The following is a 144,179-nucleotide window of genomic DNA, read 5'->3' as shown; positions in this document are numbered from 1 at the left end:
TATTCTACACCATTTTGAGCACAAAATCACCAAAATATGAATCATTGTCCTGTAGCATTACCAAAAAATATGAAGGCATGCATTTACATACAGTTTTCATGCCCCTTTCAGAACACTTGAGAGTGTGTCTCACCCAAGAACGTATCGTCACTACTGTAGTGTAGAAAACATGGCAGACAATTGGACCACAGCAAGCTTGTACGAACAGCGGTGTTAATACAATCAGATCATTTGTTTTAATGACGCTGAAAAGGTATCAGTATTGGCCTGGATACTAAGCCAGTGCTTCTGCTCCTCTTCAGAATTGTGTCAAGGATCTTTAATGTCCACTTGAGACAGGCGTCAGTTTGACATCTCACCGGAAGGAGAGCAGAAACTCAGTAATGTACTCGAGCTTCAATCTAGATTTTTCAGGTTAAATCTCTGGAGTAAATTTTGATTCTGAATCTGACTGAGCGATGATTAAAGACAATAGGCCATGGATGTAGTTGTGCTTCTGTCTTACCATTATAAACTCTTGCAGCACACAGCTTCATAAACCCGCCATGTGCTCACATTTTCATTTTTAACATATTATGCCTAATGCCCCATCCGATGAAGGCCAATGTGCCAGAAGCCATCTTCACCACCTTGTCTACCTGTGTCACCACTTTCAGGGAATTATGTATTTGTAGTTATGGTGTAGGGAGTTACATTTTGAGATGGATAGAAGAGTGGTTGGCTAACAGGAAGCAAAGAGCAGGCATAAATAGCTTTTTATTTGCTTGGTAAGGTGTAACAAGGTGGTATGTCACATTCAACCTGTCAAGACATCTCAGGATCTTATGTTGCAATCAAATCCCCTCTTATTCTTCTAAACTCCAGCAGACAAAAGCCTAGACTCACAAGGCAACCTGCCACTCCTGGTTACGGTCTACTAAACATTGTTAGAACTGCTTCCAACACATCAATACCCTTCCTTAAATAAGGAGATCAATATTGTACACAGTGCTCCAGTATGGTCTCACCAATATCCTATATAACTGAGGCATAGCCTCCGACTTTTGTGTTCATTTCCCTGGCAATAAATAATAGCATTCTGTTAGCTTTCAACTGGGGTCTCACATCTTGGCAATTGATATAAGTGACTTGGATAAAGGTATTCAAGGCATGGTAGCTAACTTTGCCGATGACATAAAGATATAAATCGTGAAGAGAACATAAGGAAACTACAAAGGAAAATGTAAATGGGCAAAGATCTGGCAAATAGAGTACAATGTGGGAAAAAGTGAAATTGGCCATTTTGACAAGAAAATTAAAAAGTCACCACGTTATATAAATGATGAGAAATTGCTGATCTCTGAGGTGCAGAGGGGTCTGGGTATCCTGGTGCATAATTCACAAAAGGCTAGTAAGGAGATATGTCAGGTAATTAGGAATGTTAACAGAATATTTTTTGCTTATTGCTAGGGAAATCGAATACAAAGGTAGGGAGTTCTACTTCAATTATATCGGGCATTAGTCAGACCACACTTGAGTACACTGCACAGCACTGATATCCTTCAGAATCAGAATCGGAAACAGATTTATTATCACTGACTTAAATCACGTGAAATCTGTTGTCTTGCAACAGCAGTACAGTGCAAAGACATAAAATTACTTAAAAATAAATAGTGCAAAAAGAAGGAATAACGAAGTAGTGTTCATGGATTCATGGACCATTCAGAAATCTGATGACGGAGGGGAAGAAGATGTTCCTGAATCATTAAGTGTGGGTCTTCAGGCTCCTGCACCTCCGCTCCAATGATAATAATGAGAAGAGAGCATGTCCTGGATGGTGAGGGTCCTTAGTGATGGATGCTGCTTTTTTGAGGCACCGTCTCTTGAAGACGTCCTCGATGATGGGGAGGACATCTTTATGTATCCTTTAGATATAAATATAAATATGAATTTAAATATAAATTTAAATATGTAAATATCCTTACTTAAGGATATATGTTAACAAGTTGGAAACAGCTCAGGCAAGATTTATTAGACTGATACCTGGAATGGGCAGGTTGTTTTAAGAGGAACGGTTGGACAGGCTAGGCTCATATGAGGTTTAGAAGAGTAAGAGATCACAGACTGAAACATTTGAAATATTGTGGGTCTTGCTGGGTGGAGGTGGAGAGGATGTGGGGGAATCTAGAATTAGGAGTCACTGTTGAAAAATAAGACGTTGCCCATTTAAGACAGAGATGAAATGACTTTGTTTTTCAGTGGATCACAAGTCTTTGGAACATTCTTCCTCAAAGGACAGTGGAAGCAGAGTCTTTCCTGCATAGCTTTGTGTCAAAGGAAATTTAACAATCATACCTTTGATGTCTTCAATCATTTATATCAAAGTAATTAGATTCCTATTAAACAAGAAGGTGAAAGGTTACTTGGGTAGGAGGGAATGCAGAGATGGGGTTACTTGCAGATTGGCAGATTGGCTGTGATCTTGTTGAAGGGCAGAACAGACTTAAAGGGCCGAATGGCCTCCTCTTGCTCCAGATTTGTATTTAATCTGTATTGAAATACATGAATATATGCTTCTCATTAGCCTATTGACTCTTTACAGAGATTACCATTAGAATCTCATGCTTTATGAAGGCATTGATGCCAACTTCTCTATATGAGGTGTTGGTGGATTGATTGAGCAAAGTGACAGGGGTGGTTACTTGGCTAATTGCTGGCTCTCATTGAATGTGTGGGTGAACAGAAATGGTAACATAATAAATAAGCTCTTCTCTGAAGGATTCAGGGTTAAAGTCGCTGGCACTAAGATGGTGTCTGTTCAGTTTCTACTCTATGATTTAGTTGGCACTTTTCATTAGAGCACTATAATTAATCGTAGAACTCCAGAGATAGGGAGCATTCCATCTACTGATCATTATCCAGCAATTATTGTAAGAAAGTGCATTGGGTGAAAATGAGATCGCACCTGGTTTATCACAATGTAGCAGTCTGCCAACACTCAGATGTGAAGAATTTGACACGGTGCTGGGATCTCTGAACTCATATCATACACAAGAATCAGTGTCTTCAGGAGGAGGAAGGAGACAATGGAAGAAAAAGACAGAAGTGAACCTGTAGGAAATCTCCCTTATGTGACCCTTAGGGGTCACAGCCTAAAGACATGGTATAAACCACTTTGGACTGAGATGAGGAGAAATTTCTTCATTCAAAGATGACCCTGTGGAATTCTCTACTATAGAAGGCAGTTGAGGCAACATCATTAAATATATTAAAGAAGGGATTAGATATAGCAATGGCTAAAGAGATTAAAGGAGAAAGCAGGAACAGGGTGATGAATTTGGATGACCAGCCCTGATTGTGCTGAATGGTGGAGCAGGCTTGAAGGGATAAATGGTGTATTCCTGCTCTTAATTTCTATGTATCAATGAATGTTTTACTGCTAGCATTAGTGCAAATTCTGGACTTTTACACAGCGTGTATTTAAAGAGAAATGTTCTTGGAACAAAACCAATTAACTCCTATTGGTTTCAAAATGTTCCCTGTCGGCAGCAGTTTAGCACGGGTTGTAGCTGAGCAGATACATGATCAGATTTATGCCTTGATCCAGTTGGATTGTGAGTGTTAAAGCAACAGGAGCTCGATCATGATCTCCTAGAATGTAGCTTGCAGTATATAGTCTGCCCACTTCACTATAAATCTAGTGCAAGCATTTAATTGAAATTCATTATCATTACATGTGGAAGGCCTTTTTGTTTCAGAAACAGAATTGGCAACCACCCAGCATTACATGCATTCTCATTTATTTTTTTCGATTAAACTTAACATTAAGTTGAACAATATGCACATCGGAATTAGTGTTAGAGTTCTGGTCCAGGCAGACTAGAGTAACTCTTGCCTTTGTACCTAATAGCAAAGGATTATCAAGGCATAACAGTTCAGCCCAGAACTTACAAATGCACTATTTCATTGTTCAATGTAATAGCAAAGACAGTAATATTCATGGGCCCTCTGCTGCACGATTCAGCACTGAAATGGCATTATGCTTATGCCATCAAAATTGACATTGAGAGGACCATTGGAGAGTTGGGATGGGGATGGTCATTGGGATATTGTTGGGGCGGTGTGGGTGATGATGATCAGTCATCAGAGAATTGATGCCTTAGGTGGTCAAGGTGCTGGAGACAGGCAAAGCAATGGGGGAGTTCAGGGGGATATTGGAGGGTTGGGCCAATGGAGGCTGATAGCCTTGGGTGAATCAGGGTTGGGCCATTGGTGAATTGGAGAACTGGGATTCCATAGAATCAGGAAGGAAGTTAGTACATGAGGAAGTTATGGTCAGTAACATGGGGAGGGGTATGGTGACTCTGGAGGATAGAAGGTACACTGGAAAACTACGAGATTGTTACATAGGATGATGTCACATGATCTATGAGCAACGTCTAAACTGCGTCAGACGTGCAAGCACAACTTACGCTGTGAGATGTGTGGTTAAGTTTCTGGTGTTATAATGCTTCACTTTGGGAAAAGCATATTTTCAAATTTTGTTGCAACACAAACAGATTTCTTGTTACGCAAACAGATTTCTAGGCCAGTATTCATTACGCACAACAACACAAGTTTTGTCTCAATGAAAAAGAAATACATTCTGCATATTGTTGTTAGCAACTTCATAGGGAAGATTTCATCAGTGCTAATAAAAAGCACAAGAATTTTAACAATAAATTAGCTTTCGATCTTCAAAAGCATATTGAGATTGGGAATCAATTAGATGCAAACAGTGAATGTACCAGATACTTTATTAAAACTGATCTGCTCTATGCTTCTATTTGACTCTTTGCCAGTGTATATTTCAGCAAGTCATTGCCTGCCTGTGACTTTTTCTACTTCCCATTTTTCTAAATTCTTTTGGCTACGCTAATCATTATTCTGAAGTTAGCTACGATTTTTCACCGATGATTCAAACCACACTGTTTGCCTAATTGATCTCATTATTAAAGAGGCTCTTTCATAAAGATTCAAAGGCCTGACAAGATCTTCAGAGTCTTCAGTGCTGACCCTAGGGTATAATAGTGAAAGGGAGGGGAGAATTGATTGAGTCACAATGCGAAGATTTATGAAGCCTATTTTTGTCAATGTTCCTGGGGAATGCTGATAGAGCAGGTCAATTTAGGCTTCCAGATTGTGTCCAAACTGGATACTAAAATGAGCTTTCCAGAAGGTTCATGTCAAAGGGAGTCTTGCCTGCTAGATGCACCTACTGGGAATTTGAAGTTCACTACTCATGATGTGTGTCATTTCTTGATTTGTATAACTGGTGGGGAAGGCATCTAAAGAGTAGTTGTCTTCATAGATGTACTCCATGGATTAATCCACATCTCCCCCTAGGTCTTACTGGCCTTTTGGTGTGTTATGCAACATACATGGAGTGGACTGAAGAACAAGTGCAAATTTAAGTGTAATAATCATCATTTTTCAAGCTAAAATGCATTTCACATACTGTGCATCTTCCCTTCCTCCCCAAGGGACTGATGTCGATTTATCACTCTATTACCAAGCTAGTCAGTTACTGAATTGACGCAGATTACTGGACATCGTTACAGCACTAAACTAGAACTTTCTTTGTGACCACGAGCATAATCTTCCAGACAATGCAACTAACTGCTGACTGAATGGTGTGACAATGAAAATAATTGGCTCAGCTGGAAGTAAACAGGAAGTATATATAATAATCTCAGCTATTTCAGGAAAAAATTGCAATAAAGAGTTTTCAAATGGTTCTATCAGTTTTGTCACTACCTTTTTGTGCATTCAGTTTTTTACTATAACCAACACGACCTTTAGTTGCTGTATTTAATTTAGTTGCTCTTCTATTGAACGGGGAGTTGTGGAGCAGGCTAACCCACCAAGAGTACTGTGTGATGTATAACAATGAAAATAATTGGCTCAGCTGGAAGTAAACAGGAAGTGTATATAATAATATCAGCTATTTCAGGAAAAAATTGCAATAAAGAGTTTACAAATGGTTCTGTCAGTTTTGTCACTACCTTTTTGTGCTTTTGTTTGACTCCAAGTGTGGAAGTCATTGCTGGTGATAATGTGTATACTGCAGATGTTCAACCTAATCTGTGCTGAGAATAATGAGTAAATGCAATGAGCATAACCTGGGAAATCTTGAAGGGGCGTCTGTATAGTATCCTCTGTGTGAGCTACTCACAACATTCCTGACTGCATTGATGTACAGAAACTGTATCAGTGTTGCTTTCTGAGACAGGAGGTTAGCCAGAGATTTAAACTAACTTATTTAAACTTTATAAAAAATTTACCAAGAGAGAATGCACATTTTTTTTTGTATGCCTAATCCTATTCAAGCAAACTGGATCCAACCTGTTCAATATTAACAACTTAACATTAAGTATGTAGAGAGCAGGTAGACAAAAGATACCATTCTTAAAGGAGTATGCAACCAATATTACGTAAGTTACATTCATCCCTTCTTTAATAATAAAAATCAGATTTAAAAATCACTCTCCAATCTGCGTTTACTTTACTTTGGTACAAAATCCTCTGGATATTTGGGTCAAAGGACTATCCATTTAGATCTTCTTGTTTCATTCTTGCACAATCTGGAACATAGGCTTTTGTGTCTTCATTGCCTTCTGCCACATCTAGTGTGGGCTTTATCCTCACTGTGTCTGAGGCTCTCAATGGTGACAAGTCTCTGACTCCTCTGTGGTAGCAGTAGTCCTGATTTTGTTTGGCTGCCAGCAAACATGGTGCATCTTCATCATTCCCTTCTGCTGGAATGCACTATGTCCAAGTAAAGGCAAAGTCCGTTATGGTACTATGTTGCACTCCATCTCTTGATTCTTTGGGTTTATCACCTTAGGAGAGCAATTTCAAGCAGGCTTCAGTGCAGTCTTGTTCACTGACTTATTGGTTTCAATTGCATCAGCTTGAAATTGCTTTGGGACAAAATTACATGTTGATCCTGAGCCAAGCTGAAATGTCACCGGTTGCTTTTGCACCAATACCTTGGCATAGATGGATCCAACATTTCAAGTCTGGCTTTGGATAGCTCCAGAGCTTTGCTTGTCCACCTGCACTTCTCCAGAACGAACTCTATGTCACCCAGCACCTGTTCTCACAGCTGGCCTCCTAGATGCTCCTGAAAATATGATCACTGATGACAGAGTGGTTCAAATATGTGAAACTACAATTACTTGCAGGCAATCTGAGCGCCATTAAGGGTATGTCATCAGATTCTCCCTGCTCTTGATTGTGAGAACAGAACCAGTAATTGTTGGCTCTTTCAATTCTAGCCAGGCTGTATTATGGTTGTAATGCACACCATGCATTCTCCATTATCTGAGGGTTTAATGGTGTGGTTCAATAGCCTTGTGGCCAGTGAGAAATAATAGCATTTTCCTTTTGTCTGTTCGTATTTATCTTGTGCAGCTAGCTCAATGTATAATATAAGGTTTTCTCTCCATTGTCTCCATTCTTCAGACAGGTTATTCACCTGGAAATCCAATGGTTTGGGCATCTTTATTTGTTCCAGTGTATTATCTCATTTGAATCACACAGCTTGATACCTCCACCTGCAAGTCCTTGTGCTACCTTAAGGGGGAGGGATCTGCCCTGTATTCATTGTTCAAATTCAGGGATTAAGTTAAACTAACAAAGTGCTTTATTAAGTAAAGAACCAAGACAGGGAGAAAGAGAGCATTTTTTCAGTATACCTACACCCAGACAGGTAAACCAGACCCATTCATCACTACCAATGTAACAATATATACATTGAGGGGAGTTGGTAACATGGTACAATTCAGAGAGAGTTATGCACAATATTGCATAAGCCACATGTGTAACAGAAAATTGTCTTAATTCTCAGCCCATCTCCAATTCCTCAAATCTGGTAATTTATGATGGGGAAAATGCTTGGAGTAGTTCTTGAGTTGCCGACATTATGATGCTGGAAGTGTAGCAACAACACTATGTAGCCCACCTTTCCAATTTGTTTTCACATGCAACACCGGTTTGTTTCAGGAATGGTGGGGGATAGATGTTGAATTTATTATATCAGCAGCACCATCCTCACAACTCAGACCTCGGGAAGTAGCCCTTGAAGAGTTGCACTAGAATGCAACCTGCACTCTTTCAGCTGCTGGGGAGCATAGGCTAGGAATTGCTGTATGCTACAGTGATGGGAGAGGTGTGGCAGAGTTCATCCCAGCAGGCAGAAGAAGCTGCATGGGCTTCGGAAGAACAGTGCGTGGAAGAGGTAGCTTGATTGTGCTAAGGGAACACTTTGCAGGAAATTGCCCCGAAGTATCCTGTAAGGGTGTGAGTGCATTCACTGCAAAGGAGCCAAGTGCCTCTTCCAGGTGTAAATGGAGAAGCTCTATTTATCAGAAGTGGAAGCTGTCCCACTTTGCCAGCACAGCTTTACTTGACTTCTGCAACACAAGAATGTGAGTAAAAACATGTCATAAGTGGCATATCTCAGCAGGGACAGACTGCACTGATCCTGAGGGAATTTTCTGAAAGTGGGGATGAGTCTGACTGTGAGAGAAGTGCAGTGTGTGCTTGCCATTCCAGTTTGTCAGGCATGCTGAGATTTTGTCAGATGCCTTTTTACAGTTTTTTACTTATTTATTATCTGATGAACCACTTCTCTTTTTGCAAGTTTCCTTCAGGCACCTGAGGCTCCTTCGTCTTGAGGGTAAACCTGCTAAAACCAACTGCGGGTGTTGTGACCGAGATCCCAGTTTGGGTCGTTCTGTTTGGTAGAAAGCTGTTGTTTGTGCAGTTTTCTGCTTATGACTGCAGACAATGTGTTTCTGACTCTTAGTATTATAATTTAATGTTCAGTATAATCCTCCCACATTATTAAAAACTACATTTTCTGTGAGTGAACCACACCAAATGTGTTCAGGCCAATATGTTTGAAAATCTCACCGGAAACAAATTGTGGGCACTACACTACCGTTGACATCATGTGGGTCGGATGAACATCAGGAAATAAGTGCAACAATACATGAAACTCTCATATCAAGAGGTCCGTCCATATCTTGTTAATCACCGGAATTTAGTCACTCTGAAACATGTGGAAGATTAGTTCACACTTAATTTGATTTTAGGCTTTGTGCAGATGAATGTTTAGGTGATAATGAGCTGAGTGGTTGGTTCCTGTGCTGGAATATTCTATGATGCTGTGCACTTTTTAAAATATCGTCAAGTAGCCTATTGCTATAATGCAGCTATTGGTCAATTTAAAATATACTTGCTATTGAATCTGCTTATTTCACAGACAGAAGAAAGTGATATACATGCACTAAATATCATGAAAATCAAACAAAACTGCAGATGCTGGAAATCTAAAACAAAAACATAAAATGCTGGAAATACTCAGCAGGTCAGGCCTCATCTGTGGGAAGAGAAACTGAGTTAATGTTTCAGGCTGAGGGATCTTTGCCAGAATGGATAAGGAAACAAAAGAAGCTTGTGAAGCTGCAAGGAGGTTGAGGAGGGGGATCTCTCTGACAGGGTGAAACTGTGGTGACCATGGGGGATAAGCTGTAGACAGGGTTATATTGTCAATGAGTGAATGGGAGCAGTTAGAGAGCGAGAACACAGACAGAAGAATGCAGGAGTTGTGAAATGCAGAGCAGGAAGACATGCCCTTCAGGTCAGGTTAAGGATGTTTTCCATTCCTAGAAAGAAAAACATGTCTGGGCATTTCTTTTCACTTTTTTCCTTTCCACCATCCAGGGACGCAAACAGTCTTTCCAAGTGTAGCAGTGATTCACATGCACTTCTTCCAATCTAGTGCACTCAATCTGTGTTCACAATGTGGCCTCCTCTACGTTGGAGAAACCACATGCAGATTGGGTGACTGATTTGCAGAACACCTGCGGTCGGTCTGCAGGGGCAGTCCTGGGCTTCCCGTTGCAACCACTTTAATTCCCCATCCCATTCCCACCTACTGGTCTGTGACCACCTGTACTGTCACAGTAAGGCCCAATGTAAGCTTGAGGAACAGCACCTCATTTTCCATCCGGGCAAGTTGCAGTCCTCTGGAGTCAATATTGAATTCTACAACTTCAGGTAACTTGATTTCTCAGTCTGTGTCAGTAATCCTTCTATGACATTAGCTCAGGTTTTTTTCCCCTTTTTATTCTCTCTGAGAGTGGAGGACATGTCCAGCCCGATCTGCTGGATGTGACCTCCTGCTCTGCATTTCATAACTCCCACATTTTTTGGTCTTGGTTTTGTCCATGTTCTCACTCCCTAACTGCTCCCATTCACTCATTCACCAGGTAACCTTGTTTACAGCTCATCTGCAATATCACCCTAGTTTTACCCTATCAGACATCTCCCACCCCTACCTTCTGCAGTTTTACTAGCTTTTATAGCTTCCTTTTCAGTTCTTATGAAGGTTCTTCAACCTGAAACATTAACTCTGTTTCTATTCCCACAGATGTGGCCTGACCTGCTCAGTATTTCCAGCATTTTCTGTTTCTGCACTAAATATCATCTATGTTATTAAAAGCAGTAATGTCTGTGATCAGTAACTGTTTCCAGCAATGTGGAATTGTCATTTCCAACATATGAGGAGCTCTGTTCATTGGCATCGATCCTCAGGTTCATTTTGTATGCAGACTGAAGCTGACTACGCTGCTTTAATATCAAAATGTATTGAAGTGAAGCTTTAGATGTTTCTAAACCATCCAAACAGCATGTCTCACTACCCTTGTGAGTAGTTGATAGATACTTATCTTTCAAATAATGCTGCACACCTTGACCTGGAGTTGGAATTGAAAATAATGCTGAAGCTATTGTTATTAGGGGGTAAATCACATAGCAACTTTTAGAGACCACATATATGGAGTTCTATATACCTTTCTCCTCCATAAGCTTCACTATTCTTGTGCTGTACTGTTCTACGTTCTATGTTCTTAAAAACAGTTCCAAACTTCAACATCCTTTCAGTGTGATCCTGAAAGTTGCTCTTTAGTTTTGTTCTTTCTTTATCAGAGGTTTTTGGACAGTGACTGTGAAGCAGAGATGTCTTTCCACTTCAGATGGGGAACGCTGATTGCCACAGTCCTCAAGATATATATAAAATCATCTACTTATTCATACCCTTTAACGATTTGTCAGGACAACAAACTGCCCTCCTTACTCCATCTTAGTCAATACTCATCAAGAGTAGACTCGGTGCCTCCAAAGAGTGACAGTGATGAAAGCGAAAGAAATATTTGGTACAAGAGAAGAAACAAAACTTCATAGAAACAACTTTGAGGAGACGTGGCATTTATTTTGACAAGTTTGCATAATTAAAATCAGATTGAAGATATTTACTAAAACAAGCAGGAAGCTGAAATTTTATTGTTGGTTTGTAAATGAAATGATGATGGTATTGTAAAATGGTGGAAAACAGCCTCCAACAACAACAGGCACTGTCAATAGTAATGGGTGCAACCTTTAAATAACCTGTTTGTTTTTGTGCAGTGATGGACTCACATCAATTTCTGAGCAGTGTTGGTTTTCCAGTAAAAACATTTGAAGAGCTGTAATTGGTGTTATCCATTCTGCAGCTCAATACTAAATGTGTCCAACAATTGACCTGACAGGCTTTGATGACATTCTGTTAATTAAGCTCAGGGTGACAGAGTATGATCAGATTTTAATATCAGGTAGATCGATACAGCAATTACTTTAATCAGGGTCACCTAGGAATTTGAACGAAGGCATCAATCCATTCACGCAATGTCATTAAAAGGTTGCCTACCCTTGTTTGGCATTGTTAAATGTTGCCAGGTCAATTGACAATCTCATTCATAGCACTAACAGAATACTGATACAGAGGACACGCATTACTAATCAGAGTAACAAATCAGCTCATTTGGGGAGTAAATCAATTATGTTAATGTAAGATTAAAGATGGTTCTGATGAAAGTAAAGTTTGATACACGCAATTCATGGGCACTCCCACTCTGCATACTCATTCTGTTTTCTCTGTGGAGACTCACAACAGTGTTATTGTACAATTTAAAATGCATTTTCCTTTATACATATTAACTACCACTCCACATCAGTCACGCTCATAAACATGGCCCATTCAGTCACACTGTGCAGTGAAACGCACCCATTCCATCCCATTGTACAAACATTCCCACTCATTTCCATTGTTCACCAAACATACCCATTCAGACATATTTCACACTCATCCAAATACTACCCATTCAGTTTGATTGTACAGTCACTCAGATACTGTCTAATCAGTCAAAACCTAAAACATAACACTCACAAGTGAATACTTAATACATGTATTTGAGACCCTTAAACAAAATAGCTAATATTAGAATTTCATACGAATTCCAATGTCAGGATCTGGTGTTTGCAGGTATATCCCCTCACCCACTGTTTGAAGAAAATATTGGATATTTTTTTTTGTTTTCACTTTGGTCTTTGTGCTTACCTCTTCTGAAGTTGTTCAGTCCAGATCAGATACATTGCTGCAGGTGTTTTCCCTGCCTTAACTTGCTGACATTTTTGAGATCCCTGGTTAGCGGTGAGTCTAATGGGTGTATGGGGTGGGGGATGGAGGAATGGGTGTGGAAGATGCACTTTGGGCTTTGGGACTGGGACATTTTTATTTCATAGAATCATAGGGATGTACAGCATAGAAATAGGCCGTTTGGGCCCAACTCGTCCATGCTGACTATAATGCCTATCTATGCCAATCTCATCTGCTTGCATTAGGCCGATATCCCTCCAGGCCTGTCCTATCCAATTACCCATTCAACCACCTTTTTAAACATCGTTTAAACGTATTTTTCCAGCAGCAGGAACTAAATAGGGACCAGGAGTGGGAAATTCCCATATTTTTCTCTCCTAAGCCCCTGGGACTCTCAGAAAAAATTGTAGCTACCCCTGATGTTCCAACATTTTAACACACCGCAATCCAGGAATTCAGACTGAGACCCCTGGTCTAGCAGGGATGGTTCCGACCATGGAGATACCCACGAAGCAGTCATTAATGAGTTAATCTCCTGATATTAAAATGTAAATAACGATTCTGAATAAATCCTGTCTGGTCTTCAGAGATAATTTGTGGGAGAACCTTTTCCAGTCTAAAGGCCAATATTTTGGAAAATATTTTTGCATCTACATTTAATAAAGGGATAGGTCTATAAGATGCACAAACAGTGGGATCTTTATCCTTTTTAAGAATTAAAGAAATAGTTGCTTCATAGAAAGATTGTGGTGGTTTACCCACTGATAGGGCATCTTTAAAAATTTTGGCTAACCAGGGAACAAGAATATCAGAAAAGGATTTAAAAACTTCAGCTGTATATCCGTCAGGGCCAGGTGCTTTACCCAAGTTCATTGAAAATATTACTTTCTTTATTCCTTCCTCCGAAATGGGAGCATCTAACGTAGAGGGTTCATTTAAAGATAGTTGGGGAAACTTCAGATCTCTTAGAAATTCATACATTAATGTAGGATCCGCAGGGGATTCTGATTGGTATAAAGAAGAATAAAATTCTTGAAAGGATTTGTTGATTTGAACAGGATCTATCGTGTAGGTATCATCTGATTTATGAATTTTATTAATCTGACATTTAGATAAAGTAGCTTTCAATTGGTTGGCCAATAATTTACCGGATTTGTCACCATGTATATAAAATTGACTTTTGTTTTTAAGTAGTAGATTTTCAATTGAAGATGTTAATAATAAACTATGCTGTAATTGGAGTTCTGTTCTCATTAATGAGTTTTTTTTCTTCAAACAGAAGCTGGAAGGGCTTCTGGAACATGCATATTCTTTCAAATTTAAAATAAATCTACTGCACGACTCAGTGCAACAAAACTGCATTAGGAAATAAAATGTTCAGTTAAGTATGATTTAAATTTATCCCCCCAAGGGTTAAATTGTATTTACTGCCTAGAGTAAGTATTCAATTATTTATGGCCTCTGTGTAAAACAGTGATTGCTCATAAATCATAAGAAGACAAATACACTGCATATCTATCAGTCAGCGTCCAGTAGATGAACAGTGCACTCAGCATGAAATCACATGTAAAGAAGATCCATTGGTTTGTCAGAGTGGATGACACATGGAGACTGTGAGAAAGTAGTTGGATTTTCATGGTTGTGGGTGATGACATCAAGCTGTAGCACAAGTCATACAGACTGGTGAGACCTAATTTTGAAGACGAGATTTTGATCTGAGTCTCCGTTACTTGTACAGCAGAAAAAAAGACTTTATTCCTAGTAGGCCAATATTCTTTATAGTCCTGATGAAGGGTCTTGGCCTGAAACATTGACTGTTTATTTGTCTTCCTGACCTGCTGAGTTCCTCCAGCATTTTGCGTGTGTTGCTCCAGATTTCCAGCATCCGCAGTCTCTCTTGTGTCTCCAATATTCATTGCTCAACTTCTGCCACCAAATATTAGATTACCTAGATATTCATTCACTTTCTGTTTGTGCAATATTGCTTTGATCAAAATGCCTGCTGGGGTTGACCACATACACTTCGCTGTCACTGGAGAAGTCATGTTCTATGTTCTGAGGATATGAGCACATAATTAGACAGCACAGGTATTATTCTTGTAACATGAGCTCAGTGAGCTAGTCTTGGACAGTGTTGAGTTCCAGACAGCAGGTCGATACGAGTCAAAGGCATGTATGGGCTATCAATAGGATTTGAGGATGTGCGAGGGTAGTGAGAGTTGGGTTCAGTTTGGGAATCAGATTACCAGAATGCATTAAAATATAAGAAAGCATGAAGTTGTAGCATCCAGAAAGATGTCAAGTATCCCATCAGGCTCTGGGAGGACACCTTGCTGATTGAAGGAAATGCTGGGAACCAAGAACAAAGAAGCACAGTGAAGGAAGTTCACATGATCAACTCCTGGTCAGGATCAACATGTGAACATAGAAACATAGAAAACCTACAGCACAGTACAGGCCCTTTGGCCCACAAAGCTGTGCTGAACGTGTCCCTACCTTAGAAATTACTAGGCTTACCCATAGCCCTCTATTTTTCTCAGCTCCATATACCTATCCAAAAGTCTCTTAAAAGACCCTATCGTATCCGCCTCCACCACCATTGCCAGCAGCCCATTCCATGTACTCACCACTCTCTGAGTAAAAAACTTACCTCATGACATCTCCTCTGTACCTACTCCCCAGCACCTTAAACCTGTGTCCTCTTGTGGCAACCATTTCAGCCCTGGGAAAAAGCCTCTGACTATCCACATGATCAATGCCTCTTATCATCTTATACACCTCTATCAGGTCACCTATCATCCTCCGTCGCTCCAAGGAGAAAAGGCCAAGTTCACTCAACCTGTTCTCATTGATGTGAACATAGCTGAGATAGTTTTACATTCCACTGTGAGCTATCCCATTGTAAGCCAACCAGAGGACAGAACAAGCAAATGGGGATGTTTTGGGAACTGACGTCTTGTGAAAGGGACGTAAAACATAGAACATTACAGTACAGTACAAGCCCTTCAGGCCACAATGTTGTGCTGACTTTATCCTACTCTAAGATCTATCTAACCCTTCCCTCCCACATAGTCCTCCATTTCTCTATCATTAATGTGTCTATCTAAGAGCCTCTGCCCCCAATCACCTTAAAATTAGGTCCCTTCACGTTAGCCATTGTCACCCTGGGAAAAAGTCTCTGACTGTCCACTCGAACGATGCCTCTTATCATCTCGTACACCTCTATCAAGTCACCTCTCATCCTCCTTCTCTCCAAAGAGAAAGGTCTGATAAATTTGCAAAAGCACAAACAGACACTCTGATAATTAAGGAACCAGTGGCTGAGGTAATTATGGAATGGCACCAGCAGGAATTTGAAGGAGTTAAAGAAACACTTTACTTTGTACTGTAATTGTTTTTACCTGTACTATATCAATGCATTCTGTACTATCTCAATGTAACTGCACTGTGTAATGAATTGACCTTTGCAAGACAAGTTTTTCGCTGTACCTCGGTACAAGTGACACTAATAAACCAATACCAACAGCAATACTTGTATGGACTGGATTTATAGCCATATAATTGGCAATAAAGAACTAAGCAATGTCTGTAAGGTATGCAGAGAGATGTACAAAAGGGTGCCTTATAAGATAACTGACAGCAGTGACCCCGGAGACCAACCACCGGGGAAGAAGCTCCTAAATCAGGGACTCAGAGAAGAACTCACCAAGATCAAACCTCGGCCAGGTTTATCAAGAGTTGGTAATATCTAAATGCAGGTAGTGGGTTTTGGAAGTCGTGAAAGTAAAAGAGTTGTGAAACTAAAAAGTTAATGTGTCTTGTTTCAAACTACGTCGTGGATCTTTGTGTTCTTTGAACTCACTGCGATTATTAAAGAAGTATAGTTGTTAGGCAAAGTCATTGATGTGTTTTATCATGCGCTACGTTTAACTGGCAATGAAGTTAGCATAAAATATTCTTTATTTCTGTATTCTAAACCACTAATCTTAATCTAATATTCTTATCACATCCTATCAAGACTGATGTCCATAATAGGCAAGATGCAAGCCTGACCCTAAAGAATATTTCCCCATTGTTTGTGCTTAAGTCTATAAAAATACATCAACTTTAATTAAGAGCAGAATTAAAGTTTCATTTATCTACCAGCAAAATTCTCTTCCTAATATTACATGTCAAAATGTGCTATTTTTATTATAATCGGAGTGCTAAAGCAAACAGTGATTCGACTATTCCCAAGTTATTCTCCCTAAGGTTTCAGCAAGAGAATTATTTGCTACACTACAGTTGTGTTAGATCTTAAACCTCTTTGTTGTTTGTTAATTCATCAAGTTTAGAATTCATCTGTAGTGTCACTGAGTTGAATGATCCTCTGAATGCCACGTTCCGTTAATTTGTGTATCATATTACTCTGTCCTAAGGCCTGTTAAAATAATAACCCAGAAACTCTCCTCCTTTATTGGACTCAATTACCGTTGTTTTCCAACAACTGGACTCCTTGTGGCTGGGAGTGATGTATAAGGGAAAACAGACAATGTTGGAGATGCTTTGGGCATGAAGTGATATTTCTATGTGGCACAGGACACTTGATTTGTAAAATTTTTCTCTCCTTGGGAGAAAAACTATTGCCAGTGAATGGAATCTTTCCACTTCGAATATCCTGGTTAGACGTAGCGTTAAATTCTGTCTACTTTTCACAATCAAACATTTGCATGCTGGATGCTGAATAAAGCTCCCTCATTTCTCAAGAAACTCCAGGTCAGGTAAACCATTGGTTAGATACAGAGTAAAACTTCCTTCATTTCAAGTCAGATAGAGAAGAGATAGAAAGCAAAGTACTGCAGATCTGAAATAAAAACAGAAAACAATGAAAATACTCAGCTGGTCAGGCAGCATTTGAGAAGAGGGAAATAAAGTTAACATTTGAGGTCAAAGACCCTTCATCAGACATAAGAAAACTTAGAACTCAAACATGACTTAAGTTGCAAAGAAGGAGGAGGGGAGCAGAGAGCAGTGGAAATGCTGGGTACTGGGTGGAGACCAAGAGTGATTTAGCATCATTAGTGGACATGGTACCAGTTGACAGAGAAAGGTGAAAACCTGTTAATTGTACAAGATCTGTCTGGAGAGAGGTAACTAGAAGGAGGTGAATGGAAATAGAGGAGGTGAGGGAGAGAGAAGAAGAAAAAGTGCTGAAACTGAGATAAGATCTGGAAGTCAGAACTGGAGATGTCAGAAATCTGAAATAAAAAACAGAGAATGGTGGGAACACTCTTCACGTCAGTCAGTATCTGCGGAGAGATGAATATAGCTAACATTTCAAGTTTCCCTTTCCGCCGAACTGGTCAGTTCTGACCAAACTGGAAGGTCAAGTTATCAGAAATAGTCGAATTAAATATTAAAAGTATGAGGGTTGTAATATGGTAAGTTCGACGATAAGAAGCAGTCCTTTGAGCTTATGTTGGGGTTCACCAGAACAGTGAAGGAGAACGAAGACAGAGAGGTCAGAGTGAGAGGGTGATGAGTTAAAGTGGCAGGCAACTAGAAGCTCAGGGTCACCAGTAGAAACACAGGCGTTCTGCAAGGTTGTCACCCGATCTGACTTTGGTTTCTCCAGTGTAAAGGAAACCACGCTGTGAACAAATGCAGTACACCAGATGTGTACTTGTGCACATGACATTAAACTCGACTTGATTTGACTTGGAATAAGTATGCATGAATTGCTGCTTCACCTGGAAGAAGTGTTATGGTCCCTCTATTTCAGAAAAACAGCCTTTTCAGTTTGTATTAGACCTGGCCAGTTCTGAGGAAAGATCATCAACCTGAAATATGTCTCTTTCGATAGATGCTGCCTAATTATAGTGCAGCGGTTAGCGTAATGCTATTACAGCGCCAGAGACCCGGGTTCAATTCCAGCCACTGTCTGTAAGGAGTTTGTATGTGTCTGCGTGGGTTTCCCCTGGGTGCTCCGGTTTCCTCCCACATTCCAAAAAAGACGTATGAGTTAGGAAGTTATGGGCATGTTATGTTGGCGCTGGAAGCATGGTGATACTTGCGGGCTGCCCCTAGGACATTCTATGCAAAAGGTGCATTTCACTGTGTGTTTCAATGTACATGTGATGAATAAAGATATCTTATCTATTTCCAGCACTTTATTTCAGATCTCCAACAGTGTAGTGTCTCACTTCTTTTTTATGTCACCGTTTCAGCATTGTTTGGGTGACGGGAAGTGACCACTGTTTACGTCTAGTAACTAGTTGCAGTTGTATGGGAAGATGCATGAGGAAGCGAGTGGATATTGGAGGAAGTGGAAGAGTAAACCAGGGAGTCAAAGAGGGAACAGTCCCCTTGGAAAGCTGAAAGGGGAAAGGAAGGGCAGATAGACAGGCTGGTGACATAATGTTAAAGCTGGTGGAAATTATAGAACATGGAATGCTAGAAAGTGAAGCTCTCTGTGCCCACTCTGAGTTTAAGTGCATCACAGATGAGACAAAGATTAAAAGTATCCCTTTACACTGTCCGTTCAAGCTCTTTTAGCTTCCCTTCTGTCCCAGTGTTGAGTCTGCATCTCAACGACAAACAAATGGCATAGAAATACTTCTGTAACATATTCCATCTCAACAACATCAGTTAATATTTATACACTGACCTTAGTGCAGTAGAACGTTCCAAAATATTTCAGAGGAGTTACATCAAAGAAAGTATTGTAACTTTAGTCAAAAAGTAAAAGGAAGCATATGTAAGGTTAGGGAAGCTGAAATCAGACAGGATCCTTACGGAATATAAAAGATTAAGGAAAGAACTTAAACAAGGAATTAAGAGGGCTAAAAGGGGCCAGGAAATGTCCTTGGCAAGTAGGATTAGGGAGAATCCCAAGGCATTTTATGCATATATTAGGAGCAAGAGGGTAGCAAGGGAAAGGGTAGGTCCACTCATGGACAAAGGAGGGAATTTATATGTGAAGCAAGAGGAAATAGGCGATGTGAGTACTTCATATTGGTGTTCACCAAGGAGAAGGACATGATAAACTCCTCTGTAGCCCAATTTAAAAGAAAAAACAAATTCAAATGATACATTATTTAGTGGATGGCATGCATGTCCACTCTTGAGACTGGTACTTCAACTCTTCAAAACTATAAACAGAAATCTCACTAGTCAAATTTAGGCAGATCAACAGATGGCTGGCAGTCTGTTACAGGGATGCAATATAACAACAAAGTGGAAAGAAACAGCTGAACAGTTTAGAATGATCTAAGGTCCAAGATTGCGTTAATGCTCTTTATGAATGAAACAAGTAAACTTCCCTTGCCCTTGCTCAGAATGGTTCAGTTGTTAGTCACTTCATAACAATAGGAGCATCACCAACAAAATGCTTCACAGAAATGTTACAAGAAGTAAATTTACAGGAATTACATAAAAGATTTAAAATATGTTTAAAGTACATTTTTAATGCAGCTGGCTACTGTCCCAGGACTTGTGTGACTGCATTGAGAATTCAGGTATTTGGTAAGCAAATCATATACCAAACTGAAGGGCAACACTACAATTGTAGAGTATTATCAAACAGGAAGAATACAGCAAGATGGAGGATTTGATGTGGTCACAATCGTTTGAGCTGCTGTAAATGCAAATGATAAGAGGAAATATTCACACATATTTGACTAGAACTGTTCTTTCTCGCAAGTTCTTGTGAGCTGGTGGAAATGAATATTCATTGCCCCATCCCGATTCAGTTGCACGTGTGCATTAATAATATGAAGCTCGTCTGCGGATTAAATATCCAGACTCTGGGACCCACTTACTGTCAACGTAAGACTCAGCTGCTGATGGTCAGAATCAGAATCAGGTTTATTATCACTGACATATGTTGTGAAAGTTGTTGTTTTGCGGCAGCAGTTCAGTGCCAGACATAAAGGCATAAAAATTACTGTAAGTTACAAAATAAATAAATAGTGCAAAAGAGGAATAACGAGGTAGTGTTCATGGGTTCATGGACCGTTCAGAAATCTGATGGCAGAGGGGAAGAAGCTGTTCCTGAAATGTTGAGTGTGGGTCACGTGTGATCAATGGCATAGACACTGGAAATGAAAGATCTGACTGTATACCTGATGTTGCAAATTTTCAGATATTAGCTGATCTCCCATGGAATTGCTTCTGGGTTGTCTGGGATCTGAAACATTTCTGGGATGTTGGTGCAAAAGAAAACAATGATCAAGTGGTGAGGTAATCTTTAACCAGACAGCCTGTGGAATTTTGGATTCAGGCCAGAAGAATCTGGATTTTTAAGACAGTTTTACATTTGTAACAAATAATGGCCTCCAGATTCTAACATATGCAGTTGAAGCTGAATCCAAGCTGCTTGGTTACATGTCATGTACTTATTATCCTGAAATGTTTGTCCATGTTACTTCAGAGAATGCATCTCCAGAAATCTGAAAGCAAAGTTTCTCTCAACACTACATGTCTGGAAGTAGTTTCTTTTTGCAGAGTTCAATGTGATGATTATATTTTAGGGATGAATTGTGCCACTCCCGAAATTCAACCAGGTACTTCCAGTTGAAATTTCACACCTAACTTGATTTATGCATCAGTCATGTCCAGAGCAATACATGATAAATGACTCAAAATGTCCCGTGGATGACCATTGCAAGGCACTCCTGGGAAAAAATAGGTTTTAATAGCACAGTTTTGAACAGGGACCCCACCAATATATGTCCTACACTTATTTATTTTCTTTTTGTACACCCCCTCAAAACAGCTCCCCCTCTCCCCCCACCCGGGATGGACCAAGCCCCCCAACCCCCCCGTCACCACCTACCAATCCCCAGAATACTGCACCACTGACCCACCTGACCTACTAACCTCCCACTAAATGAAAATTAGTTCTGATCAAGGGGCTTCAACTGCAACATTAGCTCCCTTTCTCTCTCCGCAGATGCTGCTTGATCTGCTGAGTATTTCTTGTATTTTTGGTTTTTATACTAATTTCCCACCCAACCACATGACCCAGTTGCCTCCTGAGGCACCCCTCCCATTGCAATTGCTCACCACCCCTCCACCACCCCCCCCCCATGTATATCCTGTACCCAGTCACCATCAACTTCCAGGCCCCTGATCTCACCCCACCCAAAGCTCAGCAATTTGGCCTGCAACTGCTGACTCCCTTTCCCCTGGACCTCATTTCCATTGGCACAAATTTGTTTGAGGCAATTGACCCATGACCAAAAGTCATGATCATGCCATGCAACAACAGTACAGCCCATCTTTTAGGGCATGCTATAGTTTCCAGCATTTATTCCATTGTAGGCAGGCACGGTAGTGTAGCAGTTAGCATTACGTTATTACAGCACCAGCGACCCGGGTTCAATTCCGGCCGCAGTCTGTAAGCAGTTTGTATGTTCTCCCCGTGACTGCGTGGGTTTCCTCCGGGTGCTCCGGTTTCCTCCCACATTCAAAGATGTATGGGTTAGGAAGTTGTGGGCATGTTATGTTGGCGCCGGAAGCGTGGCGACACTTGAGGGCTGCCTTCAGAACACTCTACGCAAAAGATGCATTTCACTGTGTGTTTCGATGTACATGTGACTAATAAAGATATCTTATCACTTATCTCTTGTCCTTCCAAAGTTGATCAGTCAAGCTCTTAATTGTTTGGGTGGCCTGCAGTGTCCCCTTTAATAGATCACAAGATCACTAGACGAGGGAGCAGAAGTAGGCCATTCGGTCCATCGAGTCTGCTCCAAGGAAAAGGGAAAAAAGAAAAAGAAATGAGAAATAGCTGCTGGGTGGGTACATTATGTTTCTTTTCTCTGGGTGGAGCTCCAACCCACTCACTTCAGCCAATCAGGCCGAGTTCTAACTATGATGCAAACCCCGATTAGTTGCATGCCAGCCCCTCCCCTCCACCCCGTCTGTTTCACTGGCCAAATCTTGGCTGGAACGTGGTGACAAGTGAGCCTGCTACTTCCCTCCAAAGATAAACACAGAGGGAAGCCTCCGGTGATTCCAAGAGAAAGCAAACTTCTTACAATGATTAATGAAGCAGGATGATGAAACTGCATTTCTTGAAGTATTTGCCTCAAGGGGCTTTTTTTGCCTGCTGGTGTTACTTTCCTGTCTGGCATTTACACGGTGAGTATATGACTTAGGTCACTGTAGTAGTTTATGAGCCAATCATTTAGCACAGTCTCCCACTAAGGTCATCTGTTCTCAGCTTGTATGCTGTGAGGTCCTGTCATGAGCCATTGACACTTCATCTGTTTCCATTTCACCACCACTCCCCTTCACAGCCTTTCTTCATCCATTTTAAAAACCATGCCCTGCATTGTTACAGACTGTACAAAGAGCTACTGAGAAACAGAACCCAGAATCAGGCAGTGCGTATTACTGAATGTCACTTAACGTTTTCCAATCGACCTGCTTTGCTCTTTGAAGGCGTTAACCGGTTACGTTTGCTGGCTTATTTCACAAGAGAGATATTAATATCATGTGGTCATGGACAGGAACTAGCCAAAGGATTGATTCCCAAATGGTAGGCACTCATACTCTGCTCTTCCACTCCCACAGACAGGCATCGTTGCAATGTAAATGGACTGTGGAATCTTTAGAAATACTCTACTCCCATTGCTAATGTAGTGACAGGTTTTGCAGAGGCTGAAAGCACAGCTGGGGAAGCTGTTTTCAGAAGCCAGCTTTGCTAATGCACCCTCACCCCAGGAACCAGCCTGGCTTATTATTAGCAGTGGATGATGCTGGGGAGGAAGAGGATGAGCGAATACAGGAGCAGCCCCTCCTCCTCAGCTCTGCTGAAGGTCATTTAGAATTTGGCTTCGGTGATCAGAGAGAGTGATACACAGAGAGTGGTGGGTGCGTGGAATGCACTGCCTGCAGAAGTTATGGGGGCAGATGCATTAGGGACATTTAAGAGACTCTTAGATAGACACATGAATGATAGAAAAATAGGGGGCTATGTGGGAGGGAAAGGTTAGATAGATCTTCGAGCAGGATAAAATGTCGGCACAACATTGTGGGCCGAAGGGCCTGTACTGTGCTGTAGTACCAATTGGATGAGCCAGATAGGCTCTGCCCAGTACCATCCTGAAAGAGTAAACACTTCTCTGTTTGACATAAGTGATTTGCCTATTGAAAGGAGGCCTCCCACCTGAAAAAACCTCTTTGAAGGTGGCAGTGGGATAGATCGTCAGTGTTAGTGATTCAGTAAATTTACCACAAACCTTCTGAGGCTGTTACTGCCCTAATAGCACTGATTGCATCAAATGACAATTGAAGGCCTCGTTGTAACTCAGCCAACAGCAGCAAAAATAAAATTAACCAATCTTTCAGTTCCTGCTGGCGAAGCTTGCAGAGTGGCGAAAAGCCTGCTACAACTGTCCATGGAAAAATGGAAAATGGCAGTGGTCAGGAGTAATGAAGGGAAGTCGTGGTGGATTCTGGACTGAAGCTGACCCACTGTTAGTCCAAACCTGCTGGGTGCCCCATGCCAGCACATCCATCACTCCTTCAGCTGCTGAACTCCATGCAGTGCCCAATGGCAGAGGCCAATTGTGCTGGGATTCCTTAGCATTACCGTGGGGAATCTGCATTCATGGTAGTGTAGTGCTATTACAGCGCCAGAGACCCAGGTTCAATTCTGGCCGCTGTCTGTAAGGAGTTTGTATGTCCTCCCGGCTCTGCGTGGGTTTCCTCCGGGTGCTCCGGTTTCCTCCCACATTCCAAAGACATACAGGTTAGGAAGTTGTGGGCATGCTACATTGGCGCCGGAAACGTGGCGACACTTGCGGGCTGCCCCCAGAACACTCTACGCAAAAAGATACATTCCACTGTGTGTTTCGATGTACATGTGACTAATAAAGATAACTTATTTCCTGTCCAAAACTGGACACATCTATTCCTTTGAATGAGGATTCTCAGTCCTGTCAATTAGATGGGTAAAGTTATTTCTGTTTTATCTATTTTATATTATTTTATTGTTCTTAATTATTTCTTAGCATTTTAAAATATTTTGGAATAATTTATTTTTAAAATAATTTTAATACTTTTTATTTTTTAGTTACTTAATATCAGGCATTTAAAGACCATTTCAAAACCTTGGTGGTTTTGACAGAAGGTGAAGCCCTGCCCCACCAACCTTGCCTGTCAAAATCTGTCTGGATGTTCCAGAGTAGAGCTTGAAGCTTTGGGGACATGCTATGCTTCACTGGGTGCCTCTACAATGTGGTGGAGCGAAGAGGGGGTGGTCAGCTTGTTTAATGCCCTGCATCCAGCCCAGGTAAGTGTAGGCGGACAGAAAGCTGACTCCAGCTCAGTAAAAAACGCTTTTTATACCATTTGCATAAAATTGGGAAAAGAGCCATGTTATTGCAACATCTTAAAATGATAATAGGCCAAGGGATTAGAAGAATTGCTCATACTTTTTTTTTGACATCTTTGCCAAAGAGAGAGGATGCAAGAAAGCACACAAGTTCTTTACATGTTGAGGCTTTAAACTGGCAGGTGGAATATTTCAGACTGTGACATTACACTGCTGCAAAGCAGGATATCACATGACACTCTTGCCCAATCAAGATCACAGCATGAATACGCAAAGAACAGCATATTCATATCTATAGATTGACAACATGGCATACTTTTTATTAAAGCAATCATGAAAGCAAGCAACATCAATATATACAGTTAATAAACAACTGTACAAGATGATAAGAGGCATAGATTGAGTGGACAGTCATTTTCCCAATCTGACAGTGGATAACATGAGGGGATATAACTTTAAGGTGATTGGAGGAAGATATAAGGGGGATGTCAGGGGTAAGTTTTTTACAGAGTGGGTGCGTGGAACGCACTGCCTGCAGAAGTTGTGGGGGCAGATACATTAGGGACATTTAAGAGACTCTTAGATAGACACATGAATGATAGAAAAATAGGGGGCTCTGTGGGAGGGAAGGGTTAGATCGATTTTAGAGCAGGATAAAATGTCGGCACAACATTGTGGGCCAAAGGGTTTGTACTGTGCTGTAGTATTCTATGTTCTATGTAAATCTGGTTCAGTAATTGTTTTTCAGAGCCATGATCTCCTTACAGTGTATGGTGTAGAATCAACCTTTGGAACTGAATGCAAAGAGAGTCAGACTTTGTCATATCTGTTTGGATTTGACCCTTTGCCTCCTGAAATCTACATTAGATCCAACTAATGTGACAGGGAGTTACAACTTCCTGATCCAGACTTGGATGGTGACTATTACCCTGCATCCAGGTAAGTGTAGCTGAGATCATTTGACTGATATGAACATTTTGGATTTTGTTATCAATTTCAACCTAACATTTGTGGTTCTACAAACCATACTGTGGTTCCTATCTCCCAGACGCATGAGCACAACTTAATAGGGGAACTAATTACACAAATGCATTTGTTTTCTTTGACATGTGTTCCTTCTCATCCCTTTACAACAATGTATTCCTCTTATTCACTTCTGTTCAACTCTAAAAGACAAAATTTCTTGAGCAATGTGTGTGCTCAGTCACCAGGAGTTCTGCAAGTGTACTTCAGTGGTAGTATGTGGAGTTGTTCCAAACTGCATTAGAAATTGGCCAAGCAATGCTTTGTGCTGAGTTTTGAAGATCTCTGCAACACTTACTATCTGGGGTATCTTTAATTGTTTTGACTGACATCTTAACTGCTCTGCTTGAGGCCAAAATGAAGGAATGAGACAATATTTGATACCATTTGTTTCATAAAGTTTTGAATAATGTAGATTGAAACTAGGACTATTGTCAGAAACAAGCACTTCAGGTCAAAGTCAAATTTATTGTCAAATGCACAAGTACATGTGTGCACAGGGCAATGAAAAACTTACTTGCACCAGCATCACAGACACATAGCATCATATAAGCAGCATTCACAAAAAAAACATAAATTAAACATAATTAATACAGAATTTTTTGCACAAAAGAACACAATAAGAACAAAAAAACACGAAGTCCACTTTAGTGCAAAGTAATCAGTGGTCTTAGTGTTGCTGTACTGAGGTAGTGATTAGGCTTGTGCAGGTTGGTTCAAGAACCGAAGGGTTGAAGGGAAGTAGCTGTTTTTAAACCTGGTGGTATGGGACTTCTGTACCTCCTGCCCGATGGTAGCTGTGAGAAAATGGCATGGCCCGGGTGGTGGGGATCTTTGATGATAGATGTTACCTTCCTGAGGCAGCACATCCCTTACATACTTCTGATGGGGGGGAGGGATCTGCCCATGATATATTGGGCTGAGTCCACTGCTCTCTGCAGCTTCCTACCTTCCTGCGCATTCGAATTGCTGTACCAGACCATGATGCAACCAGTCAGGGTACTTTTAACAGTACATCTGTAGAAGTTTGTAAGAGTGTTCGGTGACAACCGGAATCTCCTTAACCTCCTAAGAAAGTAAAGACACTGGCGTTCCTTCCTTGTGATTGCATCTACAGTATGTGCATGAACACATGGACCTCACTTTGTCTATAGGACATGAATTCCTGTGTTTCACTTCAATCTACTTTAAGTCACTATCAATCAGTACTAGGAAGCTGTCACTCCCTGTCATTTAAATCTTCATGCACTCTTTGAAAAGTCCTGTTGGCCATGATCATAACTGCAAAATGTTTTTTTGGTGGCTGTTTTTATAACTCTAGTTAATACTGCATTTGCTTAGCAATGATTTAAGGTCACAGTGTAAATGAGATCATGAGTAAAGAAAGCTTCTTGCAGTTGCTGTCGTACTGACTATACCTGAGTTTTCACTGTAAAGCTCGACCAAAATCTTTTCTTTCAAGTTGCAAGTTTTACCCCTCCATAACCCACCTGATCACATGAAATATTATTGTAGTGACTGCAGAATGTACAGTTCCTCGTCTGTACACCTGTCAAATTTTTTCATCTTTTTCAATGACTGTTCATTGACACTTTATAACACTGTGTATTTCTGGATCTTGTCTGCGATTTCAGAAGCAGTTACTGGAAAGTCCTCATTGATTGCATTCAACTTTTCAAGTGCATTTTCATTTCTAACATCAGATTTGTTGGAAGTGAAAATTGATCCACAAGAGAACATCTGCAATGTGTTCTGCTTGGAACTACTATAGTCCATTATATAAGGCAACTATGATAGATGGATGAACCATCTTTCCACCTATGATGAACCACAGTAATTAGTGAGTTGGAATGTAATGTTATGTGTAGTCACTTATAATATTTTCTTAGGTTAAAGGATCTGCCATGTGAAAATTGATGGAATTTCTCGATTCTAAACATTATTCTAAGAGCTTTCTTCTCATTTGTACATAATTCCACTCACTTCTTGTGGAGAGCAAGAATGGAAAGCGATAGAATTTTCTTGCCTATCTGCCATATGTGATTTACACTGCACCTCCTCCATAACTTGATTCATCACACAGTAAAGTAGTGAACAAAGAAAGCTTCACTTGCTAACATCGTCTTGCAGTCATGATGTGCACTTTGTTGTTCCTTGCTCTGTATCCATTTCATGTTCTTTTTCAATGAATGATGCAAAGGTGTGCAGAGGGTTACAAGATCTGGAAAGAATAACACATATACTGGACCATCCCTAGGATTGGTTGTGGGCCACTGGATCAGCCTTCAAACTAAGGTAAAGGACTTGTAAATACATGTCTTTGCTTTGCTTCAGTTTCACTCGGTGCTTTGGGAACCTCCTGTTCACTTCCTTCAAAATCAGTACTTGTGTCATCCGAGAGATCCAATTTTGTGAAAATTTTTAATCCTGCTAACTCTGCATTTGAACTTAGCCAAGTAGGTGGAGAAAACGATTCACCATCCACAGCCTGATACAGTGCGACTTTGTAGTCTCCACATAACCACAGAGATTTGTCTGCCCTCTCCATTTCCATACAGGGCTGGTCTGGGCTTGCTGGTATCTGGTCAGAAGTAAATATGCAGGTTGTACTCTATTTTGTAAGATTGTCCAAACATAATGCCTTAACCTTTCTAACAATGTAGCGAGGTGATTCTTGAAGTGTCAATGCTGAGAACATTCTTCTACCTTGAGTTGTCTCTGCCATTAAAGTTGGTTTATTTTCATAGTTTGCTAGAGTGGTCAGTGGTACTTGCTGACCATTGTGTTGTACTCTATGCTCCATTTGTCCGAAGGTCTGTAAAAGCTCAGCAGAATGGCTTTTTTGGGGTGGTGCCTTCTATTAGTGGTATCTGGCTAAACTTATTGGAATAAATGTCTTAGCTCATTCTTGAAAAGTTGTGTTAGAATCAATCTACGTTTTAACAACTTTACTTGAAGATCTGTCAGTTGCTGTCGTTAATGCTTGTGACATAGAGACTGCAACCCCAGTTCCTTGTTCCCTAAATATACTTCCAACCTATGAAGTCTTTCTGTCTTTTGTGGTTTTCAATTGCCACTAAAACTGTTCATGTTGTTTATCTTAGTCTTGGATCAGCAGGCTGTCAAAATGTGAGCTTATTTTGACATCTGATGCACTGTTTGTAACTGACAAGACTAGGTGAATGATAACCATTACAATGATAGAAACTGACTGAACTGATCTCATCAGTAGTCCTTGAATGTGGTTTGTAGTCTTGAACTTTGTTTGCTGACTGTGGACTGCTAATGCTGGACAAAATTCTCTGGCATTTTTCCATTTTCTATTGACACAACAATTTCATATACAAGTTTGCATGCCAGGTTTATGTGCTCAATAGGTTTGACTGAATTCATCCATTTACCAGTCTACACACAATACTCAGAAAGAACAATTTAAATTGACAATTTTTTGCTAAGGCATTGCGCTCACTAATTGTTTCACTCTGAATCCGGCTTCTTGTCTTAAACTTGCAGCTGTAGCTGTTTGTAATGGACTTTGGTTAAAGTAATCTTCTAGCTTCTGCACTACATTTTCAAACAGGACATCATTTGCCAAGCCTGGTGCAAGATTTGTCAGCATGCCACATACTTCTGCCTATTCTCCATCAGGAGCATTGATATTTTACACTCACACATTGCATCATTTTGGGCTTTCATGATATCCTTCAATCTCCAGGATATTTTTTTGGTTGATATACAAGCCGAAAGTTTCTCAAGCTTGGTCACATACGCCTAGACTCCTCATGTCGCAAGTCAGGGCACCTATTCAACAGTGACATGGCTAAACTCTTTGTGCAAAATTCCAGTTTAATGTCAATACAGCTGTCCCTTGTCACTGCGGCTTGCTATGCTACACACTCTTGTTTGTACTTGCAAAAGCCTAGATCAATGAGATTTCCTCAAATGGAAACAAAGCAGAAATCAGTTTTGAGGCTATGTATCTACGTGACACTTTCCAAGCCAGAATCATCAATATCCTTCGACACTTCCAAAGAAATACTACCATCCTCATCATCAATTTTTAATGACTTAATAAAGGCATTTTGACTTAGAGCCAAAGGGATTGTGGCTTATTACTCTTCCAACTGTATTAGAAAAAGGTACAGATAGCCAAGTTTTAAGGAGAAAGGAAGAGGGCAGCAGAGGTGCACATCGACATGGATGAGTTGTGCTGAAGAGCCTGTGTGGCTCTGTGAGACGGTGGGATACAGGAGGGAATAAATGATAGAATGGATGGTGGAGTGAAGCAAAAGGTGGGAAGTGATGGGACAGGTAAAGAAAGAAAGATTGATCTACTGGATGTACAAATAGGATTAGAGGACCTTTATCTGAAATCATTGAAAGTAATATTATGCCCAAAACATTTCAATGTGCCTGGTCGGAAGGTGAGACACTATTTCTTCATTTAGAGCTCAAATAAAATCAGAAAGTGCTGGGAACACCTGGCTGATCCTTCATCTGATGAAAGGTCATTGACCTGAAATGATAGACAAAAAACGAGCAGCTGAAGGAACTCAGTGGGTCAGGCGGCATCCATGGAGGGAAATGGACAGTCGACATTTCTGCTTGAGACCCTTCAGCTGGACTGAAATGTTAATGCTGCTCCTCTCTCCAGAGATACTGCCTTGAGTATTTCCAATAGATTCTGTTTTCTTTTATTTCAGATTCCCAACATTTGCAGTCTTTTTGTTTTGCTTTTCAAGTTATGTTGAGCTTTGTGAGAACAGTGTAGGAGCCTGAGGGAGCGGTCAGAGGAGGATTGGAATGGAGAGTAAGGGGTTGAATGAAGGATTGATGTTCAGAGGGATCTTGGGGTGCAATTCCATAGCCTCCTGAAAATGGCAACACAGGTAGATAGGCTGGTAAAGAAGGCAGACAGCACACTTGCCTTCTTCAGTCAGGGTGTGGAGTATAAAAGTTGGGAGGTCATTCTGCAGTTGTATAAAACTTTGGTTAGGCCACATTTGGAGTACTGTGTGCAGTTCTGGTTGCCTCATAACAGGAAGGATGTGGAGGCTTTGGAGAGGGTGCTGAAGAGTTTCACTTGGATGTTGCCTGGATTAGCCAGTATTAGCTATAAGGAGAGTTTGGACAAATTTGGATTGTTTTCTCTGGAGCATCAGAGGCAGAGGGGTGACCTGATAGAAGTTTATAAAAGTATGAGAGGCAAAGATAGAGTGTTTCTTTCCCCAGGGTGGAAATTGCAAATACTAGAGGATATAGGAAGCAGATACATAGAACATAGAACACAGAACATAGAACACTGCAGCACAGTACTAGCCCTTTGGCCCACAATGTTGTACCGACATCTTATCCTGCTCTAAGATCTATCTAAACCTTCCCTCCCACATAGCCCCCTATTTTTCTATCATTCATGTGGCTATCTAAGAGTCTCTTAAATGTCCCTAATGTATCTTCCCCCTCAACCTCTGCAGGCATAACGTTCCACGCACCCACCACTCTCTGTGTAGAAAACGTACCCCTGACATCCCCCTTATACCTTCCTCCAATCACCTTAAAATTATGTCCCCTTGTGTTAGCCATTGTCGCACTGGGTAAAAGTCTTTGAATATCCACTCGATCTATGCCTCTTATCATCTTGTACACCTCTATCAAGTCACCTCTCATCCTCCTTCTCTCCAAAGAGAAAAGCCCTAGCTCACTCAACCTATCCTCATTAGACACGCTCTCCAATCCAGGCAACATACTGGTAAATCTCCTCTGCACCCTCTCTAAAGCTTCCACATCCTTCCCATAATGAGGCGACCAGAACTGAACACAATACTCCAAGTGTGGTCTGACCAGAGTTCTATAGAGCTGCAACATCACCTCGCGGCTCTTGAACTCAATACCCCCACTAATGAAGGCCAGCACTCCATACGCCTTCTTAACAACCCTATCGACCTGTGTGGCAACCTTGAGGGATCTATGGATATGGACCCCAAGATCCCTCTGTTCCTCCACACTGCTAAGGGTCCTGCCATTAAACTTGTATTCTGCTTTTGAATTTGATCTCCTGAAGTGTATCACTTCACACTTATCTGGGTTGAACTGCATCTGCAACTTCTCAGCCCAGGTCTGCATTCTATCAATATCCTGTTGTAATCTACAGCAACCTTTTACACTATCCACAACACCACCAACTGTTATATCATTGGCAAACTTACTAACCCACCCTTCCACATCCTCATCCAAGTCACTTATAAAAATCACAAAGAGCAGGGGTCCCAAAACAGATCTCTGCGGAACACCGTCAACACCTGTCGTCGTCAGGATGGCCGAGCGGTCTAAGGCGCTGCGTTCAGGTCGCAGTCTCCACTGGAAGCTTGGGTTCGAATCCCACTCCTGGCAGTTCCACAGATACAGTAGTGACATTTAAGAGGCATTTAGACAGGCAAGTGAACAGGCAGGGGGAGATAGACTATATGCAGGTAGATGGGATTAGTTTCAATGGCATAATGGTTGGTACAGACATGGTGGGCCAAAGGGCCTGTTCCTGTGCTGTACTGTTCTATACTCTGTGAATTGAAGTATTCCACAAAGAGGTCATCCGATCAACCTTTAACCTCCCGCCTCAGATGAGACCACAGAATGAGTACACAAACAGTGATTGCCGCAGACATTCAGCAGGTCAGGCAGCATCTGTGGAAAGAGAAACAGAGTCAATGTTTCAGCTGAAAGACTCTTGTCAGAACTGGGAAAGAGAAAAAATAAATTAGTATCAGGTCCAGGAAGGGTGGGGGAGCGATGGCTAAGTCGAGGGGAATTTCTGTAATCGAGTGAGACCGAGGTAGCCTGGGGATAAGGTGTAAACAAGATCATCTGGCTGATGGGTTAATGGGGCAGTTAGGGTTGGTTGCTGGACACAGGATCCTTTGTTCATAAAAGCTATGAGATCAGTACAGTTAGAGAGCGAGGACACAAAGGAATGTGGGAAGGTGTGAAATGCAGGGAGGGAGGACATACCCAGCAGGTCAGGCGGTGCTAATGGAGAGAGTAAAACTGAGTCAATCTCACCAGCAAGCACCAGTGGCTACTGCCACACAGTCACTGCTACTTGAAAACATTAAGACCTAACCAGACCATTGAGATTTGCATCTTTTAATGGTTGAGTGAGCAAGCGGTCTTTGCAGTTTGCTCCTCGTATCCAGCTAATCTCTTGAAATTGTCACCAATACATTAATGTGATAAACCACAACTTGTTGTCAAGTTGAGGTCCCTCACTTTTCCCCAGCAAAAACTGAAACATTGTGAGGCCAGTAATCACACGCCTTGTCAGCAAGGCATGGGTGGAGGTTGGGAAGAGATCTCTCGCCCATTCGCTGTTTATAGACAATATTTGGGGCATCAGCAGCTGGAAAGGCAATGAAAATCTGCAAAAGTAAAAGAAAGAGAGATTAAGACTGACAAAGTATTCCCTGATACAGAGTCTCGACCTGAAATGTTGACCATCCCTTTGCCTCCCGAGATGCTGCTTGTCCCGTTCAGTTCCTCCAGCAGTTTGCTTTTTTGCTCAAGCTTCTAGCAACTACAGTCTCTTGTGTTTCCAAAGTAATCCCTTGACCCCCCCCCCCCCCCCCTTCCTGTATTCCCAGTTACATTAGGTTGCAAGCTTGCAAGAACGCTGCTGGTTTTACTGCCCTGGACCATGGCGCAGATGCTGTGGCTGAGAATGTGCACAGGGTAAGGAGAAGGAATTATGATGGGCAGAGAGGTTTCTCCCATTTGACCCCACAGTGTCTGCAGACACGCCACAGTACGTTGGGAGGAGTCTGGGGAAATCCCCACGTGTAGGGAAGGGTTCTGTCATTTTCCAATGTAAATAACTCCATCTGTTATTTGCACCTGTATATACTAGTGTTCTTCTGGGCTATGATGTTTGATTTTAATTAATTAGACCAGTAGCATCCACATGTATATTTGGTGGTCCACAGAAGCCTTGATTCTGCTCATATTATTAACAAACGAGAAGAAGCCAAGCCAATTGTAAGTTTACAAGACCAAGAGTTTAGGAGGTGCAGGAAAGGCTGATAATATGTGTGGTATAACAGGCAAAAATTCAATGCCTTCCCTATAATGAAGAAATTAAACACAGATGGGGTGATCGCTTTGCAGACCCCTGTGTTCAGTCGACAGGAGTGACCCTGAGTTTCTGGTTGTCTGCCTTTTAATTCACCATCCCACTCCCTCTCTGACCTCTCTACCTGTGGCTTGCACTGTTTACAGTGAGGCCCAATGTAAGGTCAAAGAACGACACCCCATCTTCTGTCTGGGAACATTGCAGCTTGCAGGATTTTATACTGAATTCTCCAACTTCAGATAACTTGTTCCTCCTTTCTGTTTGTATCAGGACTGGCTATTTGTGCTTGCTATTCCGCTCTTCCTATATTTTCCTTCATTTGTATTTTCTGGCCTGCTCAATAGACCAGACTATACAACATCACCCAGACCTCACAACATCAGCAACATTTACACATCAAAGGAGCTCAACTCTCCATCCAAAGGTTGTCCATCATTACAGACACTCCCTTTGCTCCACGCATTGCCTTCCTCACCCCCACCTTCTCTGCCACTTCAAGCAACTTGCTTTCTCTCTTTCTCAGGTCTTTGACCTGAAGTGTTAACTGTTTCCCTTTCCACAGCTGCTGCTTGACCTTTGGAGTCTTTCCAGTATTTTCCGTTTTTATTTCAAAATTTCTGAGATTTAACGGCTTGATTTGGAAGCAGTTATAGATAATGGTCCTGATGCAGGGTTTAGGCCCGAAATGCCGACAATTCCTTTCCTCCTACAGATGCTGCTCAACCCACTGAGTTCCTCCAGCAGATTGTTTGTTGCTCCAGATTCCAGCATCTGCAGCCTCTTGTGTCTCTGTGGTGTTTTTTGTGTTCAGAATCAAGTGGCCAAAAAATGTAAATTTACATTAAGAACAAGGGGATAAATGTTCATTGTTTTAGTAATCGGTTTAATTTAATTTGTAAAAGAATGGATTTATTTGAGGTGTTTTCATGATACAGGCTCAGACAGCTACTGAGTCTCCTGGACTAGTAAAGGTGAAATATGATTTAAACAGATTATTCTGTCAAACACATGAAACGAGAAGGAATAATTTGCTACATTTTGAACAAGGTGATAATTATTAGCTTCCTGCTTAGTAGTTGTGTGAACAGGAACCAATTAATTGTAGGATTTGTGTTTTCATATAAAAATGTCAGTGCAGTTAATGTATTTTTCACACCAATGGGTCTCTGGAGAGATTTGGATTGTTAGTTCAGCTCTGCTTCAAAAGTTGTGCGCCATTGGTAGAAGCCTCACACCTCAAATAGAATTAGATTACGTTGTTTATGCAATTACCTCTTGATGCCTGGTTTACCTTTTATTGACCACACCCCACAAACCTGGCCTGCATGGTACACAGGTCCGGTGTTGATAAATTCCTGCCGTAGAAGACCTTCTGCAATGCATTGACTACCGGGAAGCAAAAGGGAAGGTTTGTGTTGATCAAACTGGATTGTCAGTAAAGAGGGCTCAGAGGGTGGGGACAGTGAGTGGAGTCATTGACAGATCAGCTTCAGTCATCAGCAAAGTGAGTTCTGTCTAAAATCATCTGGAGTTAGACGATAAATAGAAATGAACATAGAACAGCATAGCACAGGATCAGGCACTGTCTGTAAGTGTCTCCATTCCTTGCCTGTTGATGTACCTGTCTAAATGCCTCTTAAATGTTGTCATTGTATCTGCTTCTACAACTTTCACCCCAGCAGGCTCCGTATCCTAAGGCTTGGGATCCCTGGTTCTGGACTCTCTAGCCATCGGGAACATCCTCTCTGTATCTATTCTGTGTAGGCCTGTTAGGATTTTACAGATTTCTATGAGATCCTTTCAGGCAGTTTCTTCTACAGCTGTCCTTTGAGCTCAGCCTGGGTGAGGAGCATCAGTCGAGGATGACAGAGCAGTATAACTTGGAACTTTTAAAACTCAAAGCAAACGCTGTGAATAAAGTAATATAAATGCTGACATACTATGCTGCATAAAATGACTGAAGGTATAATATAAAATATTATGAACTGTCATGCTCTAATATGTCTTCTGTATTCTATCCCCTCTCTGAATACTATATTAACCCTTTACTGTAAATTTTGGTATCTCTTTCTCTCTACACAGGTGATCACTCCTGTTTGCAATTCTCTTACAGGCTACTCTTTAATCTAAAGATTACTTATGACCTTGCACCTTATTGCACTGCAGTTTCTGTGTAGCTGTGACACTTTACTCCGTACTGTTATTGTTTTTACCTGTGCTACCTCAATGCACTCTGTACTAACTCAATGTAACTGCACTGTGTAATGAATTTACCTGTACGATCAGTATGCAAGACAAGTTTTTCACTGTACCTTGGTACAAGTGACAATAATAAACCAATACCAATACCAATACCAACTTAAGATGATTTCAGACAGAGTCACAAGAGACTGCAGATGCTGGAATCTGCAGTGATACGCAAGGTGCTAGAGGAACTGTGGGTCAGGCAGTATCTGTGGAGGGAAATGGACAGTCGATATTTTGGGTTGACACCCTTCATCTGGATTGATGTCAGACCACCTGATTTCAGGCAGAACTCACCACGCTGACTACTGAGGATGACCGGTCAATGACTCCTAGCAAATTGTTCCCCTCCCACCCACCACCCACCACCCATCTCACCCCCCAAACCCCCGCTGCCTCTCTGAGCCTTCTTTATTTCTAATCCAATTTGATTGATACAACCCTTCCTTTCCCTTGTTTGTACCAGCTCCATTCTGTTTGTCTGATATGGGAATGTTTGATGTTCAACCATTAGCACAACAAAGATTCTTTTATGGAGAAAAGTCTGAATTTGTCAGCAGTCTAAAACTTGTTGACAAGTATTTCCGCTTGTATTCACAATTGTGAATGTCTATTAAGGGCAGATCCACACACACCAGTGACATCCTGTTATTTTGGCAATGACTTGTTACTTTGGTGGCGTTGTCACCCAGCAGGGGTCCCGAAGGAAAACTTGTGTTTGCATAAACAAACACCTCGGGATTACTAGAGTAACACACAAAGTGCTGGAGGAACTCAGTGGGTCAGGCAACATCTATGGAGGGAAATGGACAGTCAACGTTTTGGGTCAAGACCAGATGAGGGGTTCTTGACCCAAAATGTCGATTGTTCATTATCTCCATAGATGCTGCCTGACCCACTGAGTTCCCCCAGCATCTGCAGTGTTGCTCCAGCTTTCCAACATCTGCAGTCTCTTGTGTCTCCATCTCAGGATCACAGTTTACAGTCTGTTAGAAAAGTTCAGCACCAGCACTGGATTCCCCACAATACCTTGGGATACGAATTGCAGTCAATTTTTGGTCAATCTTTGGTTCACTGTGGGATGCGTTCTTACCAATACTGATTTCTTTCAGTTCCTCGCTCCCTCGACATTTCTCGGAGGTTATTTGTGTCCTTCTTTGTAAGGTCAGTACCAAAACGTGTGGTTAATTATACTGCCAGTTATTTGTTCCCGATTATAATTTCTCCTGTTTATGACTGCAGGGACTATATTTGTCTTCACTAACCTTTTTCTCCTTATATAGTTATACAAGTTTTAACAGTTTTTATGTTCCCTGCAAATTTATTCTAATACTCCCTCCTTCTCCTCTTAATGAATCTTTGTGTCCTCCTTTGGAATTCTAAACTGCACTCAGTCCTCAGGCCTGCTGTTTCTTCTGGTGATTTTATCTGCCTCTTCTTTGGATCTAATACTATAATTTTCTTCATAAGCTACTCCCTGATTTATTTTTGTGCCAGACAGGAATGAATAATTGTTGTAATTCATGTGTATATTATTTAAATATTAACCATTGCCTATCCACTATCAGTCAATTTAGTAAAGTTCCCCAGTTTACCATGGCCAATTCGTGTCTCATACCCTTGTACTTTCCTTTGTTCAGTTTCAGGATCTTAGTTTCTGATTCTAGTTTCCCCATCTCCATCTAAATGAAGAATTCTATTGCTAAAGAACTACACACAAAATTGTTAATTATTCCTTTCTCATTGCACAGTACCCATTTCAGGATAACCTGTTCTCTTGTCAGTTCCTCAACGTAATGGTTTGAGAACCCATCACATGCACATTCCAGAAATTCCTCCTCCACAGAAGTGCTGATTTGGTTTGACCAATCTATATGCAGATTAAAATCACCCATGATCACAGTCGTACCCTTATTGCATGTATCCCCAATTTCCTGTTTAATTCCATCCCCTACCTCACCACCACAGTTTGGGGGTATACAAATACTTATGACCATTACAAATATTTTCTGTACCTTTTACTTTCTTAACTCCAGCTAAACAGATTCCACACCATGGTTTTCTGAGCCAATGTCCTTTCTCATCATTTTGCGTTAATTTCCTCGTTTCCTAACAACATAACCCCATCTCATAGAGTCATGGAGTCATAGACTCACAGGGTTATACAACACAGAAACAGGCCCTATGTCCCAATTTGACAGTGCTGACCAAGTTGCCTACCTGAACTGGTTAATTTGTCTGTGTTTGGCCCATATCCCTCCAAACCATTCCTACCCATATATCTGTCCAAACGTCGTAAAAAGTTGTGATTGTACCTGCCTTCACCATTTTCACTGGCAGCTCCTTCCAATACCCACACAGAGGGTGAAAAAATTGCCTCTTGAGTTCCCTTTAAATCTTTCCCTCCCACCTTAAATCTATGCCCTCTAGTTTTAGACTCCTCTACACTGGGAAAAAGACCGTGACATCCACCCCATCTATAAACTTCAACCTCCTTTCACTTTTTGCCTGTTCTTCCTAAATACTCTTGGATGCTCAGTTCTAATCTTGGTTACCCTGCAGCCATGTCACCATAATAACAACAATATTATAACCATTTATACTTATTTGTGCTGTTAATTCATTTGCCTTATTATGAATGCTCCATTAAGGCACAATGATTTATTTTTTTCACACTATGGTCCTATTTAAGATAAGATAAGATAAGATTTCTTTATTAGTTATGTTATGTACCACCAACAATAGAAACACAATGAGCCATGTATAAATGTTAGAATCTATTTATTAATAACTACTTGTAATAATAAGAGAACTAAAAATGTTAGATATTAAACCTTGACACCAAAATAAACTCGAAGTGTGTGTGTGGCAAATTCCCAAACCCCCAAGTCTAGGAACAGTTCTCAAAGTTCAGTTCAGCAAGTCATGAAGCAATATGATGAGCAAAGGCTTTTGAAAACAACAGTCGAATGTAGAGAGAATGTAGAGAGCAGTTTATGAACTCCACAGGTTCCACGATGGAACCCATACGACACCTCAATTGGCGAAGAACTCTGTTGCCTTTAGCCAGAGATATCTGCCACTTTGAGGGCACTCGAGACGTGGCCGCCCACAGATATACCTGCTTTCCAGTACAGGTTAACAACAAAGTGGACTCCACAGATTGCTCCAAAACTCTATACATGGATTGTATAGTGACAGACACAACTATTGCGCTTCACTCGTAGATACAGAGACTGGCAGTCAGTGTTTCTCTCTCTCTCTCTCTCTCTCTCTCTCTCTCTCTCTCTCTCTCTCTCTCTCTCTCTCTCCTTCCCCCCCCCCCCCCCTTCGTCTGTCTGTCTGTGCAATTGCCAGCACTTCCAGTTACAGTCGTTTTTTTTCCACACGCAGTAGTCAGATAAAGCCATACACACTACTGTTCAGGCATCTTAAAGGGACACTCATCAAGTAGCAACCTGGGCTCGTAACAGTCACGTGTACATTGAAACACAGTGAAATGCATCTTTCTGTGTAGAGTGTTCTGGGGCAGCCCACAAGTGTTACCAAGCTTCCGGTACCAACATAGCATGCCCACAGCTTCCTAACCCATAAGTTTTTGGAATGTGGGAGGAAACCGGAGCACCCAGAGGAAACCCACGCAGACACGGGGAGAACGTACAAACAAACTCCTTACAGACAGCGGCCAGAATTGAACCCTGGTCGCTGGTGCTGTAATAGCGTTACACTAACCGCTACACTACCATGCCTGCCTACACTATTTGCCTATTGTCCTTTTTCTCTCTGCCTTCTGCTTTTTCTTCTCCAGTTCTCTGTCTTTCTGAAATGGTCAACATTCTGAAAAAACAACTGCTAAGATGCCTCCTATCACAAAGCCCATCAGACTGCTGAAATACAGCATACTAATAAAATACTAACTGAAGTTTAAGGACAATGGCTGGGATACCTCCACTCTGTACACTTGTTCTGAATAAAAATAGGTCTTGTCAGTTATGAAAGAACTGACTGCAGAAAATGAGCTGACATTTTAGTTGTCTTTTTTAATACCCAAGGACATACAAACCGGTTTTTGATTCACTAGATCAGACTCTCACTAAAAACCCATCTGTTCTTTGCAAGTATTTAAGGATTAGAAAAGCCTTATGGCTGTGTGAATACTTGCCAGTGACTCACGTTCTTGACACACCTTGATAAATTGTCTTACTGGGGAGTCTGTCAGTGCATCTGGTGAAGGATCGCATGATGCTCTTACAGTTTCAATGAGATCTGAAGGGATTCACAAGAGTCCTAAGACATCGCTGGTTCATCTGTTTATGTCTCATCCACCTGTACATCAGACTCACAGCAGACAAAGTTCAGAAAAAAAGGAGCAGAGCTGCCTGCAAAATGAGGAAAATGAAAAATGAGCTTGGTATTTACTTTCAGTAATGTGTGAAATCTTCAGAAAATAAATTTCCTAAGCATTAGATATTTACAATTTTCTGTCCCATCTCCCCACCTCCTCCCCTGTCACCACCCGTCCTAGAATCCCCACAGTGCAGTCACAGACACTGCTGCCCCACAACCTCAAGGACGCAGCTTCCTTTGTGTAGGACGGGGTGGACACTTCCATTGTCAGCTTGGACCAGGAGAAGGCCTTTAACAGAATAACCTACACATACATGATGGATCTGCTCTTCAAAATGGGGTTTGTGGAGGAAATCTGTAATTGATATGACAGTTTTACACAGATAACAGCGGGGCAGTCCAAATTCATGCTTGGGAAATGGTAAGCCTCCTGATCAAATTGTAAGCCTGTCAAATTGTAAGCCTGTCCTGAAGAAGGGTCCTGTCTCGAAACGTTGACCACCTGCTTTCCTCCACGGATGCTGCCTGGCCTGCAGAGTTCCTCCAGCATCAAAGTGTTTTTCATCTAGACATTCCAGCATCTGCAGTCCTTTGTTTCTCAAACTGTAAGCCAGGCGAGGCTCTCCTCTCTTCTCCGACTTGTTTGTGTGCTGTAGTGAACATTTTGCTGAATCCATCAGGAAAGACATGAACTTCCAGGCAGTGGGAGCACTCATGTCAACACCACCCGCCACCTTCTGCTGGGATCTACTCTCGGTCCGGGGATTGATGAGCATCTGTGACCAGCCATGGGGATCAGAGTGAATCTCAGTGAAGGGGAGGCCATGCTCTCAGGCAACCGGTCCGATCGATCCTCAGAACCTTTCACCATCAGTTCTATCTGAGTGCCCTGGGAATATGGTTTGGAGGAGTCAAGACATGCACCAGGACCTGGCTGGAGAAAGGTGAAGGAGAAACTGGAAAAGTGGGAGTGATGCTCCCTCTTGATTGTGGGAATGAAACTGGCCCTCAGGTACGGGTGGTCTCTGTGCTGCTGTGCTTGACGTGGGTGTGGTCCATTCCCCCGTTCCTGCACTGCAGCAGTCACTGAGTTTTCCATTTCATCTGGAAATCGAAATGGATCATGTCCATAGGGACAGGTTATAGAAAGTCACAGAAAGAGGGGAAAATGTATTGAGTGTGGTCTTTATCCTGATAGCTATATTTGGGTGTGGCTGCATCAAGTAGTATTTAATGTCTGAGCATGCAACACCCATGTGCTGGGGTTTGATCTGACCCTGGTCTTGCAGGGAATGCGTCTGGCCACACTGCCGTGGAATGTTCCCATCAGTTGGACCGTGTCATGCTGCCTGTCTGTCATAGAAAGGTACCTGCAGGAAAACACCTTTGACCACAAGTCGATCAGGCTGTGTTCTGCACACAGAATGTCCTGGAGATCCAGAGGGAGAAGGAGATGATGGATCCTGTTGGATAGTTCCCTGAGCAGGCTGATAAATCAGACTGAGCAGAATTCTTCATCAGCAGAACTTTCAGACAAGCACTTACCTGGCTGGTGGTGAGAAGGACCCACCCCATGAGATCCTTCATGCACAGCTGCCATCTCAGTCCCACTGCACACGGTACTCGAGGCGGCTGCCATGCGGATGAGACCACCATCCATCTCCTGGAGTGTGGGTCTGGAGAGGGATGCAGTGGTCTATATTGAGATTCACCCTGAGCAGCTGCAAAACACAGGGCTGCTCCCGGGGACCCATATGAAGACAGTCATTGACTGCTGCTGCAAGGTCATCAGCTCGTGAAAGCTCCTGAAACTGGCTGGTCTTCCAGTGCAAAGAGTAGCCAGCACCGAGTGCTGTCAACTAGCACAGTCCGTGCCACACCGTCATGTACCGAGATGGATGGAAGTTCCTGAACACTTCCCTGTTCACAAAAACAGCAAGTGCTGGAAATACTCAGGCAGCATCTGTGGAGGGAGAAATAGTTACTATCTCATGTCTGAGACGCTTCATCAGAAACAGAAATAGAGAAAAAATGTTAGTTTTAAATTGCTGAGAGGATGAGGGGAAGGGGTATGGTTAGGGTAGGAAGAATGTCTGTGATAGATTGGGCCCAGGGTTGCTGTAGGGAGGGGTTGCTAATGGGGCATTTAGAGGGTGACCAAGAAATGTGATGTGTTGCTAATAGCAGGTCAGGGTGTGCTGATGTGGAGGGGGAAAATAAACTGAATATTGTACATGGATAACTTACAGCAAAAATGGCCAGTTCTGATCACCATCTTGGTCAGCATGGATGAGTTGGGCTGAAGGGCCTGTTTTTGTGTAACTCTATGACTCCGTGATGTAAACAGAGAGAGTGAGTTATTGGTACTTGGAGAATCCGTAACACTGTGTCTTTCATTTCTTCCTTTTTCTCTCTTTCTCAGTCCTGACCAAAGGTCTTTGACCTAAAACCTTAACCCTGAATCTCTCTCCACCGACGCTGCCTGACCTGTGAGGTGTTTCCAGCATTTTCTGTTTTTGTTTCAGATTTCCACCATCTGCAGTTATTTGATTTTCATTTACTGTTCATTGTTCCCTGTGTTTGTGGGTGTTGGGGGAGGGCAGGGTCAATTGCAAGGTGCCCAAGTGTTATTTGTGATGATTAACGTTACCCCATCTCCCCCGTGGCCTTGAATTAAAGAGGACCCACACAAGGAATTCATAGAACAGGGGATCACTTGGCACCTCTGAGATGAGTTAATCTCAGTTTAAAAGAAGTAGTTTACATGGTGTGGTTTGATGGCAGAGTTCCAAATGTGTTCTGCTTCATTCACTGGGTGACTTAATGCTGGAACATCTGACTATTTTGCAGGATTACAATGAATGCCTATTGCCATGCATTGTATCCTCATCACTTGGTAGAACAGCCCTCTATCAATAGATATATGAGAGATTGTGATAATGGTTCCACTTCACTGAAGAAAAGTTGAACAAATCACACAGGGAAATGTCCCAGAGATAATAGATTCCTAATGGATAATGGATAAATTACCACAGGGTGGCTGAAGTCATATGATTTGCCCAAATCATTAGGCTAATGGTCTGAGATGACTCTTAAAATGACTGTCTGGTCTAAATGTCTGCTGTCACACAAGACCCAATTATACAGTAGTGCAGAAAGCTGGCCTCCTTAATCTTTACCTCAGGCATCATCCACTGCACCAGACAAATCATTCTTCCCCCAGCCCCTGCTCCTGAAGGTCCTGCTTCACAGTCCCTCAGTGCCTTGGGTACTAAACTTCTTTCTGCTAAACTACAATCATGTGTAGGCGGGACCAGCATGTACTACATCATAATTCCATGGTGCCAGAATACAGATCCATAGGTGCTGGAACCTCAGTCCCGTGGGTGATGGAACCTCAGTAACTGTGGGTGCTGGAACCTCAGTCCTGTGGGTGATGGACCTCAGTCTCTGTGGGTGCTGGGCTTTAGTGCTGATTACAGCCTTGATGCTGCTGAAGTGATGGATGGTTCTGATATTTTCACTTTCTGTTAAAATGTTTTGCATCTTTTCATGCTGAAAAGCCCACTCTCAATGATTGGCAAGCTTTACTTGTTGAGTCCTAGGTCTGATCAACAGACCCTTAATCACTCTCCCACATCTGGGCACGTGGCCAATCAGCACTTTAAACACTGGGGTGCCTTGTGTTGTGGACCTCAGCCCTGATGACATAGTTGGGTCCTATAACATCACCAACCCCATGGATCCACAGAGACTGTAGGTATTTGAGACAGGGAATGACATATCACAATTTCCACCTCGTCCAACATGGCTTTTCCTTCCTCCTCTAACGAAGGTGCTGGGCAAGAATGCTGTGTATCGATCTCTAGTATCTTGCCTACATTGTTGACTTGGAGCATTGTGTTCAGTTTTGGTCATCCTGCTGGAGGGAAGGTGTTTTTAAACTGGAAAGAGTGCAGAAAAGATTTATAAGGATGTTGCCAGGACTTGAGGTGCTGAGTTATAGGGAGAGGTTGGACAGGCAAGGAATTTTTTCCTTGGAGCGTAGGAGACTGAGAGGTGATCTTATAGGGGTGTATAAAATCATGAGGGGCATAGACAGGGTGAAAGCACTCAGTCTTTTTCCCAGGGTTGGGGAATCAAGAACTAGAGGGCATAAGTTTAAGGTGAGGAGGGAAAGATTTAATAGAAATTTGAGGGGCAACCTTTTACACAAAGTCTGGGATGTATGTGAATGAGCTGCCAGAGGAAGTGCTTGAGGCAGGTACAATAACAACTGATATAAAAATAAGTTGGACAGGTAAACAGAGAGGAAAGGTTTAGAAGGTTATGGCCAAATAGGACTAGCTTGGATGTGCAGCTTGGTCGGCATGGACCCAGTTGGGCTGAAGGGCCTGCTTCCATGCTGTATGACTCTATGACTCTATGACCATCAATCCAAAAATCTAAATGGTCAGTCCCTGGAGATTATTGAAGCAGGGACAGGAGATTCGCAGTCAGTCCTGCCCCTGCCTGACTTCCACACACACTGGCCTTCCAGGTCTGGTCACTGACATGTTATAACCATGGCAACCTTGACCGCTTGCCCCCCCCAAACCCCACCCCACCCATCTTCACAATCTCCTTCCCTGGTGACTGCACACACAACCCCATCACCTTATGGGTGTAAGAATTCTTCAAGTGCTCTTTGTACTGTGAACGTTCCATTTTGACTGACCGCCCTAGCTATTAGTTGCTAAGTGCCCACATTACACTTGCCTTTTGCAATCACTATAAATCTCTGCGAACAGTATAAGTGGAGATGAAGGTTGAGCAGAACACTTTTTTAAATTAAATTTTATTGCAAATGCTGCAAATTAAATTTTAGGAACATACAACCATATGTAAAATCCATTTGTACTGAATTGATTTTATTTGCTATAACTGTACTTAATGTAGTCCAAATGGAACAAAAATGATTTTGTGGAAAGCTTGATTTTGTGACCAATATGTGGTTTGATGTGTCAGCAGATATGTGAATATAGCACTCCCTGCTGGTAACTCTGGCTTCCTGCAGGACTTCATCCAATAGACTCGCATTGGAACACAGCTGCTTGCCAAGGTCCTAACTGCATTGTTTGGGTTTGAGCATGCATTTTCTGCAGCACTGCCCCGTGACATAGGTTCTTATATACGCCAAAGTTGGCATCACCAGCTCCTCAACCACCTGACTTCCTGGTCCCCTTTCCCCCAATGACCTCTGGCATAGTGTGGGTTAATTTTGGACCCCATGATTCATTCGTCAAAGCACAAGATAGATGTGTTACTCACCATTCGGGAATCGCAATTAATTCCTCTGTCCATCCTCTGTGGTGTTAGAAAGCATTTCTTCGAAAAAAAAAGAAAATTTCGAACCACCTTCTCCAAAAACTTGGAAGACGAGGGAATATTTCAAAACTGCTGGAAAAGGCAATGGAATGAATGTGGTGGATGGAATGGATACATAATTGGATGGTGGGACACAACAAGAGACTGGGTGGCCTTCCTGTCAGGAGCTCCTTCTATTTTTTTCAAAGACAATTCCATCTTATTTTAATCAAAGAGTGATTCCACTGTTCTCGTCAGAAAGTCACTGCTCCCAGGTATGTGCTTTTGTGGAAGGATCATAGTTGCTTAAGCAAGGAAATACCTAGATGTTGTTGCAGGCCATTCAAGCAGTAGCCTCAGGGAAACATTGAGTAATTTGTTATAATCTGTATATATGAAAGTCCAGTGGAGGGGAACGAGAGAGGAAGAAGAGACAAACTGGGAAGGAAGTAGGGAAAAATACAACTCGGGGAGAGAAACAAGAGGGAGCAAAATACGGCCTGGGAGTGTTCTAGTCAGCTGGTGATGTACGTTGTTGTGTAATGTGTTTTACTCCAACAGTCCACCTCTGTGATAACTGAGCCTCAGCTCCCCAGAGCTGCGCTGAATAGTCAGGTGTTGGAGGTAGTGAATTCAATTGGACCTGCTTTGATTTTGTCTACCATTGATAAGACTTGTAAGTAGTTCCAAAGTTATACAAAAAAGTTAATTACTTATATTGAGTATGCTTTTGCTCAATCAGTCATATCTTTTCCCTCAAATTCTTCCTTTTATTCAGAAATTGTTATTTTTTTTCTCACTATAAAACATTGTATTCAGTGCTTAGTGATACTGTTGTGGAAAATGTCACGTTATCAACTGTTATATGATTAATCATCACATGATTGTTATATAGACAAATGTCACATGATCAAACTTTCCAGGAATTTGACAAAGCAGAGTTAGCAAACACAACAAGTGCAAAACAATTTGTATTTACAGCAAAACATCTCCAGAGGCTTTTAGGAGTGTCAACGAGTATAATTTGACACCAAGTCGCAAAAGAAGCTTTGAAGTCAGATGGCCAAAAACTTAGTCAGTGCTAGGTTTTAAGCAACTTCTTAAAGAAAGCAGAGAGGTTTTGGGAGAAATTTCCCAATTTGAAGGTACGACCATCAATGGCTGAATCAGTTAAATTGGGGATCGAGACCAGAATCAGCTGAACATAAAAAGGATTATAGAACCAGGGCAAATGACAGAGGTAGGAAGGGGAATCAGTCCATGGAAGGATTTATAAATGAGTAGGAGAATGCTAGAATCAAGGCAAATTTTAACTGGGAAACGTGGATGATGTTGGTGGAGAGTTAGGACATAGGCAGCATAATGTTGGCCTTCATTGCTGGAGGGATTGAATTTAAGAGCAGGGAGGTTACGCTGCAACTGTACAGGGTACTGGTGAGGCCGCACCTGGAGTACTGCGTGCAGTTCTGGTCTCCTCACTTGAGGAAGGATCTACTGGCTTTGGAGGCAGTGCAGAGGACGGCTCACCAGGTTGATTCCGGAGAAGTGGGGGTTAGCCTATAGGAGAGGTTGAGTCACCTGAGACTATACTCACTGGAATTCAGAAGAATGAGAGGTGATCTTATAGAAACGTATAAAATTATGAAAGGGATAGATAAGACAGAGGCAGGAAGGTTGTTTCCACTGGTAGGTGAGACTAAAAGTAGGGGACATAGCCTCAAGATTTTGGGGAGTACATTTAGGATGGAGATAAGGAGAAACTGCTTTTCCCAGCGAGTAGTGAACCTGTGGAATTCTCTGCAATAAAGGCTACCTCATTAGATATACTTAAGACACGGTTAGATAGATTTTTGCATAGTAGGGGAATTAAGGGTTATGGGGAAAAGGCAGGTAGGTGGATCTGAGTCCACGGCCAGATCAGCCATGATCTTATTGAATGGCGGAGCAGGCTTAATGGGCCAGATGGCCGACTCCTGTTCCTATTTCTTATGTTCTTACAACCTGATGACCTCAAGTTTACAGAGAATGGAAAGAAATAGCTTGGACTAGAGTGTTTTAGAATAGTTGTCTAGAGATAACTAAGGCTTCAATGAACACTTCTGTAGCAGATGAGCTGAGTCAGTTATGATGAGGATGTGGAACTAGAGAGCTTTAATACTGACCTGGGTATGGGGGGGGCGGGGGTGGGGTCCGAGATCAAATACAAAATCAAGTTTATGAATGGTCAGCTTCAGTGTGTTTGGGAGAAGAATCGAGCTGATGATAAGAAGCAGAGTTTACCACAGAATCTGAAGGCTTTGGCTTCAACCTTCCCACTACCGAGCTGTAGTGGGTCAGCCCTGGAGGCTGAGTGAGGTACTGGTGAAGTACAGCTGGTGTCAGCAACATTCATGTGGAAACCAATACTGATTTTTTCCCCCAGATGTTGTTACTGAGGAGTGGCAGGTAGATGAAAAAAACGGGAAGGCTAAGGATAAATCCTTGGGGACTCCAGGAGGAAAACCATTGCAGGGAATCTCTGGCTTTGATTGGGTAGATGAGAATGGAACCAGGAATTCTGGCAAGGACAGGGCTAAATTTGCAAGGGTAGAGCACATCCAAGGACTTTGAAGCAGGAAGGGAGATTGGAGATAGAGCTGTGCTTTCCAAGGGGGATCTTGAGGAGAAGGACGATAACGGCAGATTTGAAGTAGGGGTTTGACAGCAGAGGTGAACATGAAGTACACTGGGGAAGAAGGTCAATCAACAGGATGGTAGAAATAGCTGTGGGGGAGAGGTGGGTGAGTCTCACGGATAAGGGGAGATGGCAGAGAGCATCAGGACAATGGGAGACAAGAAAGGTGCAAGTGCAAGGCTGGGGAAACCATGAAGTCTGAAAATAAAATTAAAACAGATGCTGGAAATCTGAAAGAGAAACAGAAATTGGTGAGAACACTCCTTTGTGAGAAGTGGGAAAGAGAAAGCAAGTTAATTTTAAGCTGCAGGGTGGTTGACAGTAAACAACGAACAGGTCTGTGGAGACACAAGAGGTGCAGATGCTGGAATCTGGAGCAATAAACAAACTGCTGGATGAACTCAGATGTGGGGCCAGATGAAGGTTCTCGACCTGAAACGTTGACTGTCCATTTCCCTCCACAGATGCTGCCTGACCCGAGTTCCTCCAGCAGTTTGTTTTTTGCAATGAATAGGTCTAGACATGGTAAGAGGCTGGGCGGAAGGGTCCAGGTGGATTGGGAATTGTGGATGTCTGTTGCAGCCATGCTAGATGCAGTGAAAGGTAAATTGAACTGTGGACTACAACATCTTTGAGGTGGAGTGAGTCGGTGTTGCAGAGAGAGGTCAAGGGCATGCATGTGTCAACACGTGGCATTAAGAATGGATCTTAGGATGCAATGAAAACCTTGAGGTCTGCCCACTGGACCAGGGGAGGGGTTAGCTGACAGGTCGGTCTTGCGTCTTGAACAAAGGAATCCAAGACGCCCTGTACTTGTTGTTGAAGGTGATGGTGTGGGAGACAAGGAAAAAAGTGTTAAGAATAAGAAACAAGATAGAGGTTGAAATCAGTCTGAGTGGTGATAGAGGAAGGCAGTGAGGCAGTTTTGTGGTGTTTGGGTGGGTAGTGCAGAATGAAGGTTTTAAACAAGAAGCAAAAGGTGTCGGACAAGGTGAGATTTTCAAAGCAGAGAACACAGTGGAGGGGCAGGTTGTGAATCAGTGATATCAGCCTCACCACTGGTCTGGGAGTGGCAAGCAGTGGGAGACGGAGCCAACTGAGGAGGCTTCACTTAGGGGAAGGTATTGTCACCATTAACGCGTAAGCTTGGATGGCAAAGTGCCTCTTCTCAAGGGGGCGGGCAATCTGAAGAGAAGTGTGGATGGGCTGTGGTAGCTGCAGCAGCTTTGACTGTCTCAATGAGCCCTTCAGAGAAATGACAGCAGAGGCTCAGAGGGAAGCGGCGAGACTTGGGAGTCCAGCATGAGACCAAGAAGTTTCGGGGGTATCGAAGGGTTGGGATGGGAATTTGAGAGGGGAGAGTCCCTGGGAAAGATGCTGTCATCGCTCTCAATTTCTGTGGTTCAGTGATGGTGGAAGAGAGTGTGTCTGGGATAGTAAGTCGAAAAGAAAGTGAAAAAAAAGAGAAAATGGCAGAAATTACAGGGGTCAGGTCCAGAGTGGTGGCCAAATGAGCATTCAAATGGAGGCAGAGAAAACTGAAGTTACATAAGCCTGTCAGTACAGAAATTATTTGGATACACATATTCCAGGACTGAATGGGGAGTAGAGCAGAGAAACTAGGAGTCCAGGGTTACTTTCAGGGGTGGGGTAAGGTTAATATGTGTTGGGGGTTTGAGTCCACAAGGAACATTGATGAACTATTGTCCAAGCTGGTGTGGTGGGCGAGAAATGTCCAAAAGCAGCTTAATATGTAGGGTATCAGAGAGCAGCTGGTGAGAATTTCAGTTTTGACTCTTGCAGATTAGCGTTATGAATCAGACGACAGCAGCCGTTACCTGGACTCCTGCATCTATGCTGCCCTTGGACTGGTCCACAGCACTGTTCTCCAGCAGGATCACTGTGATGGCCTGGTATGTAAACTTGGGTGTAGCTTACTGCCATCTGGTGGCCAAAGCACAAACTGTGGAAAAGCTTGAGTGACAAGAATACATGGAAACCTCATCGGAGCTTTGATTTATTTGGTGCAGTATGTTTGAAAATTAATTTAGCCTAAATTAAATTACAACTGTAAACATTCTGAGATTAAATGAGACTGTGCACCCCCTGTCAGAATCATGCCTACAACCCTGATGCAATCTGTGCACCAGGAAAGCATGTGGTGATACAATACAAGAGGCCATGGCTTTAAAGTAATGGGTGGGAAGTTCAAGGGAGATATCAGAGGAAGGTTTTTTATCCAGAGAGTGGTTGGGGCATGGAATGCGCTGCCTGGGGCAGTGTTGGGGGCGGGTACATTGGTCAAACTCAAGAGATTACTAGATAAGCATATGGAGGAATTTAAAATAGAGGGATATGTGGGAGGAAGGGGTTAAATAGTCTTAGGTGAGGTTTAAAGGTCGACACAACATTGTAGGCTGAAGGGTCTGTATTGTGCTGTACTGTTCTATGTTCTATGTTCTATGATGTCATGAAATAAAAACAGAAAATGCTGGAAGCACTCAGCAGGTCAGGCAGCATCTGCGGAAAAAGAAACAGTTAATATTTCAAGTCCAAGACCCTTTGTTACAACTGGGAAAGAGAACTTTTGTGGGAAATCCCAGTGGGAGCACTGCCGGGGAATCTGTACTCCACGGAGGTCAGTTCCTGTGGAGCTGTGTCCCAGTGAGAATCAGTGCCCAGGAACCTGTGCCCCAATGAATCAGTGCCCATGGAACTGTATCCCAGTGTGAGTCTGTGCCTGTGAAACTGTGCCCCTGTGGGATGTAGTACCCAGAACACTGGATTCCTGCAGGAGTCAGTGAAAGTGGAACTGAATCCTAATGGAAATCAGTGCCCAAGGAGCCATCCTCGCTGAGGGTTGATGCACTAGGAATTGTTACCACAGTGAGATTCAGTGACCAGGGAACTATGCTGTGTGTCATTGCCCATGAAATTATACCCAGTATGAGTTAGTGCCACAAAAACTGTGCCCCAAGAGCCTCACTCCATTGTGTCCCCAGCATCCATGGAACTGTATCACAGTGTGAGGCAGTACCCATGGAAGATTTACCATATTGAAGTCATGATATATGGAGGTTGGCCCCAAAGAGCGTCAATGCTCATGAAACAGGACTCCAACAGACCTGCAGTGAGAGTCAGTGTGCAGGGATTTGTGCTGTGGTAACAGTGAGAAATGGTGCTCATGAGACCATGCCCATGTGACAGTCAGTGTCCAAGCATTGCACTGCAGTGAAAGTTAATGTTCCAAAAACTAAACCCAGTCAGTGCTTGGGTAACAGGTTCCCACTGAGAGATGGTGTCCGGATAGGAAATGGAGTGAAAATGGTTTAAATAAATTAAATGCCTTATGCTGCATGAGAAATTAAAAGTGATAGTTTAATCAAGAGTTTGCCTCACACAGGCTGCATTGTTTATCAAATCATTCAGAAGTAGGCATTCTTCAATTCAGACATCATGGAACAGTTCCCATGTTTAAACACCAACACAGAATAACATTCTGTTACAGAAACAATTTGAAGTAATTTTATTTAGGCTAGGATTCACACACTATTGTGACGAAGAGGACAGCACAATAACAGAGTAAGTATTACACAGAAGCCAAGATAAACCAATTATACTTTAGTCTGAATGACCAATCTAAAGGTGGCTGCAGCAGTAGTAGGAGCGGTTTACAATAAGTCAACACTGCATCAATGGGTCACTCCATGCAAAGGCATCAGGGATGGAGTAAGTGGTAGGTTATCCCAAAGAAGTATCACAGACCAGTCCAGTGTCCCTGATAAATTTACATCCACAACTGCTCACACCCTAGTTCCTAATTATCCTTCTGTTCACCCCCCCTCAATCCCCCCACACACACCACAGGAACAGGTACTCTGGCTAAATTTGTTCCCCAGCTACTCACTGACGTTAATGACCACCATATGTTTCACTGAAGCCCTTGGGTGATATCAGCCAGTTTGGCCCAGGCCCAGGTTTTATCCTTAGCTCTGTCACTCCCCCATGTCCTCCCCACAACCAGACCACTGGAGGGAGTTCACTGCAATAGTTTTGAGACTGGAGACATCAATCATCAAAGACCTGAAGCTGTGTTAACTGGTGGCTGATCTTGGTTGGATCTGAGGGGTGTTGGAAGCTTCATCTTCACACTGCAGGGAGGAATAGAAATTATAGAATGCATTCCTATGTAAAACGTATAATTTTAAGTTGTTCACTAATACAGGAGAAAGGTTAAACTGATGACGGTACTTCTGGGTTATGAAAGCAATTATCAGTATCTAATCACTGGTCCATCATTAGTCACAGACTCCTACAGGTGTAAAGTGCAGAAATGGGCCCTGTAGCCCATCATGTCCATTCCAACCTTTTTGCCCACCTACAACAATCCCATTTACCCTCATTAGGTCTGCATCCTTCTATAAGTTGCCTATTTAAGTGCCCATCGAAATGTCTCTTAAATGCAGTGACTGTGTCTGACTCCGCTGCCTCCTCTGGCAGCATGTTCCAGCTTTCAACCACTCTCTGTGTAAAAAAACTTACCACTCAAATCTCCTTTCAAACTCCTGCCCTTAAACCCATACCTTCTTGCTTTTGATAGCCCTACTATGGGAAAAAGATGTTGACCATCTAATCTATCTATGCCTCTTATCCCTACCTTTATCAGGTCACCTCTCAATCTCCTTCGCTCCAGGGGAAGTAAGCTCAGCCTATCCAGTCCATCCCCATAACTAAAGCCTTCACTCTGATGTCTTCCATAGTTGAATAGGCAAGCTAACATGGTTGGGCCAAGGCAGTCAAGGGCCTCTGGTGGGAGATGTGAAATACAAATGCTTGTGAGATTTCAGGCCTATGGCAGAGGAAACACTTTTCCATTCATGGTAAGCAATAAATGAAATACATTCATAGTATGATCCAGGGGTTAAGAGGTGACAGGCACCGTGGTAAAGTGGGAGTGGAAGTCATGGGTCTGTAGTTGACATTGTTCTGGGGTAAGATTGAAATACAATGACATTGCAAATCCCTTTTTAAAACGCAGATCCAGGCAGAAGAGCCACATCTCACATTGTAGTGTAAGATTTAAAGTGGTAGGAATAGAAAGAATGTTTTGCTGATTTGGGCTTTAATAGCCTGCAGATTGTAGGGAGAAAGACGCAGTGGTGTAGCTCATGGAGTCACTGCCTCACAGCACCAGAGTCCTGTCTTTGGGGGCTGTCTGTATGGCATTTGCACGTTCTCTCTGTGACGATGTGGGCTTCCTCTGGGTGCTCTGGTTTTCTCCCATATCTCAGAAGATATCCCTGTTAGGAGGTGAACTGGCCACTACAAATTGCCCAATTTTAGCTTTGTGCCTGCCTACAATTGAGTGAACCATCATCTTCATCTCCTGGTTGCTCGAAACAAGCATGTTTAATCGATCAAGGGAAGCCACCTCCTTTGATGGGGGAAATCATGAATAAGGGGAGAGAACTTTCAAATTAGAACTTTGTAAGGGAAATCAGCAAATATTTTTTCCACACAAATGGCTATAGAAAATCTGGAACACTTCCCCACCCCCTCCCATCAAAAGCAGTGGGTGCTGGGACTCAATTGGAGCTTTTAACATACCTCTAATCAATCTTAGTCTTATGTGAGAATATCACAAGATGTGAAACTATGGGAGGTAAATAGATTTTTAAGCTAAGATCATCAGTGATCTAATTAAATAGAGAACGAGACTGAAATACTGAAAGTTGTACTTCCTGTTACTGACTAAACCATCTAAAATCTTTAAGAGATAAATGAAAAAACTTTCTTCTGAAAAAAAAACATGAGTCTTTGTGTTGCAAAAAAGAATATGCAAAGTTCAATTTTGCAGTCATAGAATACCAGGTCTCTAATTTTAGCTCTGCCTAATTTTTCTCCTTTTAAGATGCTCCTTAAAACCCAGATCTTTGAATAAGTTTTGGTTATCGGCCCTATTAGTTTCTTACATGGCTCAGTGCTAGATTTTGTTTCCTATTATTCCTGTGAAGCTCCTTGGGCTGTTTTACTGTGAAAAGAGGCACAAGTTGTTATTTGAGACCTCATTTAAATTTAGGAGATAAACTGCAAGGCCAAAACACCACAGAGACCAGCTCCAGAAGCATCACGAGGGGTCACATGGTGGTCCAAAGAAGTAGGTGTCCCAGAGCAGTGGCAGACCAGACCTTGGACCCCTGCTTCTCCTCAGAGACCCACTTATCCTTCGATGGGCCTTTCACCATTGCCAATGAAACTGTGGAATTCCTACTCAAAGTGGCAACCAGAGTTTCTATTAATGCCCCAGGACTTATGGCTAGAAGTTTGTCCACGGACCTGCAAGGTAAAATGGGTCTGTGCTGCTGAAAATTGGGTTAATCCAGAGAAAAGCAATTTTGCATACAGTTCTGGGTGCCTTCAAACCTATCAGGAAATCAGTCCCATTTTTCAGGACCATTTTCATTCTCCTGGCACATTTCTTCTAGTGTAAAATTCCACAAAATTCATCTGCAATGCACTCTTCAACTTCATTATTCTGAAAAACAGCAGACCATGTTTTACTAACTTCATTATCCCCGAAACTGTTCTATTTAATGGGGCAACATTCAATCTGAATTCTTTATCCTTGATGAGAATCGTGACCTCCTCTGACCAGAAACAGCACCTCCTGTGCCCCTTGACTGCTTTATCCTTGGAAATGAGAATCACAGTCACTCGGGGTTTTGCAGCTGTTGTTGTTGATATCTGCTGCATCCGGCAGCTTATTGCTCACTGTTGCACGAGAGATATCCCTCTAACTCTATACCCAAAGAGGGAAGACTTTTCTTTTGGCAACTGTCCCACTGTTCTGTTTTCCAGTAATTGCAGGCCTCCTCAAAGTGCAGTCATTCAGAGACCATACCCATGGTTTGAGAGATATCCTTGACAACCTCCTGGCTCTAGCCCAGTGGGGTCACCAATGGCTCCTCAAACAAACAACATGCCTTCTTCAAGCACTGTTCTTCACCGGCCTGTACAAGTTCCTCTGAACTCCAGAAGCAGACTTGCACCAGCCTCTAATCTATGAAGCATCCATTAATTCATTGGAAACACTCCCCTGCAGGTGGAAGAGTGTTGCTTTTTATAGAGGAATGTCCCTTTTAAGAGCACTGGAAAGATTGCACCTACTGTGTTGCATTGCAATAACTGAGAAACAGAACAGTGGGACAATCCAAAATGCACTGCAGGGACCTGAGCAGGAAAATAATTTAAAGGACGTGGGGCAAATGTAGGAAAACCAGGGGCTCAAATTCAACGACAGCAGCGAGAGTGGAGTGGCCTCCACCTGTGCAAATAATTATAGATGAAACATGGGTTGCAATGCAGTTACAACTGAGCGAGTCTGAAGCTTCATGTTGCTAGAGAAGTAATAATGTCCTTGGTGACACAGCATTAGACAAGGGAAGATGGATAAGGTGCTCGGTAAAGCAACTTGATGCAAACCTGACTATCTGATGTTAGGGGAACATTTGCAATGAGGTGGTGAATAGAGTCCCAGAAAGTCATACTGCCCTCACCTGCCTCCCTCTATTTACAGGTCCTCCAGACAGATTGGCTGTGATTAACGCACTCTCACTCTCAACACTTTCACTGTCACCCCCCCCCCCCCCCCCCCCCAGATAACTCCAACTACTTTCCTGGATAACCTTGATGTCTACAGCAAATATTCCCCTTTTTTTCTCCACCACTCCTCCCCTTGGCAATTTAAAACAAACTCGTTTTCTAACTTTTCCAATTCTGATGAAAGGCAATTGCTCTGAAATGTTAATGTTGTTTTTCTCTCCCCATATGCTACCAGACCTGCTAAATATCTCCAGCATTTCCTCCCCCACCCCACCTCCAGCTTTCCAATAACTGCAATTTATTTTTGCTTTTTGACATCCTCACTGTCCTTATTTAGTGATAAGGAGAGAGCAGGTCAAGTACAGTTCAATCCATTGCACTTTAGTACAACATGCAATCCACATCTGGAATAACAATCACTGCACATTGTTTCTGCCAGCAGTTGGGTTGACAACCATCCAGGTTCATATCAGATTGTCCAGGAACTTTTCCACTGAGGGAGGAGGGGAGGAGAATAAAACACCAGGTATTGAAAACAGTGTTTATCAGTTTTAGTCCATGTTTCAGAATATTTATGATGGCAGTTTGATTGGGTCTATTGTGGAAGATCATGTGATGAAGCCATCAAGAATATATCCACTCAGAGATGGCAATTCAGCCAAGTATCAGACTGGAAGCCAAAGATTATGATGCTTTCTCCAGCTGATAAAGTTTGAATGGAAAGCCTTGTTTGCAGCTCTGGGCGTTTTCTCACAGTTTCCGTGAATACAATGCTGGCATTTTCATTCCAACCTCCATCACCCCTTTCAAAACCCTGCCACACCACCAGACAAAGTTCTGTTTGTGTTATTCAGGTTTTATTTTTTCTTAAAACCACAGACGTAGTATTATAAAGATGTCTCAAAGTCAGTCTCTTTCTTGAACACATAGGATAAAACAAGCTTATCTTTCATATCAAGAAAATGCTTCCCTGATATTTGGAAGAAACTGTACAGAATTAAAATATACATTAGTTATCAATTCAATGGACAAAACCTTTGTAACGTAAATGATTGAAATCAGCCCCATGTCGCCTAGTTTCCAGTGGGATTGTGCTTCCAGACATACCCCTACTCTCAACACGGTGCAGGAGATACAGCAGCCTGCCTCCCTTCCATTGGTGTTTTATTCATAGGCTGGCCTTGTGTGGAGTGAGCCAGGGGATTGCAGGTTTCCCTTTTGTTCCTCAGAAGAATGGCAGTGGTTATCCCAGCTCTCATGCAGATGGCAAGAGGCACCAACGTGGCAGAAGTGTTTGGCATGGATTGCTGTTCTCCCCTTGCCCTGGAGAACTAGCTATCCACAGCAACTGAAATCAGCAACTCAAATGGGATGGAACTTCCGGTACAGATCCACAACTCATCACTCCAGCGTGATACATTCCAGATTCAGCAATGGGTTCTTCACACCAATGCAATCAGGGCAGATAAAGAGTTAAAATTTTCCAATTCAAAGGGGGAACTTCTTTTGAGTCAATGCTCCCCTCAGCAGAACACCCTCGATTAGATCCACATGCAGCCAGAGCAGCTGAGTGGACAATCACTCCCCCTGTAATGACCAATGACATGCCATAGTGCATGTTCCATTAACACACAGCAATGTCAGTGGACCATACCTCTGGGGCTGGCTCTGCTCCCTTGCTTGAAGGATTTGGTATCTCATCCACTGCCAAGAGATCAGCATATCCTCTGGGCTTGGACAGACTGACTGTGACCTCTGCATTACCATTTGGCCGTTTTCAGCGTGGGGGAGAAAAAACCCAAAAGGTAGTGCTGGGTGGTTATTCAGTCACGTGGGGATCACAGATTAGGTCGACCCTGTCTTAACGCCCTCTCCATCTGGCCCACTGGCTGTGATTAACAGTACAAGCTCTGCTTGATATTTATTCCTCCTGAGAGTCAGCAAGAACAAGCCTGCTGCAGTTCAAAAGAGCAGCTAACTGAAGAAAGCCTGCTAGGGTGTGGCTCAGTTAAATATCTCGACCTAGTTATCCACGGTGCCAGCAGCTAAATTGGGGAGGAAGGGTTGATGGAATTTTCTAATTTTTCCCAATGTCACTTTACAATACAAGCAATTAAAGCACAGATGTGAGAGAAATAAAGGATTAAGAACCTCAGAAACCACTTCACATTAAGACAGATGCCAATTCTTTAGTTTGAAAACCAATAAAACACACTTCACAATGACACACACAACACGTTTTGGATTTAGAACGGCTCACAGTGCAGAAAGCAGACGCCAATCACACAAACAGAACCAGAAACTTGGCAGTCTCAAAGCCTAAGGAAATCCCACTGACCCATAGATAGCATTGCACTTCATCAAATATACATGGTATATAATCCTCTGACATTGCTGATAAAATATAAAGTTGACAAGTCTAGGCCAGGAACAGCAAGTCCATTTGAAAATCAGCTTGTTTGGTGGCTCCATACTAAAGGTTCCGAATCAGTGTTTTTCTAACCTCAAGGCCAAGGCTTTGCAATTGCAGAATAATTCCAGTGGTTTGTGGTGGATGGAATTTATTAATGGACTTGCTGTGTGTTCACTTTTCCTCCTGCTGAAACCGACTCCCCTACCAAGGCTTCCAACCTTTCTCTTTCAAAGGCATCATCTCTTGCTGAAGGCATCTCGGTGTCCTGCATCTCACTCCAGCGTGCAGTGGGATTGAGTGGACATGTGCTATTTGGCTATAGGGGGAGCACAGTCGAGCCTGGTCTGGTCTTCACAAATTTTGCCTGGGATTCCAGGTTTCCTATCCAGTAAAATGATTAGGCTTCCTACCCTATCCCAGATTAACTCCCTATTTCAAGATACCTCAATGGCAAAGGTCAGCCAGGTTTTAAAATTAGAATAAGGACTCGATACAACTTAGCAGAATCCCAAATGGTTCAGTCAGATGGCAAGGCTTGTCCAGTGTATGTGGAAAGTAGCTCCATTAATTATCTAGGCAAAGGCTTTGGGTTCAGCCTGGACCCTTCAATCTTTGTGTTTCCTGCATACCTTGAGCGAGTATTACTGTCACCAGGCTTGGGTGGACACAGTTCACGGTTCAACTCCTTGATATTAAATGACCACCCACAGTAAACTACTTTAGCATTAAATCCTGGCAGATTAATCTACCAGAGGTTGGAAAGGCATCTCATCCAAACAATTTTGTTTATCCCCACTCCCACCCCCCCCACCCTCCCTGCCCCCAAAAGTCCTCCATCTCACAGTAAGCCCACTCAGTCACTCTTGCAAATGCTGCAATCAAATGTTTCCATCTTCCAACATTTTGTTAACCCCTTCACAAAGCTTCTGCACGTGTGTGCGGTAAGGCTCTGTGGGACCATACAACGTTGCTAGAAATTCACAGTCTGCAAAGTGGTTGAAGATGTGGTTGACGCGTCCGTGGGACTTGGATGTCAGGTGCCGGTTGATGGCTTGGTGCAGCAACTCCCTGCACTCATTCAAGATGCTTGCCAGAACTCGCCTGTCGAACGTGAAGTCAATCTGGTGGAAACTGACAGCCGTCATGGCTAACTGGTGGACTTTCTTGCGGAACTTGTCTACCAGCACCAGCTCCTCTGCATTGAACTGGTTGTTCCTGTAGAGAACCCCGAGTTTAATCACCACCTTGATCAGGTTTTTGATGACCTTCTGGGCTTCTTTCTTGTTTTTAGTGTATTCCTTGGTCACCTGATAAAGTTCGTCCAAGACATCACTGCTCGTGTCATCGATGAAGATGTTGGCCATGCTTTTGTTGGCCATCTTACCTAGGAGTTTCTTCTGTGCCTGCATGGCCAGGCTCTTTGTGTTGAAGACATCCATCGTCTCTGGAGGAAACAAAAAAACAATTCCACATTAGAGAATCTCACCAAGTCCTGTTTCTCTTGAAAAATGTCCTGGTTATCATTTGGTGGATGCAATCACCTTTGAGATTCTGCTAATGATCACTGGAAAATGATTGTTGACAACCATTCAACCACGATAAGCACACCAGTGAAGGTGGATCCCAAAGCACATGGGTACTTATCAGCAAGGACAGTGACAAATTTGCTTTTTCCCAATTCCATCTCTGTACCACAGGGAAAACAGAGGCTGACCACCTTAAATCAGTACAGCAGGCCTCAAATCTCTTGCCATTTCATTGAAAGCTTTGGGGCTCAATTATCTGTATTGGGTTGTTGCATTTTATCAACTGAGCCCAAGTGCAGTAGGTGGGAATAGAAGATCAAAGCCAACTGTTATACTTTTAATTAATAGCAGGTTCTGCATCAGAGCATCCCAATTACAAGAAGAATCTTTATCAGTTACAGAGCCAGCCAATCTCTTCATGGACTGCAGAAGCTGGACTGTTTTAATGCCAGAACTGTTAAAGATGTTTCCATCAGTTCTTGAACATGTTGCACAGATGGTACACAGAACATGCCAAAACAGTTCAACTCCAGAGGCCACTCTCAGATCATGCTTGCCATACATCTGGCACCTACCAATGAGGGAGAGAATAACAAGGCGATTGAACACTACCCTAGGAGTCACTGGGCAGGAGACTTGGTATTTCAATGCACTGGGGAGAAACCCTGTTGTTCCTCATAATTAGTTTAGTGATTCAGAAACTGTGTACCTCACAGGAGCACCTTATCTGTACTGAGAAGCCAGCCATGAAATGAGCTGGAACTATTGCAAAGACCACAAGCAAAACTAACAGGAAAAGGCTTACTACAATGAGTCCTCTTGAAACTCAGCCGCCAAACATAATTTCTACTTTACTTCTGCTCCAAGAGATTTAGGTTTTTCCAATCTGAAACCTTGAACTTCTCCGGAGACACTGCCACCCTTTACCAATTTAGAAACCACTTCTGTGTCCTTCTGGTGCCCAGAGCAACCCAACGTGGGATCTCCCATAGCTCCACTGGGGAAAAGGTGTCAATGACCTGCATAGAGCTTACATTCCAAGGTTCCATGCTAGCAGATCTCAGCTGGGATTACACTGGGCCCCAACAGAACAGGTCAGTGACTGGCTGATGGAAAAGGAGGGGGAAAATCAACCTTGGCGGCTGTTTCAGTTCATAATTCACCAACTATCACCAGAAAATGAATTTTCAGACCATAAAAAACCTTGCATCTATTGGAAACCAAACAGAAAACAAGAAAGAGATAATATTTCAACAATTAGCTTTTACAGATGTTGGAAGTATCCTGACTGATTGCATCATGGTCTGGTACAGCAATTTGAATGCACAAGAACACACGAAGCTGCAGAGAGTAGTCGATTCAGCTCAATACATCACGGACACATCCCTCCCACCATTAGTATCTATATGAGGCGCTGCCTCAAGGCGGCAACATCTATTAAAGATCCCCACCATCTTTTTGCAGCTGCCATTGGGCAGGAGGTACAGAAGCCTGAAGTCCCACACCACCAGGTTCAAGAACAGTTAATTCCCTTCAACAACTTGGTTCTTGAACCAACCTGCACAACCCTAATCACTACCTCAGTATAGCAACACTATGACCACTTTGCACTACAATTAACTGTTTCTTTTTGTTCTAATTGTGTTTTTTCTTGTGAACGTTGTGTCTCTGATGCTATGTGCCTGTGATGCTGCTGCAAATAAATTTTTTATTGCATCTGTGCATACATGTACTTGTGCATATGACAATAAACTTGACTTTGACATTAAAAATGTGTGTCTTAATAAAGTGGAAGCACTTGTACCAGAGGCAGGGAACCATGGGTTTCAATTCCACTTCACTCCAATGCCAAGTTAGTGATGTGAATGCAAGAGATGCTATGCCTCCATTTCAAAGAACAGTTCCTGTGGAGCCCTGGGTAATATTTATCCCTAGATTAACTAGTCACCATCACTTTCCTGTTTAAGGGATCTTTCTGTGGCAGTTGTTGAACTTCCTACATGCACTTCCATTTGTAAGTCAAATTGCTTCATTGGCTTTGGAGATCCTGAGATCATGAAGTGCACTATATCGATGCAAGTTTGTGCTCTTTCTGTCCGCAATCGTGCTGAAGTAATTGACCCATCTGTGCATGTTTTGGGGAAAATTGCATTCAGCTGTTTTCTTCCCATTAGACAGCACTAGTGATAATTTCCTGGCCAATTAGCAACTACCAGGAAATTGGCCTGGGCACAAACCATAAGCCACAACAACATGTCTAAAGTTTCTTTGGTGAAAGATAAGCATCAAATGCATCATCCAGTGCAAGGACCCCACTTCTGTGCCTACTGACAGAAACTGAATGTCACAGCGCGACCAACCACCTGCATTTATAACTGACTTAGCTGATGAACAGACCTGGCAAGGGGATGAGACTCAAAAGGTCCCCATTACTCATTGATGTACAGCTACCTGCATTTGTCAGCATATACCATAACACAAGTGGCTCTTCTGCACAGCACAAACACATACTGTGATCTCTGGCAATGCAAACAGCCTGTACCCTGCTGCAGTGTGGGACCACTTGTGTAAAGGGCCTCTGTCTGTGCAGACAATGGCAGCAGTGGCCAAACACACTGAAGACATGTTGCCACCTCCCTCCTGTGACTGCTCCTACAGCTGCCCTGTGACCACCAAGAGGATGCGTTCTGTGGAGGTTCCAACTTGCTTTCCACAGTTAAAGCTGGGGCCGCAGTGACCTCTGCAGTCACCTGCTGTCAGGAAATACCCAAATCAAGATTAGGATGGTTTTCATCCAGACGCATTAATGTTATTTAAAATATTTTCTTTAGCAATTTCCCAGCTTTTTGCAAGTCGCATAATTAGGCGCTAGAATTAAATGCAGCATACATCAAAAAAGGGAACTCTAATTTCTATGCAAAGGTAAATACAGGATCTTGATCTAATACAGCACCATGAATATTTTCATCCCAAGAATGGCACGTCACTCTCTCAGTAACACGTTAACAATCCTTCCTTAGCTAACGTTACTCATTAAGAATTAAATGATTGGAATATTCACCATTTGTTCTTTGAAATCAAACAAAGGTTTTAAGATCAGCGAAGATGCATCATTAAGCACCACCACTCCCGATTCCTGGCTTATCGATAATATATTACCTGTATTTTATGTGCTCATTTCTGCATAACAGTAACATTTGCAGGCAAAGCAGGATCCCAGACAGCACATCACAACTCTGCTCGCTGCTTACCACAGCAGTCCCAAAATAAGCCCAGTCCTCTACTCTGCCCATGGACAATTGCACTTGAAGGTTCTTCGCCACCCACCTGCTGCAACCCTTCCGATTCTTGCCATTACTTGGATGTTTCTCTATTATACTATTGATACATCCTTTTAATGCCTCGCCAAGAGCTTGCTGAGGATTCCAAATCGTTAAGCAGTTATAAAAACACAGTTCTGATGAAAAGACATTAACATTTAAATCAATTTCTTTTACAATGGATACTCACTGATCTGATGCTTGTTTCCAAGATTTGTTTCAGAGTATTCACTGACAACACCGCAACAGCCAATGAGTTGGAGGCTGGACGGAACATTTGACTTACAGCAAAGTTGATTGTACATTAAACAAAGTTGATTTACTCAGCAAACAGTGTCAATTTACTTAATAAACTTTTTAAAGTAAGGAAGAGATAGAAACAAGAGGAGCGTCTCCCAGTAAAACCAGGGTAATTCCCATGGAAAATGCAATAGTTCATAACTAACCAACTTCTACCTCAGTGCATTAACTCCTTTTCATTCATCTAGTGCAGGTGTCAGGTTGATCAATGAGAATTACCCATTCATCTTCAAGCCCCCTATTAGCATTGTCCCTTTACATAGCTGGTTCATTTCATTTTAAGCATTTGATGTTTTGTTTTGGACTCTAATATTAAAGCAATAATATTGGAGTCTGAGTTCAACAATTAATTCCCCCCCGTGATTGGAGCATCTCTTCCCCCTTCCTCTTTATCCCTTTTCTTGTCTCCCTACCCACCCCCACCACACTAACTTTCCCTCACATCTACAACTACTTTTCAAAGAGATCACTGACTGTGCTAAATATCCTCAGCATATTCCACTTGTCATTCACTGAATACATGCCAAGAGTAGTCATGGAGGTTAATGGGATTCTGGGCTCAAAGAACAGAAAATAAAGTGAAAATGCTGGTTATACTTAATCTGGAACATCATGTTTGCTTTGATTGCTGATCCTAGGAACAATATTCTGCCTTTGGGACAGTCCTGGAAAGGTTCACTAGAACGTTCCTTGGGACACTGGGAAATTATCATACTTTTCTCATGTCCAGGTAACATGACCAAGAACTTTAAAAGTAGTGAAGGGAACTATCGTATAGTGTAGATAGAAAATAATATTCATTTTCAACAGAGGAATACAAAAGATTACATCATTCAAGGTAAACTATTTCAAACCAAGTACAGGGGAAAAAGTCCTTTGCAAAGGATTATAAAGTCAATCCGACTGTTTAAAAAGGAAGTAGTAGTCTGGAAAGTAAAGTTATTAAGGGATAGAAAACAGCAGGAAATTGGGATTAGAAAATAAAAGTGCTGTCTTATTGATGGATCAGACCAAGGGGTTGGAGTGGCCAATTCCTGTTTAGACACAAATGAAGTGGGTTGTTTAAGATGTCACAGGAGGATGGGGAAAGATGTGATGTTAAGAATATCTTGCAGCACAAGCATGAGTGGGAGAAGATTACAGCAGCTACTGGAATACTTACTTTAGTGGCTTTTGCAATTTTCCCATGGAAAAATAATCACCATGGAAATCTGATGTTGCCACGGCAGATCAGATCCACACTTCATACTGAAAATGCCCCCAAGCCCGTCCCCACACAGATACACACCTTTTATTTTGGCCATTCCTCCCCACCCCCAATATAATACATTAGAGATTTTAAAATCAACTCCTCTGTGGATTGAGAGAGCATATAGAACATAGAACAGTACAGCACAGGAACAGGCCTTTCAGCCCACAATGTCTGCACTGAACATAGAAACTAAATCTCTTCTGCCTGTACGTGATCCATATCTCTCTATTTCCTGCACATTCATGTGTCTATTTAATAGCCTCTTAAACACCACAATTGTATCTGTTGCTACCATTAGCCCTGGCAGCCCATTCCAGGCACTCACCACTTTCTGTGTAAAAAAAGAATTTGCCTGCACATCTCCTTCAAACTTTCCCCCTCTCACCTTAAATGCACATCTTCTAGTACTTTATATTTCTACACTGGGAGGAAGATTCTGACTGTCTGCTCTATGCCTCTCAATTGCTTTTTTTTATATATACTATATACACTTTATCAGGGCTCCCCTCAACCTCTGACACTCCAGAGAAAACAACCCAAGTTTGTCCAACCTTTCCTTATTGCTCATACCATCTAATCTCAGCAGCACCCTGGTAAACCTCTTCTGCACCCTTTCCAAAGCCTCCACATCCTTTCTATAATGGGGATACCAGAAATGCACACAATATTCCAAGTGCAGCCTAACTAAAGTTTTATACAGCTGCAATATGACTTCCTCACTCTTATACTCAGTGCCCTGATCAATGCAGGCAGGCATGCCATATGCCTTCTTTACCACCCTGTCAACTTGTGTACTGTCAGTGTACCTTGGACTTTGACCCCTAGATCCCTCTGTACATCAGTGCTGTGAAGGATCCTGCCATTAACTGTATACTTTCCCCTTACATTTGACATCCCAAATGTGCATTTACCCTGTCTATACCCCTCATCATTTTATGAAAATGCTGACCATTAACTACCTATCCATTCCAATTCCATTTACCAGCACTTGGTCCATGACCCACTATGCCTTGGCAAGTCAAGTGCTTATCCTGATGCTTTTAAAATGTTGTGAGAGTACCTGCCTTCAACATCTCAGGCAGAGTGGTCCGGATTGCAACCATCCTCCAGGTGAAAATATTCTTCCTAAGAACTGCTGTGAACCTTGTACTGCTCACCTTAAACCTATGACCTCTGGTTTTAGACAGCTCTGTTAGAATGTCTGCTTGAGTGGTTCCACAATAACAACCTCACACTCAACCTCAACAAAACCAAGGAGCTAATTGTTGACTTCAGAAAGTGGAAGTCAGGAGACCATGTGCCAGTTCTCATTGGTGGGTCAGAGGTAGAGAGAATTAGCAGCTTCAAATTCCTGGGTGTTAACATCTTGAATGATCTGTCTTGGGGCCAGCTGTTAACACCCAGGAAGAAGACATGCCAGTGCTTGTACTTACTTAGAAGCTTAAGAAGATTTGGCATGTCACCAAATACTCTAACAAACATCTACAGATGCACTGTTGAAAGTATCCTGACCGGATGCATCATGGCCTGTTATGACAATTCTAATGCAAGAGGCAGAAGGGAGCAGCGGACACAGCCCGGTCCATCACAGGCACAGCCCTCCTCACCACTGACAGCATCTATAGGAGCTGCTGCCTCAAGAAGGCAGCATCTATCATCAAAGATCCCCACCATCCGAGGCATGCCCTCTTCTCTCTGCTACTGTCAGGCAGGAGGTACAGAAGGCTGAAGTCCCACACCACGAGGTACAGGAACAGTTACTTTCTTACAACCATCAGGCTCTTGAACCAACCTGCACAACCCTAACCCTACCTCAGCAACTGAACACTACCGACCACCTCGTGCACTACCATGGACTTGTCTCTGATTGTCTTTTTCCTTGCACTAATATCTTGTTTTTGCAGTCTTTCCCCCCCCCCCCCCCCCCCCCATCTCTTCACTGTCTTGTAATAACTTATGTATAATTTTTTATTCTGTTGCTGTCTGTACCTGTCTGCCTGCAATTACGCTGGAAGCAAGTTTTCCATCGTACCCGTTCCTCACCATATTTGTGCACATGACAACAAACTCGACTTGACTTGGAAACGTTCCTTACTCTCAATTGCCTTTCAGTTGCGTGTACCTAATAAGTGTAGCACTTTCCCACAATGCAGGTCTGGGCCTCGGCAGCCAAGCTCTGCTGATGATCTCCCAGCATCCCTCTACACAGAACACAACAATGGAGCACGAGGTTGCTGAAGTTCAGACCTGGCACTGGATTGTCGAGAGTAATCACGTGGTTGGTGAATATAGGGTCTCCGGGGCATTAAGGTTAGAATAAGATTGAAATAGAAATCAATAAAACTGCAGATGCTGGAAATCTGAAACCAGAAAATGATGGAAACACTCTGCAGGTCAGGGAGCTTTGTTTCAGTTTGAAGACCCTGCATCAGGACATTGAAAGAACAAGATGAAGTTTTTAGAAATTAATTTTGTAATTATTTATAAGAATTTAAGATTTTAAATGTTATTTTTAAAATATCTTAACCGTTAAAATCCGTTGATTGTCTATTTCACTTTGATTGTTTTTAAATGTTTCTACATGTTAAAAAACCTTGACAAATTTGACAGATGGCAATACTGGGAGCAGGACTTCCCTGACAGTCAAAGTTTTCCAGAGGGGTTTCATAGGCAAGACTTGCACAGATCTGTCACGTCACCTTGCTCCAGACCTCCAGGACAGTCTCCACTGTAGGACTGACCTTACAGATCCAGAGCACGGAAGTTCGAAACAGTGGGGATTGAGAGGAGTGTTGGGTCCTAATCATACCTTCACTGTACAGGCCATTCACCTCACTGCATGAAGGTCACTATACAGGAAATTAAAACACATGGTAATACAGATAAATTAGGAGCAGGAGTAGGCAGTTCGGCCCCTTGAGCCTGCTCGGTCCTACAGTAAATTCACGGCTGGCTTGAGTGTAACTTTAACTCCAATTCCCACCTAACCCCCGGTAATCTTTCACTTACCAAGAACCTATTTATCGACCTTGCACCTTCTTGTCTACCTGCACTGCACTTTCTCTGTAGCTGTGACTTTTTACTCTGCATCCTGTATTGTTTTACCTTGTATTAACTCAATGCACCTTGTAATGAAATTGATCTGTATGAACGGTATGCAAGACAAGTTTTTCCACTGTACCCCAGTACAAGTGACAATAATAAACCAATTCTTCTGCCTTAAAAATATTCACTGAGGAAGGGAGCTCCAAAGATTTCCAACCCAAGAGAAAAAAAGTTACGCCCCCGTCTCTTATTTTGTTTAAAAACAAGTGACCACCTAGTTCTAGAATCTTCCATAACAGGAAACAGCATCTCCACATCCACCCTGTCAAGACCCTTGGGATCCCATCAACAGACAGGTATTTCGTGCCACTGTTGCTCCAGGCAAACAGAAAGCCACTTCATCTCATTCTCACAAGATGTCCTTCTGTATTTTTAAAACACTAGATGAGCTAATGGGGAGGTAACTTTAAATATTATTCCCATTACCCAATGTTTTTAGATCAACATTCTTAAGTGAAGCACTATTCCAGTGTTATTGTCATTCTCTGATGGCCTTCTGTCAGACAATCTGGGTTCCATCTTCCTTAAACTACTAATAGCTAAGTGCCCTTTCCTGTGTGGGAAATCTGAGAACTTTACTTTCCACCGGGCAAATTATCTGAAATCCCAGTGGTCGTCATGGATATAATTGAACAGCAAGTAGTATGCCCTTCAAAAGACTACAACCAAGAACAATTCTACCAATTGTGGCACAAGGGTTATTATTAAACTTAGAAAAGTATCTTTCCAACTCAAACATGTAGCTGTAGAAATTAATTGAAATGTATTAGTTCCTGAAGGATCGACAGGGTGGATATGGGGAGGATGCTTCCTCCCATGAGAAAACCTAGAATTAGATCACTGTTTAAAAATAAAAGGTCATCCATTTAAACCAGATGAGATATTTTTTCCTCTCAAAGCAATGAAAGTCTTTTGGAACTCTGTTCCTTGGAGGATGATGGAACCAAATCTTGGAATTATTTTTTTGCAGCAGAGACAAATGGATACTTGATAACAGGGTGAAAAGTTACCCCAGCCACACAGGAGTTGAGGTTACAATCAGATCAGGTTATTAAAAGGGAGGAGCAGGTTTGAGTGACCTAATTTGCAAGTTTGTAATTGCAATCATTGATTCTAAGGCAGCATTGTGAGAGAGAAGTGGTTTCACTCAAACAGAACTTCAGAGTGAATGCAGCCTAAATCCAGAGCCAAGGGGCCCTGCTATGAGGGATTCTCCTTCTCTCTTTAGGATCATTTCCACATTTGGTGTTTCATTTACACTACTTAGTCTTTGAATAAAAAAAACATTGATTAACTTTTATTTGTAAATGTCCCACAAAACAACATCCAACTAGGCATATATCAGCTCACTCACTGTTTATACCCACCAGCCTATGATTCCTCTGTAAGTTGAACTACTCTGCTGCACCTTCATGTTGGTGCTGGAACTACTGAAGCAACACTGCACCAATGTGTGGAATGCTGGATTCTAAATTTGCAACAACAGGTCATTAGGGAACAGGAAGCAACATGCCTTCCAAATTCTTTCTTGCCTGCAATACGCCATCCCGCTTTGCTTCTCTACTTTGCCACTTCATCCAACTTTGGGTGGGTTCATATCGCCTTGGCTTGGCTGGGAACAGCACCATTTCTGGGGTCAGCAGGACAGAGCAGGCAGAGAGCATATTCTAGGATTTGTACGTTAATGTAATACTAAAGAACTACTACACCATTTGAGATGTTGTCATTTAAACAAGAATTTAAGCAACAGACTGGTCTCCCTGGTCAGGTTAAAGCTTTTAAGACACTACCAGAAATGGAGCAGGTGGTTCTCCTAGTATTTTGGCCAACATTCCTGTACCAACCAACAGCACTGTTCACCATTCAGTTCACTGCATGAATTTACCAATGTATTAATGATAATTACATTCATCTATTTAATAAGATACTGCACTTCTCACAATAATTCACTCCATGGAGGACTTTTGAATTGCATGTATAACCGAGGCATTCTGTGAACATCGGTATAAAGTATATCAGAGTAGAAGCAGGGACATGATTGTGGCTGACATTTTTGGATTTTAAAATAATTTATATCCTAATAACTGATATCTTGACATTACAAGACACATGCAAGTAATTAAAAAGAACTGCTTTAGCAAAGTGTTCACTTTGAAATGTAATGTTTAAACATTTCTGGGCAACCCTTTTGAAAACTGAAGGCTCTGCAAAACTTGCTGGTCTCCAGTAGAGCTCAAAAAATCCCAACTAAAGAAACTGCTAGAGCAATAGGTACTACATTCTTGGAAGAGTACCAAAACAAAATGCAATAAACAAAAGTACACAGGGATCAGTGAAAACAAAAAAAAACACAATGCGCCTCACTACCTAAGAATGATTCCATGTTGCTCATTCGTGATTCCAGTTCATTTAGGTTAACATGGCAACATTCTCCACAAATCACTGCTTGCACAAAGTCTGGCTAACTTTGCTTCTAATTGTATTCCAAATGACTTGCATCTTTGAACTGGCAACAATTTGTTCAGACTAACTTTGTTCATCTCCTGCATGATCTTGATTGATTTTCCAAAGACCCCTAATCATTAATTTGCTTGAACTTTCCTCAGAATTTACATTTCCAAGACCATCTTGGTTATAACTTTGAGGGCAATAGAATATTAATAACCATTGAAAAGATATTCCAGAAAGATCCATCAACAAAAATGGAACCACACATCATCAGGTTTTTACGTGATCCAATTTCAGTTGAAAAATAATATGAAATAAAAGCATAATGTGCTGGAATCACCCGGCAGATCAGGAAGCTGATGAAGATTCTCAGACATGATACATTGATTCCTCTGTTTTCTCAATGAGAAAATTTCAATCATTCGCAATGAGTGAGATGAGCCCTCTGTTTTTCTTTCCACTGATGCTGCCCGACTTGCTGAGTGTTTCTAGCATTTTCTTTGTTTATGTGAGGTGGATTTACAACATCTGACTTCTGGGAAAAAAAAAATGGGGAAAAAAAAAATCAGGGACTTTCATTTTCCTTCCAAGATATTGCTTTCATTTTGTTTTTAAAGTGATACTTTATATTTGTGTCTCCCTAGTTTTGTTGAATTTCTTTCCTCCCTCTCTTTTCCAGGAGTGTCCTTTTAGTGGCCACAACTGGACACCATATTTCAAACATTAAAACTCTCCCCACTGCACCTGTTTGCTCTCACAGTGATCTAGCTTAGTTCAACTACTTTATAGGAAGGTGTGGGGTGCAGGGAGGAAGGGTAGGAAGGAAGAGGGGCACTGGCAACCTGAAGCAGGTCAGGCAGAAAAAGAACAAAAGAAAACCCTAACCTTCCATCAATTTCCGGGGAAGCTTAATCAACTTGCTTTAGGACTAGAGCTTGTCTTTTTTTCTTTTGCATTCCAATTCTGGAGTGTGTACATAACAGAAACCAATGAAAACATTACCAATCCATTGTTTGCATAATGTAATTTAATATCTTGGTATTCATCGACTCGGGGAAAGATAGCCCTCAGCAATTCCATTACATCGTTCTGAAGGAAATTTTCTATTGTGCCTCATCTATTATAGACATTGTTTATATTTCCACTTACATTGGAGGTATTACTATGAAAATACTCCTGTAATTGTACTAATGGGAGTTGGTGATCAAATAGAGACATACTCTTCATCTTCCTACTTTCTATTGTTCTGCTCTTGTTCTATATCCTGAGACAGAGGGTAGTAGTCAATAGGACTTATTCTGGCTGGACGTCTGTGACTAGTGGTGTTCTGCAGCGATTCATACTGGGACCTCTGCTGTTTGTGATGTATATAAATGACCTGGATGAAAATGTAGATGGGTGGGTTAGTAAGTTTGCAGATGATACGAAGATCGGTGGTGTTGTGGATAGCATAGAAGACTGCCAAAGGATACAAGATATAGATCAGTTGCAGACACAGGCGGAGAAATGGCAGATGGAGTTTAACCCGGCCAAATGTGAAGTGTTGCACTTTGGGAGATCAAATGCAAAAGGGACTGTATACTGTTAGTGGCAAGACCCTTAACAGTATTGATGGGCAGAGGGATCTTGGGGTCCAAGTCCATAGCTCCCTGAAAGTAGGGTGGTAAAGGTGGCGTATGGCATGCTTGCTTCTATTAGTTGAGGAATTGAGTTCAAGAGTCAGACGTTATGCTGCAGCTTTATTAAACTCTAGATAGGACGCATCTGGTCTTTTGCATTCTATTCCTATTGCCCCAGTATAGGAAGGATGTGGAGGTTTTGGAGAGGGTGCAGAAGAGGTTTACCAGGATGCTGCCTGGATTAGAGGGCATATGATATAATAAGAGGTTGGACAAACTTGGGTTGTTCTCTCTGGAGCGGCAGAGGCTGAGGGGAGATCCGATAGATAAGATTATGAGAGGCATAGATAGACAGCAGGTATTTCCCCCCCCCCCCCCAGGCTGAAATGTCTAATACCAGAGGGCATGCATTTCAGGTGAGAGGGGGCAAGTGCAAAGTAGATGTGCAGGGCATGTTTTATTTTGAAAAGCACAGAGAGTGGTGGGTGCCTGGAAATGACTGCCAGGGCTGGTGGTGGAGGAGGGAAATACAATAGAGGCATTCAGGAGGCTCTTGGATAGGTACATGAATGTGCAGGAAATGGAGGGATATGGATATTGTGTAAGCAGATGGGTTAGTTTAGTTGGGCATTTGATTACTAATTTACTTAGTTCGGCACATCGTAGGCCAAAGGGCCTGTTCTTGTGCTGTGGCTGTACTGTTCTATGTTCTACCCTAACGAAGTCAGGTACTTGTGGAAGACTGAAGCCTTTGTGAACTCCGTTTCCTAGCCACCCCTCTCCCTGGCAACAGTCTGAAAATACACCCGACCATTGCAAACTTGGTGTCATATGTGATGCCAGAGCTGTGTTTTGCATCGCAAGTCCACAACGTGACTAAAACTGGCTATTTCCACCTCTGTTACATTGCCTAGCATTATCCTTCCTCAGCTCATCAGCTGCTCAAACTCTTATCTGTGCCTTTGTGAACTCTGGACAAGGTTTCCAATGCATTCCTACTTGGCTTTGAACTGGAAATCATTCAAGATCTTGTTTCGCATGTCCCAACTCTCTCCTGATCTCATTCACCCATCATCCTGGACTTGACCTACACAAGGGCCTGGATAAGCAACACCTCAAATTTTAGAATTCTCTTCTCTCCCCCACATCTATCTTCTGTTCTGCATGCTCTCTCTCACACTGAGATTTTGTTCTTCTCCAGTTCTGATTATTTAAACATCCCAGATTTGAATTTCCCCACCATTAATAGTCACGTCTTCACCTGTCAAAATCCTAACCTCTGGAATTACTTCCTGAAATTTCTCTGCCTCACTTTCCCACTAAGGTGCTACAGTAATCCTACCTCTGTCACTGGGCATTTGGTCACCTCCCATAACACCTTCTTAACGGGCTAGCAGTTAACTTTCTGTTCAATGAAGCATGAAGCATCATTCAGATGAAGCATCTTGGACATATTTGCTAAGTGAACAGTTCTATTTAAAGGGCATTTAATGCTGTTGAACCCCTTTCACGAGATGAAACATGTTGAGGAAGGCCATTCATTGCATGTAAAACGTTCCCAATAACTTACCTTGCCTACCACTGCTTAGCTAGCAATCACTGTAACCAACTATTTTGGACAATTCTCAACTTTTCACCATTGTTACCTGAAGTTCATTTCACTTATGACCTTTGTGTGGAGAACTCAAATGCTGGCTTTAAACTCACTTCCCATTATTTTGACCTGTTCCACAGACTGCCAAGTTCTAGACAATTTAAAAGGCCTTAAATGAGGCACCTCTCATGTCTTCAGAGGAGCACCCTTGTGAGAAAAAGGGCCTATAAATGGTCTTGCTTTGCAGACAATGGTGGTTTGCAGACAACGGTGACTTCTGCCCAGAATCCCATTGCTACAAACCTAGCAGCTTTGGTTGGTGACCCTGGACAATCCAGGAATTAAAGATTAATTTCCAGTTCACTGCTGTGAGAAACTCAACAGAAAGAAGTGATTTAAAAAAAAAGTCATAAAATTACTTAAGGATTTAAGACACAGGGAAAGAGAATAAATTGCTGCTCATTTACATAACTATGAAAACGTACAGAAGGAGGACCATGGAGCCTGTGATTGACAGTGAAGCATTGCCCAATCAGGATGTAACAAGTTCATTCACTTAGCCAAGGAAGGCAGTGCAATAATATACCCAAAATTAACAATGACAGCAAAACAAATCCTTTACATGACAAGATTATTACTGAATCGGATAACCAATAGTCTTAAAGAATTATTGGTTATTCAATTCCAAGGGAGAGAGGCATCCTTTGAACACACACTGGAGGACAACCAGACCTGGTGTCCAATATAAATGCCACCACTTCCACAAACTTTCAGCTGGAACAAGTGTTTACTTGAACCTTTTCTTCAAAGTTAAACATTTTTCTTGAACATTCCTTTAACTTAAACAATGCCGTACCAACTCTGGTCTTTGCAGGGGAAGAACTGTAGCCTCTCAGTCCAGCTTCTTCAAAGTTTATTTTGATGGGAATAGAACCTTATCTGTGTTTATGGAGCTTACAGGAGATTCATATTGCTTTACTGTAGAGGCAGAAAGCATGAAGCACCTGGATGTGGTTCATCAGCCCCAGAAACACAAGTTCAAATACAGACTAATGGTTAAATGCTGGCTGCAATGCTTCAGTAATAATTTAGGTTCTTTTAATTGAGTAGAACTCATAGCACAGGACTGCCCCTACCTAATAAACTTGGTCAGCAGTAGTACAGCGATGCCGTCAAAGGTATGACTTTCAAACATGTACAGAAGACCAGAAGAGGGAAAAGCTGAACTACCTCAGCCAGAGGGTGCTGAATATTTGCAATTAATTGCAAATTTAGAAAGGAAGCTGGATAGATGATGGTTATTTTTGGACTTTTGTGCTAGACAAGTGGACCACCTAATGGGAGGTCATCAGCCTGAAATATTAACTCTGCTTCTCCACTAATGCTGCCTGATCTGCTGAACATTTCCTGCATTTTCTGTTTTTATTTCAGTAGTTCATTCAGCCTCACCAGTCTGAAGGAAGAAAATACAGCTGATTTCAGTGCTACAACACCCAATGGGCAAAGAAATGAATGGAACTACATCCATATCAATTTGGAATAGAATCCCAAATTTTTGTTATGAACATTTTTTTTCAAGCACAATTAATTATACTGGCAGGTCATTTGTGACCAAATTGGCAGAAAAACATACCAAAATTGTACAAGGCCTTGGTCAGACAATTCCTTAAGTTTGGTTCATCATCACATCAATTAGCTAGTAAAACAAAGGAGACAGTGTAGGGGCAAACAGGCTTGTCTCAAAGGATTGAGTAGGAGTACAATTAGGGGTAAGTAGAGCAGTCAGATGTATAGGACGTGACTGAGGACACCTTTTTGAAGCAGACAAGAGTTAATGGCTAGAAGGAGGCCATTTGACCCATCAAGTCTTTATCAACTCCTAGGACAGCGATCCCATTGGTCCTATTCCCCCACAGCCCTGCAAATTATTAGCTTTCAAGTGCCTGACCACGTCCATTCTGAAAGCACTGATTGACTTTGTTTCTAAGCCCTTAAAGCCCAGAAGTTCCAGATCTACATGAGTTTTCCCTCCCATTTCCTTTTTAACCAACTCAGTGCCCATGATCCTTGAATCATCCACTGGTGGGAACAGGTTCCCACTATTTACTCAATCTAAACCTGTCAGAACCTTGAACACCTGTAACAAATCTCTCCTTAATCACCTCTGCTCCAAGGCCAATAAACCCACCTTCTCTAGTTGTTCAAGAAATCCCATGTCCCTGGAGTACTGAAAGGTAGAGCAAAATGGGTAAAAGAAATCTTAGTCATTCTGGAAGAGTTAGATGATGTCATGGTGGATCTGGGGAGGGAGAGACTGTATTTTGGGAAATTCAGGATGGGCAAGTTGAGATCCAAGCACTTCCCTCATCTCCATCTATTCTATGAATCACAGGTCTAGGAACAGTCCATAGCCACACAGAATATGAAACTGAACAGCTCAGAGGACTATTGACTACTGGCTATAGACCTGGGTAGGGCCATATCACAAAACCCGTGTCTACTGCAACTTGCATACAAGAGGCATTAGCTGGGCCAACTTCAAATTACACGTGCTACATTAAATGCAATGGATTACAAAAATGTGAACACTTCAGACGGTTTATGATAATTACACTTGGACATGAACATGAATACAAAATTGGATCATGAAGGTTTAGAACATGTAAAGTTAGATGGAAATACAAAATAACCATTAGTTTCAGCACTGTATTAAGATAATTGTGTGAACCTAGCCAAGTTTGCCAAATACGAGATCAGCTCAAGAAGATAGTCTTGCCTCATTTCAACCACACACGCACTGCAGTATAAATACAACCACCGAAAAATGGAGTACAAATACCTACAAAAGAGAACTGGGGACCTTTTTAAACTTCACCAAATCTTTTTGTTATGGAAGCACAAATTTATGGGACAGGGACAACTTAGCCCAATCTGTTTATGCCAACCATAAAAACTATTTAGTCCAATAGCACTTCCCAGATCTCCATACACAAAAGCTATAAATTATCCAAGTTTTTTTTTAAATAGGATAAGGCTTTTTCAGACTTCGAATTCCAGTTCACCAATATGTAAAAAGTTCTCATCAACTCCTTTCTATTCCTCCTACCCTAGTTATTTATCTTTCTGTTAAGTTCACCACATAGATGGGCCTCTTTATAATTCTAAACACTTTGATTAAAACTTCTCAGTCCCATTTATTCCTAAGAAAACAATCCCAGTCTAGTCAGCATCTTATAACTATAATTCTCCACCCCTGGCTACATCCCCACATATTTCCACTGCCTCTTTGTGGTGCTGTTAAATTCTTTTTGAAATGTGGTGATCAGAACAGTACACAATATCTTGTACCCTAATCATTGTTATTTTCCCAACAGTTGTCAAGTTTCTTGCTTTCTTTGGCCAAGGTGAAAAAGGTAAGAGTCCTTTTTGCTTTTTTTTTTAAAACTCCCTGTGAATATGGACACGAAGATCCTCTCCACCTCTCAGTATTGTGCCATTATTTGCACATTCCCTTGCCTTATTTGGCTTCCCAGAGTGCACTTTATCACACTTATCCATTTGCTCTTATTTGCCACCAAGCCAGTCCACCTGGCACCTACAAGTTTCGTACTCACTGTCAACTCAATTTCAGTATCATCTCCAAACATGTTAAATCATGGCTCCTACATTTAGCACTGACCCCTGCAGAACCCTACTACAAATAACCTTCCAGCCACTAAAACCTGCCAATCATTATCCTTTATTGCCACTGAGCCAATTTTACATGATTTCTACTTTTCCTTCAATTTCAGGAGCTTTTACTTGGCAACCTGAATCCTCTGACGTACCTTTCTTCAGGAAGCAGACCAAACATACTGCACACAGGAATGAAAAATAGAAAATACAGTTAAGCACTCAACAAGTCAGATAGCATCTGTGGAGTGAGAGAGCGAGCGAGATAAAGTTTCAAGCCAATGCCATTTCGTCAAAACCATGCATGTTTAGGAAATAGGCACGTTTTAGGTTGCAGGGAAAGGGGATGGGCGGAGAGAACAGAGGGAATGTCTATGAGGGTGGAGACCAAAACTAAGTTACTGGAGTAGTGGTGGTACCAGAGAAAGGGAGAAGCAGAGAGATCAAAATAAATGGCCAATTCTAGCATAAATTGGATAAACCAATGGCTGTAAAACAGAGGGCCAATCAGTCCCCCTCCTTTGTTTGGCCAAACCAGTACTCACATTGAACAAGCTCTCCTTTAGCTCCACTTACTTTCTCCAAGTCAAAGGTGTAACACGGGGGTGGGCACAAGTCCAAGCTCAACCAATCCCTTGAGGGAACATTCCTCTCTTGGTCCTACTCAGACTCCTCTCTCATTTTGTTTTCTCGTCTGTATTGGGTCTACTTCTTGCTCTTGTACAGAACTTAAACATTTCATTACCATAGGAAATGGGAACAGGCGTAGGCCATTTAGCCCTCAAACCTGCACTGCCATTTAATAATCATGGCCAATCCAATTTTCCTCAAATTCACGTTCCCATCCAATCCCTGTAACTCTTAATTCCCTTACTGATTAAAAATCAATTTATTTCAGCTTTGAATATATTCAAGGATTCACTCTCCACAACGTTCTGGGGGCAAGGACTTCCAGTCTCGCCCCTTGAGAGAAGGAATTCTTCCTCATCCCAGTCTTAAATGGACAGCTCCTTATTCTAATACCTTGTTCCTTGGCCCTAGGGTCTCCCAGGAGGGGAAATATCTTCCCAGCTTTCACCCTATCAAGCCCTTACGAATATCATACATTTCAATAAGCTCATGTCATTCTTTTAAACTTCGATCTGTTCAATCTTTCCTTATAAGGCAATCACTTCATAACTGTGATCATCCGAGTAAACCTCTAATGATAATATCTTTCCTTAAAAAGCAGGACCAAAACCATACTCCAAAAGTTGGTTCACTAGTGCGTTATACATTTGTAGTAAGACTTTCTTACTTTCATTCTCCAATCCCTTTGAAATAAAAGACAAAATTCCATTAATCTTCTTAATTACCAGATGCACCTGTAAGCTAACTTTGCCACCATTTTCCACCTGGCTCTCACTGTCACACGGTCCATCAGAATAACAAAAGCATTTCCCTTCTATGCTCCAACAGTCTTCACCTTTAACGATCAACATTTGTGGTTTCCCCCAGCAACCATTACCAGACATCGTCCTCTCCCCTCTCAGCATTCTGGTTAACTCTTCTTTCTGCACCAACCTCTCCCCTTCCCATACAAACGGAGGAGGTGCAATACCTGCCCTTTCGTTTCTTTCCTTCCTACCATCCAGGGAGACACCCAATCCTGCCAGATGCAGCAATCATTCATTTGTATTTTGTCCCCCCCCCCCCCCCCCCCAGTCTTGTGTACCGCATACAATACCTACAATATTATTTCCTCTATATTGGATAAAAAGAAACGTCAATTGAGTAACTGATTTGCAGAACAGCTCCACTCAATCCACAAGGTTACAGAGCTTCAAGTCACCGATCATTTCAATTCCTCAACCCATTCCCACTCTGACCTTTGGAATAATGTAGGAGGGCAGAGACAATGAAGTCCAATACATGCTCCAGGAGAAGCACCTCATTTTTTTTGTCCAGTTTCTCTTGGTCTCCATCCAATGATAGGCAGTCTTTGTTCTTTCCACTCCTTCCCCTTCTCTGCAACTTAAACAGTGCTCCAGATCCAATATTTAATCCAATGATTTCAGATAACCAGCCTTTCCAGTTTATTTACGGACTGACAACCCTGCAGTTCTGGCACTCAGTTTCTCTCTCTGCATAGATGCTGCTGAACCTGATGAGTATTTCTAGCATTCTCTTTTATCTCAGATTTCCAGCAGCTGCAGTGTTTTATATCTTATAGTTACAGCATTGTTATATTTTCCCCACTCCCCTGTTCTCATTTACATATGCTCCAGAGAGAACAACAAGTCTTCACCGCTCTCCCACAGCCAGCACCGCCCAACTCAGTCCAGTTTCCTTTGCTTTCCACCCTTGTAGACAGCTTTTGTTCTTTCTATGCCTCTCCTTTCTGTGCAACTTAAAACCTGGATCCTTTGTAACTTTTCCTAGCTCTGATTAAAAAAATCATTGCCTTTAAACTTTCTCTATCCACAGATCCTGCCTGACCTGCTGAGTCTGATGAGCATTCTGGTTTTATTTCAGATTTCCAGCATTGCAGCCCTTTTGCCTTTCATTCTTGCATATGGTTGTGGATGCATGGCCAGTTATACAATAGGAGCGCTCCTGTCACCAACTCCCAACCCAGGTTAATAAAAGGACCTGCTTACAAATTAAACTGGACATTTTAGTTGTCACACAAGCCCTTGCACAATTCTTCTCTCCTTACAGCTCTCAGTCAGGTGCTGCGGCAGGCATCCAAACCATCTTCCAGTTCATCTGGAGATCCAAGATGGAGTGCATCCAATACATCATGATGTACAAGTCTCCAGAGAATAGGGTAGAAAGAGTACCCAATAATACCCTCGTCCTGATGGCCATCTGTGTGTATGACTGCATCACAAATTTTGAACTTGCTTTGAAGGAATAACAAAGAGATGAAAAATAACTGCTACTGCAAAAAAGAGATCTTCACACAGAGGGTGGTGCATATGTGGAATGAGCTGCCAGAGAAAGTGGTTGAGGCAGGTACAATAACAACATTTAAAAGGGTACATGGATAAGTAAGGTTTGGAAGGATATCGGCCAAATGTGGGCAAAGAGGCCTAACTTAGATGGGTATCTTGGTTGGCATGAATGAGTTGGGCCGAAGGGCCTGTTTCCATACTGTATGACTTTATGACTCTAACTGTGCATAGAATTGAAGTACACAAACACCAATTATCACTACCTGCTGATGTTCTATCTGACCCTGGTGGTATGAAGGATGGGCCCAGCCTTGTTGCCAAGCAACGCTGCATTCAATCAGACTTTTCTATGAGGATGAATGGGGCAGCAAAGTTCCTGCAGAAAACACCTTTGACCGCAGGTCCACCAGACATTGGTCAGCAGGTAACATCCCGCAGACCCCACGGGAGAAGGGCATGACAGATCTTGTGGGGTAGTTCTACAAGTAGACAGTCAAAAATCATTTGGCAGAATGGCTCATCGCCAGAACTCACCAACAAGCACCAAGATTTCACTTGGCTGGCAGTGAGAGAGGCCTTCCCTGTCAGATCCTTCCTGTACGGTCAGTCTCATTCCCAACTCATGCTGTCCTCGAGAAGGCTGCAATGAGGATGAAAATGATTGCCCACCTCTTTGTGGACTGTTCATTTGCAAGGGAGATCTGGAAAAGGATGCAGTGGTGCTCGTCAAGGCTCGTCCTGAGCAGCAGCATAACAGGGACATACTGAGACAAACATCAAGTGCTGCTGGAAGATCATCAACGCGGTGAAAGATGTGCTTTGGTCTGCCCGAAACCTTTTGGTCTTCCAGTAAAATGAGATGTCCATAATGAAATGCTGCTGCCTGGCACATTCCAGGCTGCAGGACGACATGCTGAGGGATGCTAGGTGCAGTCAACATAAAGACTTTGTGGGGAAGGACTGCAGTCTAAGGTCCTGCCATCACTGGACACAGCTCCCCTAACACTTGAGGGGTATATTGTTCAAAGAAGACACGTTGGCACTTTGCACATAGAACGTATAGACTAGATGACACTATGAACGTAAAGAAAGTCATGTACTGTTTTCTACTTTTTGTATATATTTATGAATAAATTTTATTTTTGAAATTTAAAAAATCCAGGCAATGCACCAGAACCCACAATAATACCATCACCTGTTCCTCCCAACTCAGGATGTGGGTTTACAGAAACAACTTCTTGGCATTCTGAAAGGTCAAAGAAAGTCTTCTTGATTTATAGGGCCTATAAATGTTCCACACACTCTTGGTTTGATATAAACTGTGGGCTATGGCATTCCTTAAATGCTTTGTACGATTTTAATCCACATCTTCAATATCCTGTGTCAAAATGGCAGCAGATACAGTTTCTTGAAACCTGAGCAAAATTAACCTTTTAAATAAAATTAGAAACACAACTCATTCCAGTTCCTTTCTACAAATATCAAAGGTTCAGATCAAAAATCCTGAATCATGACACCAAACATCTAAAGATGTAGGATATATTGAGCAATCTGTAATTGAGCAATTATAATGAAGGCTCAGTTTCTTCTGCTGGTGTTGGAAATCTGAAATAAAAACAAAGTTTGCTGGAAATACTCAGCAGCTCAGGTAGCATCTGTAAAGGGATACTGTGCCACCTCCTGAGTATATTCCAGCATTTTTTACTTTTAGCCTTAGTTCCTTCTAAATAGAGAGCAGTGTATTGCCAGCAGTATAACTCAGTTTTGCAACAACGTGGACAACTACTCATTGTATAACTGAGCTCCCAGGCATTTTTGTTGCTTGCTTTATATCCTCCTCTCATTATTTTGCCAACACAAGAGCTGCGACTTTCTACAGTTCAGGTAAACTTTTGGACCTCAACTTTTCTTCGTGTTTTTGTAGCTGCAGATCAAGATCCAACTTGTACATATATTATCTCATCACATTACTGCTCCAGTTTTGAATTCAGACTTGGTTTCAAGGTAATGGAATGCTGAATACGAGCTTTGTTGGCCCCCACCCCAGTAGGTAGGTATTAACTTGCTAATAATTTTGTGCGTTGATAGTAAAGTCCCTTTATATTTTATACAGTATAGAATGAAACAAAAGACACATTCTCTCACCCCCCCGCCAAAAGTTCCATTCACAATATTTTTTTATTAGAAACAACTCTTGTTCAAATTCTAATTTCATTAAAGCATAACACTTCAAAGTTTAGTTTCTATAATTTGACATGTTAATGATTTCTTATTTTAAGACATTGCTGGTTACATAGGTCACTGTTTAGTTCAACAGAAGCAATCTGAGTGCAATGTGTCTTTAGGCAGAGCCGAGCCCAGTCTGCTAGGCAACATAATGTAGTCTACATCTTACCTTTTGCCACTTCTTGTTCCAACTCCATAGCTGGCACTAAGTGGTAATGAAATGAAGAACTTGTCTGAATAAGTGACAGCAAAACCAGGCAGTGCCAGTCAACACAAGTCCCAGCTGCCCTAGGAACAGATCACACTGGAATTCTGAGCAGCTCCAGTAAAGACACTTGTGGGAAGAGATTAGAAAATTATTTTTGTTGTAAGTTGTCAGTCTAGACTTGCCCAGCCCCACCTCCTAGCTGACGAAAGACCCACGCAACCAGACATTCCTGCCTCTCAGATATGATCACCATTCAAAAGGGAGGATGAAAAATTTGAATATAAAGGCACACTAATGTCACAAACTAGTCATTAGAATTTCTGCTTTCTACTAGTGTTGAGAATTAAGTGCAGAACAAAGAGAAAATGGTGCTAACTCCCTAACTGACCGTCACAATTTGTACAAAGGGAAATTACTGTTCTGATTGGAGACTTTGATCTGGTACACATGGAGAGTCACACCCAAAATGCTAACATTTTCTCTTTTACACTGATGGACAGGTTTCAGATTTCTACCATTTCCTTTGTGTGCATTATTTAAAAAAAGTTTATTATTTGACCACACACAACTTTAAGCAAAGTTCACCCTTTGTCCCTAAACTTGTACATACCAGGAGATCCATTAATCATCATTCTGTACTGACCTGAAACATTATCTTTGTTTCCCTCTGCAGGTGCCATTTGACCTGCTGAGCATTTCCCTGATATGCAGTATTTTGCTCTTGTACTTCTGCAGGTGGGTCAGAATAAGATACACCACAAAACTCCTGCCAAAAAAAAAGCCCTCTCCCTGGACAGGCCATCTGTCTAAACTGTCAAGGTCTGCAGTGCTCCTCAATGTCCCCAATAGTCTGAAACATTTAAAAACAGTCATAAGTGAAATAAAAAAAATTAAGAAATGTTAAAGATTAATAAAAATTAAAACCTCTAAAATCTTGACATTACTGCAAATACAAAAGTTAAAAAATATATTGTTCTTGCCCTTCTTCCTCACAGGTGTAAAATCTCTGTGGCGATGGGATGGGATGGCAGATTCTGCACCAGAGCAGGACCCGAAAGCATGCTCTCCGAGGCAACAGCTGGAGTATTTGAGCAAGCTCCTGCTTCGCCATCAGACAGTGGCAGATCACAGCCAGGAAACAGAGGCAGTGCTTGGTCAGTAAGTTCAGGATTTCTGCACTGGTGCAGAACTTCTGGAGAAACACCCAGCAACGTTCCACGCAGCAGTGATGGAACACAAGATCGTGCCTGCTATTCCTGTACACTGGGCTGTTCAATTCAACTGTTATTAGTAACAGTGGCTCTTGACCAATGGCCCATGTAACACACTGCTACAATCCCGGTGAGAGCTGGTTAAAAACCCTCTAAATGCAGATATGGGAACCAAGTTTTGTGGGTTCAGTCCACATGTTGTTCAGACACTTATGTGGACAAATGCATGCACTATGGCAAACGCTCAGGAGCCACTGGGTAAACACATTAAACATAGACTTTAGCAATATCCTATGATCAACAGACCTTGATTGAATACTTTGCACTCTATCCACATCTAGCACTTCAGGTGCCGCATGAGAAAAAGTGGTCCACTGTAGTTCAGGTGAAAGGAAGGTCCCCAGCCCACATTAGGAGTAGAGCAAATGGCACTCTGATTCTCTAAAGAGGTCTTGAGATCATGGTTGTGACCTCTATGTGAATAACACCAATTTTGTCTCTGAGCCATTTCTTGTTTTTCCTTTAAAGCTGTTTAATTTTGCACATCTCATGAAGTGCTTGGGAACACGCTAAAGGGAGCAGTGAACCACGACTAGTTTCCCATTTCCCTTTCCATGAACTGAGCTCCATTTTATTTGCAGTTCCTGCTGATCCAGGTCCTTTTGGACAGGACATCCATCCTTGCTTGCTGACTCCCTTCTTGCTGAGAAGCTCTTTCATTCCCAACACCAATTCATCTCAAGTCTTTCTTCTTTTGACTTCATCACAATTCTTTTTCCGTTAAAAAAAAGGAACTCATTATTTTTGCTTTTATTGTTTTCACACCAGACTGCCAGCAATGCAAGAGCATCATCTGTTTGCCTGGTGAAGCTGATTTGTTTCAAGTACGATACCAGAGACCCCTGCTTTGGACCTCTTTGGAGTTAGGCAGGAAGTCCTGATCACTACTTTATATCATTATATTTCAACACTATTCTTTTCCTGTCTACCTTCCTTCAGTATTTCTTCAGCAATGATTAGCTATGGTGAATGAAGAAATTTTTACAGAAAGAATTGAGCAAACTGCTATGTGCCATGTCGATGTTTGAATTGTGGCTGGGAGTCAGATAGAATATAACATCTTTGTCTTCACTCTCTGCACTCCCTGTCTGAGCAGGTTGCAGTTTCTGACTACCTGACAGAAGGAAGGCCCAAGAGCTGGGCTACAGAAAAAACAGGGATACAAAAGAGTAGGCCATTCAGCCCTTCAACCCTCCTGCCACATTTGATATTAGCATGGTTCATCATCCAAATTCAGTGCCTTGTTCCAGCTTTCTTTCCATATCTCTTGATCCGTCTCGTCCCCAAAACAGTATCTTACCTTCTTCAACATATTTAATGATCTGGCTTTAACTGCTTTCTGTGCTGGGAGAATTTCATAGGTTCAGAAGGAATTTTTCCTTCATCTCAGTCCCAACTGGTTTATCCCATATCCTTGGAACGCAACCCTTGGTCCTAGATTTCCCCACCATTGGGAACATTCTTTCTGTGCATATCTGTTCAGCTGTGTTGGAATTTGTAGGTTTCTATGGGATGCCCTCTCGTTCTTCCAGTGAGTACGAGCCTAACTGAGCCAATCTCTCTTCATACATCAGCCCTGCCATCCCAGGATTCAGCTTCACTGTGCTCCCTCCAATAGTAAGAACATCCCTCCTCGGATAAGGAAACCAAAACTGCCCACAGTACTCAAGTTGCAGTCTCACTAAGGCCACGTACAACAAGATATCCCCTTCTCTATGAATCTCTCACGACGAAGCCCATTTGCCTTCTGAAATCACCTACTGCACCTGCACATTTAAGGGCAGCACAATGGCACAGCTAGTAGAGCTACTACCTCATAGTTCCAGTGCCCCAGGTTCAATCCTGACGTCAGGTGCTGTCTGTGTGAAGTTTGCATGTACTTCCTGTGACCACATTGGTTTTCTCCAGGTGCTCCAGTTTCCTCCAACATCCCAAAGATGTGCAGGTTGCCAGGTTTATTGGCCACTGTAACTTGCCCCTTGTGTGTAGATGAGTGGTTGATGGAAATTTGGGGATAATGAAATAGGATTGCTATAAAGTGGGTGCTTGATGGTTAGTACAGACTTGGCAGGCACGAAGGACCCGTTTCTGTGCTGACTGACTGACCTTCAGTGACTGGTGGACAAGGACACCCAGGTCTTGTTGCACCTCCCACTTTCCCCAATCTGTCACCATTCAGATAAAAAATCTGCCTGCCTGTTATCGTCACTAAAGTGGATGCCCTCACATTTAACCACATTATTCTGCACCGGCCATGTATCTGTCCACTCCTGAAACTTGTCCAAATTAGCTCGGAGCTTCTCTGCATCCTCCTCCAGACTTACTTCAACCCCACCACCAGCTTTGTCATCTGCATATTTGAAGAGAATACACTGAATTCTCTCATCCAAATAATTAATCTACATTGTGAATAGCTGAAGTGCCAGCACAGATCCACATCATATCCTATTAGTCAGTGCCCGCCACTCAGAAATAGACCCATTTGTTTCTATTCTTTGTTCCCTGCCAGCCAACCAGTTCTCTATCCATACCAGCCTTCACCCCCAATCCCAAATGATTTAGTTTTACATGTTAATCTCTTCCGTGACCTTACTGAAAGCTTTTTGAAAATACAAATACAAAACGTTTACTAGTTCTACCTCATCTATTCTGTTAGTTACATCCTCAAAAAATTAAAGTATATTTTTCATTGTTGGTGTGAGTGGACTGGGGAAAAGCAAGAATTGCATGCTTACATCACCCATGTTTCTTATAAGTGTGCAGTGATGCCCAGAGACAGGTTCTCTGGGCAATGCCTTTTCAGCATGCATTTTTATGTGCATTGGTCCAGCATAACAGCCTCAATCCTTCCCACATTTGGTTGTAGGAAATTTTGGCTCTGCTGAAGGTGGTCTGTGTCTTGGAAGCACACAATGGGAAGCCCAGTAGATCACACATTTCATGCAGAATTTGGGGTCTTGATCTCCAAACATGTGTTCTCAGAGAGGCAAAGGCTGTGCTGATGCAGTGATGGCTGGAGTGGATTCCATGCCAGCCTTCATCAGTTCGGGCATTGAGTACAGAAGTTGTGAGGTTATGGTATGGTTGTACAAGATGCTGGTGAGCAGAGGAGACAGAGAGGTGATTTTATAGAGATGTATAAAATCAGCAGGGGCAGAGATAGGGCGAATACACACACACAGTCTTTTTCCTAGGGTCTGGGAATCAAGAACTAGAGGGCAGAAGTTTAAAGTGAGAGGGGAAAGATTTAGTAGGCACTTGAGGGGCAATTTTTTTAAAAAAAACACAGAAGGCGGTATGGGTGTGGAATGAGCTTCCAGAGGAAGTTGTTGAGGCAGGTTATTATTGTATAACTTTTAAAAAGATTGTTGAACATGTAATGTACAGGAAAGGTTGAGAAGGTTATGGGCCAAATGCGGTCATATGAGACTAGTTTAGATGGCCATCTTGGTCAGTATGGACCAGTTGGGTCGAAGGGCCTGTTTCTGTGCTGTATAACTCTGACTCTCTCATCGACATCCTCCCTCTCTGAGAGACTACTTCCAAGGCATGAGAAGGGGTCTACACTGTCCAGAGTTTCATCATGGAGCTTTACTGTTGGGAGGTCAGTGCTGTGCAGTGGACACAGGTTGGTGAAGGACCCTTGTCTTGGGGGATGTTAAGAACAAGGCTCATTCTCTCTTGTGCTTTGTACACAAGTCATCACTGACTCATTCACTGAAAAATCCAAGAGAATGGGCCTTACACTCAACATCCACCAAACAAAGCCCTCTACCAACCTGTAACAAGCACTTGCAGAATCAGTTAATGACCAACCTTTAACTTGCTGATGACCCCTTTAAAAAGTGTTATCGTGGCTGGGGAAAGAGCAAGGTCCTTCCTGGTGCTAAGTGTATTCTGCTGTGCAAGGATAAAAGGGCTCCAAAATGTCAGTGCCATTGCAGTATTAAGTTATAGTCTGCTTACTTTGTATACTGCTGCAGTTAGAGGTTGTACGCAAGCTATGGTCTCATCAGAATGGTGCCTCACGCATCTCAAACGCTCTTTTAGAATCAATTTGGTAGTGCCCAAAACAAAAACACTTGCTAAGAAGCCAAGTTTTGCTTGAAGGGGGAATCTCTCTTGTGTGAAGGTAGAAGAGAAATACAGAATTGGAACCTCCAACAATGCAGTTTCCCACATTACTATAATAATGCGTGACGCCAGATTATGTGCTCAAATCTCGAGAACGGGAATTGAACTCCTGAACTTCTAACTCAGAGACAAAACTCCTTCCACCAAGTCACAGCTGACGACCAAGGTTTGCTTTGTAATTTACATGAAACTGCTACTGGCCTGAAAAGAAAAACAGGCTTTGCAGAAGTTTACAAAATGTTAAACTCCATAAAAGCTTCACAAAGCAATTCCAAGGTAATCAGAGTTTCCAGCAATTCCTGTACTTTAATAACTTCCCTCAGATTCGGGTTGCTCCAACTCACTATAAACCAGCCCAATGATTGCCTGGAAGAATTAAGTTGCTTACACTGGGAGCAGAAGAATGTGAGAATTTCCTGTTCTTGTCTCCTGGGTCTCCTGCAGAAGGCCCAGTATAAGCAGTTCACCAGTGTGTGTGTTCATCAGCAGGAATCGTTCCTGAATTTACTCCTAACATTGCAGAAAGATTACAGTATGTAAGGAGGTTATTCAGCCTGTTGAGTTCATACCAATCCTATGTAAGAGTGAACCAGCTAATCCCATTCCTCTGCCCTCTCCTCATAGCAGATTCTTTCCTTTTAGATACTTCCTTGTGTTGAAAAAAATCATGTCACGTTTGGCTCTTTTACTAATCACCTTCATTGTTTGTTCCCCGTTCTTGACCACTCCACCACCAGGAACCATGTCTCTCCCTCCACTCTGCTCTTCCACCATCTAAGAAAGTGTGCTTTGGAAATCAACCCAAATAACATGTCAAAGTTGACAATGATCCAGAACAGTTCAACCTTTTGTTTCTGTTGTCCTTTAAACTCAAGCTTCACTCTCCTCCTGCTGTCCACATAATGGGGAATGGAGCAGTGGGCAGAGGTTGGTTTATCGTCACATGTACCAGGATACGATGAAAAGTTTTGCATGCCATCAAGATGGATCATTCAAAACATAAAAGTACATCGAGGTAGTACAAAAAGAAAAAAGACACACAATAACAGAATATAGACACAAGAGATTGCAGATGCTGGAATCTGAAGCAACAATCTATCTGCTGGAAGTGAGAAACCCTTCAACCAGAAAAGTTGACATTTCCTTTTCTCCCACAGATGCTGCTGGACTCGCTGAGTTCTTCCAGCAGATTGCTTGTTATAACAGAATGTACCTCTCTCAACACCTCCTTGGTGATAACACATCAGCAGAGTTATCACAGTCTTACCTAATCCTGGTCTTATGCACTTCTGACTTTCTGGAAGCAATCACTGGAATTTGTGTCTCGGGTTACTGAAATCAGCTGCTGCATCTTCAAGAAGTGCAACTTGTTAATTATACCACGAGGGGGCATCCCAGCCAGCCTATATGTTCAGTTATTGTTTAGTATTCCACGTTTTAAAAGACAACTACAAAGATAATTAACTGAGTGTACATAACTGAAATATATTCTAGTCCTAACAGAATAATGACATTGGAATGAATGCTACTGCTGAATTCTTTCACACTAATACAAATAAGTGAAAATTACACTAAATCCAATAAATATTCATATTATACTTGTGCTGCAAGTATTCACCACTGCCCTTGCTGTGTTGCCCCAAGCACATATCTTGCAGGGACTGCTACAAACCAAATGTAAACCCACTGGGACTCGATGCCAGGAAGTCACTTTTCCTCCATTTGGCATAGCACCAGCAATCTTCTAAATTACCATACATTTTGTCCTAACATGCAAAGTCTGGGTTAGCCATCAAGCTAGAAATGCAAATGTTTTGTCAGCATTTAAACAAAGCGCATGAATTTGCAAGCTTCCTGGGATCCTTTCATGCACCTTATACAATTCCAGCAAGACAATTAATTTAATTTGGCGAGTATCCCAATTCAAACCGACATTACACAAGATATTCGAATGGTGAAACGTCACTTTTGTGGAGTACAAGCTATTCACAAACCAAGCTCAGTGCTGGTAACATCTTAATCAATGAATTATTCACGAACAACACTCTGTTCTTCCTTTTGTGCAGAATGTTGATCTGAATTAAAGTATCAATAAGCAATGTGTTAGGTTTTCCAGATACAACAGTGTCTATACTTCAGCTGAGAAACATGAACAAGGAGGTGACACTAATTTAGGGAGGTGTAAGAGTGAAAAAAATTTGTTGAAAAAAAAATTGGCATCAGGTGATCTTTTCAAAATACACCAAAGCCTGGAGAACCAAACAGGTAAGAGATGATAATAAAGGATCATACTACTTCCTGACAACTTAACAGGGGTTTAGTTTTTCCTGTTTAGATTCTAAAGTTAAATCTAAAATATTTTGGGACATCTAATCTTAAAACAAACTCTTGGGTGAGTTTTCCTACTTTCGCTAAGCTACAAAACAAAAATTAAATGTTCTTGTATTTGCTTCCTCGTCCCTACTAGATTGGTTGTGGTTCCGGGAGGGAGACTCACTGGCAAAGGAGGGGATGGGGAAGGGAGCTGCAATCAGTGGTGTCTTCCTCTGGGCAAGGTAGAGAACAAAAATCGGCCATTAGTTCTGCTCCCAATTTCTAGTTCTTGTAACCTGCTGGAAATGCAGGTTGTGTTTGGGTCAGTGCTTGGCTCTGACGTTTCCCAGCTATCAATCAAGGGCTGAAACTTATTACCAGGGATCACAATTGATGAATTACCACGAGGGTCCCAAAGGGTGCTCACTGTTGGGGGCTCCACGTATCCAAGACCTTTGTAGGCAAGGGGGACAGAGGGTGGAAACAAGTTGTCAATTATTTCTCAGTTAGTCAATCAGGGGAATGGTTTCTTGCTGATTGCTAACAGGACACATTAAAGTTTCTCCCAAATGCTTTGGAACCAATCCAAGTGTCGAACAGAAGAAAAGGAGACAGCTCAAACTTATTTTTCCACAGACAGAAGTTAGCTCCCTCCCAGAAGTAGTTTTAAATATTATTTGGCACTGCCTACAAAGGTTAAAAAGGCTAAATCGCAACAATGCATAAACAGAGTTGGGATGAAATCAAAAATCTTCTAGCATGATAGAGAATTGAATTAGCTTGGGAGAGAACACTGGAACATGTTTTTTCTACACAAACACACCTCCAAATAATTCGTGGTGGATTAATAGTAAGAGAGACAAGGATAGTCTGAAAATTAACGTCCTGAATTGGAGGGAAAAGCAGTCTTCAACAGGACTAGCAAAAGTGGACTGGGAGCAGTTGCTTTAAACTGGGAGCAGTGGAAGTCATTTAAAAAATGAAATACTGAGAGTTCAGGGTCAATCTGTTCCTGTAATGGTGAAAGGCAAGGCCAACAAGTTGAAAGAACCCTAGATGTCAAGGAAAACTGAGGGCAGGATGAAAAGGTAGCCTTTGACAGCTTCAGGGAACAAAAAAAGGACAGGCCCAATAGGATATAGAAACTGTAGGGGGAGGGCTACTTTAAAAAAAATGTAGTGGGCAAAGAATGGGCATAAAACAGCATCAGTGGGCAAGATTAAAGCATTTTATAAGTATATTAAGGGCAAGAGGGGAACCAGGGAAAGAGCAAGGCCTATTAGAGAGCCAAGTAGCAATCTGTGCTGAGAAGATAGAACAGTACAGCGCAGGAACAGGCCCTTCAGCCCACGAGGCTGTGCCAAACTAACTAAATTAGTAATCAAATGCCCAATTAAACTAATCCTTTCTTCCTACACAATGTCCATATCCTTCCATTCTCTGCACATTGCCTATCTAAGAAACTCTTGAATGCCCCTATTGTATCTGCCTCCACCACCACCTCAGGCAGTGCATTCCAGGCAGCCACCACTCTGTGTAATAAACTTGCCCCGCACATCTCCTTTGAACTTACCCCCCCCCCCCCCCCCTTCACCTTAAATGCATGCCCTCTAGTATTAGACATTTAAGACAAGGATGTTGTAATTGGAGAATTCAGGAAGGGGGACAGTGGAATTCTAGCACAAATTACCAGTGAAAAGGAGAAGGTATTAGAAGTCTTAGCAGTGTTAAAGGTGGATAAATCCCCAGGGCCTGATGAAATACACCCTAGGCTGCTCTCAGAGGAGATTGTTGGGGCTCAAAAAGAAATTTTGAAATCTTGTCTAGCCACAGAAGTGGTGCCAGATGACTGGAAGACAGTAAGTGCGATATTCTTATTCACAAGGACAGCAGGGATAACCAAGCTAATTAAAGGCCAGTGAGTCTAATGTGAATGGTAGGGAAATTAATGGAAGAAATTCTGAGGGAGAGGATTAAGCTGCATTTCGTGAGGCAGGGATCAATCAAGGGCAGTCAGTGTGACTTTGTTAAAGGAAGATCCCGTTTGACTTATTTGATTGAACTTTTTTGGGGAGGTGATTGAATGTGTCAATTAGGATAGTGTAGTTAATTCAGTCTGCATGGACCTCAGTAAAGCCTTTGACAAGATACCACAGGAAATGTTCCAAAATGGAAGGGCCCATGGGATCCAAGCCAAAGTAGCAAACTGGATCCAAAATTAGCTTGCTGATAGGAGGCAGAGAGTGTTGCTTGAGGGTTTCTTTTTGTAGAAGATAGTGGAAGCTTGTGACCAGTGATGTATCTCAGCGATTAGTCCTGCAACCTTTGCTGTTTGGTGTATACATTAACAATCTGGATGTGAATGTAGGTGGTGTGATAGGCAAGTTTGCAGATGATACAAAAAAATGATGGTTATCGATAGTGAGGAAGGTAGTTTGTGGCTGCAGAATGACAATGATGAGTTGGTCAGATGGACAGAACAATGGCAAATGGAAGTTAATCCTGAAAAATATGAGGTTATGCATTTTGAGAGGACTAATATGATAGGGTGTACACAATGAAGGGCCCTTGGAAGTACTGAGGAATAGAGGGATTATTGTGTATTAGTCCAAGGATAACAGAAGGTAGCAGCACAAGTAAATAAGGTGGTTAAAATGTGTAAGGGATAATTGCCTTCATTATTCAAAGCTCAGAATAAAAGCAAAGAGATTGTGGTATAACTGCACAAAACACTGGTTAGGTCACAGCTGGAGTATTGTGTGTAGTTCTGGTCACCACACTATAGGAAGGATGTGATTGGACAGGAGAGGGTGCAGAGGAGATTCACCAAGATGTTGCCCAGGATGGAGAAACCAGATAGGCTGAGTTTACTTTCCAAGGAGTGGAGAAAGCCAAGGGTGGACCTTATAGATGTATACTAAATTATGAGGGGCAGAGATTAGGTAGATAATGAGAAACATTTTCCCCTTAGAAGACGTGCCTATAATCAGAGGGTAGAGGTTTACAGTCAGGGATGAGAGTTTTAGAGGAGACTTGCGGAAGAAATCTGGAACAGATTGCCAGTGGGGCAGCAGAGGCAGAGACTTGCACAACAGGTAGGAAGTACTGAAACGTTGTGGCATAGAAAGCTATGAGCAGAGTGCTGAAAGATGGAATTAGCATACACAAACACTTGATGGCTGGCACAGACATGGTGGGCTGAAGTGCCCCTCACCATGATGGAAGATGCTATGACAATGGGATGCAGCATATTGAAATGATGCCATCTCACCCCAGGCTGGGAGGTCAGTCAAATGACTGACTATTCTCATCCTAATTCATAACCAAGCCCATCATTAGGTGAACTTGGGAATCTCACTCAAGGGAGATGATTAGGATAACTGATGCTACAAACTGGTAATGGAAGCTCAAAATGAAACTGATCGAAATGAAATGAAATTTTCTCTCTTCTGCCTTCTGGGAGAAGTACAGGGGAATTGAAAGCCTAGAACACCAGACTCAAGAACAGCTTCTTTGCTACAGCTACCAGACTTCAGAACCAATCATGTCCCCTTCACGGAGGTGCTGCCGCATTCTCAGATTCTTAATTCTATTGCTCTCAGTTATTCCATTATTGTCACTTCGGCATTTCTTTTTGCACTGCTTCAGATTGCACCATGATCTTTGCAACATTTTGTTGTTTTGCACTTGCTGTATTTGTTCACTGTTGTATTTATTATTACCATCCATACTATTTACTCTTCGAGCTTCATGCAAGCAAGGAATTTCATTGCACCCTGGTGTATATGACAATAAACTAATCTGATTCTGAGCCATGTAGGAAGACGCCCATGCAGAGTTTGCCATCTCACGTCGAGATGTCATTCAAGGCTGCAACTGGTCTCAACATTTACAGACTGGGGGAAGCGTGAATAAATCAGGCAGGACTCCTACCCCTGAACACTAAACAACAACTCTTGCTAGGAAGTGGGCATCTTGGCAAAAGGCACAATTCAGATTGCAGCTGAATAGCCTGCCACACTCCTGGGTGGGCTTCGCAATTAAATACTGAAAAGACAGAGGAACTTCTCTCTATTAAGGGCTGAGCAATGACTGCTGAGCCTCAAAAATTATGGAAGGAATGAGTGAAATAGAAGCAGAAAATTTTTCTTTTACTTGTGGGGAAAGGACTTGGGTGACGTCCAAAAGGTATGGGTCAACAGTATGAAATAATCATCATAAATCCAATAAACAGTTCAGGATTAATGTCTTTACCCAGGTAATCTTTGCACTAAAATGGACTGTTTTCATTTATTCTAATTGTGTTCTTTCTTGTAAAAAATTGTGTACAATTTCGGTTTAATTTAGGTTTTTCTTGTGAATGCCGCTTATCTAATGCTATGTGCCTTTGATCTGCTGCAAGCAAAATTTTTCATTGCACCTGTGCGTACATGTAATTGTGCATATGGCAATAAACTCGACTTTGATTCTTTGGAATGAACCTGCAATTGGGCAATAGCTCGATCTATATAAGGGGAAAACTAGATTAAGACATGGGCAGAAAAGAATATTGGGACAGGCTAGATGAAGGGGTGGTGGTGGTGAGGGAATATGCAGCTCATGTAGAGCACGACGCTTCCAAAGAACTGAATAAGAACAGAAAACAAGGGAAATACTCAGCAGGATAGGCAGATCAAGCAACATTTCTAAAGATCTGCTGGATAAGTGGTTAGCTCTGTTGCTGAACTTTATGCATGAGTTGACATTAAAGGGAGATTCTGATACTGAAGGCACCGTACCAATGATGACAGGCAGTGTCAAGTGTGGGTACCCACACTTTTCACCCAAAATCCTTAAGTGGTTTCATTTCCCTTCCATCACTTATTTTACAATGCATTGTAATTATCATCAAGGCACACAGATCATTGGGGCAGTTACAATTCCTCTGAATGCTATTATTACAAAGCCTTTTCCCATTTGTCTTCAGTCAACATTCCTTAAACAATTAAAGCAAATTAGCCAAGTGGGATCAAATTCCATACAGTGTTCGGCAATTGACAACAGCCCCAATTAAACTGCAATTCAGCCCAAATTGGGAACAATAAACAAAGGAAAAGAATGATAACAGATTGCTGATTTGTACTGGCTTGTCCACCCACAGCAGAGCAATTACTGGGTCTACAAAGAGGTCCTGCAAGGCTGATTGCACTTTGATGCAAATCCAGCTGGCAAACTGCTATAAACCATTGGAACTCTAAATGCATCTAGACTGGCCAAGTAAATAGCAATGCAATAAGCAATAGGTATGCACATTGGCAGCAGAAATTAAGTTCAAACCATGGCCTACGTAGAATTAGCTGTCCTCAGCTGGCAAGTGCAGTCAGTGATTAGGGCGAGGGTGGGGGTTTCAGGGGAGTTAGGTGGAGTCAGCCACGGTTCATTGCCGCTGGTCATTATCCATCTGCTCCTGCTGCAACACAGTTCCTTTGCCTTGGATTCAAGCCCCACTGCAGAGGAGTGATCCACTGATCCACTCCAAGGAGGCTGCACTGATGGACGAGGCATTAGACCTGGGCTCCGAGATGCTCTCCCAGACAAACACAATATACTCCTGTGAACTATTTTAAAAGATGACGGGAGTAATTATCCCCGGCATAATATCCCTCAACACTTTAAACCTCAGCACTAGAGGACATAGGTTTAAAGTGAGAGGGGGAAGGACTTAAAAAGGGACCCAAGGGGCAACCTGCTTCACACAAAGGGTGGTGAGCACATGGAACAAGATGCTGGAGGAAGTGGTAGAGGCGGGTACAGTTATGACATTTAAAAGGCATTTGGACAGTTATGTGGATAGGAAAAGTTTACAGGGATATGGGCCAAACACATACAAATGGGACTAGCTCAGCATGGACAAGTTGAGCCAAGGGCCTGTTTCTGTGCTGTATAGCTCTACCGCTCAAGCTTGCTGTGTACACATTGGGCCGAGCCTCTTACAACAGGTTATATTTCAGAACTATTCATCAGCTGTAAAGTGTATAAGGTATCCTGAAAAGATGCTATGGAAATGCACGTGTATATATGTGCATGTCTGAAGAGGTGTACATCAGGAAGGATGGGGTTACACTACCAATAATGTGCCTTCCTAATCTAATGCACTGCTGACACTGGTGGCCTGTCAGGCAGGGTAGAACAGAGGAGCCAGCACTCCTGCATCCACACCTCAGCAGTTCTTCAAAGAGTGAAGGCCAAAGTACAGGGAGGGGGAGGGAGAGGGAGAGGGGCAGGTGGAAGATGTTGGGAAATAAATTAACTCAGGTTAAACTTAAATTGTTAATGTGCTCCAAAATATCAATGTTCGTCTACATGTTAAACAAAGAATTCCCTTTAGAAATCTGCTATATAAGATTAATAATTCTCTGAAAACATTAGGTTTCAGGATAAATAATGACCAGGCACTTTAACTGAATACCAAAACCTTGCCAGAAGATTAATTAGACCACACAGCCAATGGATAAGACCCGGTAACAATTCTAACATTCCTTCCACAGTAATCGTGGCAAGATCTCACTGCAATACTGGAAAAGGGTTTAAAAATGAAAATGCAAACAGAGCATTTTGGGATTTAAATTAAAATGCATGTTTATGTATTATCAATAATTTTGCATATGTGCTGTATGCCTTAGATCTTGAACTCATTTTTGTGTTAACATTTTCTATTCAATTTTACTGGTTTGCAAAGTGCATGGTGAGTAATTTTTTGTAGGCTTCTTTGCATGTACAAAAGAAAGAACATTTATCATCCGATAGTGGACAACACCATGGACAATTTACCAGTTCTTAACAACATTTCCACGTATAACAAAATATACAGCATCTGATAGCAAATGTCAACAATGAAGTCTAAAATCACCGTGTCATATTACAGTGAAACTGCAATACAGAAGCCTTGCCCTTGGCCCAACCTTACATAGCATTGCTATTGATAATGCATGAGCTTTAACCCTCCATGCCTACCTTGTTAACATTTCCTATTATTCATTTTTCCTTAAGCATCTACCAGACCCACTGGTAAAATGATGAAATGGCATCTGCTTCAATCATTAGCTGACAATGCAATCCGCACCCTGGCAAAACTACTGTGCAAGCAAAATGCTCCTGTTCTTTTTATGTAAATCTTTTGCACTTAATTTTAGATTTCTGGAGCTCTCAAACAGAGGAAGCAGTATGCTTCTACCTAATCTGCCCAATTACTAACACAATGATTTTAAACATCACCATCAAATCAAATGAAAGCCTTAATCACCTATGCTCTATTTAAAAGCTTTCTATTACAGTGCTGCAACTCTCAGGACCTTAATGCCTTCTTTGGCATGTGTGATTTTTCACATCTTTTCTATTATTTCAAAAATAAACTTTATTCATAATAAAATATATATGTATAAAAGGAAAACAACAGTATCAAACTCTTTACAGTCTTAGTGTTTATTCAGTAGTGTTAACACTTTATTTTAGACCATAGTACCATTACCACTCATGTGGTCCCCTGGGTTGATACACACTTTTATTGTTTGAGGGGCTTCCCCACCAGACTCTGCCCCTCCATGTCCTGTAGTGGAAGGAGCCTAGACTGTGTTCCTTCCCCACAGAGCCTTTGCATTGGCTGCACCGAGCTTCAGTGCATCCCTCAGCACATACTCCTGCAGCCTGGACTGTGCCAGTCAGCAGCATTCGCTTACAGACATCTTGCTGTGCTGGAAGACCAACAGGTTTCGGGCAGACCAAAGAGCATCTTTCACTGAATTGATGATCTTCCAGCAGCACTTGACATCCGTCTCTATGAGTAGCCCTGGGGACAGCTCATAGATCAGACAGTCCTCTGATAAGCAGCTGCTTGGAATGAACCGAGACAAGGACCCTTGCATCCTTCTCCACACCCTCTTAGCAAATCCACAGTCTGCAAAGAGGCGGAGGGGACAGTCACCCACATTGTATTTTTCACATCTTTTCAAAAATAAACTGCATTCATAATAAAAATATATACAAAAGAAGAAACAGTGCAAAACTTTTACATTCATGGTCATCACCTTAAGTAGTATTAACTTAATTTTTGAAACCCTGCACCATTTCCATTTATGCAGCCCCCCCCATTGTATTTTTTCACATCACTAGATTGAATTCAATAACAATTGAACACCTGGCTTTATCACCCAGGCTATGTTGTTGGAAATCCACTTTACAATAAGGATGTTTAATCACAATGCCAGTAGCATCTTCCTGTTCAATGCATAACCAGGACACTGCATTTCTCAAACAGCACTGCATGGAAAGTGACACAGGGTAGTAAATGGCTACTGAGGGTCAAAAAGAAAAGCTTCATTAATCCATAATCCACTGTTTCATTTAGGGGCCAGGGAAGAGGCTCTACAAATGGAATTTCTCTCATTTTCTTTCATTGCAATCACTATCTTGAACAAATACCATCACAACATCATGGCCACTCCTGAGTTATCGGTCTTTGCTCTGTCTGATGCAGAGGTGACTTGTCAAGAACAAACACACATTGGCAGCTTTCATTCTCTCAGATGACGTCTGGCCAGCATAACTATTTTTAAACTGCTGGCCCACACATGGCTTCCCAAATACCCAGGGAAAGTCAGCAACAAACTGAAAACTGCCAATCACAACTTTTGAATCATTGCTTTCTGATAATCATTACAGTGATGCTGCTGGGGTTATGATCTTAGCAGATTATGAAAAATAGGAGCTAGCTCAAAGCACCAGGAGCAGGAATCACAAAATAATGATCGGTGGGCAAAGCCATTTGATACATTAGCACATTCATCAAGAAGGAAGTGCGCCTGTTTAGTAGCAGACTGGAGAGGCTAAATAGTCTACTTCTGTTTCTATGGTTGGAAATGATTTTGAGCCTTCCCAGCACTCGAGTCCTCAGGCTTAAGGAAATTTGATTCCAGCTGCATTCTCAGCCATTACATCTCCAGTGCTGGCATGTGTGTGAATCAATTACTTGAGAAAAGGGCATTTCACTATTTGGTTGCACTCTCTTCCTGTTCACCTTAAAGCTTTGCCCTGTGGTATCAGGTACTTGCTTCAGTCACATTTTCCTGTCCATAATCTCTCACTTTTCTGACAGACACGTATACATCATCTCAAATCTCTCTGCTTCCCCACCACAATCAGCTCAGCCATCCAACATATCCCTGTTGTCTGAAGTTTCCTCCTAACTTGCTAAACTTCTGTTTCAGATTTGCTGCCCATTTTACCTCGCATGATCAGTAAAACATCTAGAACCTTGTTTGAAAGATTAAAAAAATTACTCATGTATAACTTGAAGTACTTGTATTAGAAATTGGTATTGGGGGAGGTGAGGGGAGGTGAAAAGAGGGACCTTTGGAATGTGGTGGTATTGTTGCCAGTGGGTGCAAGATTGCTAAAAGTTGTAAACAAAAACTCCTTTTCCACTGTTTTTAAAGTTACATATTTTGAATACAAGTCAATTGATTGTATCAGGGTTAATAATGTAACCAGTTGTTTTTCTGCAAAGGAACAGAAGGACCATTGAGTTCTGTATGCTCACTGCCTCCAGCTCTCATTGTAACCTTAAATCTAGTCTCCATGCTGCATCTCAAAAATAAATCCATGTACCCATCCCAAACTCAACCCTGTAAGAATTTATTTTAACATAGTTTCTTGCAGCTGGAAGACTATGACTTTTTGTTCCAGATTCCAGCATCTGTAGTCTCTTGCGTCTCTATTATTTGAGATGAACTACTGAACGCACCAATGGGGATGTGAAAGCAGGTGGATCTTTGTGCAGAGGAGATAAATATAGTTTTATGATAAGTACCCATCAAATACATATTGTTCCCATCATGTCCTTTTCCAGATAATCCACAAATCTTAACAGCCAAAGTACTTTCAAAATGTAGCCATTTTGTATTGTAAGAAATGCAACAACCAATTTTTACCAGCAAGCTTCCAAAATGAAACACTGTGAGAATGACCAGGTTACTTATTTTATTGGCACAAAGCAAGTGAAAAGAATTGGTCAAGAGACAGACACCAGCTGTTCCTCAAATTAGTGTTAGGGATTCTTTATATTCACCCATCTCTGAAAGTGGAACACATTGGTACGAGCTAGAAATATTTGAACCCGTCTGATCTCGAAACCCAAGCCGACCCTAACCCATTGATTTGTACTGGGACCTGAGGCAGCCTAGTAATACAGAAGCAAAAGGGCTCATTCGGAGAGCAGATGAATCACTCCCCAGGAATCACCTAAAGAAGGTAGCATACAAGATGCCTGCATGGATGCCTCAGCCTTGGGACAAACCTGATTTTTGACTTTGAACGTAGAAAGGGCCCATGGTTTAACATGTCATCTAGAAACTGGCACCTAGAGCTGTATGGTGTTCCCACATTACTGCGCTAGAGCATCTGCCTAGATTTCTGTGTTTGGTTCCAAAATGGGATCTGGATGAGCAAAATCTTCTGACTCAGGGCCAAGTATACAACTAAATGAGCAACAATTGACACTGCCTAAATAAAGAAAATGCAAGAAAAATTGTTTTACCAAACACAGCAAGCAATTCCACTTTTCCCCAGATGGCCCCCTGGACAAATGAATTCACAGAATGATGCTGGATATGAAGACCAAAACATTCCAGGTTTGGTTCCTAACTTGCTTGAGTTGCTGACTGCTGTGACAATATTTGGGGACTCAATAACTCTGGGCTGAATCACTGCTTCAAAATCAATGTCCCTGTGATATTGCTACATAGAATTGGCTGAAGACAGGCACTAGCTCAGCTATGACGTGATTTTGGATTTGCTGCACAACCCAACAGGCATCCACTGAATTATCCAATGATTTCCTGTAGGCAACCCACTGACTTGTACACCAGCATGAAAATGTCTATGGGGAGAGATCCTAAAGGGCCCCCAGTTAAATTATGTCCTAATTAAGTATCTTTAGTAGCCCCAGTGAAGTGCACCCCAGAGAGTCTGAGGACATATTCCACAGGACACTCATGGACAGCAAAGGTCAGAATGAGAGGAAATATGGAAAACTTCCAGATGGAACTCAAGATAAACAGTGTTTGCTGATGACTAACAGGCCACATCAAAATCTTCCCTGAATACTTTGCTTCATTGGAAATAATCCAACACAAGGGAACCAGAGAGGGAAGAAATTGAGGTTTTCACAAAGGTGGTTTTCCTCCATAGAAAGCTTTAATAATGAAGGGTCTTCAATTTGATACATTAACTCTGTTTCTCTTTCCCCAGATGCTGCCTGACCCGCTGAGTGTTTCCAGCATTTTCCACTTTTGAAAGATCAGCAAGGCAAAAATAGTGCTGTGAAAATCATTGATTTTTAGTAACAGGTCATCAAGTAAATGCAGGTTCTGTTCTGGTACTGAGACACAAAGGTGACAAGGATCCCTATATTGATCTCAACTGAGCCAGTCAAAGACAAAGTAGACATCGCTGTTAGCTTCTACATCCTGGACTAGGAAGATACCAAGACAAAAAGAGGTTTCCACTACCGATAAGTCAGGAATGGCTGCAGTGCTCTTGTGCTCACTACAAGATCCCGGTTCCTGTCTAAAGAATGTAAGCATGAGAGACTACAGATGCAGGAATCTGGAGCAACAAACAAAATGTTGGAGGAACTCAGCGGGTCAGGCAGCAACTGTGGAGGGAAATTGAACAGTTGTTTCGGGTCAAGACCCTTCATCTGGACTGGTCACAGATGCTGCCTGACTTGCTGAGTTCCTCCAGCATGTTTGTTGCTCCCATCTAAAGAATAGCTGGCTAGACGAGATGAATAATGACAACGTCTGTACCAGTGTCAGTACTTGTATATGGAAAACAAACAGAAATATAGAAAGGTTTGTCCAGATCAAGATGATGGGAACGATAATGGAACATTTGGAGGTTATCTGCAACTCTTATCGCCACCTGCTATCCATTTAGATTCAACACTTCATGCCACAGAGAAAGAGTACAAGGGAGTGCCCCAAAGAGCAAACAGGGATTGTCTCATTCATTATGGATCAGCCATTCACGAGCGCCAGACTCTCACACTGAAAGGTAAACAAGAGGGGAAGGCTGCTTCAAAGCACTGCCGTACCCTCTGGATGAAGGTGAGAGATGACAAATTTGTTGCAAAGTCCAATGCAAACAGAGTTTGTGCCAAATTGGATTGAATCATAGCAAAATGTAACCAGCCACTAAAAATGAAAGAGTTCACTTTGCTAATGAAGTTAAGTCACTTTGATCGGGAAAAGCATAGCAAATGTTAGTCCAAGACAATGACTTGTTTATGGCAAACTTAGTACATCTGTTATGACAGTAAACACTAGTAATGAATACACATTGTTGTTGTGGAATACAAATATCCTCACCCTACATCTCATCCCTATATTTATATTTCCCCAACACCTCCCTCCCCCAAGTCAATGACAGTATCAATGTCAGTGATCTAACCTGAATCTAACATGGATAAATGCAGAGTGGGAATCTAATCCAATCTCTTCCAGTCTGCAAGGTCCAATAAAATTCCAGATCCCATTATCTCTTGAGGACATTAAATTACAAAAGTCACGGAGGGCTCATACTGAAAGTTTCACTTTGGCTTTAAAAAAAACACGCTCATTAAGGAGATTAATGATGTACGGCAGGACAAGTGGTCATTTAATACCTAGCAGGGGGAATGATACCCAGTGTAACAAGAGCCGTAAGAAAATATGAGCCTCATGAACTGGAGGGCGAGTTGCTCAGGTGAAACACACAGGACAAGTTTGTTACACGTTACCACGGAAACCACTCAACTCTCTACCTCCGGTTTCGCGCTCGCCTGATTGGTGCAGTTGAACTTCCCAACGCCTGTTACACTTATGATTGGTTCGGTCACACGTCACATTAACTTGCATGAGGAAAAAAAATGATTATTAACATTAAAGACATCATTGACAACATCCCGACAAACAGGTTCCGTCCCAGTGCAACGCATTTTGTATTATAAATTATAAAAGAAAACCAAAAGTGGCTAGTAATTTGCTTTAAACTTTAAGGACAAGCGAGGAATACAATTAGAAGAATGCAGTGAAAATTCTCTGTCAATATGGAGGGTGGAAAAGAGACTCAGAGAATGTCAAGCAGATCAATCAACCTTTCACAAGTTAGGTTATTTGCAGTACGCTGCGAGAGAACAGGGAAAACCCCCTTCACATATTTCCAACCCTGCGTCCTATGGAGAAAAAAAAGTCTCAGACTGGGTGACTTCAACAACTCAAACATTGCAATTCCAGCGCTGGGGCGTTTATTCCTTACAGTTGTATGTTGTACATATTTAAACACTTTGCTTCATTGGTTTATTTTTACCTCCACACATCAACCAGCCTCTTTGTTCCGCTGGAGTCACCCAGTTTGCTTTACCTGGTTTCCTTAAACCGCGAATGGCCGCAGCGACCAGCCAACTCCTCGCAGACTTTTTCCCCCAAACAGAAACTTTCCGCTTCCTCCGGGCGGCTTTAAAGGACGCTGGGCTCCAGCGGGTGAATTACGCTCTGGGTAACCATGCGACGGCCGGCGCTGGGACAGACCGAACCCCTTCTCGGCCGAGTTTGAAACTTGACTCCGGGAAAGGAGTGAGGGAGAAAAAAAAGGAGGAAAAAAAAGTTTCAAATTTGCGAGGAACTGTCAGGTCCACAGGGCAGAGGGAGGAGAGATGATTGACACTCCCCCTGACCAATGGAGCTGCGAGGTGTGGGCCTTGGGGAGCAATCAACACCGGGCAAGGGCGGGCATTGAGCTGGGAGCTGCTACACGCACAAACTGATCTTCAGTGTTCCCAGTTTATTTTTCTTTCTGGACATTTCCTTTCCCCACCCCTTTCCCACCTCAGGGGTTTCATTCCCTGATGTATCAAGGAAACTCAGACGGCTGGACAAGCATTCAGCTTTTGCCGTTGCGAGCAATTTCTCAATGAATACTACAAAAAGAAGTTCGGCACCTTCCCTTAAAATGCTCTTCATCTTGTGAGAATTTTCCTGCTTCCCACTTCTGCATCCACCAGATTCCTTTAACTTCATTTATAACCAAGCACAAAGCTTGTAAGATATAAGTGAAGCTTACTGTATTGTGGGATGCAGGGATTATAAAGATGTTACATCTGTTTCTTATATTTTGGTAATTTTCTCAGTGTCCAGAGAATCTTTAAACTTGTTGAAAGTAGCCTGTTCCGCAATTAAACGGTGTTGGTGGGATTCAACTTCTTTTGCAGTACCATTTACTACTTGGCCTGGTTGTGGTTGGTGTCAAATTGTCCAGGGAATCTGTACAGAGTCATAGAGTCATACAGCATGAAAACAGCCTACTCAGCCCACCATAGAACATGGAACAGGAACAGGCCCTTCAGCCCACGATGTCTGTGCTGAGCATGATGCCAAAGTAAACTAATCCCTTCTGCCCACACATGATCTATAGCCCTCCATTCCCTGCATCTTCACGTGCCTGTCTAAAAGCCTCTTGAACGCCACTATTGTATCTGCTTCCACTACCATCCTTGGCAGTGTGTTCCAGGCACCTACCACCCTCTGTGCGAAAAACTTGCCCCACACATCCTCTTTAAACTTTCCCCCTCTCACCCTAAACCTATGCCCTCTAGCATTCAACATTTCCACCATGGGAAAAAGATTCTGGCTGTCTACCCTATCAATGCCTCTTACAATTTTATAAACTTCTATCAGGTCTCCCCTCAGCCTCTGACGCTCCAGAGAAGACAGTCCAAATTTGTCCAACCTCTCCTTATAGCTAATATCCTCCAATCCAGGCAGCATCCTGGTAAACCTCTTCTGCACTCTCTTCAAAGCCTCCACATCCTAGTGGGGCGACCAGAACTGCACACAATACTCCAAGTGCAGACTAACCAAAGTTTTATACAACTGCATCATGATTTCCTGTCTCTTACACTCTATGCCCCTCGTGATGAAGGCAAGCATGTCATATGCCTTTTTTACCACTCTGTCTACTTGCAGTGCCACTTTCAGAGAGGTATGGACTTGGACCCCAAGATCCCTCTGAACATCAATGTTGTTAAGGGACCTTCCGTTAACTGTATACTTTCCCCTCCTCTTTATTTTCCCCTTCTGCCTCACCTGAAAATTCTGTACTCCCAGCACTGAGTTGTCTGTCCTGCCCTTCATTCAGTGATGTATCAGTCATGGCAACAATATTGTAGTCCCATGTGCTAATTAAAGATTTAAATACATCTAACTTACTAGTTAGACTCCTTAACAAAAATAGATGCACTTTAGCTTTGTATTCCCCTCGTGTGCATTTATCCTCCTGTTCTGCCCACTAGACCGCAGGGAACACCAGCACGACATGCCTGCCTTACTGCCCTTCCTGGAAGTCACCCATTCCTTTTCTTTCTGTGCCTGTGGCTTGACAAACTCACCAAACATACTATCTACCCCATCTTCCGCATCCCAACCTCCACAGTGAGTCCAACCACAGCTCAAATTGCTCTAAGCAGCCCAACAGGAGCTGCAGCTGGTCCCTCTTCCAACAGGTTACCACAGTGCTCTGTGGTAGCTATTAATTGGCCTTGTTTTGTAGAAATTTCAACTCTTGAGAAAGAAGATGTGAATCCAAACCTCACTCCAGGTCTCCTGAATAATGCAGAGTAAGGCTTTTGGGGAATTGTCACAAGTCAGACTTTCCATTGAGGATCAAGGATGACACACAGAGCTGAGTGATCTTCCAAGGTGGTGAAGTGATTAAGTGATTCTCTGAATAGATAACCAAGGCATCAACTTAAACATTAACTCTGTTTCCACAGATGCTGCCAAGTCTACTGAGTCTTTCCAGCAATTTCTGGTTTCAATTTATCATGGCCTGGTCAGGTGGATGTTAAAGATTAACAGGTTTTTACTGACAATGGCAATAAAAACAAACTGCAGGAAGAACTCAGTGGGTCAGGCAGCATCTGTGGAGGGAAAGGGATGGTCGATGTTTCCGGTTAATGTTCCCTGCATTTATTACAGAATCTGCAGTCTCTTGTGTCTCCATTCTATTGCCAAGGCCTTGGAGTTTAGACATAGGGAAGCTTTGTTACAATTGTACAGGGTGTTGGTGAGACCACACCTGGAGTACTGCACACAGTTTTGTTCCCCTTACCTATGAAAGGATATAGCAGCATTCAAGATTGTCCAAAAGAGATTCGCCAGCCTAATTCCTGGGATGACAGGATTGCCCTATCAAGAGAGGCTGAACTGGTTGTGTCTGTATTCTCTGGCATTTGGTAGAATGAGGGGTGATCTTAGTCAAACGTATAACATAGAAATTTCTTCTGGCACAGGGAAGGGGTTGAGATCTGAGGTAGATCAGCTATGATAATATTGAATTGTGGTGCAGGCTTGAGAGACATGTTCCTGCTCCTGTTTTCCTGTGTTCTTGTGCAAAATAGTCCAAAATAAGCTAAAGGATTCATGATAGGCAATTCATCAGTGCCTGTTAAAGCAGCACACCATTTTCATGCTACATGCAACTTTGATTGATTGACACATTCATCCAATATCAACTGCTTTGTTGATTGGCTAGACAGGTCAGCAAGGTGCCATTATTGTAAATTACAGCTAGCTTACAGTGTTTAAAGTTAGAACAGGAGATACTGGAAATATTCAGCAGGTTAGGCAGCATTGGTGCAAAGAGAAATAAAGTTAATATTTTCCATTGTTTTCTGTTTTATTTCAGATGTCCATCGTCTGCAGTATTTCGCCTTTTGTTTAGTGCTTAAAGTGAGCCTGCTCCTCTCTTAAAGGAGAAATGCACTACCACTGGAACAGGATCTATGTTACCCTGGGAAACAGTGAAGACTGCTGTAAAACAGGAGAGAATATGCTCCAAGAAGTTGGATGCTTCACTGGATGTCTTTGTGAGGGTGGTGGAAGGAAGAAACCCTCCAGTCAGAGGGAACAGACGCAGTGAAGGTCCCTTTCAGGAATTTAGCCCAAAATCTGGAATGCACCGTAGCATGAAGTTAATGACCTTACATGTGGCAAAGACGCACCTTCAAATGCTATAAAGGACCACCTGTACCACTAATCTCAGAGGCAGCTCAGATCATCACCTCCAGTATTTGCCTGTTAATAATCTCGGTCAGTAGTCTTTGTCATTGTTACATCCTCACATGGTTATCTGTTCAACCAAAACCAACTCATTGTACAACGCTTACTGACACTCACAATGACCAGGTGACTTGCAACTGGAGGCAGTTCTTGCAACTGGAGGCAGTTCTTGCAACTGGAAGACTGGCCTCAAGGAAATATGTATTCCTCCCGCATCATAGTGTTTTTCATCTAGATTCCAGCATCTGCAGTCCTTTGTTTCTCCAGTATTTATCTTGGTGCTGAAGCTAAATGTTGCCCAGGTGCTTAAAACTAAGTGTTTAAAAATATATACACAGAGGCAGAAGAGGTTGAGAGGCTGATTGGAAACATTAACTGTGGGACTGGTTTTGAGTAGAATTTTAAATAAAAAGGTAGATTTGGAGAGGTTTAGGGAATGAATTCCAGTGAATACACTGTTGAAGACGTAACTGAGAATGGAGGGGTGCAGGGCTTGCACAAGAGACGGAGGAACAGCTAGTTTGGATCGGAGCAATAACGCAGCTGGAGGTGTGAACAGATATTGGATGTGGTGAGGAACTGGGATGAGTTATCTGTTTTGGGACCTGAAGATGATGTTCTGAATTATTGTTTGGCTGGAGGATTCACTGAATCACAGATTAGTATGGCAGCAAAGGAAGCCACATTACATAGACCATTGGGACTGTATGGGTATTTTAAAGAGCAACCTATATGGTCCAACCACCTGATCTTTCCCCAATTTTCTTCCTAGAAAGTTTCTATTGAATCTTTTCCAACACCCTGTCAGGTAATACAATAATCCAGGCCCTGCCCACACATTGTGTGAAAATACTTCTTCCCTCATGTCAACCTTGCTCTTTTAAGAATCACCTTTAATCTGTGCCCTCTGATGATCAACTGTCATCCACTGAAACATATTTTGGTATTGGATTACTATTGTCACATGCACTGAGATATAGTGAAAAGCTTTTGCTTGCGTGCCATCCAGACAGATCATGCCACATAATTACATTGAGGTAGTGAAAAAAAACAGAATGCAGAATAGAGTGTTGCAGTTACAGAGAAAGTATAGGTAGACAAATAAAATGCACGGTCTACAATGAGGTAGATTGGGAGATCAAGAGTTCAAGAGTTCATCTTTTAGCATATGAGAGGTCCGTTCAAGAGTCTGATAACAGCGGGATGGAAGCTGTCCTTAAGTCTGGTGGTTCGTGCTCTCAAGCTTTTGTATCTTCTCCTGGACAGGAGAGGGGAGAGGAGAGAATGACCGGGGTGGGAGGGGTCCTTGATTATGTTTGCTGCTTTCCCGAGGAAGTGGGTAGAGTAGATGGAGTCAATGGAGGGGAGGATTGTTAATTTTAAACACCTCTATCACATCCCTTTAGCCTTCTCTGCTCTGCAGAGAACAACCGACTTCTCCAGTCTCTCCATTTAACTGTAATCCCTCATCCCTGGAGTCCATTCTGGCAAACCTCTTCTATACTACCCCTATAGCCTTCACATTCTTCCAATAGTGTGTCCAGAGTTGGAGACAATGCTCCAGCTGGGACTGCACTGGCGTTTCATTTTGCTTCAGCATGACTTCCTGGCTTTTGTATTCTTTGTTTCTATTTATAAAGGCAGGAACCTGTTTCCTTTACCGACTGTTTAATCTCTCCTGCCGCCATCAAAAACATGCACAAACAATTCCAGGCCTCTTTATTCTCGCATCCCATTTTCACCATGCACTTTACCTTTTATCGTCTCTCCTAATTTTTTCCTGCCAATATGTTCAGGTGCGAATATGAATTGTTTTATGAATTTATAGTGTCAATATGAACTTCTGTTAGGTAAAATTCATCTAGTTGTGTATGATGGACAAGAGTTGAGAGCACACTGGTGGTGGAGGAAATCAGTGAAGTAGAACTGCGTATCATCTGTGTACAGAGTCCCTGATGCTGGATGTGCTGCAGAGGGGCAACAAGTTAATAAGCCTGAAGAGGGGACTAGGAATTGACACAAGGAGGATTCTGCACAAGATGTTGCAGGGTAGGAATAGAGCTCACTGCTCAGGTTATATTAGGATATGCAAAAGTGAAATCAAGTGAGACAGCAAAGCAGGGGTACTGGAGATAAACGGCATGGTTGAGTATGTCGACAGCCGCAGAGAGGTTGAAGAGTAACAGAAGATGTCACTTGTAACTTTGATTAGGGTTATTTTGCTGTTCTATGGTTTCATGGAGGACATAAAAGAAGATCCCAGGCTTCACACCTGAAACGTTAATCAGTGTTTGCTTTCCATGGATGTTGACTGATCTGTTTCACATTCCCAGCATGTTCACTTTCTGTTTCAGACTGCAAACAGTTGGAAGTTTTTGCTGGTGCACTGATCAGCATTATTTTCCCAAACTAACACTATCAAAAGCACCACACAAAGCACTGGAGAAACTCAGCGGGTCAGGCAGCATCTATGGAGGGAAATAGACTGTCAACATTTCAGGTTGAGACCCTTCATCTGGACCCTTCATTGAGTCCAAGTGAAGGGTCTCGACCTGAAACGTTGACTGTCCATTTCCATCCATAGGTGCTGCCTGACCTGCTGAATTCCTCCAGAGTTTGTGTGTTGCTCCAGATTCCAGCATCTGCAGTGTCTTGTGTCTCCACTATCAAAAGCACATTGATTACTCAATCATTTCATTTCCAACTTGTGGGATCTCTCTATGCATAAACTGGCTGCTGTGTTTGTCTGCTTAACTACAGTGCCAATAATTCAACAATATTTCATTACGTGAGAAGTGTGAGACATCGCAAGCATCTATATAAACACAACTGCTTCACTTCTCTGTTTTCCTGTCTTTTTTTCCTCAGAGCAGTTGAACCAGAAATCTAAGCACACCCAATTCATCCGTATTGTTCCCCAAGGTTAGATCTTATACCTTTGCTTGTTTAATTTCACTGAAATCTTAAAACCAGTTCTACAAAGTGAAGCTCGATTGATGAGTGTAATTTTGCTTTCCTTTTCATTCCTTTGTGGATTGTGGGTGTCACTGGTATGGCCAGCATTTATTGCTTGTCCCTATTTGCCCTTGAGAAGGTGGTGGTGAGGTTTTGCCTTCAGACACTGCTGTTCTTGTGTTCAAGGTGCTCCAGCAGTTCTATTGGTTACAGAGTCCCAAGATTTTCACCCAGTGACGATGATACACTCCCAAGTCAGGATAATGAGAGACTTAGATGGGAACCTGCCTGATGTTCTGGTCCTTCTAACTATTAAAGGCCACTGGTTTGGGATATGCTGTTGGAGTAGCTTTGATGAGTAACTGCAGTCATCCTATTATTGGTATACACTGTAAAAAGCTGTGTTAATAGTGGATGGAGAAAAAACTGAAGGTGTTGTAATATTTGGTTGTAGCTGTACTCATCCTTGCAAGTGAAAATTATTCCAGCTCCCTCTTGACTTGTGCCTTATAGATGGAGGAACAGATCTGGAGCAAAGGAAATAAGCTAGTTGTGGCAGGATTCTCTGCTTCTGAGCTACTCTTGTAACCACAGACTCTATGTATCTGTTGCAGTTAAGTTTTTGGTCAACAATGTCTCTCGGATGTTGATGTTGGATTCGGTGATGGTAATGTCAAAGTGAGGAAGTTTGACTCTCTCTTGTTGAAGGTGTCATTGCCGGCTCCTGAAGGTCAAAAATTATTGTTTGCTACTTATCAGCTTGTGGCTGAATACTGGCTGAATAGGCTAGGTGTTGCAACAGACCTCAGAGGAGGCTGAGATCATTTACCCACTTCTGGTTTAGTCTTTTGCTGGGCTCTGATATCATTGTGGTTAGGAGTGATTATTGAGCCTTTTCCTCTTCCTTTAGGTTGTCTAGCTCCTTCGTAATTGGATGTAACAGGACTACAGAGCCTTGATCTGGTGAATCTATCACTGGGTCATTTAACTCTCTCCGTTATGTCTCTGCTGCTTCCAAGGATTAGCACACAGCTACAGCTTTACCAGGTTGGCACTTAATTTTGGGTATGCCTAGTGCAGCTTCTGCACATTCTTCTGCACTTCTCTGAACCACTCTTGATACCCTAGTTTGATGGCAATTTTACATTGGGGAATATGCAATGCTGAGGTTCCAAATTGTGGTGTAGAACGGTTCTGTTCTGATGTTGATCCACACTTCCTCAGGGATGCCCAATTTAGATCTGCTAGCCTAATTTGAATATATCCCAGTTAGTATAATGACAGTGCCAGACAACATGACAGAGGTTCTCAATGTGGGCAATACATATTGTCTTTCCATAGATAATGGGTGGCACAGTGCTGCCTCACAACTCCAGTGACCTGGGTTCAGTCCTGGTGGAAATATGTGGACCTTGCACGTTCTTTCTGCGGCTCTTTGAGAGTCCTCCAGGTGCTCCAGTTTCCTCCCACATCCCAATGACGTGCAGGTTGTGAGGTTAATTGGTGGAGTTGATGGGAATGTGGGGAGAATAAAAAAATGTCATTAGTGTAGGATTAATGTAAAATGGGTGCTTGATGGTTGGCATTGACTCAATGGGCCTGTTTCCTTTTTTAATACCTCTCGGACTCTATGAAGAAGTGGTCACACTTACTAATTTTGTTATGGATAGATGCACTTGTGATATGTAGACTGGAAGGACAGAATCCTTTGTGTTGGTTCATTACTTCATAGCTCAAGCCTAGTTACCACATCCTTCAGGACTCACTTTGTTCAGTCAGTGACGGTCATTCTTAGTGATGGACACCGAAGTCTCCCACGCAGAGTATCTTCTGTGCCCTTGCTACTCTCAGTGCTTCTTCCGAATTTTCATCTTGGTGGAGTGCTGATTGATCGGCTAAAAGGGGACAGTAGATTGGAATTAGCATGGAGTTCCTAGCCTATTTTTGATCTGAGGCCATAAGACCTGGAGTCAATGTAAGGTTTTCCAGGGCCATTCCTTCCTAACTGTGTAGTCATGCCATCACTTCTGCTTGTTTTTTCTTGTCAATGGAACAGGACATACCCCTTCTCATGGATGGTGATTGACAAGCATGGGACATTGACTTGAAGACATAATTCTGTGATTACGACTAATTTTGCCAATCTCCTGATGTTCACAAGGAGGACTTTGCAGAAATGCTCAAGAGCCTTTGATCCGAAAAATTAACTTTTTCTATTTCCACAGATGCTGACTGACATGCTGAATGTTACTGGCAGTTTTTGTTTTTATTTCAGATTTTCAGCATCTGCAGTTTTTTTCTGATTTTCATGAATTTTGCTGAGTTCCCCAGAGCTGAAGCCAAAGTTAATTCTACATGGATCTGTCTGGCTTTATTCTTATTATTGTCTATTATAGTGGTTTAACACAACTGATTGGCTTGACAGATTATTTCCAAAAATAGTTAAAAGTTAAATCACATTGCTGTGTTCTGGAGTCATCTACAGACCAATTGCAGGTAGCAGAATTTATTCCCTCATGTACATTACTGAATATTACAATAACCCAGTAGAATCAGAGTTTTCATTATTGATTCTTTCTTTCAGAATATTTTGTTTCATTAATTGAATTTAAATTCCACAGCTGCCACAGTGGGATTTAAGCAATTTTCCCTGGATCATTTGTCCAAATATGTAGATTGTTAGGACAGCAACATAAGCACCATGCTGCTATTCCTTATCTTTGGCCAGTTATGACAAAATCCAGAGACAAAAGAAGGTTTCAATTGTGGTTTCACTATAGTTCTGGAAATTATTTAACTCTAATTATTCTGACATGGTAGTATGGTTTTAATTTATTTTTGCATGCCTGTGTTTCTGTTGGTGATTATGTCACTAAATTTAGCCAACTCCCACAGATGTCAACCTGGGTTCATCAATAACACCATCACCTTTGAGACATAAATCCTGAGGCTTGAGCCTATAATTGTTGACGCTTCAGTATGTACTACATTGTGGGAGATGCTGGCTTTTGGAGCAGATATTAAACTGTGCAAGTCTATCCTCACAGCTGGATAAAAAAAGATTTCATGGTACTGTGTGAAGAAGATTAAGGGAGTTCTCCCTGGTTGTTGGTCAATGTTCATCCATTAAGAAAGGTCCTACATAATACTTGGCCATATGCTTCATTTCAATGAGTAGGAAGTTGTGCACCGTCTTTCTATTGCACTCCTCTACAGTACAACAGTGACAAAACATTATTTCATTGGCTGTGAATTGCTGGGGAAAGCCCTTTCTTCTCTTGACATGGCACCACCTTTACTCTGGTCCTTTTAATATGCTGTTTTATTCCAGTTGTTGCAGATAATTCCAGTGTTTGATCTTATTTTTGGATGAGTTGGGAACAGCCTCATATGAATCAGAAGTGTGTGTGCTCAAGGGCCAATCCAGAACCTGGCAATAGTCTAAACTGATAGTCCAGTCCAGTGGCATGGTGTCATGACAGCAATCTTTCCCTCAATGTCAGCAAAACAAAAAAGCTGGTCATTGACTTCAGGATAAGTGTTGGAGCACATGCCTCTGTATGTATCAATGGTGCTGAGGTGGAGACGGTTGAGAACTTCTAGTTCCTAGGTGTAAACATCACCAATATCTTGTCCTGGTCTGACCACATAGGTGCTATGGCCAAGAAAGCACACTAGCACCTCTACTTCCTCAGAAGGCTAAGGACATTTGGCATGTTCCCGTTGACCCTCACCAATTTTTATCGATGCAGCACAGAAAACATCTATGGTATGGTAACTGCTCTGCCTAAGACCGCAAGAAATTGCAGGGAGTTGTGGTCAGACCTCAGTCCATCACGTGAACTAGCCTCCCCTCCATGGACTCTGTCTACACTTCTCGCTGCCTTGGAAAAGACCCAACATAATCAAAGACCCCTCCCACCCTGGACATTCTCTCTTCTCCTCTCTTCCATCAGGCAGAAGGTACAAAATCTTGGAAACACACATCACCAGGCTTAGGGACAGCTTCTATCCCGCCGTTAAAAGACTCTTGCTGACCTCTTCTATGTTAAAGATGAACTCTTGACTTCACAATCTACCTTTTTATGGCCCTTGCACCCTATTGTCTATCTGCACTGCACTTTCTCTGTAACTGTAACACTATATTTTGCATTCTGTTACTGCTTTTCCCTTGTACTACCTCAATGTATTTCTATTTTGAAATGATCTGTACTGATAACATGCAAGACAGTTTTTCACTGTATCTCAGTTCATATGCCAATAATAAACCAATTCAATTCAGTTCCCATGCAGCACTCTTAAAGGACCACCCCTCTGGTTATCATATTAGCTTGGATACTGGTTTTCTAGTTTAAAAGAATGGTAATGCTCCAATGCACTATTTAAACTCGAGCAAAAGAACTCTCCCAATGTCCTGGGCAAAATTCTACCTTAGTCTAATCACCAACAACAGGTTAAACTGTTATTCAATCTATTGATAGACTGGAGCTTGGTCTTATGATGTTTAATCACATAATGACAATAGTCTCTACAATATTATCCATAGAGACATAGAAAATTAGGAGTATGAAGAAGACATTCAGTCCTTTGAACCTGGTCCAAATTCAACATGACCAGAGCAGAGCCTGTATCTCAATACTATATTTTCACTTGTTCTCTATACCCCTTGATACCTTTTGTTTCTATAAATTTATCTACTCCTTATTAAGCGTCTTCACTGACTTGGCCTCTGCAACTTTCTGTGGAGGAGAATTCACCACTCTCCGAGTGAAGAAATTCTAATAATATCAGTTCTAAATGCCTAATCCCATATTCCAAGGCTGTGGCTTCTGGTTCTAAACCTAACAGCAGGAGACATATTTTCTTTGCATCCACTCTGTTGATCACTGGTGGAATGTTATGTTTCAATATGATCCCCTCTCCTCTAAAATTTAGCATACATTGACCTGGTCAACCCTATTTATGGTGTGTTCTGAGGGTTTATGTAAAGTTATGGATCTAGAAATTCTTTCAGGTACTGTAATGTTAATATATTGCCACACATTAGTACTTAGTCTCAGAACTGAATGTTATCATGCCCTTCTTGTAGTGTGGTGACCAGAACAATGCACAATACTCATGTCTCAACTAATGTTTTATATAATCTTGGCACGACCCTTTGTTCTTATGTTTTTGATGCCTCAGCCAACTGAAATGATATCCTGCATTTCTTCTTAACCACCTTTTCTATCTTGTCCTGCTACCCGTGCACAGAACACTTTGGGCCTTTTGAGGTCTGGAAGAACTTCTAGGCAATGTCTTTTTCACTGGCCTTTTCACTACACAGCTAGCAGCTTTGCATTCATGTGTCTCTGTTGGTGTGTATCTAGTTACTGGAATGGAACACAATATCATTTCACAGAGAGAATGTTCTGTCCACAACTGGTAAATATGGTAACATATGCAGTCTAGTTATCATCTCTTTCCTCTCTCAAATCCTCACAGGCATTAATGCATGAATCCAGAAAGAACACATGTTATCAATGCAAAATGGAAGCTGGTTGATCAGATTTGAGAAGGACGTTTTGAAAACCTTTGGAACCTCAGACATTCGAAGTGACATTGATTGCTGTCCTTTCTCCAAGTCGATCATTGGTCAGCTTAATGGAAACGTGAAAGGTTTTGTATGAGAGTGTTACTTTATTATTTCTTTGTTTATATTTTTCACTCCAATAGCTGTTCGAGAATATGAGCAAATAGAGAATTAATTTATTCTAATTGCTTCATTTATGAGATTCAGGCAATATCAGGCATATATTAACTGTCCATAACTGCCTTTAAGAATGTGGTGGTGAGCTGCATTTTTGAACTGCTGCAGTTCTTCTGCTGAAGGTGCCACTGGATCAGGAGTTCCAGGATATAGACCCAGTGACAATCAAGGAATGGTGACGCATGTCTAATTGAGAATGATGTGTGACAAGGAGGGGAACCTCCAGGAGACAGTGTACCCTGCAACTACTACCCTTGTCCTTCTTAGCAGTAAAGGTCCTGGGTTTGGATGGTGCAGTCAAATAGCTTTGATGAGTAACTGCAGTGCATTTTATAGGTGGTATACATAGCACTGGTGTGGAGAGAATGGACCCTTAGTGTATTAGATGTGGCTGCTGTGTCCAGAGCAGTATTAGGTTTCTTGAGAGTTGTTGGAACGGTACTCATTCAGGCAAATAGAGAATATATTATCACACCCCAAATTATGCCTTGTAAAAGAGGTGAGCCACTTGGCACAAAATACCCAGACTGTGATCTACTCTTTATGATGCTGGTCCTGTTGAGTTCCTGGTCAATGGTGATCCCAGGATGTTGATGCTGGGGGACTTTGAGAGGGTAATGTCATTGAATGTCAGGTGGGCATTTAGATTCTCTTTTGTTGGAGATGGTAATTGCCTGGGACTTTTGTAACTCAAACATTACTTACCACTATGTGGTCTGTGTGTTAATATTGGTTAGGTCTTGCTGTATGCTGGCATTTACTGAGGAATTGTGAATGAAAGTGAACACTGTGCAATCATCAATGAACGTCCCCACTTATCATATGATGGAAGGAAGAGCATTGATGAAAGAGCTGAAGATGATTGGGCCCAGGAAACCAACCTCCTGGTGCGATGTCCTAATGTCCTGGGGCTGGGATGATTAACTTCCACAGCCACAACCATCTTCCTTATGCAAGATATGACTCCAATCGCTGGAGTGTTTTCCCCTTAATGTCCATTGACTTCAGTTTTACCAGGACTCCCTTGGTGCCACACCTTGTCAGATGCTGATATCAATTGTAGTTCATTTCACTTCACCTCTGGAATTTAACTTTGACCAAGATTGTAAAAGAGATTCAGAGCCAAACAATTCTGTCAGTACTGCAGAATCACTCTGTTGATGTCTAAAGTAAAAAAAAGTCAAAAGTCGAGTTTATTGTCATGTGCACAACTACACGTGTGCACAGGTGTAATGAAAAACTTACTTGCAGCAGCATCACAGACACAGAACATCAGATAAGCAGCATTCAGAAAAAAATCACTTAAACATAAATTAAACACAAATTTTACAAGAAAGAACACAATTAGAACAAGAAAAAGTCCATTGTAGTACAAAGTGTTCAAAGTGGTCATAGTGTTGTTATACTGAGGTAGTGATTAGGGTTGTGCTGGTTGGTTCAAGAACTAAATGGTTGAAGAGAAGTAGCTGTTCTTGAACCTGGTGGTGTGGGACTTCAGGCTTCTGTACCTCCTGCCTGATGGTAGCTGTGAGAAGAGGACATGGCCTGGATGGTGGGGATCATCTTTGATGGTAGATGTTGCCTTCTTGATGCAGCGCCCCCTGTAGATACTACCGATGGTGGGGAGGGATGTGCCCGTGATGTATTGAGCTGAGTCCACTACTCTCTGCAGCTTCTTATGTTCCTGCACATTTGAATTGCTGCACCAGACCATGATGCAACCAGTCAGGATGCTTCCAACAGTACAACTGCAGAAGTTTGTTAGAGTGTCACTTTTCATCCTCTACTGATGATTGAGAGTAGACTGAATAGGTGGTAATTACCTGGATTGGATTTGTCCTTAACATTTGACAATTCTCACTTATACTTATGTTGAACATAAATACAGATCTAATTATCTATCTTTCTCCCTTTCTCTTTCTACTATAAAAGAATCAATATACAGTATATATCATATTTTGTTATATTTAGTGATCTGTAAAAATGAAGAGATTTAATTTAATGAAATTGTTCTACTATTAAAATGATTCCCACTGTGAAATTCAATTAACTCCCATGCAACAATGAGAGAGCTGATATAGAATTAGTAGATAGCCAACTTAAAGCAAATCCCAATAGTACTGCATTTTGTCTCTACCGGAATGTTGGCTGAGATGCCACAGTTGCCTTAGTGCCCTTGTGCTCTGGAAGAATAAATCCATTTGGTTTTCTGCTGTCCAGTGTCTTGATGTTTGACAATAGAATCTGGCTCCAACATTGTGCACCTGATCTGTTACCTGAGGACGAGGGCACTTTGACCAAGAATGACTTCCAAGCAGCCAAGGGATGGGAAGAGCCTCAGCTCCACCTATTGCTCCAACATCTTTGATTTAGCATCCAACTCTCATGTACATCCTGCTGGCCAGCTACCTGCCCAGAATAGGCATAAAGAGGGAACCAGCTGTTTGTCAGCTGGTTAAGATCAAAAGGCCCTGAGGATGGCTGCTGGCAAAGGGCTAACACATCCATGAGGGGTTTCTGAGGGTATTGTGGGCAGAACCCAGGATAGCTGGCAGCCAGTGTTCCCTTTGAGGTACTCCTGCTCCTCCTGCCTAGTAAGGAATGTTTAATGCTTACCATGTATGAACTCTCCTTCCTGCAGACCAGGCTTCACTGAGACATTGTGGTCTACTTGGTAACAGAGGAGATGAATGCATTAATAAGGCTCACCTCTGAGCTATGTGCCCGAAGTGATAAAGTAGTGCAGGGATGAATGAAGTAGAAATGGGGAAGTAAGTTTATGCTGGTGATTTTAACAGTCCCCATTGGATGAAATAAGCTTGGGTTTTTCTTTTAGTGTCCATTCTCAAAAAGGAAAATTGATCCCATGAGTGAGATGCCAGGGGTTAATCATCCCAGCCCCAGGACCTGAGGAACTCCCCAGGAGTTCCTCAGGTCAGTATCCTGGGCCCAACCATCTTCAGCTCTTTGATCAATAACCTTCCTTCCATAATATCAGAAGTGGGGATGTTCCTTGATGATTGCAGAACATTCAGTTCCATTTGCAATTCCTCAGCAAATGCCAGCTTGCAGCAAGGCCTAAGACCCACACATCCAAACCCCACTGAGAGTCAATTACTTCATAAAAGGAACCCTCTGTGGCCAATGATTGTGTGCCATCCATAACACCCACAGGTATAGCAATTTAAGACCAGGTCTAGTATGGTTTGGGATTTGAGCACTAAAATCCAAAATACACAATTTTAAACAGGTCAAGATTAAGGGAATAGAGGAAGATTTTAAAATGGTAAGATGACTTACATGGAATATCTTTAAAGCATTTTTTGGACAGAACCAGATTCACAATCTGAATCACATCTAAGTGCCACCCACATGAAACATATTTTTCATTTTACCGTGTATAACCAGAGATTAGCATTTTTTAGTCATGTATAATAAGACACAAATGCCAGTGTTTGGTAATGGCTTATTTTCTATTAATATTTTCATCAAACAAATTAAACTAATAAAGGCTCCCTTGTTAAATGGCAAGAATTATGACTGATGTTTTTATATGTTTGTTAGCATAAGTTTCTTGAAATCAATCTTATAGCCTGATCCAACCAGGAGATTCAAGAACTGGAGACTTTTGATGCAAGCAGCATTAAATATTAAATAAAAATATTCATAGTTTTGTAAATTTGGATCATTAAAACCATCCAGATTTAATCCAAATGATTAATGCGTTTTGTTGCACTGCTTCTCGGGATCATTTTGGAAATGTGAGGTTTTACATTTGAAGTTGCCAAATACATAACCGCTCCACGATCATCATCTGCATTCCGATGGCACTGAGCTGATTTGCTGAGAAAAGGCACCTTCACAAACCAATGCATTACAAAAGAGGTGAGTTAGCTTCATACCGCTGTAGTTTGAGACAATTTTCAGAATCAAGACAAATGTAGAAATTGAACAGATTTTTTTTCTCCACAAACAGAGTCACTGGCGATTGAAAAACTCATCAAATACTCAATTCCACTTCTTCTGGGTGGATGAAAATGGTCAGTGAATTACCATTTCAATGAAAATCTGGGAATTCATGCTCAAACAAACATGGTAGCTTCCCTGTGACTGCACAGCAGGGCTTTAAGTTACAACATTGTTCAGAAGACACCTGCTGGCAGGTAGGAAAGTGAAAGAGATGACCTTGTTGCTATTGTGTTCAGAACAGTATCAACTTAGTCCGAAAAAGACATATACGTTGGTGAGGTCAGACACAATTCATTCCTTTCTCTGAGGTTGAACTTTCAAAGTATTTCATTGTAAGTTTAGCATTAAAGAAAGATCACAAAGACACTTAACATCCTCTCGGCCATCAAAGTAATTTTGGTTTTCAGCAGCACTGTAGCAAACCTTTTGAACACTTTATCCTTGCTGAACCACTTGAATACCGGAGGATACATTACCTCACTTTACTCACCTTCATTTGCTTCTAAATATGTTCTAAATTGACAGTGATTGAAGATTTTGTGACATTGAGTGTAGAGCCAACAACCTTTGTCATATGTCTGAAACAAGATCTTTGAGGCCATATTTTTTCTGGTATAAACTTCAGTGGCACTGCATTAGCTGCTTCTTCAGATCACATAGGTACCTTTAACAATGTGGAAACATTCTGTTATGCTTGCCTGTCATTGACTGTGTGCCATTTGTTGAAATGCCAACAAGTTTTTCCCATTTCCAAATGAATTTAACCTTTTGCAACACACAAAGCGCTGGAGAAACTCAGCGGATCAGGCAGCATCTGTGAAGGGAAATGGTCAGTTGACATTTCACGTCACGATCCGATCTGGTCTCAACCCAAAACGTCGACTGTCCATTTCCCTCCACAGATGCTGCTTGACCCTCTTAGTTCCTCCAGCATCTTGTGTGTTGCTCCACATTCCAGTATCTGCAGTATCCTGTGTCTCCAATTTTATAATTTTATCTTGGAGTTAATAAACAAATCCTTGCCCACAATTCTAGAAGAGGTGATGGTGGGGGGTTGGGGTGGTGGGGGAGGGTGGATGTTGGGAAAGGACAGAAAGATCTAGGAGAACATATGCATCCTTTGTTGAAAGTGGCAGGGCAGGTTGAGAAAGGGATGCTGGGCTTTATGAATAAAGACATACAGAACACGAGAAAGGAAATCATAATAAAGCACTGGTTTGGCCACATCTGCAGTATTGTGTCTAGTTCTGTGTGCCACACATATGGGAGATGTGAAGGCTTTAGAGGGAGTGCAGAAGAGTCTTACCAGAACTATTTCAGGACTGGGAAACCAGTTATGTGGATAGACTGGAGGAACTGGGGTTGTCCTCCTCAGAATATAGCAGGTTGTAAGGAGAACTGCCGGATGAGTGTAAAACCATGAAAGGTATAGACAGAGTAGATAGAGGGAAACTGCTCCCATTAGTGGAGGTGTCAAGAACTAGGGGACATGGAATGAAGTTGTTTGGTAGAAGAAACAAAAGTGACATGAGAATTTTCTTTTTGCACAGCTCATGGCTAAAATCTGGAATGTATTACCAGGGGAAGTAGAGGAAGCAAGTTCAACAGGAGTGTTCAAAAGAGAACTGGATAAGTATCTGAGAGAAACGAACTTGCAGGGGTAGGGAGACAGAGGGCGGGAGTGGGGTCAGCTGGACTACTCTTATATAGAGCTGTCTGGATGGCATGCAAAACAAAGCTCTTCACTCTGTCTTGGTACATATGACAATAATAAACCAATTACTTATTACCACTTTATTGTAAAATCTTTCAATATAACAAACTTAAAATCTTGTCTAGGCAGAAAAGAATGATCAACGGTCCCAAAGCACAGCAGCAGGACACATCCCAACTGGACGGCTGATGCAGGATTGACTGACAGAGCTGAAATATTTGTGTCAGTAACAACAATGGACAGCAAAGTGGTGCAGCTAATAGAGTCACTACCTCACAGCTCTAGCAACCCAGGGTTGATCCTGATTACCAGGGCTGTCTGTGTGGAGTTTGTATGTTCTCCATCTGACCTTGTAGGTTTCCTCCCATATTCCAAAGAGGCCAGATGGTGGGTTAATTGGTCACTGTAAATTGCCTCTGTAGGCAAGTGGTAGAATGTGGGTGGGGGTGGGGGGGGGTTGATAGGAATATGGGTAAATAAAATGGGATTGGTATAGGATTAGTGTAAATGGGAGCATGACAGTGGACTGAAGGGCCTGTATGACTAATGCAATCCAAATGGTGCACTTCTTCATCTGATTGTGCTTGTTTAAAAGCAATGTAATTCTCTTTTTTTCCAAAAGTTCTTTCTTTCCTCCCTTTGAGAGTTACTGATCTCTGGCCATGTCATTGTGGCTGGTATACATGTGTAAGAGTGGAAGATGGGGCTCTTTGTGGCTGGATCCCACGTTTTCCTCACATAAAGGGAATCAGGGGAGGGAATCTCTGGCCATTCTCCCAAAGTGTTGGGGCTCATTGCTACAGCAATTAATTTTGGCTGTTTGGTGCACACGTGGAAAAGATAAATTCTGTCAGCACTCACAGCCTGTATGTTAGGTTCAACACGTTGGGTCTAGTTATGGATGAATAAACTCACACTCAGCCTGTTCCAGTCAGTAATTTGGCTTCAGTGTTGATTCCTGGACAGATTGTCCATCCCAACCAAGGAAGAGCAGATGGTCAAGAGCACAAGCTTTGACCTGGCTGCTCATGAATCTGTAACCTCTAAAGAACAGTGTCAGTCCCGTACCTGTGCCTGTAACTATTCCTGTGCAGTGAGTCCCTGCCAGCAAGGGAAGATTTGGCAGTGGGAAGAGCTGGTTTATTTGAGCTATGTCATCCCATTCATGGTGTGGGCACAGTCTCAAGGAAAAATACCACAGTGCAGCCAGGTTGTCGTCACTGCATCTGTCTGTAAAGGTGGGCTGCCAACTCCTGTTAATGTGTCCACTGTGCTGCACCTCCAGACTGCTCCCTACACTGACAGAGAGACATGGACATCCGTGCTTTCTGGCCAATAGTGAGCTGACGAAGTTCAGCTGTGCAGCACAGCAGTGCCAGTTCTTGGATACGAGTCCTGAATGGGTCAGTACTTCAGAAGTAGCAATGAGAAAAGTGAGGTGGAATGGGGAGGAGGAGATTAGAACAAAATATGAAATTTTTGCTCTCATTACATTGAGAGATTGAGAAGTAAAAAAGCGAGTCAAAGACTACCACTGCAGTTCCAAAATTTGCAACTATTTGAATAGGAAATGAAAAGATTAAAGCCTGTTGGCTAAATTGTATCAAGTTGCCGTTTGTCTTTTGTGAAACTAGACAAACAAAAAGAGCCAGCGATCATCTATGTAATAGTCACAAAACACAATTGCCATACTGGAGAGACAAGAAACACTCAACAATTCTTAGCAAACAACAAAAGAATTTATTTTAATAATTTTGAACGAAAGTCAATTGCAGTTTTGTCAGGTCAATAAGTGGCAAAGTGCCAACATTCAGAGTTGCAGACATGAATATTTGCCTTTGCATTTGTCAGCTCTGTTAACGCACAAATGGTTCCCCAGGTTTCCTCCCTCTGGATTCTGGGTTCCTCCTGGAGGAAGTGTGTTTCCTTGGGATCAATACACTTCGAATGGGTGCACTAGGGATTAGAGTTCCACTAGTAAAAAATTGCCATGCACCAATACTCCGGGTAATTGGCAGCACTCTGCCCATCTCTTCAAGCCCACGATATAAAATCACATGAAGGTTCACTGTTTGTTTCCTCATGTGACAATACAACGAGCCCACTTCCCCAGACTGCTGCATTACTTGGCAGCTTGGTTACATTTACCTTTTCTTTTGTACCTGTTGACATTTACAGTTTGCCCACTCTTCTGTCAGTGTCATCCATCTGGTGAAAAACACTTACAATGCTGGCTTTGGTGTTCTAAATCAATTAAGTTCAAATAAATTCTTATATTACAACAGAGACCACATTTCAAAAATATTTTCTTTTCTATAAAGCATTTTAAGAAATGTTCAGGCTGTGAAAGGTGCAAAACAGATAAAAGTTTAATTCTTTTTTCTTTCTTCAAACTGTGAGAAGTAATTTTGACAGGATGATGGCATAAAATGGGTGGTATTGATTCAGCCGATTATTGCACATCTCTTCCAGTTTATGTCTCCTTTGATTTTAATGGAAGTCCAAGATTACGAGTCACTGAATCAATATCATTCATTTCACACTTCCTCCAGAGTCAAAACTGTCCCCGTCTGGTTAAATTCTACAAAGTTCTGGAAGTCAAACTTTTCTCAGACAGCCTTAAAGTGAAGGCCACCCTAGGAGATGATCTGGTTGTCCCCAGTGTAGGACCAGGCCTTATTCCTGACGATATTTCACCCACACATCCGGTTTACCTTTCAGTACTGTTGGCACCTTTTAGCATCAGGACAGAACTCATTTGCATCAGACTCCTGCCTCCTGAGCATTATTCCATCAGTTTGGGGAAGGGAGTGGTAGCAGCAGCAGTAGAATTCAGCCAGAAATCCACTGGGTACAAAAAACAGCGCTCAGCCATTGGATTACACAAGCCCTTTATGTTACAGCACACCAACGCCTCTACCTCCTCAGAAGACTAAGGAAATTTGGCATATCCCCAATGACTCCCACGAATTTTTACAGATGCACCATAGATAGCATCCTATCCAGATGCATCACAGCTTGGTATGGCAACTGCTCTGCTCAAGACTGCAAGTAATTGCAGAGAGCTGTGAACTCTGCCTAGTCCATCACGCAAGCCAGCCTCCCCCCCACTGAATGTTCCCCTCCACCATCAGATTTCTGAATGGTCCACAAACCCATGAACACTACCTCGTTATTCCTCTTTTGCACTATTTATTTATTTTTGTAACTTATAGTCATTTTTATGTCTTGCACTGTACTGCTGCTGCAAAACAACAGATTTCAAGACATATGTCAGTGATAATAAACCTGATTCTGATTCTGATTCTCGCCCTGTTTACACTTCCTGCTGCCTCAGAAAATCAACCAACATACTTAAGGACCCCTCCCACCCCAGCCATTCCCTCTTCCCCTCCCATTGGGCAGAAGATACAAAAGCTTGAGAACACATATCACCAGACTCAAGGACAGCTTCTATCCCACTTTTATCTGACTCTTGAACAGACCTCTTGTACGCTAAATGAACTCTTGATCTCTCAATCTCCCTCATCATAGCCCTTGCACTTTATTTGTCTACCTGCACTGCACTTTCTCTGTAACTGTAGCAATAAATTCTGCATGCTGTTTTTTTTCTTTACTTCCATGTGGAATGATTTGTCTAGATGGCGTGGATACAAAAGATTTTCACTGTACCTCAGTACATGTGACAATAATAAACTAATTGCCACATGCCAATTACCATTAAGGCCCATTATTAATTGTATTTGTTTCAGTTCAGTGTGGGTCTGATATCAGTTGAATGGTGCTCTAGAAGCTGGATACTGATGGTTAATGCCAATTGTTCCAAGAATAATCATGTCAATGGCAGTGAATCTAGTGCCTCAGCATTGCCAAAAGTGCAAGTCCTGGGTTTACTGAGAGGTTTGTAATGCCAAACTGTCAGTCCACTTTGCTGGAATCCACACAGGATTTCAGTAGTAGGACCCAATCTTGCTGAGTTTTCCTGACATTGACATCAATTCCCAGACCCTGTGCCAGGTTAGACCTGGGATCCCAGAGATTTCAAAGGGGATTGGAGGGCAGGGAATGTGAAGTTAAGGGAAAGATAAATAGCCTTTTTTAAGCTTAACTTTTTAAAATTATTCATAAGCATTGTCGCTATGTTCTAAATGTATAATAATTTTTTACTCTTTTAGAACATACCTAAATGCTTATGAATAGTTCTTCAATGTATCTAAAGTCAGAGATATAGAGTCATAGACTCATAGAGTCATACAGCACAGAAATGGGCCCTTCAACCCAACTGAAGCTGGTCCCATTTGCCCACATTTGGACCATATCCCTCTAAACCTTTCCTATCCATGTAACTGTCTAAGTACTTTTTAAATGTTGCTAATGTACCTGCTTCAACCACTTCCTCTGGCAGCTCATTCCATATACTGACTACCCTCTGGGTGAAAAAGTTGCCCCTCAGGTTCCTATTAAATCTCTCCCCTCTCACCTTAAACCTATGCCCTCTAGTTCTGGATTTCCCAAGCCTGGGAAAAAGACTGTGCACATTCACCCTATCTATACCCCTTATGATTTTATACACCTCTATAAGATCACCCTTCAGTCTCCCATGCTGCATTGAAAACAGCCCCAACCTGCTCAACCTGTCTCCATAACTCAGTCCCTCAAGTCTCGGCAACATCCCTGTAAATCTCTGCACTCTTTCCAGCTTTCTGACATCTTTCCTATAGCAGGGTGACCAAAAACTGAACACATATGTAAAAGTTATTAAGTTTTATTCAGAACTTTCACAGTCAGCAAAGCTAGATATGGGGCTTTGCAACCTGTCACAACTTGTGGGAGCTTCTAAGAAGCAGAACTTCCACAGTACACTGGAAGATGGATGGCTGTCTATCTGACCATGCCAAAGGAATCCAGGATGAGATTGGCCCTCCATATACAGATCAGGCCCAGATGATTCTGGCAGAAGGGATGAGTCAGCAAGTCTTGAAGCACTGCAATTGGAGTGTCAAGATCAAGCATTATAATCATCTGGGCAAGGTTAAAGGGCAGCCAGATCCCTGATCCAATTGGAACAAGCTTGAATGGGGGAAGAGACAGATGGAGGCTGGGGGATGGTTGAGGAAGGAAAGATGTTTACAGGAAGTCAGGGCAGGAGAAGGAGGAAGAGGAATGGGATGGAGAAAGTGGATGGGAGGAAGCTGAAGAGGCAGAACACCGGAAGTGGGGTCACAAAGAGGCAATTTGAAACTGGTCTTCTATACCCATGAGTGTAATGGATGGTATACGATGATTGGCTGCAGTCTGTCCCTTTAATGAGATTATTGACTCTCACTGGGGATTGGATGTGTGTCTCATAGGCAGACCCCTGGTATCTCTCTCATGGGATCAATCTTCCTTTATGAGTCGAGACACTAGAAGAATAACCTGGGCTCCAAACATTGCAGGAAGTTTGCACAGAAAATATTGTTTTGTTGAAAATGAAAGGGTGAATTTATTTTAATTTGTGTAGGGAAGCTATGGTGCTGAAAGAATTCAACTTGAAGAGGCAACTGCAACACTAAATGTTCCATTTCTCATTGAATTTACAGGACAAGTGCAGACGTAAAGCACTGTTGATTTAGCTGGCAGTTATCAGCCCAGTAAACCATGTTTTATGAGGTGCAGAAAAGAATTAGAAACTATCATGGAGTTAAATATTGTTGAAATAATTGTTAAGACATGGCAGACTTTTGGTGCTGATACTTTGTGAAAAGCTGCTTGAAAATATTATCTGAAAAACTGTGTTCTGCTGAAAGTCATAGCATTAAAAAAATACATTTGAATTATATGTCTGTTCAGCAGCATGTCTTCGATCTGTGAAGTGACATTCTACGTCAGCTGGAAGATGTAGCAATGTTTTTCATCTTCCTCTTCCAGGCACGAGGCTAAACCACTGACCACTCAGACACAGCTGAGATGATGTATTTTTTCATCATGTGACAAATGGGCTTGAGGGCTACAAGGATATCACTTCATCAGCAAACAGAAGAACCAGAGAGTAGTCACAGCATGGAGGGAGGACATTCAGCCAGTCAAATTCCATACGTAAGTACATCGAGGTAGTACAAAAGGAAAACAACAACAGATTGCAGAATATAGTGTTACAGTTACAGTTACAGAGAAAGTGCAGTGCAGGTAGACAAATAAGGTGCAAGGGCCACGATGAGATAGATAGAGAGATCAAGAATTCATCTTTATCGTATAAGAGGTCCATTCAAGAATCTTATAACAGCAGGAGAGAAGCTGTCCTTGAGCCTGGTGATATGTGTTTTCAAGCTTTTGTATCTTCTGCCTGATGGAAGGGAGGAGAAGAGAGAATGATCGGGCTGGGAGGGGTCTTTGATTATGTTGGCTGCTTTTTCAAGGTACTAGCTTGAGGATGTTGGGAAGAATGGGCATAAAAGCTTGAACAGGATCACCTATCAACTTGTCTCAGTTTATCTGCCCATTAGCTGTTATTGTAGGATTAGCTTGAGGCTGAAGCAGGAAAGAATAGCTGGCTTGAGTGACGGGGCTTCCAGCATATTCCTGCCTTGGAAAGTGTCAGGGACTCTGTTCCTTAATTTCCTGGAGAAGAGAACTAAGAAGAGGAGACTTGGGCATCCAGCTTTTGAACAGAGGATGGTGAAATTTTGCCATGACTCACAGTGGAGTATGTTAACGGCTTGACAAGAAGGGATGGTAAAAACTGGAAGCTCAAAGGAAAGATTTACTGATATTTCTCAAGTTCTCAAGTGAAATTTGCCCTTTCATTTTGTATGTTCACTTACCGACTGTGAAATAAAAGTGTGACAAGACATACCTGCCCTTACTTTACCAGGTGTTCCTTGCCTGGCCTGAAGAACTGTACATAAGGCAAAATGCAGGACCCCACCAATCCAGGTCACAGGAGAGTCCTATGTTATGCTCCCAGGTTATGTCACTGTGTATATTGTATACAAGATTCTGAGACAGGCACAGGAGCAACCAACACCACTCTGCCTCGGAAAATCTGTAAACCAGTCCAGTTCTGAACTCTGAAACTGCCAACTATGGTGCATACCTACTCTATTGTTGTAGGAATAGTTAATGCAAGGTTCATTCCTGTAATGTACACAGTGACCTCTGTGCAACTGTCTAGTGACTCATTTGTCTGTTGATATTATATTCGAATTCTTGCTCAGCGCTGAAGTAGCAGATGGTTTGTATTGGTTTAGTGTAATTAAAATGAGATTACTCAAGCATTATGTGGGTGTTCAAACATAATGTGAAGTAATTTTGTAGTACATTCACACATGCATAAAGTAAACAGAATAAAATCACATGTGGGATTGTTTGCTATCCATTTATTTGTTCTTCTTTCTTTCATCTGCTCCTTTCCGGAAGGTGTTGCAACAACAACCCTTTGGCTCACACCCCAGTGACGAGGCCATTCTTTATGCATGAGCTTGGGCAGAAAGTCATGTATTCATACCATAGGATATGGACACCCTACACCAACAGAAACAATATCCTTGCCATACAGCACAAGTCCACACCGTCCAGTTTATCTTTATGGCTCTAAAATAACATGAATTCCCTTGAAGTTGGGGTTTAATCTGGTTGTCTTCCACCCTGTAGGAATAAAAAAAGATTAACTCAGGCTAATGGTTGCTCAAAAGAGTGGACCCAGCCCAGAATTTATAATAAAAATAGAAAATGCTGGAAAAACTCAGCAGGTCAGGCAGCACCTATGGAAAGAGAAACAGTTGACAATTCAGGTCTGAGACCTGTCATCAGTAACGTTCTGAAGAAAGGTCTCAGACCTAAAACGTTAACTGTTTCTCTTTTCGCAGATGCTGCCTGACCAGCTGAGTGTTTTCAGCATTTTCTGTTTTCATTTCAGATTTGCAGCAGCTGAAGTTGTTTGATTTCCAGAAAATATAGGATTGTTTCATTTTTGTCCAGTAGTATAGGTAAATGCTGCCTGCATTGGTAGCAAACAGTGCCTTGGGGTGCTGGAATTTGTCTGATCAATTCCTTCAAGGTAAGTCAGGATTATTCTGTTTATTTTAACAATAAAAGTTGAAATGACAAAAGTTTACTGCAGCCTGAAAGTGAGATTTGGGTTGACTTTTAACTCTTGAGAGTTTCTGTCTCTTAAAGACAATACAAAACTTGGGGTTTCAATGCACATCTCAGGGTTAAGATTGATTCCTGCAATCAGTAGACTAGACAAAATAGACATGCTGATGGAAAGATAATGGACTTTTCATTCTCCATGTTGTGTAGCTCTGTGGGACTGTGGAGTGAGAATAGAGCAAAACGTGGAACAAGGGAATTTACTTAGACATTGGACTTACTCCTTCCATAACTCCAGTACGATCTAATCTGTCATGTTTCCAACCACTGGGCCTACCTCCACAATGTATGTACTATCTACATAATCTTTGAGTGCATCCACCTGTTGAAATTCCTCTTACAGTCTTAGAGTCATAGAGCACGGAAAGAGGCCCTTTGGCCCAACTGGTCCTTGCCGACCAAGATTTCCATCTAAGCTGGTCCCATTTGCCCACATTTGGCCCATATCCCTCTAAACCTTTCCTATCCATGTAACTGTCCAAGTACCTTTTAAATGTTGGTAATGTACCTGCATCAACCACTTCCTCTTGCAGCTCATTCTGTATACAGACCATCCTCTGGGTGAAAAAGTTGCCCCTCAGGTTCCTATTAAATCTTCCCCCTCTCACCTTAAACCTACGCCCTCTAGTTCTTGATTCCCCAACCCTGGGAAAGAAGACTGTGCGTATTCACCCTGAATTTTATACACCTCTAAGATCACCTCTCATTTTCCTACGCTCCAATGAAAACAGTCCCAACTTGCTCAACCTCTCTCCATAACTCAGTCCCTCAAGACTCGGTAACATCCCCGTAAATCTCCTCTACACTCTTTCCATCTTTCTGACATCTTTCCTATAGCAGGGTGACCAAAAACTGAACACATATGTAAAAGTTATTCAGTTTTATTCCGAACTTTCATAGCCAGCAAAGCTAGGTCCCATCAACTTCCGGCAACATCTTTGTAAATCTGCTCTGCACTCTTTCCAACTTAATGGCATCTTTTCTATAGCAAAACTGAACACAATATTGCAAATGTGGCCTCACCAACATCTTGTACAACTGCAACATAATATCCCGACTTCTGCACTCAATGCCCTGACTGATGAAGGCCAGCATGCCAAAAGCCTTCTTCACCACCCTGTCGAGCTACAACACCACTTTCAGGGAACTGTGTACTTGTACTCCTAGGTCTTTCTGTTCTACAATACTCCCCAGGGCCCTACCGTTTACTGTGAAAGTCCTACCTTCATTTGTCATTCCAAAATGCAACACCTCACACTTACCCAAATTAAACTCATGTACAATCCATGTACAGTACATGTACAATCTCCTCTATTATTGTCTGGCTATCCAGTGAGCTGCCTTTTATAACCCATGTACAATGTCAATGAATCTTCCCACCCATTGAGCCATCTCCTTCAGCCCATGTACTATCTCATTGTCTACCCACTCACTGAATCTCCTCTGGAGCCCATATACTCTTAATGTTATCACTAACTACCCACTTAGCTTCCCAATAAAGGCCATGTACCATCCCCCATTTTTTTCCCACGCCTTCTCCTTTAACAGCCCACAGAGTACCGACTCTTCAGTGAGTTTACTTATCCACTGAGCCTTCTTCTAAAGACCATCTACCACCTACTCAGTCACTGAATCAACCAAAAGACAAACTTCTGGAGGATGTTTTGGGTTGAGACCCTGCACTAGGTCCTGATGTAGGTTCTCACCCCAAAATGTTGACTATTTCTTTCCCCCCTACAGAAACTGCTCGACCCGCTGAGTTCCTCCAGCAGTTTGTTTGTTGCTCCAGATTCCAGCATCTGCAGTCTCTTGTGTCACCATTGAAGCAACCAATCCTTTGAACGTCTTCCACAACCAACATACAATATAATCTATTGTGGAAGATATCATAGAAACATAGAAAAATTACAGCACATACTGGCCCTTCAGCCCACAAAGTTGTGCCGAACATGTCCCTACCTTAGAAATTACTAGGCTTACCCATAGCCCTCTATTTTTCTAAGCTCCATGTACCTATCCAAAAGTCTCTTAAAAGATCCTATTGTGGTGACTCACCGTCTAGTCGGGCGAACCGGCTCGGCAGTCGGGTCGCGCGGCGTCGGAGCGACGAGGCCCAAGATGGCGGCGGGCCTCGTCTTTCCGAGCGACGGGGAGAACCCGCGCGCGGGAAAGTCCTGATGATGTAGGACTTACGTCATTGCCGGTTTTTTTGGGCGGGAGTTTTTCTCCCTTAAAGGGCCCGCACAAGGCGGGAAAATAAACCAGTTCTGTTTGGCAATCCTCCGAGTAGAGTCTTGTTTTATTCCGCGGTAGCAACCGCTACATTGGTGACCCCGACGGTCCAAACGGCTTTTGGACCCGCGAAATGGACGACAGCGCAGCAGCCAACGCAGTGGCCCTCAAGCTGCCCACCTTTTGGACACTTCGGCCCAGCGTCTGGTTTGACCAGGCCGAAGCGCAATTCCACCTTCGGCAGATCACCTCCGACTCCACGAAGTACTACCATGTGGTTAGCTCTCTGGACCAGGAGACAGCCACCCAGGTTGGAGACTTCATCCAGTCGCCTCCGGAGGAAGATAAGTACCCGGCTTTCAAAGATCTTTTGATCCGGACCTTCGGCCTCTCCCGTCGTGAGCGCGCCGCCCGCCTGCTTCATCTGGATGGCCTGGGGGACAGATCCCCATCCGCCCTAATGAATGAGATGCTGGCATTGGCCGAGGGACACAAGCCATGCCTGATGTTCGAACAGGCCTTCCTCGAACAGCTCCCCGAGGACATCCACTTGTTGTTAGCTGATGCCGACTTCAGCAACCCCCGTGAGGTGGCCGCCCGGGCAGATGTCCTGTGGAGGGCCAAGCGCGAGAGCGGTTCGTCCGTCAGTCAAATCACCAGGCCGCGAGCCCAACGCCTGCCTCGCCCGGCCCCAGCAACCGAGCAGCCACGCCCCAGGAACGCAGACGACGTCACGGGTGACCAGCTGTGCTTCTACCATCAGAGGTGGGGTGCGGAGGCCCGTCGATGCCGCCCACCCTGCAAGTTTCAGGGAAACGCCAGGGCCAGCCGCCGCTGATGGCTACGGCGGCTGGCCGCCGACAGACCCTCCTCTTCGTTCAGGACAAGAAATCTGGACGGCATTTCCTCGTTGATACTGGAGCGGAGGTCAGTATTTTGCCCCCGACAGGCCGCGACACTCGTGACAGGCCACCAAGTCCTCTACTCAATGCCGCCAACGGTACAACGATACGGTCTTTCGGCACCCGTACGCTTCAAGTACACTTTGGCGGCAGCCGTTTTACCTGGACCTTTACCCTTGCCACCGTCGCCCGACCACTCCTAGGCGCCGATTTCCTTCGGGCCCACAACCTGTTAGTCGACCTGCGAAGGAAGCGGTTAGTCCACTCTAGCACTCTCCGGACCTATCCCCTGGGAGAAATCAGCCCACCAGCCCCGCGCCTGGACTCCATTACCCTTTCTGGCGACGATTTCGCCAAGCTCCTAGCCGAATTCCCATCGATTTTGGCACCTTCGTTTACAAATTCTCGGCCCGCACATGGGGTACGACACCACATCATTACCACAGGGCCACCCCTTCATGCCCGAGCACGACGATTACCTCCAGACAAGCTCCGCCTGGCAAAGGAAGAGTTCCATCACATGGAGGAGCTGGGGATTGTTCGCAGGTCAGACAGCCCCTGGGCCTCCCCCCTGCACATGGTCCCCAAAGCCACCGGAGGGTGGAGGCCCTGCGGCGACTACCGCAGGCTGAATGACGCCACCACCCCGGACCGCTATCCCATCCCTCACATCCAGGACTTCGCAGCGAACTTACACGGGGCCCGCATCTTTTCCAAAGTGGACCTCGTTAGGGGATACCACCAAATCCCGGTCCATCCGGATGACGTCCCCAAAACTGCGATTATCACCCCATTCGGCCTGTTCGAATTCCTTCGGATGCCGTTCGGCCTTAAGAATGCCGCGCAGACCTTCCAGCGGCTGATGGACGCGGTAGGCCGAGACCTGGACTTCGTGCTCATTTACTTGGACGACATACTGATCGCCAGCCGTAACCGCCAGGAACACCTTTCCCACCTCCGCCAGCTGTATTCCCGCCTCCGCGATTTCGGCCTCACGATTAACCCGTCCAAGTGCCAATTCGGACTTGACTCTATCGATTTCCTTGGCCACAAAATCACCAGCGACGGGGCAACACCCCTACCCGCCAAGGTGGATGCTATCCGCCATTTTGCCGGCCCCGACACAGTCAAAGGCCTACAGGAATTCCTTGGGATGGTCAACTTTTACCATCGTTTCATCCCTGCAGCAGCCCGTATCATGCGCCCTCTGTTCTCGCTGCTGGCTGGTAAGGGCAAGGACATCACCTGGACTGACGAGGCTGCGGCTGCTTTCGTTAAGGCCAAAGACGCCCTGGCAGACGCCACGATGCTGGTACACCCTAGGACTGACGTCCCGACTGCCCTCACGGTAGACGCGTCCAACACCACGGTGGGTGGGGTACTGGAACAGCTACTCGAAGGCCGCTGGCAACCCTTGGCATTTTTCAGCAAACACCTTAGACCGCCCGAACTGAAGTACAGCGCTTTTGATCGGGAACTTCTAGCGCTGTATCTGGCGGTCCGGCATTTCCGATACTTTCTAGAAGGCAGGCCTTTCACCGCTTTCACCGATCATAAGCCTCTGTCCTTTGCCTTCTCCAAAGTCTCCGATCCCTGGTCAACTCGTCAGCAGAGACATTTATCCTACATTTCCGAGTTCACAACTGACATCCAACATGTCTCCGGAAAGGATAATGTCGTTGCTGATGCACTTTCCAGACCAACCATCCACAACCTATCCTTGGGTGTCGACTACACGGCCCTGGCTGACGCACAGCAAGCTGACGACGAACTGCCCAGCTACAGAACCGCAGTCTCGGGTCTGCAGCTCCGAGATTTCTTGGTTGGTCCAGGTCAGCGGACCCTACTTTGCGACGTTGCGACTGGTCAGCCCCGCCCTATTGTCCCTGCAGCCTGGCGGAGACGCGTTTTTGACTCGGTACATGGGTTGGCGCACCCGTCCATCAGATCTACTGTCCGACTGGTCGCCAGCAAGTTTGTCTGGCATGGCCTGCGCAAACAGGTCAGTGAGTGGGCCAGGACTTGTCTGCACTGCCAGACGTCAAAAATCCAGCGACACACCAAGGTCCCACCACAGCAGTTCGAGCCTACCCGTAGGAGGTTCGACCACATACACGTCGACCTCGTGGGCCCTCTGCCGGTTTCAAGAGGAGCCCGGTACCTCCTTACCATCGTGGACCGGTTCACGAGGTGGCCTGAGGCAACCCCCCTGACTGACATCACAACTGATTCCTGCGCCCGAGCGCTGCTCACAACTTGGGTCTCACGTTTTGGCGTTCCGGCCCACATCACTTCAGACAGAGGCACCCAATTCACTTCCAGTCTCTGGGCTGCATTAGCGAACCTGCTAGGGACGCAGCTGCACACCACCACGGCCTACCATCCTCAATCAAACGGGTTGGTGGAACGTTTTCACCGCCATCTAAAATCGGCCTTGATGGCCCACCTGAAGGGTCCTAACTGGGTTGACGAGCTGCCTTGGGTCCTGCTCGGCATACGCACTGCCCCCAAAGAAGACCTCCGCACTTCGTCAGCTGAGCTTGTGTACGGGGCGCCACTAGTTGTCCCCGGGGATTTCATACCTGCCCTTCAGGACCAAGGGGAACAACCCCCAGCAGTTCTACAAAGACTGCGCGAGAAGCTCGGCGCCTTGGCCCCGATTCCCACCTCATGGCACGGTCAAGCCCCATCCTGCCAGCCCAAGGAACTACGGGACTGTAAGTTTGTTTTCGTTCGCAGGGGCACACCTCGGGCGCCATTGCAACGACCATATGAGGGACCGTTCCGAGTCATACGGAATAACGGATCCACTTTTATTTTGGACATTGGAGGCAGGGAACAGGTTTTCACGGCGGACCGCCTTAAACCGGCCCATTTGGATCTGCAACAGCCTGTCGAGGTTGCCACGCCACGACGCAGAGGCCGCCCCCCTAAGCGGCAGCTGGCGCAGCCCACGGACCTTGGGGACTGTCTCGCCGGTTCTGGGGGGGGTTGTGTGGCGACTCACCGTCTAGTCGGGCGAACCGGCTCGGCAGTCGGGTCGCGCGGCGTCGGAGCGACGAGGCCCAAGACGGCGGCGGGCCTCGTCTTTCCGAGCGACGGGGAGAACCTGCGCGCGGGAAAGTCCTGATGACATAGGACTTACGTCATTGCCGGTTTTTTTGGGCGGGAGTTTTTCTCCCTTAAAGGGCCCGCACAAGGCGGGAAAATAAACCAGTTCTGTTTGGCAATCCTCCGAGTAGAGTCTTGTTTTATTCCGCGGTAGCAACCGCTACACTATCATATCCACCTCCACCACTGTTACTGGCAGCTCATTCCATGCACTCACCACTCTCTGAGTAAAAAACTTACCCCTGACATCTCCTCTGTACCTACTTCCCAGCACCTTAAACCTGTGTCCTCTTGTGGTAACCATTTCAGCCCTGGGAAAAAGCCTCTGACTATCCACACGATCAATGCCTCTTATCATCTTATACACCTCTATCAGGTCACCTCTCATCCTCTGTCGCTCCAAGGAGAAAAGGCTGAGTTCACTCAACGTGTTTTCATAAGGCATGCTCCCCAATCCAGACAACATCCTTGTAAATCTCTTCTGCACCCTTTCTATAGCTTCTACATCCTTCCTGTATTGAGGTGACCAGAACTGAGCACAGTACTCCAAGTGGGGTCTGACCAGGGTCCTATGTGGCTGCAACATTACCTCTTGGCTCCTAAATTCAATTCCATGATTGATGAAGGACAATACACCGTATGCCTTCTTAACCACAGAGTCAACCTCTGCAGCTGCTTTGAGCGTCCTGTGGACTCGGACTCCAAGATCCCCCTGATCCTCCACACTGCCAAGAGTCTTACCATTCTTACTATATTCTGCCATCATATTTGACCTACCAGGATGAACCACTTCACACTTATCTGGGTTGAACTCCATCTGCCACTCCTCAGCCCAGTTTTGCATCCTATCTATGTCCCGCTGTAACCTCTGACAGCCCTCCAGACTATCCACAACACCTTCAACCCTTGTGTCATCAGCAAACTTACTAACCCATCCCTCCACTTCCTCATCCAGGTCATTCATAAAAATAACGAAGAGTATGGGTCCCAGAACAGATTCCTGAGGCTCAATCTACTTAGATTTAGAAAAGGTCTAATATAACTATTTATTGATTCCCCCAAAGATAAGATACCTGGGGTTTCCTTCCTCATGTTTCTACTATTTAACCCTGGTCTGCTCTGCTGGGGCTCTAAATATCAAGGCCCATGGTGTACCTGAAAATCAAAATCCATTCTATACCTTGCAGTCAGTCTGTTCCCTCGCTATACAGAGCACATTCCTTTCATTCAGATCCTGACCTCACTCCTTGTCAGGTTTGGTTCTGTCAGTTTTATAATTTCCTTTAGATTTCACAATGAACTTTTCAGAACACCCTCATGGGGATTGAGGTTTTATTAATAAACAGGATGCGTTGTTCTCCTTCCCGAAAGGGGTGACTTCACCGTTCATTGTTTGAATGGCCTGTGGGCGTCCGCTGATGTTTGTCCTTTCTCTTCGATTATTCACAACTGCAGCCCTAATTATCACACGAGGTCTGGCTGGATGCATTCCTGTCTGGAACAGGATGCTGATTTCCTGGTCAGGATATCCCCATTGTTCCTTTTTGACATAATCTTCAAAATTCTGTCTGAAATATTTACAAAGGTTTTATGCAGTCGCAGATACTCTGCCTGTGCTGAACCTTTGGAGGGCAGAGTTATATTTAGTGATATTTGCTCTGGATGTCTCTATTGGGCCTATGAGGGATAGGTCATAGAGTCATAGAGATATGCAATATCAAAGCAAGCACTTCAGCCCACTGAGTCAGTGCTGGCCATCAATGACTCATTTATGCTAATACTACATTAATCCCATCTATTATACCCCCCGCATTCTCATCAACTACCCCAGATTCTACCTCTCACTTATACATTAGGGACAATTTACAGGGGCTAACTAACCTACTTACCTGAACGTCTTTGGAACGTGGGAAGGAACCAGAGCATTCAGAGAAAACCCACACGGTCACAGAGAGAATGTGCAAACTCCGCATAGACAGCACTCTGTTCTACTAGCTGCACCACTGTGCTGCTCAGTTTAGACTGACACCAATTTTAACAAGGCCAAATCAATGGTATCAAGTTGGAACAGTCTCAAGAAGCACTTGGTGGGTTACCGCACTATTAATAATTGGCCGTGCACAATGTTAAAATTTTTTTTAATTTTATTTTTTTAAATATTATTTTTACAGCGTGATAACAGGCCCTTATGGCCCAACGAGTCAGCGCTGCCCATTTTAAATCCATATTAACCTACTCGTACGTCTTTGGAATGTGGGAGGAAACCGGAGCACCCAGAGGAAACCCACGCAGGCACGGGACAATGTACAAACTCCTTACAGACAGCGACGGGAATCGAACCCCGATCGCTGGCGCTGTAATAGTGTCGCGCTATTACATTAAATGTGTCATTATATTATATTATATTAAATATTATATTAAATGCGTCAGCTGGTTTCAAGTTGAGGTGGGAGTGGTCTGTGTAGGGCCCACTGAACCCCAGTTGTCAGCTGTAGACAGAGAGTGATGTTTTCTTTTCTGGCGCTGAATCACAGAACAGCTGAAGTGGACCAAAAAAGGTTGGCTTAAAATTGTAGGATTTGGGGAGTCGGGTATTCTTGAGGCGGGTACAAAAATAAGCAGTGGCTCTGCTACTGTGGGGGTTTCCATCATTCCCTGCAACCCCACACCCGCACCCCACGCACAATCATGACCTCCCTTTAACACTTAAATTGCTGTTCCCTTTATTCCATTAGCCTCAACCCCAACATGGTGCATTGGGATGCCTGTTGAAGTTAGCAGTATGCTAGTTCTGCTTAAACGAGGCCCATCGATATGTGGAAAGTAACATCGGGACTGTTTGTGAGACAGTCTTATTAGATATTGAGTCAGTCATTAAAAACTTTCTTCCTTCTCTGGTTCACAGCAGTGTGCTTTGAGCAAGGTCTGTATGCCGCAGTTTATGTGTATGGAACAGACTTTATTCCAAGAGCAAAGGTGATCATTTCAGGGCTCAGCTCTCCTAGCAACCCCAGAAAGGTTTCCTTCTTATACATCCTTATTGCCTACTTCAAAGCTACACACTATAGATAAGTGCTTATAACTTATCCATTCTCAAACCTTCTCAAGGACAGCTTAAGCGTGACGTATTTGCTTAAATTATAACAGACGTTTGTCCAAACTATGGTTAATTGATCCCTCTGCCTATGTTTATTACACTAATCACTGTTATACATTAATCACTCATAGTCAATGTTGTTCTCATCAGCCTCTCCTTGCACATTCACTGCAGATGATAAGAAACATCTGGAGTGAAATAGCACTCAGTCCCCTCTCAGTTAGAGGCATCCCATCACTTTCCTATCATTACAAAGCCTGTTGCTCCAAAATGAAAATCCAAGGCAGTCTTTTAGTTTTAAAAAAAGTTTGTTGCCGCTAATCACTAGAGGAAAAATTAAGACTTTGCTCTATAAATTCTAATCTACTTTGGTTAAATGTGCTGGCGAGGCAGCCTGATGATTAGAATAAGGAGTCAGGCTAATTTGACGAAAAGAAAATTTAAAAAAACTTAAACTCATTAAAACAAATGCTTCACCTTTATCGCAGTTCCCTGTAGAGTCATGATGCAGAGGCAGGAAATGGAAGTAGGAAAAGTGCTCAAGGTTTGAGATTAGACTGGGGATAAATTTTCCAATTTTGTGTTTCATTCATGAAGTCATGCCCACTGGGAGTGTGTACCTGGAACCTGTCTGACTGCAGCCAGTGTCTTGTGCACAGTATCCCGAAGTTTGCTCCCAGCTGGTGAGTCTTTGGATTGGGTAGCACAACCAGGTCATTTTAAACCAATGATACCAATTTAGTGTTTTGTTTCTTCTATACAGTTGAGGGTCATGCTGACGGTAATTGCATCATACAGTGAAGTACTAGACCAGACTAGTTCACAATATCCCCATTTGGGTTGAGTTAACCAATTTCAATAAAAGTGAAAATGCTGGAAATACTCAGCAGGTTAGGCAGCACCCGTAGGAAGAGGAAACAGAGATGAGGTTTCAGGTGGAAGACCCGTTAGGTCATTGTTTTTTTTCTTCTAATCCTCACCTAGTGGGGAAGTTCAGCCTTGTAAAAATCATAGGAGGACAAGGTCAGTCTTGGGTCTGGTGACCCTCCACACCAATGAATCAATGCCTGGGCTCATGTGGAAAACCAAAGGCTATGACATTGTAGCCACTGCCAGGAGTGGAAGGGATTGCGTTAAAGGGAAAGTAAGTGAAGAACAAACATACTGAAGAAAGGATCAACGTGCCCTGAATTTCTTACAACAAAGGTTTACTGGGTCGGTTGTTTGGATGACAGGATTATTCAATGAGCAGACTTTGTCTATAATTACTGGAGATTTGAAGAAAAATATTAAGGACTCTGGGTGTATAGATGGAATGATGCTGTCTTTTCTTGGTTGGAGAGTCTAGAATTTGCAGTCATGGAGTCAGAAAGTCAAAGAGTTTTGGCCCAACCCATTGATGCTGACAAAGTTGCTTAGCAGAGCTAGTCCCATTTGCCTGCATTTGGCCCTTATCCCTCTGAACCTTTCCTATCCATGTACCTGTCCTAATGTTGTAATTGTACTCATCTCTACAGCTTCCTCTGGCAGCTCGTTCCACATAACCCCACCTTCTGGGTGAAAACAATTGCCCCTCAGGACCCCTTCAAATCTTTCCCCTCTCACTTTAACTCTATGCCCTCTAGTTTTAGAGGTCTCATAATAAGGAGTATAAGAAATTTCAGAGGAAAAATTTATTCGCTGAGCAGGATGGAAGCCTTTGGAATTCCACAGCCCATGGTTCCTCAGTCATTGAACATAGCCAAGACTGAAATTAATAGATTTGTGACCTCCAAGAGAAGCAAGGTAAATGGGATACAGATTGGTCACTAGATGAATTTAATGCAATCCCTTCCGCTCCTGTTAGTGGCTACAATGTCATAGCCTTTAGTTTTCCACATGAGCCCAGGCATTGATTCATTGGTGAGGAGGGTCACCAGACCCAAGACTGATCTTGTCCTCCTATGATTTTTACAAGGCTGAACTTCCCCAGTAGATAATCTGTCATGATCTTATTTAATATCAGAGCAGTGATGAAAAACTGCTTTTTTTTCATTTTGTGAGCTCTTAATTCACTGCATCAAGTAAACTGGTGCACCCATATGACCACTAGGTGGTTCCCTACTCCAAGAAGTGACCTTGCTCAGCTTCCCTCACAAAATGGATCGAGTGGAAACTGTGTTCCTCCGGCCTGTGTCAACTCTTTCCCAACCGGCGTCAGCTGTGAATCAGCCCAGGAAACAAAATGAAGCAGATGGACCAGCAGGTAGCAATATCACAAGATTACCTCATATAATCTGACTCTTGCAAAACAATGAGTCAGGATTTCTTCAACAATTCTGCTCAGTTCTTTCAACAATCTGTGTTCTTGGTGCCTCCAGATGAGAAAGAAAAATACACGGTGTTTTCCATCTGGTTTCGCTCAAGTGGAAGGTCAGTGAGGAGGGGACTTGGGGAAAAAAAACACGCTGACCGAACATCTGGAATAGGCAGTTTCCAGCTGCAGTGGCTCTGGTTCAAAACAGGGTTTACGGACACTAATGTGTTGTTCACCCACTTTGGCAGAGTGGTGTAGCTGGTAGAGCTGCACCCTCACAGCTTCAGCAACCTGGGTTCAATCCTGATCTCCAGTGCTGACTGTGTGAGGTTTGTACATTCTTCCGAGTGCGTGGGTTTCCCCCGGGTGTTCTGGTTTCCTCCCACAGCCCTAAGGTTGGTCGGTTAATTAGCCTCTATAAATTGCCAGTAATGTGTGGATGAGTGATAGAATCTGGGGAGAATGAAATGGGATGAATGTAGGATGAGTATAAGTGGATGCTTGATGGTCAGCACAGACCCAGTGGGCTGAAGGTCTGTTTCCATGCTATATGACTGTGTATGTACAGTATATATGATCCCATTGTTCTGTGCTGAATTATCGGCAGTTTAGATAACTCCCAGACCTGGTCTCCTTGAAGAATAGTAAGTTATTAGTCACATGTACATTGAAACACATGGTGAAATGCATCTTTGCGTAGAATATGCTGGGGGCAGCCCGCAAGTGTCGCCACGCTTCTGGTGCCAACACAGCATGCCCACAACTTCCTAACCCATATGCCTTTGGAATGTGGGAGGAAACCAGAACACCCGGAGGAAACCCACGCAGACACAGGGAGAACATACAAACTCCTACAGGCAGCGGCCGGAATTGAACCCGGGATACTTGAAATAAATGTATGCCCAAAATATCTAAAGTTATTATTTTTATCATGTATCATATTATTTATGCATGAACTGCTCTTGAATCAAACCTTCCAGTATATCAGTCTGGCCCATCTCCATGTTTCTGCATATTTAACTGACAATGTAGCAAGAAGTAAATCCCTGCTCACAGAGCAGTAAACAAGGAACACAAGAATGTAGATGAGAGAAAACAAGTTCTACTTAAGTCACCTTCTGTGGCATGATTTATTGCTAATGGAGCTATTGACTAATCATAGCAATCACTATCAATTAGACTGCAACAGACCCAGGAAGCCCCAGTGGTGGAGAGCTGTGGGAAACAACAAAAAGTAGACAGTTTTGTATTGTATTTTCACAAGCCCAGAATGTCTGAAGGGGCTCTGAACACCACTGTTGTTGTTAAAATCTCATAAGGCAACGAGGAGGTGTACAGGAGTGAGATAGATCAGCTGGTTGAGTTGTGTCGCAACAACCACCTCGCACTCAGCATCATCAAGACCAAGGAATTGATTGTGTACTTCAGGAAGGGGAAGTTGGGAGAACACACACCAGTCCTCATTGAGGGGTCAGCGGTGGAAAGGGTGAGCAAGTTCATTGATGTCAACATCTCAGAAGATCTGTCCTGGGCCCAACACATTGATGCAATCACGAAGAAGGCATGCCAGTAGCTATTTTTCCTTAGGAGTTTGAGGAGATTTGGTACGTCACCAAAGACTCTTGCAAATTTCCATAGATGTAGAGTGGAACGCATTCTGACTGGAGGCTCCAATGGGCAGGATCGCAGGTGGTTGTAGGCTTAGCCAACTTCATCACAGGCACAACCCACCCCACCATCAAGGACATCTTCAAGAGGAGGTGCCTCAAGGACGCAGCATCCATCACTAAGGAACCTCACCAGCTGGGACATGCCCTCTTCTCGTTACTACCATTGGGGAGGAGGTACAGGAGCCTGAAGAACCACACTCAACGATTCAGGAACAGCTTCTTCCCCTCCACCATCAGAATTCTGAACAGTCTGTGAACCCATGAACACTATCTCATTATTCCTTTGCTTTTGCACTATTTATTTATTTCGTAATTTATTATAATCTTATGTCTTTGCACTGTACTGCTGCTGCTGCAAAACAACACATTTCAAGTCATATAAGACAGTGATAATAAACCTGACTCTGTGAACCAGAACTGTGTGGGGTGCACTGAACTCCACCTTTAAAGTCCTCAAATGCACTTTTGTTGCTTGAAATCTATGGAAGGCATTTTCATTAAATGAGAAATCATTTAAAGGACAGTGCCTCCAACTGTGCAGCCCTCCCCACTTACTGCATTAGAGTCTGCCTAGATTATCTGCTGGTTCACAAGGGGAGGGCCTATACCCCACAGTCTTCAGAACAAGTGCACTACTGGCTGGACCAAGCTGTCAGGTTATAATCCATGCCTGCAGATCCACTTTCACTGGGATGGGATG

At 42.7% G+C, this 144,179-nt stretch overlaps 1 protein-coding gene and 1 non-coding gene across 3 annotated transcripts; one reads left to right on the top strand and one right to left on the bottom strand.

The window, feature by feature from the left end:
- Window positions 1-32,157: 32,157 nt before the first annotated feature.
- Window positions 32,158-32,240, top strand: trnal-cag (transfer RNA leucine (anticodon CAG)). The gene has a single exon. It is a non-coding gene; the product is annotated as a tRNA-Leu (tRNA).
- Window positions 32,241-56,289: 24,049 nt separating this feature from the next.
- On the bottom strand, window positions 56,290-104,216 carry LOC127582673 (tumor necrosis factor alpha-induced protein 8-like protein 1). Of its 2 annotated transcripts, none has more exons than XM_052038199.1 (2): window positions 103,957-104,216; window positions 56,290-60,039 (listed from the first exon to the last, which is right to left on the bottom strand). In XM_052038199.1, the coding sequence occupies exon 2, from the start codon at window positions 60,032-60,034 to the stop codon at window positions 59,474-59,476; it is 561 nt and encodes a 186-aa protein (XP_051894159.1). In that variant the 5' UTR covers window positions 60,035-60,039; window positions 103,957-104,216; the 3' UTR covers window positions 56,290-59,473. The 2 variants fall into 2 exon arrangements, with proteins under 2 accessions (XP_051894159.1, XP_051894158.1); XM_052038198.1 differs by lacking the exon at window positions 103,957-104,216 and adding an exon at window positions 82,763-82,918 and having other exon boundaries at window positions 59,420-60,039.
- Window positions 104,217-144,179: the final 39,963 nt, after the last annotated feature.

This window comes from Pristis pectinata, chromosome 24 (genome assembly GCF_009764475.1).
Source record: "Pristis pectinata isolate sPriPec2 chromosome 24, sPriPec2.1.pri, whole genome shotgun sequence".
NCBI lineage: Eukaryota > Metazoa > Chordata > Chondrichthyes > Rhinopristiformes > Pristidae > Pristis > Pristis pectinata.
The sequence above is the reverse complement of the archived record's forward strand: the minus strand, read 5'-3'. Positions and strand labels throughout refer to the sequence as shown.

Bases quoted from the DNA above. Each gene is read 5' to 3' on its own strand.
- LOC127582673 (XM_052038198.1), bottom strand. From the start codon at position 82,790: ATGGAGTTGGAACAAGAAGTGGCAAAAG. The intron at 60,040-82,762 runs GTAAGATGTAGA...TGTTTCCTCCAG, and splicing joins GGAACAAGAAGTGGCAAAAG to AGACGATGGATGTCTTCAAC.